Below are 144,179 nucleotides of genomic sequence, written 5' to 3'. Positions count from 1 at the left end.
AAGAAGAGTTCACCAGCAGCAGAACCTGAAATAGTACATCAAATGGACACATCAGTGCTATCTGGTGCAAGAACAGAGACAGATATACTGACACAGCCCAAAGAGAGGATACCACCAGTAATCTTGAGATCTAAGGAAAAATGGTCGTCACTTGCACGAATGATGAAGAACAATAACATCAAGTTCTCATCAGCCAAAAACACAAATGATGGAGTCCGCATACAGCCGGAAGGAACAACGGACTACCGCCAGCTCACCAGGCTTATGGATGAACAGAAACTACCATACCATACTTACCAACTAAAAAGTGAAAAGAACCTTAAGGTAGTGATCAGTGGATTGGTAGAAAACATAACATCAGAAGAGATAGCTACTGACCTCAGATCACAAGGCTTGGAGCCAATCAAGATTTCTCGTATGTATAGAGCGGACAAGCGTCCCATGCCTCTGGTCTTAGTGGAGATCAGTAAAGATCAGAGAGAAATCTACGATCTCAGAATAGTCTGCAACTTAGTGATCAGGACTGAGCCACTGAGAAGAAACGCATCGGCTGGTCAATGCCATCGCTGCCAAAAATATGGGCATGCGCAGAAACTATGCAGGGCAGAATACAAATGTGTAAAGTGTGGTAACAACCATCCCTCACACATTTGCACTAAGCCACGGACAACGCCTGCAAAATGTGCAAATTGTGGTGGCCCACATCCAGCCAACTATAAGGGCTGTTCTTTCTGCCCATCTAACCTGTCGAAGACGAGAGAGGCAACAGCCCCGCCAACTCAGAAGCGTGGCACACAACCTGCTCCGGAAGTTATAGCGCGGACAGTAACACCCAACAAATCATATGCCTCCGCGGTCTCTTCACACAACATGCCGGGATCGAGCAGCCAAAACTCCGCCTCAACGCTTGCCGCTACTCTGGGAGAGATGTTACTGGCATTCAGCAAAACAAACCCCTCCCAGGCTGACACCAACAAATTCCTGAGGAACACCCAAGTCATTTTCACAATGATTAATGGATAATCCGACAAGCACAACGAACTCTTTACAGATCGCATTTTGGAATGCCAACGGTCTCAATAATAAACTCCTAGAGCTACGAGAATTTGCAGACCGCTACAAAATTGATATACTCCTGATAAATGAGACTCGCCTCCGACCCAGTGATAACCCTAAACTCAGATATTACTCATTGCTCAGAAACGACAGATCTAATGCCAGAGGTGGTGGTACTGCCATTTACGTCAAGAGGAACATCCGACATAATGAAACCAAAAAGATCAACACAACAAATCTGGAAAATACTGGTGTCGATCCACACCAATAATGCAGGCAGTCTCAAAATATTCTCAGTCTATAACCCCCCTGGCAACACTCTATTATCCTCTGATCTTTCTCAGCTGAATGATACAACTGAAGCCACAATTGTGGCAGGTGATCTTAACTCTAAACATCCACTATGGAATAGCAAAGGCTTCAACAGCAACGGACACGTTCTACACAACTTCGCCTCACTAAGGAACATCGTTATCACAGGCCCGGCTGAACCAACGCACTACGGGCCGCGAGGCAGGCCAGATGTGCTTGACATTGCCATCTTCAAGAACACATCATATCACTTTCAACTACAAGTCGTTAATGACCTCAGTTCTGACCACAATCCAGTACTTTTAAGCCTGGGAGGGGATCCAGAACTCATTCCCAGCCAGACGCGTACTAACTTCAAAAAATTTAATACTACTCTCAGCACCCTAATAGGCTCAGTACCAACTATCCCTTCGCGAGAAAGAATTGATGCAGCGGTCCAGTACCTTGAAAATAAAATACATGTTAGCTTATCTGCAGCCTCCACTGCCCACATCCCAGTCCAAGAAAACCTACTTCCGGAAGACATCCGCACTTTAATCCGCAATAAAAATAAGATCAGGCGCCGCTATCACACCACACTCTCTCCTCAAGATCGCCAGGAGCTGAATAGAGCGACGAATTTAATTCGCTACGCATTGAAAGATTACAGAAACCAAGAGTGGGAAAGAAAACTGTGTTCCCTTGAAGCGGAAGACAACTCCATATGGAAGATGACTAAAGCTCTCCGAACGAACCGCTCTGCCATACAGCCCATTCACGGAGAAAGAGGTATTGTCTATAGAGATGATGAAAAATCTGAAGCCTTTGCAGACGCCCTAAAACTTCAATGTAGCCCAAATTATGCACATGCAGACTTACTTTTCATAGAGAGAGAGAGAGAGAGAATACATAGATATGTCCGAAACGCACTACGCCAGCCCTGCAGCCGTGAAAATATCTGCAATACTTCGCCTAGATGTCAAAGTCTTGCAAGATGACTTAGATTGATTGGAGTTCTGGACTACGGAGAATGGATGTCAATTTAATGTGACAAAATGTAAGGTTATGCATTTCGGAGTGAAAAGATTAGCAGCAGTATACCACATTGGTGGAACTGTACTCTAAGAGATTGATGAGGCCAGGGACTTGGGAGTGTTGGTGGATAGGGAGATGAAGTTTAGGGGGAACATTGCGAAAGTAGTTAAATCAGCTCATCAACTAACTTGGTTGTTGAAAAATACCTTGATGAGCAGAGACAAGCAAGTTATTGTACCTCTGTACCGAGCCCTGATAAGACCTCATCTCGACTACTGCGCCCAGATTTGGTCACCTCGGTTCCTTCTTGATGGGGAGGAGGTGGAGGATCCAGAGGCGAGTGACTAAGATAATAGCAGGTCTATGGAATGAACCATATGAAAACAGGTTGAAGATTTGTGGGTTGCAGAAACTAGTTGATAGGCGGAAAAGGGGAGATATGATTGAGACATTCAAATTGCTAAAAGGATTCTATAAGATTAATTCAGAGGATATTTTTGAGATCAGGACTGGTGGTGGGAGAACTAGGGGACACCTATGGAAGCTGGGCAAGAGCGTGGTTAGCAGGAGTGTTAGAGCTGTGTTCTTTACTTTTAGAGTGGTAAATGAGTGGAATAAGCTGCCAGAGTCTGTTGTGGGTGCTATGACAGTGAGCGAGTTCAAGGCAAGGTATGATAGATACTGTAAGAATGTTGAACAGTTGTGTGAACATGATGTTTAGGGCCTCCCTTGATGCGTCTAAGGACTCCCTGGAGTAGCCCGTAGTAGTAATAATAATAATAAGAAGAAAAATCAACAACAAAAAAGCCCCAGGACCAGAAGAAATTACAAACAAAACCATCAAGGCGCTCCCGCATAAGGCAGTTATGCACGTGGTTGCCATTATTAATGAAATACTCGTTTTAGTTACTTTCCCACTCGATGGAAACACGCAGACATTATTTTCATCCACAAACCAGGTAAGGCGCCACAATTCCCGCAAAACTACAGACCAATCAGCCTTTTATCATGCCTGGGAAAGATAGTGGAAAAAGTCATTCTAAACCGACTGCAAGCTGAAGTGGACAAAAACAACCTGATCCCGGATGAACAATTTGGCTTCCGTGCTGACCATAACACTACCCAACAGGTCCACAGGTTGACAGAATTTATTACAACTGGTTTCAACTGGGGACAGCACACAGGAGCTATCTTTCTCGACGTTGAAAAAGCCTTTGATAAAGTGTGGCACAAAGGCCTTGTATATAAACTACTTACAGCTAACATACCTCTCTATCTTACCAGACTCATAGACTCCTTCCTAAAAGACCGGAAATTCCAGATGAAGTTGCGCGGACTCAGATCCTCACCGAGAAGAATCACCGCGGGGTTCCCCCAAGGATCACTACTTTCGCCACTACTATTTAACATCTTCGTCGCAGATATCCCAAACGCAGCATCAACCACCATTGCTAGTTATGCGGACGATATGGCGATTCTGAGCAGATCTCTCAGACCACACTTAGCCACGCTGCGTCTACAAAACGCAGCAACTAGCCTGGAAGACTGGTTCAGGAAATGGAGAGTAGAAGTCAATGCAGAGAAAAGCACTGCTATCCTCTTCACAAGACGAGAAGCAACATACCGCGGAGTAATCAAACGTTTTAACACAGAAATCCCATGAAAAACCAAAACCAAGTATCTAGGCATACAACTGGATAACCGACTCAACTTCAACCCTCCCATTACTTATGCTTGTAATAAAGCCAACACAGCAATCAGCTAACTCTACTCCCTCATCATCCGAAGAAGTAAAATGAATATTAACAACAAACTTAAGATCTATATAAAACAATCATCAGACCCACTTTCATATACGGATCGCCGACTTGGGGACACACTGCCCCCCAGCAACATCAAGAAACTGCAAGTCATCCAAAACAAGTGCCTTCGTATGATATTTGATGCTCCGTGGTTTGTCAGGAATGCTCTCCTCCACCGAGATGCTGACATTCCGGATGTTCCGACGTATCTCCGTTACATTGCAACTGCATTTTTCACCAAAGCAGCAATTCACCCAAACCAACTCATTAGAGAGTCATCTAACTACGATGAAAACGACAGGTGGAAGCACAAGCGCCCGAAAGCGGCTCTGCTCATCGGTACATGCGCTCCCACACAGCCCTAAATTGGGCGAGCCAGGTGCTCAATAATCTCTTAATAATTTAAATCAACTTCCTAGCGATGAAGGGATTATAATCCACGGGATTGAGATCCATCTAGCCACAGAAGTTAACAGTAGCGCTCCGGCAGCCTTGGAGCGGTGAAAATGTCTCTCCCACCTCTCCCAAAGAGGTATACTCAATCATTAGAAAGCTAAACAACAAAAAAAGCTCCTGGCCCAGATGAAATTACCAACAAAACAATTAAGGCCCTCCCACACAAAGCTGTCATGCATTTAGCAGCCATTATTAATGCAATACTGAGATTAAATTATTTCCCCTCATGATGGAAACAAGCTGACATATTCCTTATTCTCAAGCCTGGTAAGGCACCTCAAATGCCACAGAGCTATAGACCTATCAGTCTTTTATCATGCCTGGGGAAAATTGCAGAAAGAGTCATTCTCAACCGACTTAATGAGGAGGTGAATAAAAACAACATAATTCCGAAAGAACAATTTGGTTTCCGTACCGGACACAGCACTACACAGCAAATTCACAGACTGACAGAATTCATCACTACAGGCTTTAACTGGAAACAGCACACAGGAGCTATCTTTTTAGATGTTGCAAAAGCTTTCGATAAGGTGTGGCGCAAAGGACTCATCTATAAATTAATTTCAGCCAACATCCCTCTTTACCTTACTAAAATTATTCACTCCTTTCTAAAGGACCGTAAAATCCAGGTCAAGTTGCGCGGACTTCGATCCTCACTGAAAAAAATCACCACTGGTGTCCCTCAAGGCTCGCTGCTCTCACCGCTGCTTTTTAATATCTTTGTTTCTGACGTTCCGAGCACATCACTAACCACTATAGCTAGTTATGCGGATGATATGGCAATTCTTAGCAGATCTCTCAGGCCGAATATAGCTACGCAGCGCTTACAAACTGCAGCAACAAATTTAGAAAACTGGTTCAGAAAATGGAGAATATCTGTAAATGCCGATAAAAGCACTGCCATTCTCTTCACAAGAACAAAAGCATCTCACTTCGGAGAAGTTAAACTTTTTAACACAGCCATCCCATGGAGATCTAGCACCAAATATCTAGGCATTCAACTTGATAACCATTTAAACTTTAACTCCCACATAGTTTATGCATGCAAAAAAGCAAACTCTGCAATTGTGCAACTCTACTCTCTCTCCTCAATCGAAGAAGTCAAGTCAGCACTGAAAACAAACTACGGATCTACAAAACAATTATCAGACCCAGTTAACTTACGGATCGTCGGCTTGGGATCACACTTCTCCCACCAGCATAAAAAAGCTACAAGTTATTCAAAACAAGTGCCTCCATATGATTTTCAACGCTCCGTGGTTTGTCAGAAATGGTCTCTTACATCGCGATGCCGATATTCCAGATATTCCCCCATTTCTCCATAATATTGCCACTGCTTATTTTTCCAAAGCAGCTGTTCATCCCAATCGACTCATTCAAGAGTCATCTAACTATGACAAACACGATAGGTGGAAACATAAGCGCCCGAAAGCAGCTCTGCTTTCGGGCTCTAAGTAGGGTTGAGCCAGGTGCTTGCTAACCTTTAATATAAGACTGTTTCATAGCGATGAAGGGATCAAAGAATCCATGGGATGGACGTCCATCAAACCACATACGTTTACAGTTGGGGGACCTTTTTCCTTTTGTCTTGGATTTCTTGTGCAGGTGTCTTCTTTCATTTGAATGTAACATAACCATAACATCACTGGCCAGAAGGGCGAAGCAAGATGCTTTTTTATTCCCCGTTGTCTGGTAGGAACGAATTGAAGAGGAAAGATTTATGAGCAGTGAGCTTGCCCTGGGGGGGGGGGCACGGAGATTAATCGTTTTTGCTAGTATTTAGGATGGCTTTTGGTCTCTTGTATTTGAAAGAGATATTGTCTCTAGAGACGATGAAAAATCTGAAGCCTTTGCAGACGCCCTACAACTTCAATGCAGCCCAAATTACGCGTATGCAGACTTACTTTTCATAGAGAGAATACACAGACATGTCCGAAGCGCACTACGTCAGTCCTGCCGCCGTGAAAATATCTGCCATACTTCACCTAGAGAAGTCTATTCCATAATAAGAAAAATCAACAACAAAAAAGCCCCAGGACCGAACGAAATTATTAACAAAACCATGAAGGCTCTCCCGCATAAGGCAATTATGCACCTCGTTGCCATCATTAACGCAATACTACGTTTCAGTTACTTTCCTACTCGATGGAAACACACAGACATTATCCTCATTCACAAGCCGGGAAAGGCACCACAATTCCCGCAAAACTACAGACCAATCAGCCTTTTATCATGAATGGGAAAAATAGCGGAAAAAGTCATTCTAAAACGACTACAAGCTGAAGTGGACAAAAACAACCTGATCCCGGGGGGAACAATTTGGCTTCCGTTCTGGCCATAGCACTACCCAACAGGTTCACAGAATTTATTACAACTGGTTTCAACTGGGGGACAACACACAGGAGCTATCTTTCTCGACGTTGAAAAAGCCTTTAATAAAGTTTTGGCACAAAGGTCTTGTATATAAACTACTTACAGCTAACATACCTCTCTATCTTACCAAACTCATAGACACCTTCCTAAAAGACCGGAAATTCTGAAGCTGCGCGGACTCAGATCCTCACCGATAAGAATCACTGCGGGTGTTCCCCAAGGATCGCTGCTTTTGCCACTACTGTCTGACATATTCGTCGCAGATATCCCCAAACGCAGCATCAACCACCATTGCTAGCTATGCGGAAGATATGGCGATTCTGAGCAGATCTGTCAGACCACACTTAGCTACGCAGCGTCTACAAAACGCAGTAACTAGCCTGGAAGACTGGTTCAGGAAATGGAGAATAGAAATCAATGCGGACAAAAGCACTGCTATCCTCTTCACAAGACGAAAAGCAACACACCACGGAGTAATCAAACTCTTCAACACGAAATTCCATTGGAAAACCAAGTATCTAGGCATACAACTGGATAACCGACTCAGCTTCAACCCTCACATTACTTATGCTTGTAATAAAGCCAACACAGCAATCAGCCAGCTCTACTCCCTCATCAACCGAAGAAGCAAAGTGAATATTGCAAACAAACTTAGAATCTACAAAACAATCATCAGACCCACTTTCACATACGGATCGCCGGCTTGGGGTCACACTGCTCCCAGCAACATCAAAAAACTGCAAGTCATCCAAAACAAGTGCCTTCATATGATCTTTGATGCTCCGTGGTTTGTCAGGAATGCTCTCCTCCACCGAGATGCTGACATTCCGGATATTACCAGGTTTCTCCGTGACATTGCCACTGCATATTTCACCAAAATAGCTGTTCACTCCAACCAACTCATTCAAGAGTCATCTAACTACAATGAAAACGACAGGTGTAAGTACAAGCGCCCGAAAGCGGCTCTGCTCATCGGTACATGCGCTCCCACACCGCGCTAAATTGGGCCAGCAAGGTGCTCAATAATCCTTTAATAATTTAAATCAACTTCCTAGCGATGAAGGGGTTAAAATCCACGGGATTGAGATCAATCCTGCCACAGAAGTTAACAGTTGTATTTGAAGAGGTCAGTTTTTTCATAGTTCGCTGCCTGTTTAACTAGATCGTTGGGGTGTGTAGAGATCTTTGAGAAGAATTTTTCTGCTGTAGTTTGTAGGAAGGAGTAGATGTAAGGGATGTTTGTATCTCTATGCAGTTGGTCGTTTCTTACAAACCACGGTGCATCCAGGATCATGCACAAGCACTTATTTTGCACTCTCTGTAACCTGAGGATGTTGGCGTTGGATGTGTGTCTCCAGGCTGGAGATGCATATGTCACCATGGGGCGGATCGTCAGCAGGTAGAGGAGTACTTTGATTCTGGTATTTAGCTTGCCTTTTCTATTTATTAGAAGGTAAAATTGTGCGATGGTTTTAGTTGCTTTCGCGCATAAGACTTTGACGTGTGGGTTGAACGTTAGTCTTTTGTCTCGAATTACCCCAAGATATTTTGTTTCTGTTTGCCAGGGGATTTTGGTGTTGAATAGATACAGGTCTTCTTTGGAAGTTGCCAATCTTCTGGTGAAAAGTATCGCTATACTCTTTTGGGGATTCACTTGTAATCTCCATTTGAAGAGCCATTGTTCTAGTTTTAGTTGGTTTTCCTGCAGTTTTTTTAGTAACGAGATGTGGTTGTAGAGATTGTTGTCATCCGCACAGAGTGCTAAGATGATGATATTGGGTTGTGTGGGATGTCTGCCATATATATCGAGAATAAGATCGGTGCCAGCAGGGAACCTTGGGGAACTCCCGCAGAGATCCGTCGCTGACTTGAAACTGTACCGTTTATTTTGACTTGTATGCGTGTCCTAGAGGTAAGATTTAATTAGGTGGACGATTCTTGATGGTATGCCTGCTGAAATGAGTTTGTGTAGTAATTCCAAGTGCCATATCTTGTCAAAAGCTTTCGCTATGTCGAGGAAAACTGCTCCAGTGTGCTGGTGCCATTTGTAGCCGGTGGTAATGTACTCAATTATCCTATGAATTTGTTGAATAGTACTGTGATGTTGTCGAAAGCCAAATTGTTCCTTTGGAAGGATATTTAACTCATTTACTGAAGCTTGGAGTTTGAAGAGGATGATTTTTTCAGCAATTTTGCCAAAGTTTGAGATTAGGCTGATGGGTGGATAGCTTTCAGGCAGGTGTGGATCTTTACTTGGTTTATTCACTGGGATCACATCTGCGACTTTCCAATAGGTTGGGAAATAGTTAAATCTGAGCATGGCGTTGATTATGGTGGTGACATGTACGACAGCTCTTCCGTGGAAGCAGTTTAATTATTCTATTTGTTATGCCATCTGGGCCAAGGGCTTTTTTTATTCTTTTCCTTCTTCAGAACTTCATAGATTTCCGCTGGTGAGGTGTTTGCAGGCTTGTTGTTGCAGGTATCAGTGAGTTTTAGTGCATGTCTGACATGGAGGTGGATTTTATAGATATGCTTGATGTCCAAGTTGTCGTATGCAGGGCTACACTGTTTTTCTAGGTTCTTTGCTATCTCTTCAGCTTTTTCTGCATCCGTGTGTACTAAGCCCCTGTCTGACTTGAGTGGGAGAAGAGATTTGTTTTTGTTTCTGGGGCTTCTTAATATGTTCTAGATGGAGTGTTGGCCGGATGATATAGAAGCTAGTTTGGCTTCCCATGTTTCGTTCCTGTGATCTTTAAGTGCTTCTCTAACTTGATTGTTAAGTTTGTTGAGGATCTTGTTGTCTCGAGGTGCACGGGTGTTATAGTACCTTTTCCTTGCTTTGTTTTTGTCCATAATTAAATCCATGATGTCTTCGGGTAGTCGGTTAGGCTTAAGAGTGGTTTTGGTAGAAGTGACCACCTTTATGGCTGTGTTGATTTGCGGTGTCAGGCTTTTGACAGCATTTTCAATTTCTTTTATGGAGCTGATGTAAGGGACAGGTCAAATGTGTTCCGATAGTACTTCTGGTAGTTTTTTCCATGAGATGGAGGGGGCGGGGGCAGCAGTTGCTTTCCCAGCTGTCGCAATATTGGGTTGTGATCGGATGTCACCTCGTTTAGAGTCTAGGCTATAGTGTAGCTTAATATTTTGTAGGATAGCAATGACATCAAGTATGTCGGCTGTGCCATACGTACTATGTGTTGGTTCTGCGGGGCCTGCCACCACTGCATAATTTGAACTGGAGTAGCCGAAGAGGGTATAACCGTTTCTGTTGGTGGTTTTGCTGTTCCATGCAGGGTGTTTCGCATTTAGGTCACTGGCAATGATGACTTGTCTTTATTGCCCAGGAAGGCATCCAGATCTGAATGTAGTAGATTCTTTGATGGAGGGTTGTACGCTGCATAAAGTGTTAGTTTCCCAGCTGAGGTTGTGGGTACTACTATTCCTGTGAGCTCTACATTTCTGGTTGAGGGGGGTGGTTACAGTGGTGATCGATGTGGCTTTTTATGAAAATGACGGTGCCACCTCCTCTGTAGTTTATTATTCTGTCGTTTCTGTGGAGGAGGTGTCCTCCAAGTTTGGGGTTGTCTGCTGGTCTTAAGTGAGATTCATTTATTAGGATGATGTCTGGGTTGTATCTCACTGCGAATTCTTGGAGTTCCAGAAGCTTGTTTCTAAGTCCGTTTGCGTTCCACGCGATGATCTGTAGGGAAACTGGGGTGCATTTGTTTTTATGCATTTATGAGAGCTGCTAGGATGGATTGGGTTTCTTGTAGAAATATTTTTCTGGAGTCCGACTTGGGGTTAGGTTTGCTGAAGTCTTGCAGCATATTTGCGAGGGAGTTTGTAATGACGGCTGCTAAATTTTGGTGGTATTGTTCCTGAGTGGCCTTTGTTAAGCGGATTATATCTGCATAGGTCTTCGTCTGCCGTTTGTGGTTTGCTTCGATCGGGGCTTCTGGTTGCAGCAGTTGGTTCTGTATTGTGTTTTGTCGACCTCTGGTGGATTGAGCTGGGGTTACTGAAACTGGTTTTTGTAGATTAGTAAGGGGGGGGGGTAAGATCGTCTGTTTTTTGGGTGTTGTATACATCCTTTGTAGTTAGCAGGATGCGAGCCCCCACAGTTTGCACATTTAGCTAGGGTGGCTCTCACCACATTTTAAGCACTTGTATTCAGCTTTACATAATCTCTAGGCATGACCATACTTTTGGCACCTGTGACCTGATGAGGTCCTTTTTTTGTGGTTCTGGGCTGATTTTTATCCCGCAAATTGATGTTAGGTCATATATGTTTTTGTATGCCTGGTGGATCTCTAATAACGAGTGGCATCGGACTTTTGTCTGCTCTGGTCATTCTGCTGACCTTGATGGGTGGTAGGTCTTGGTAGCAGAGATTGGCGGATGTCTTCTGTATGTATGTGCTCTGATACTCCACGGAGAACCACCTTCAGGCTCCTCTCGGAGTCGAGGGTGTGTTATTGTACACCTTTATTGTCTAGCTCCTTTGTGAGTCTGCAGAAGTCCATTATAGTGGCAGGTTGAATTTTGATGCTATCGTCTAAATTCTTTGCTGTTGTGTATGCTATCTGTAGACTAGTCATAGTGGCCCTTAGTCCGTCCACCTGTTCTTTTCTCTTAAGATAATTGGGGGAAATTTCCCTTTAGTGGAGGCAGGGGGGGGGGGTCAGAGTTGTGTCCGCCTTCATCCGTAGGTGGTTCTGTCTGTGTTTTGCGTTTTTTCCGCATGTGGGTCTTTCCTTGTTCCTGGGGGGGATTGGAGACCACTAAATTTAGTTTTTCCAGTATCCTCGCTTTCCTCATCGTGGAGTACAGGTTCAAGTAGCCTGGCCATTCCACTTCAAATTTTTTTAATTTTTTGAGTAGGCTTAGCACCAGTCCTTTGTCTAGTGTTTCTATCAGGGCGTCGGTGTCTATTTCGGTCATAATTTCGTTTAGTAGGTTTTGATGGGGGGGGGGGGGGTCAATTACTAAGACTAAAAATCAATAGCGAAACCTTACATTTCGCTGAACGAATCTCAATCCAAATCCATTCCTCTGTATCGAATCGATTCATCCATCACTATCTCGACACACTTAATCCAATAGGTCGCTGGTCACTCTCCTAAATTTTCAATCGTAATCTAAATCTCGGAAAACTTTACGACGTAAAAACGTACTCCGAGCATCCAAACTGAAGAAACCCTCTAATCTCCTCTATTTGAATGTCAGCAATCCTACGCCTTTTACTGGTGTTCTTCTGGGGGGTTGACCTGAGTGGGAACTTCGGGTGGGGGAGGGATGCATTGCTCCCCTCGGTCATATCTTCCTCACCTTCGTCATCAGTGTCTTCTGGTTCTTCTACTTTAGAGTATCCTTGAGCGGTGTGGGGGATGAATGACTCGCATAGTTTGACCTTCCCTAGCAGGTTGTCATTAAGAAGTTTTCCTAACCTCAGGAATTCCCTAATACGTTATCGAAGTTAAGGGGTTTGTCCATTGTCGTGGATCTAGATTCTACTAATACAAAATTATTATTATTAGTATTATTGGTCCGGGAAACTCCAAGGAGTCGACAGACTCATCGAGGGAGGCCCTAACATCATGTCAAGAACAACTATTCAACATTCACACAGTATCTATCATACCTTGCCTTGAACTCATTCACGGTCGTAGCACCCACAACAGACTCTGGAAGCTTATTCCACTCATTTACCACTCTCCAAGTAAAGAACCTAGCTCTAACACCCTTGTCAACCACGCTCTTGCCCAGCTTCCATGCATGGCCCCTAGTCCTCCCACCACCAGTCATATTTTCAAAAATATCTTCTGGATCAATCTTATAAAAACCCTTCAGTAATTTGAATGTCTCAATCATATCACCCCTCCTTCGCCTATCGTCCAATTTCTGCAACCCACAAATCTTCAACCTATTCTCATAAGGTTCATTCCACAGACCTGCTATCATCTTGGTCACTCGTCTCTGGACCCTCCACTTCTTCCCCATCACGAAGAAACCCTGGTGCCCATAGCTGGGCACAGAAGTCCAGATGGGATCTTATCAAGGCTCGATACAGAGGAACAATAACTTGTTCTTCTCTGCATGTTAAAGTATTTTTCAGAAGCCAAGTGATTTGGTGAGCTGTTTTAGTTACTTTTGCAATGTGCCCCCCTAAACTTCAACTCCCTATCCACCAACACTCCTAAATCCCTGGCCTCATCAATCTCTTGGAGTATGATTCCACCAATGCGATATACTGCTGCTATTCTTTTCACCCCAAAGTGCATAACCTTACACTTTGCCACATTAAATTGACATCCATTTTTCCTAGCCCAGTCCTCCAAACTATCCAAATCATCCTGTAAAATTTTGACATCTTGTGCACTCACAATTGCTCTACCCAACTTTGCATCATCATCAAACAAGTGAACACCTCTCAGATCCTTTCCAATATCATTGAACAAATTGAAAAGCAGTGGTCCAAGAACAGAGCCCTGTAGCACTCCACTAGTCAGAAGACGTCTTTTAGACTCCACTCCTGAATAAACCACTCTTTGATATCTCTCCTTCAACCACCCTCTTATCAATCTCACCAACCCTATATCTATACCCATCTGCTCCAGTTTACTGATTAGGGTTCCATGTGGTATCCTATCAAAGGCCTTGGCAAGGTCCAGTAGTATCACTGTAAACCCATTACCCCTATCCAGTTCAGCCGTCACTGTGTTATAAAAGTTGAGCAAGTTACTGAGGCATGATCTACCCTTCACAAAACCATGTTGTCCCCCATACAATATCCCATTTTCATCTATCCAATCTTCTATTCTTTTCTTGACTAATTTCTCTAAGACCGTGACAATGATTCCTGATATGCTAATCGGTCGGTAATTTACAACAGCAGTCTTGGAACCACCTTTATGCAGTGGAACTATTTTCCCCTCTTTCCACCTGCTCGGGACTAACCCAGACCCAAGACTCAAATTAAACAAAATGGTCAAGGGTACTGACAATTCTTTAGCCGCTTTTCGTACAACACGAGCTGGTATACCATCCAATCCCACAGATGTATTGACATTGAAGTTATGCAATAGACTACTCACCTCCACTTCATTAACCACAATTCCCGTATAATCTACTAGTTTATTCGTTTCTGCAATGTCACCACCTGGATGATATACTTTTGCAAAGTGCTCACTCAGTAACTCAACTGATTCAGTTACCTCCCTACCATCGGCATTCTTTAAAACCAATCTGCCATGCACATTTTTCCTTTTACTTGCTACATATCTAAAAAACTGTTTAGGATTCTCTTTAGCCTGCATGGCCAATGTTCTTTCGTAATCCTTTTTTGCTTTTCTTACCACACTCGTCACCCTTCTGGCCTGCGCTTTATACCGTTCATGTGCCTGCTGGTCACCCTTCTCCTTAAATTCCCTCCATAGTTGTTTCTTTTTTTGCAACTCAAGCTTAATGGTGTTATTCATCCATTTAACCCCTACTTGATTTTTTATTCGGACTCTAGGTATACAGTCAGCCATTGCTTCATGCAAGCACTTCTTAACCACCTCCCATGCACTATCAACTTCTAGTCCTTGCAGTTGTACATGCCATGGCACTGAACCAATCAAACTCCTAAGCTTGTCATACTTTCCAGCCCGATAATTCCACATGTGCCCTGTCTTAATTGAAAATTCTACACCTTAGGCACCTCCCAAGTTAAGACCCTATGATCACTCTCACCGATTGGTGGCAATGTGGTCATATTTGTTACAGCCAAATCCTCAGATGTAATTACTAGGTCAAGCACTCTCTGACCCCTAGTATTTTCCATTACATGCTGTCGCAGATAGTTATCCCTTAATAACCGCATAAAATCCAGTTCCTTCCTCCCGTGTGTCCTCTCCTCACTCCAATCAATGCGACCATAGTTGAAATCTCCCATAGTAATCACCCTCCTTCCACCCATTTCTTCTATTTGCTTGTACATACTGTCACCACCATCTTTTCCATCACCTGGTCTATAGCAGCACCCAATTGTATATTTAGTTCTGCTAGCCACAATCTCACACCAAATGGCCTCAAATGTGCTCTTTTCTCTATCCTGCAATTCAACTTCTATTCTCCTTGGCTGGAGCTCATCAGCTATCATCAACAATACTCCTCCCCCCATTTTATTCTCTCTGTCATTCCTGAACACACTATACCCATCACATTCAATCCCACTAGTTATAATCATCTACAGTCAGCCATGTTTCACTAATACCTATAACCTGTGGTCTGGAAGTGCCAACCATGGCCAAAAACTTTTCCTTCTTGTTCCTAATACTCCTAGTATTAGTGGACATGAATTTAAGACCCCCATTAGCCCCAACCCTACCTTGATGCCTTATATTAACTATCCCACTCAGATTTGTTGTCCTTATTTGCTCTGGCATATTATATTCATTCTTACATTCAACTGCCTCCATAAGGACTGTATCTCTACCCCCCCCCTAACAAATCTAGTTTCCCAGAATTTGCACATCCACTACATTCAGCAACACTTTCTCAAGTCTTCTTACACCGTAACCATTCAAATGCAAGCCATCCATCTTATATAGATCCTTTTGCCCATCAAACTCACTCCACACATCCACAAATTCCACACCACTCGTCATACATAACCCACGCATAAAGTCATTCGCAATTATAGCCCTCCTTTTAAACATTTCACTGTCATACCGTGGCAAAAGACTAATCATTCTAACTCTCTCACTCTTTTCGTTTGCTACCTCAAACAATTCATTCAGGTCTTCTATCATTTCCATTTTATCTCCTTTCAAATCATTCGTACCTGCCACAACAATCATTTCTTTCACCCTTTCCTTTTGCTCTCTAATAGACGCAGTTACGTCCTTTATGGTCGCACCAGGTTGGTACGATTTTGTCAAATCCTCTACTAACACACCTCGTACTAACGAGTCTCCATACAGCACTCTATCCTTCATTTTGTTCATGTTCACATTCATACGTCTATTTTTCCTGTCATACCTTTTATTATTGGTTGGTTCATTCAGTCTACTTTTGTTCATGCAGTCTAGCTGCTGTTTTGCTCTTTCTATCGCTATTCAACAACGCGATCTCACTCAATGCATCTATCTCATCTTTTTTGTTCTCTGAGAAAACATTGGGTGGAACTTAACTTCGATATTTTCATCACAGTTCCACGACTCACTGTTTTACTGCACAGTAGTTAATCCAAATGTCTGTACACTTGTCGTTAATTAATCCACTCAATGATGTCAACAATCACTCAACACTCCACCATATTCACTTTCACTCACTCACCACGGTAGCACGCAACTTCAGACAACACAAAATAGATTACTCCTGGGCCAAAAACACGGATGAAGGGTTAAACTCCAACCAACGGTCACAGGTTACAGACAAATAACCAAAATAATGGACAACACCAAGATTCAGTACCACACCTTTGCCCTAAGCAGCGAAAGTAACCTCAAGGTGGTACTCCGGGAGGGGAGGTAGCTGAAGGCATAACCACCGAGGAGATCACAACAGACCTCACACAACAGGACCTAACCCCCAATCAAAGTCAGCTGGATGCTCAGATATGACAAACGACCAATGCCACTTGTGTTAGTTGAGGTCCACAATACTCAAAAACAAATCTACGACATAACCGCGGTCTGCGGACTTAAAAGAACAATGGAACCACTCATGAAAAGGGCATCAGCAGGGCAATGACACCATTGCGAAAAGTTTGGCCATGCCCAAAAGCTGTGCAAAGCTGAATTCAAATGCCTGAAATGTGGAGAGAAACATCAATCCATTACATGCACAAAACCAAGAACCACACCAGCCAAAAGTGTCAACTGTGGAGGACCCCAACCAGCCAACTACAAAGGATGCAACCAACACCCCAGAAATCGTGGGGCTACAAGACCCACCCAACCTCCCCCACTCAAAGCATCCTGGCTGACCAGTGACCCAACCAACAGAACCCTAACCAAAAAAGTCAGGAAAGGCCTGAACCCCCCCCCCCCCCCTCAAAACCTATGCAGAAGCAGCCTGCCAAAAGGACACAATACAGAGCAAACAAAGTCTCCAACATCACAGGAATACTGACTGCCTCGCTAGCCACTATGCTGCAAGAATTCAGCAGAACAAACCCAACGGCATCCTCCACAAAGATATTCCTACAAGGAACCCATTCCATATTGACAGCACTCAACAATGAATAAAACCAAAGTAAAACCAAACTCGCTCCTGATTGCCGCCTGGAACGCCAACAGCCTTGCCAGCAAGACACTAGAACTACAGGAATTTGGACAAAGACACAACCCAGACATAATACTGATCGAGCCACACCTAAAACCTGCCAACAACCCAAAAGTGAGAGGATACACAATGTACCAAACGGATAGACTCAGCACCAGAGGGGGAGGCACTGCCATCTATATCAAACCATACCTCCACCACAATGCCATATCCAACCCACAGACTACCAACCTGGAGACTACAGGAATACAAGTCCACACAAACAATGCAGGAAGTCTCAAGATTTATGCCTCTACAACTCACCAAGCAACCCTCTACTGACCTGGATAACATCCTTGGCACCACAGACCCCACCATCATAGCAGAAGACCTAAATGCCAAACACACACAGCATGGTTCAGCACCACAAATAACAGAAGCGGATGCATACTACCCAACTACTCAACACTTAACTCAGTTGTGGTAGCAGGCCCCACCAAGCACATTCATTACAGCCGTCATGGCAGATCAGATGTACTCGACATAGCTATCCTTAAAAACATCAGTTACCAGTACCAACTAGAGACAATCAATGAACTATCATCTGGCCACAACCCAGTCCTGATCAAACTTGGCATGCAAGAACAACTGGCCCCCCAGCACACCCTCATATCATAGGACAAACTAGTGAAAATCCTACCAGAATACATTGGCCCTGCACCCACCATCCACAAAAAAAAAAAAAAAAAGAAATAGATGAAGTAGTAAGCAATCTAACAAATCAAATCAAAAAAGCTCTGGAGGCAGTCACCAAAACCACAACCAACCCCCCAACCAGATGGCTCCCAGTAAACATCATGGACCTAATCAGAACAAAAAACAAAGCCAGGAAAAGATACCACAGGACAAGAAAACACTGAACAACTTGACCAACCAAGTCAGAAAAGCACTTCAAAACCACAGGAATCAGGATTGGGAAAATAAACTCTCATCACTCAACTCAGATCACACAATATGGAAATTTCTGATGAACCTGCACACCAAACGCAACCCACTACCCCCAATGGAACTGTGCACACTGATACAGAAAAAGCAGAAGCAATAGCAGACAACCTAGAAAAACAATGAAGCTCATCATATGACAACATAAAAATCACCCACATTCATAAAATCCACCAGCAGGTCAAGAATACCTTAAGACTGACCACGGACAACCCAGACAGCATCACACCTACTACTCCAATGGAAATAACCAACATCATAAAAACATCTTAATCATAAAATCAACATCATAAAAACATCTTAATAACAAAAAGAATCATCAAACTACTTCCTCGAAAGGCTATTGTGCACCTGGTTAACATAACCAATGCAATACTGAGGACACAACACTGCCCCACTGCATGGAAAGCTGCCGACATCATACTAATAAAAAAGCCAGGAAACAATCCACAACTCCCACAAAGCTACTGTCCCATCAGCCTCCTATCCAACTTAGGAAAGATTGCTGAAAAAATCATCCTCTCAAGACTACAAGAAAAATCAGACAAATTAGGAATAATACCAAACGAACAATTTGGCTTCTGCCGTGTACACAGCACAACAAATACACCAACTAGTGAAGCACATCACACAAGGATACAACTGGAACCTACACACAGCTGCAGTGTTTCTGGATGTTGCAAAGGCCATTGACAAGGTATGGCATCAAGGATTATTCTACAAACTCATACAGGCCAACATACCAACAAACCTTATTAGACTAATAAAATCATACCTCACTGACAGATCCATGCAGATAAAAATAAATGGCACCATCTCAACTAGGCAAAAAATCCTGGCAGGAGTACCACAGGGTTCCCTGCTGGCTCCCCTACTTTTCACAATCTATGTGGCCGACATCCCACAGAACCCAAGGACCACCATCACAGCCCAATATGTAGACGACACAGCCATAATCACAAGATCTGTCCAACCACACCTGGCGATTGGTCCTCTCCAGGAGACCATCACAACACTAGAGAAATGGTTCTCGGACTGGAGGATACAAGTAAACCCCCACAAAAGCACAGCTATACTATTCACCAGATGCAAGGCCCTCATCCAAGATGACATCCTCAGAAAAAAGATACCTTAGCAGACAGAAGCTAGATACCTTGAGTACAGCTGGACCAAAAACTAAATTTCAACAGCCACAAAGACATCCAGAGCCATAGCCCAGCTCTACCCCCAGATCAACTGCAACAGCAAAATGGATACACACAACAAGCTGCTATATACCAGATGGTAATACAACCAGTTATCACATATGCATGCTCAACATGGAGTCACACATCCAAATCCAACATCCTGAAACTACAGAGGATACAAAACAAGTGCCTATGGATGATCCTCAACGCACCATGGTTCGTCAGAAACATGCAGATTCATAGAGAAACCGAACCCCAGACATCCACTCCCTCCTTCAGATTCATAGAGAAACCTTCAGGACCAAGCCAAAAAGTTCTTCAGCAAAGCATACTCTCATCCTAACCCACTAATCAGACAAGCTTCCAGTTACAGCAAACATGACTATCACAAACATAAAAGACCCAAGGCAATCCTGCTCTCAGCAGAACAGAGCTAACCCCATAGTTCACAAAGTGCGAGCATAAGGCTCACCTCCTCCCCCCATCAAGCTTCTCGACACAGACAAAGGGGAAAACAAAAAGCATTTTATGCTTCATCCAGCAATGTTGTTGATCAAATATTTAGCACTACATTAAAGGATAATCATGGTTCTGGTGGGCAACCATAAGGACAACCATGTCGGAACAGAAAGTATCCTACAAAATGGCCAAAAACACGGATGACAGAATTAAAATCCACCCGACCACGGTAATGGACTACAGAAGGTGTGAAATACCATGCTTTCTCCCTTAGCTCAGAGAAAAATCTGAAGGTTGTGCTCAGAGGTATTTCTGAGGACACATGCACAGATGAAATAGCCATTCTCAGCTCCCAAGACCTGCCACCTGTTAAAGTAAGCAGAATGGTCAGAGCGGATAAAACTCCAATGCCACTGGTCTTGGTAGAAATTCATCAGACCTACAAAAATATTTACAACCTGACCACGGTCTGTGGCCTCAAGATTAGCCCAGAGCCCTTAAGAAAAAGAGCATCATCAGGACAATGCCACCGCTGTTAGAAGTTTGGCCACGCTCAGAAACTGTGTAGAGCAGATTTCAAATGTCTAAAATGCAGGCAGAGCCACCGCACAAACACCTGTACCAAGCCAAAATCTACCCCAGCTAAGTGTGCCAACTGTGGTGGCCCTATCCAGCCAACTACACAGGATGTATTAAACATCCAAAAAACAGACAGACAGAATTTAACAACCAGAATATCTCCTCTACCAGTTTGCGATTATCAACTACAACTCCACAGTCTCACAATGTTTCAAAAAGAGTGACAAGGGTTCCATGATTGCAACCTGAGGCCTTTAAAACAACATGTGTTCAACAACAGACAAGATCCTACACTGATGTGGCCCAGTCATCAAAAACTACGCAAGGCCAGATCCACCTGACATCACCCCCAAATCTAGCAGCTACCATCAATGTTTTGCTTACAATTATGCTACAGGATATTGTAAAGGCAAACCCATCATTGGACTCCACAAAAAGATTTCTGCATGAATCCCAGTCCATCTTAGCTGAACTCTCTAATGAATAGACACAAAATCAGCCCATATTCCCTAAAGATAGTCATATGGAATGCAAATGGCCTGAGAAACAAAATGTTGGAGATCCAGGAATTCACCAAAAGACATCTAGATAAGTGAGAAGCATCTGAGACCGGCAGACTTCCCCAGAATCAGAGGATATCACATATATAGAACTGACAGGTTAGGCTAGAGGCAGAGGCACAGCCATTTTTATAAAGAATTACATCAGTCACCACACTGTAAACATCCCAACTACCAACAATCTTGAGGTTACAGGCATGGAGGTTCTCACAAACTCGGCTGGTAGATTAAAAATCTATACAGCATACAATCCTCCATTAAAATCTTTACTGCCTTCAGATTTAGATGCCATCCTGGGCATCAGAGAGCCTGTCATCATTGCTAGGGACTTGAATGCCAAACACCCTGTCTGGAACAGTCAAACGACCAATAGAAATGGCGATACACTCGTCAACTATACAGGATCAAGCTATATAGTCATGGCAGGTCCCACTGAACCAACCCATCACAATACACATGGCACTGCTGATGTCTTAGACATAGTCATACTGCAGAATGTGAGACTCCAGCACAGTTTGGTGATACTAAATGACCTTTCATCTGACCATAATCCTATACTGCTACAGTTGGGAAACCAAGAAAAACTGTCCCATCCCCCACATACATTCATATCATGGGATAAATTATCCAAAGTATTTCCAAAATATATAGGTCCTGTACCACTTGTAAAATCTAAAGAAGAAACTGAAACAGCTGTTAATGATCTTACCCAACAAATTAATACAGCCATCATGACAGTCACTGTGGTCACCTACCAGATGACATCATGAACCTAATCAAGGAGAAAAATAAAGCAAGAAAAAGGTTTCTTAATACCCATGTACCACAAGACAAACGAATCCTGAACAGACTAAACTCTGAGGTGAGAGATGCCCTTGAAGCACAGAGAAGTCAACTCTGGGAAAAAAGATTGACTTCTATCACTGTTGACAATCACTCCATATGGAAACTGATAAGAAACATCAAAAACAACCCCCCCCCCCTCCAGTCAGATCTGGGTCTTATCCACTCTGATGCAGATAAAGCAGAAAACTTATACAAGCAATGTAAATCCTCATATGAACATCTAGACATCAATCATATCTACAAGATCCATTGACACATCAGATGTTCATTAAAACCTTCTGAAACCTGCTCAAATTACATCCACTTATCCAGCAGAAATATATGACAAAATCAAGAAATTAAAGACCAAGAAGGCGCCTGGTCCAGATGGCATCACCAACAAAGTACTCAAGTTGCTGCCTCGAATAGCCATTGTACACCTAACCAATATAACCAAATCCATCCTCCGTTTCAAGCATTTCCCTTCCAGCTGGAAAGTGGCAGTGTAATTCCAATCCATAAGACCGGAAAAGACCCATGCTTACCTCAAAATTATCGGCCCATCAGCCTCATCTCAAACTTGGGTAAGATCACAGAAAGTTATACTCACCAGACTCCAAACCTCTGTACACAACCTAAACATTCTCCCTAAAGAACAGTTTGGATTCCACCAGTTCCACAGCACCACCCAATAGATACACAGATTAGTAGAATATATCTCCACTGGATATAACTGGCACCAATGCACTGGGGCTGTCTTTCTTGACATAGCCAGTGCATTTGATGAAATCTGGCATTTTGGACTACTACATAAAATGATCTCAACTGGAATACCACTGGAAACAGTACAACTAATTAAATCATACCTTTCTGACAGGCATATGCAAATCAAGATCAAAGGTGCAGTATCAGCCCAGAAACATCTCACACCTGGAATCCCACAAGGATCATTACTAGCTCCAATTCTGTTTTTCCATATACATGGCTGATATCCCACACAATCCATCCTGGCCCTCTACACAGATGATACAACAGTATTAACCAGATCTCTAAAACCAGAAACTGCCATCTACAACTACAAGAAAACCTACTACAGATTGAGAAGTGGTTCTCCAGATGGGGACTATAAGTAAACCCCCAGAAGAGCATAGCCATACTATTCACCTGAAGACCTAAAGGGGACATCCTCCTATTCAACACAAAAACCCCCTGGAAAACAGAAGTCAAATACCTTGGTGTACTACTAGACAGAAGGATAACTTTCAACTCTCATATCAAGGCTCTCTGTGCAAAGGCATCAAAAGCCATTGCCCAACTCTATCCTCTAATCAACAGGAACAGTAAACTAAACACCAGAATCAAGCTGCTTATCTACAAACTGATGATCCGAATATGCACTGAAATGAAATTCAGTTCTTTCGGTATATTAAATTTTATTTATTAGGCATGAATAAAAAATTTACAAATTATTTATATGCTGATGTTTCACCATTCCAACTTGTGATTGTGCCAGGAAAAATTATGAAATCCAAAAGGAGATTTAATACTAGAATGTCCATACGGAATGAAAGACAAACTGAAATAGGCAATTTTGAAGATTGAAAAGAAAGGAATTTTATTCTCTACAACATCAAATGTTTATGTATTGCTGATGCCAACACTGTTCTAGCATTTATTTTATATTGACTGCGGGAAAAAAAAAAGTTCGACTTCAACATTTCCATGCAGGAACTCTTAACATTATGTGAAATCAATATTTCAATGGAAAATTTAGTATGGTTATACTTTTTTTTTTTTTTTTTAGCCCAATTCATGTTCACAAGATGATCAGTAAGAAAGTGTTGGTGATTGGAAATACTTAATTCATGAATATGAAGGAAAATGTCAATATGACTATAATAATAAAAGCAACACCAAAACTTGTGTGAACATCATCCCTTCTGTGATGTAAGAGAGACTGATTTCGTATCCAAGCATTCATTTTGTGATCCGGTCTTGTGATAACAAGCACATCTCTCCATACTAAATTGTGCTGTTCTAAGTTATTGAATTTTCTTTTTACATATGTCTACGTTTCACAGCCAATGTCAATATGATAAACATTGCATTGGTTAAACTTTCGTTGTTAGGCATAGTAGCAATTAGCTTTTAAATATCGACTATAATTTTCCAAATGCTTTTCCGTTCAAGCAATATTCATGCTTTGCCGTCTTCCATTGTTGTTTTGATCTATTGATAGGAAAAGTAAGTTACTTGTGAATGAATTCAAAGAGAAATATGAAAGTACTGCACGAATGCTAGTGAGCCACCAGCGATTAGAAAGACGAGATAACTCCTGAATTAATGTAATAATGGATAACGATATTGACTGGATGAGTAGAAGAGGAGTACGAAAAGCATTAGCTTTTTTATAATCCCTTATAATTTAATATACTATTCTGTATTTTATTAATTATGAAGCTAATTAATAAAACCTTGCTATGTTTTATAAAACATAGCAAGAGTTCGAAACACTTGGATATAATACTGTATATACATTAAAAATTCATATATTCTTTACTATTAGATTATGAAATATATAGTTTATGAAATATTTTTAATAATTAATATTTTTATAATATAAATTCTCGTGATTAACTATTGATTACAACAAAAGCCAAGTATAACCTTAAGGTTACACCATCAACTAGTATCCTGATTGGTTTAAATTTTGAAACCAGCTCTCTATTCGGTCCTGTATGAAGCTTTCTTTTCGGTCCTCCACGATCTAATATAATCAAGGGCTTTAGAAATTTTGGGCAATTCTCTGCCTTTAGTTTCTACTAAGTTTTCGTCTGTTGATATAGAAAAATGTCAGGTCGTGGTAAAGGTGGCAAAGGTCTCGGAAAAGGAGGTGCCAAACGTCATCGTAAAGTCCTTCGAGATAACATCCAAGGAATTACAAAGCCTGCTATCCGGCGTCTTGCTCGTCGTGGCGGTGTGAAGCGTATCTCCGGGCTGATCTACGAGGAAACCCGAGGCGTTCTGAAAGTTTTCTTGGAAAATGTCATCCGAGATGCCGTAACTTATACTGAGCATGCCAAGAGAAAGACTGTGACTGCCATGGATGTTGTGTATGCTCTTAAGCGACAGGGAAAAACCTTGTATGGTTTTGGTGGTTAAATGGAGAAGTAAAAAAAAAACGGCCCTTTTTAGGGCCACCAAATTGTGATAAAGGGATATCATTCGTACAAAATTTTTCTTTCAGGATCACAGGATTGGAACTGTAAGTAACTACATTACTTTTTCAAAAATCATTCACACTGCAAAGCAGTGACTGATAGTTTAGATATTACAATGGTGACGTCACTTACGTGACACCTCCATTGTAATTCTAAACAGGGGTGTTCGTCACGTTTAAAACAAAGATATCTATATATGTAAAAAAAAATCCTTAATTTACATGTCAGTTCCCTCCTCCAATAGGGTGTCTCACTAAACTGCAAGCCTCTCTTTAGAGTTCCCTTTAAACAGGGCGATTAGTCCGTCGATTATCTAGCACTCTAGTTTCATGCAAAATTAAACAAGCTTCAATTTTCCGTGCATGCAAGGGATTTTATTACTAATTTTATAAGGAGGCTGGCAGATTCAAATGAAAGCTAGTAGGAAGAATACACAGTCCGAGATTGAGAGGCTATCGTGTTCAGTGTGGGTACAGTGGAATTAGTGTTCGGCATACAGCAGGAAAAACGCCCAGCTGTTTGGATGCAGAGGCAGCTATAGTAAGTATCCTACGATTGGCATATTGCTGGCATTGGGTTTGAATATTAATAGAAATCTTCGGAGCCCAATAGTAGCTACTGTCAATGGAGTGTATCCTGTGCATAGTCAAATCCCTGATCCTTGAAATGTAATTTTTAATGTCATACTAACTTTCAATCTGCATACGTTTTCCAAATTAATCTGTCATGTCAAGATTCCAATATTATTGATCCATTTCTCCTAATGTATCAGTCTTTCAGATCTTAATCTTCCTCTGGGTCTTTTTCTTGCCATTCTGCAAAAACACCTGCTTTTTCCTTTGCAATTTTTTTTTAAAATGACTATACCATCTGAGATTTCTGCTAACAATGACGTCTGTTCACTCTAATCTTTCTCTCTCTTGTATCTGTGGTCTAATCTTTCATGAAGTATTTTTTTCTAACCCCAGGTCTTGTCTTGCATCCTTAAGTTAAAATTAGTTTGAACATTGGTATACAGCTAGTTCAGTTTGATTTCTTACCATACCAACTTTGCATTTATAGCATAATTTATTTCCCAATTTAATTTGTCATCTTCAACCTGTTTCTACCTATTTCTTTGTCTTTATTGCTGATTTTCATACCAAATTTATTACAACAATTATTCAATCATGGAGTCTTGAGCTTGTACTAGGTTTATTTATGAGTACATCACCTGCATAAGAGTTGAGAATAATATCTCCAAACTTGATATTAGGTTTAGTACCACTTTCTTTCATAATGTGATCAATATGGATGATGAATAACAGTAGAGATGTATATTCTTGTCTCACCCCTAATTTAACATCGAACCATCTTCCTGTGCCTCCTTCAATTGAAACTGCTGACTTACAACTGTATTACTGCTTGCGATAATGTTCCATTTGCACCATATAACTTAGTATTTTGAAGAGCTTTCCTTTTAGCACTTTTTCCAGATCAACCAAACTCAAATCCTTGTTATATAACCCATGATTTCTCAACTATTTCTTAAAGTGAAAATGTGATCATGACAACCTCTATTTGGCTTGAAATGGGCTTTTTCTCCAAGCTTCTTGTTTCATTCAGCAACTGTTCAAAGTAATTATTCCAGATTTATAGATTATCTTTGGTTTGCATGTTTACTTTATCATCTCTTATTCCTTTTACAGCACTTTCCTGCATTTCTAAGCTTTTTTGATAGCGCACAGAAGATTTCATTTTCTGATATTTATTTTCACTATTCTTACCAGTTTTACACAGCAGTGCTTCACTTACATTTTTTCTGTATCCTCTCAGCAGACATGCTGATTTGCTTTTTCTTCACTGCCTCTAACTTCCTGAATCCATATTGAATTTTTTTTATCCTTTCAGATAATGTAACCATATGCCCTTCTGGCCAAATCAATCTTTTCTTTAGAATCTGCTAGTTTTCAAATTTGTCTTGAATAATATTTGAGTCAGTTCATTCCTGAAAACTGCTCAACTCAGATTCATTTTAAAACTTCTTTCTTACACGTGTTTCTTTTCAATGCGATTCAATTTTATCTGCCTTAAAACTAAATGGTAATTACAACAGTATTGATACATTACAAGTAACATTTTTAATTGCATTTATTTTCCAAAAGTATAAAAAAGGTTATGATTGGACAAAGTTCTTACAACTGTTAGAAACTAATTACTGTGCATTGAAAGCAAAGAATCAATTCTTACCTGTTTTTTTGAAACTGGCTGTACACATTTGATGTCACCACTATTATTGTTGCTCCACTATTTCTAGCCTGCACTGGTGTCTCAGCAAAAGCATGCAAACTGAGTCATCAGCATGGTCATGTTAGCTGCAATTTTTTTTTTTTTTTTTTTTTGTCTTCTTTCGTTGTGTATGAATTATTTTATTACAATAAAATTGCTAAACCTTCATTCTACGAATGGCAATATCAAAAAAGAACCGATATCAATGGAAGAATATGTAAGGGAATTGAAATCAATAATTATTTTTATAGAGTCTGATTATGTCCCACATGAAAAGAACTGGAAGTGGTAAGATAAAATTTCTATTATACTGAGTGTCTAAATTTCATTTTTCATTAAAAAAAAATTTTATTTTTATATGCTTTTTTTTTATAAATAGATGATAGATGATTTAAAAAGCCAAGCTATCTTAATTTATTTTTTGTGCTAATTTTCCTTAAGTCTGTCAAATATTAAGATTAGCATCACTGAGTTACTGCTCATGTAAAAATATATAACTCAGATATAGCGCACTTACAGATCCCCAAAATCTCAGCATTGCATGTGTCAATAAGAAGATGCCATTCAATGATTTAGAGCTGCTTCTTAGATCTTGTGTTAAACTTGTAGGTTGCTTCCTTTGTACACAGAAGCCAAAGCATTCTAGCATGCAAAACTTATGGTCTATATGCTCCAGGACCAGTTAAGGGCTTGTATCAAAATATATGCTTAGATAAAGAGATAATTTTTGTAACTAAGACAGATTTTTATTTGGAATCTATTCACACCATTATCTTTCGTACTAGAAGAATGAAGTAACTTAGGGGAAAAAAAAAAAGTCTGTTTTGTCTCTAGAGCAAGGTTTCCGGATAATAAAATAAAACCTTAGTCCACCCATAGGTTCATAACTTTTTTTTTTTTTTCATGAAATCACAAAAACTCATTTGTCTAGGACAGGCTATCTGAGCCTTACACATCATCGTTATGCATCTCAGCTTAATCTTCAGATGTATCCTATAATAGCTAATATTTATAGTTTTTAACTATCAAGGGACCCTGTAACCCCTAGAGAGTGCATCCCCTGGGTGGCGGATAGGGGAGCCCATCGTGTGTGTGTGTGTGTGTGTGTGTATATATATATATATATATATATATATATATGGTGGGGTGGTCCGAATATACTGAATAAGGACTCGTGGACCAAGGGGCCATAAGGGGCAATCATCTTGATTGTAAGGGAAGCGGCACTCCCATGGACCCCTAGCTGGATCTATCCTCTCCTTCTACTTTGAGGAAGACCCACTTACTTTAATCTTTCCTATAAGGCCTTATCAGCCAACTCTTCTTACTTTATGACCCTTGTGCTATTAGAGTACTCGAGGGCCATGGGGTCATTTCATTTCTGGCCTTACAACTATGTCCTCTCTATAAACCATACTATATTTCTTATATAATCTACCCTATTCTACCCCCTTCAATATACCCTATTCCTCCTATGGGTTTAAATTTAGAAGAAGGCTAGTTCAGAAGCCTTAAGGTAGCAGCCTAGCCACTGAACTATTCCATCGTCAGGCTAGTCCCCTGACATGGAGAACATAATCCTACTTGTAAGCTGACAGAAAAAGATAATCGGATTGAATCTATGGGAAACGACCCTGGAATGGAAAAGGGAAAACGAAAATGGAAACGACAAAATATAATACACATAGCAAACTGGAATGTAAGAGGAATAGCATATAAAGAAATAGAATTAGACCAGTTATTAAATGAAAGAAATTTTAAAATAGCAGTAATCACTGAAACAAAAAAGAAATTAAAAGGAACTATGAGAACTGAAAATTTTAATGTGACATACAGTGGAGTCGACAGAGACCAAAGAGCACAAGCAGGAGTCATGATTTGGATTCATAACTCCCTTTCAAAACAGTTAAAACATTATAAATTATGGAATGAAAGAATAATAGAAGCTAGAATAAAAATAGATAGAGGCTATTTAACAATAATTGGTTTATATGCCCTAGAAGAAGAAGAGAACAGGATAATATTGATTTTTATAATCAGCTACAAAACATATATAATAAAATAAATAAAAATGATTACATAATTTTAGCAGGAGACTTAAATGCAAGAATTGGAAACACGAAAATTAATAATAATATAGGAATACATGGAGAACGCACTCTAAACAGAAATGGTAAAAAATTGATTGACTTTGTAGTTTATAATAACCTAAAAATAATGAATTCCTTCTATAAACATAAAGACATACATAAATATACTTAGGCAGCAAGAAGATGGAAATCAATATTAGATTACTTAAATGAAAAGACATCAAAATTTTCACTAGATGTTAGAGTTCACAGAGGATATGAAATAAGCAGTGACCACTTCCTTGTTAAAATAAAATTAAGATTACCACCTAAATGGCTACAAGTAACAAGAACAGAAAGAAAAATTGAAACATTTGTTTATAAAACTAGACTATTGAATGACACAAATGTACAATGGCTATATGAACAAAGAATTAACCAATATCTAAATAAAATAAAACAAAATGAAGAAATAGAAATAGAATGGCTTAATATAAAAACAATACTAAATGCAGCAGCAAAGGAAAGCTTAGAAAAGACCAAAAAATTCAATAAAAGAAAAAACTGAAGATCTGGGATGATACAATCAAAGAAATAATCAAAAAGAAAAAGAAGCCTATCACAAATGGTTAAGCAGTAAAAGATTAGAAGATGAAATAGAATATAAAAGAATAAGAGCCAAAGCTAAAAGAGAAGTTAGAAAAAGACATAGAGAATCATGGAATAAATTTGTTTCTAATCTAGAACATGATTTATATAAAATAAGAACCAATGTATATAAGATTTTGAAACACCTAAATGCAGATTCCAAAGAAAACAAAATTAAACACTGAATTGAAATTAGAAGAATTTCTAAATTACTACACAGAACTGTGGACAGACAAATATTTTAAAAAAGACAACAGGCAAACAATTAACGAAAATGAAAAGGAAATAACTGAAGAAGAATTAGAAATCAGCCTGAAAGAAACAAGAAACAGAAAATCACCTGGAGAAGATAAACTAGGTTCAGAACTATATACAGGGTGTTCGGGATAAATTTGACAGTTTCGTAAGGAAAAAGAAAATCTTTGTATCTATTAAATTTAATGAATTGACAAAAAAACATTACAGGCAGAGTTAATTACAATACTATCAACAAGATTTACTCAAAATAACCACCATTAGCATCGATCACAGCTTCAATTCTGCTTCGGAACCTCGAACAAGCTGATGCTACAGTCTCCCTGGGAAGGGCCGCAAAAACTGTTTTAATTTTATCCATTAACTGGGCTTTTGTATTACTGGAAGTGCGATTGGTGTCTTTTTCAACTGCGCCCCATACAAAATAATCCATGGGGTTAAGGTCTGGGGAGTTTGGAGGCCAAACATTTGGACTGGTGAAGTCGTAGAAATTTTCAGACAACCATTTTTGACTTTTCCCAGAGGTGTGGCAAGGGACCGAATCCTGCTGCCATACATACGGCCTACCATTGGCTACCCTTGGTATCCAGGGCTTGACTACAGTTAGCAACTCCACGAACAAAGCACGAATTCCAATGCCAGGGTTCTTCAACACCTGTTCCTGCAGATTTGCGAGGAATTCTGCTGTACGAACGCAATCAGATCGTCTGCTAGGGATCTTTCTTCTTGCTACATCCTCGTAGTCACCATTGCAAGTCTCTAGTTCATGCCTGATTGTTTTTACTGTATTCAGGGAGCATTGGGCAGCAGTCGTAATATCCTTATTTTGATGGCGGGCACGAATCATCATGATACAAGTTATTCTCTTCCATGATTCAGGTGGGTTCCAGCTATCCATCCTTTCTGACATCTTGTATATGAATGAAGAAGGGTCCAAACTTTTAAATGAAGAGAAGTGTGTGTTAATACATGTAACTTACGGAAAAATATAATTAATTATAAATATGTCAAATTTATCCCGAACACCCTGTAAATATGCAGGAACAAGATTCAAAGAAAGACTTATTATTCTTAAATAAAATTTACTCAACTATCCCCCCAATAAAATGGAAAAAAGCAATTGTGATTCCTATCTTTAAGAAGGGTAATAGAGATGACCCTAAAAACTATAGAGGTATCAGTATACTAAATTCCTGTTACAAAATATATAGCAGAATCTTAAATAACAAACTAATGAAATATTCCGAAAACTTTATTCTAGAGGTACAGAATGAATTTAGAAAAGGACGATCATGTATAGACCCAGCCTTTTGCCTAAAATTAATAATAGAAAAAAGAAGAGAATACAATTTAGAAACACATATTGCACTTATTGACTTTGAAAAAGCATTTGACAAAGTTAAAAGAAACATATTATTTAACATATTAAAAGAAAGACAAATACCAAATAATATCCTAAAAGCTATCACAAGTATATACGAAAATAATCAAATACAAATGAGATTAAATCACGCGCTATTATATACGAGAGAGATAAACCAAGGGATCCAACAGGGATGTCCCCTCTCAGCAACTCTTTTTAATATCTACTTAAATGAAATAATAATAAAATGGAATAAAAATATACATCAAGGAATTAAACTTTCACCTACAGTTAACTTAAACACTCTCCTCTTTGCAGACGACCAAATAATAATTACAAATTCTGAAGATAACTTACAGAAAGCTATTTTAAATCTAAATGAGATATCCAAAGATTATATTATGATAATATCAACAGAAAAATCAAAAACTATGGTCTTTAAAGGACAAGATCCAGCAAGAACTAAAATAGTAATAGATAACAAGATCTTAGAACAGGTGAATTCATTTAACTACCTAGGATGTATGATCACATATGAAAATGAAAAAGATATAAACGTAAAAATTGCAAAATATTTAAAAATAACAGGTGTAATTAACTCTGTATTTAAACCAAACCTAGTTCAAAAACAAACCAGGCTAAAAGTATACAATACATTAGCCCTACCGGTCTTAATCTATGGAAGCGAAATCTGGACAATAAAACAAAAAGACAAAGATTAACAACAGCAGAAATGAAGTTTATGAATAAAACTGCAAAGTATACCCTATTTGATTACAAAAGAAACGAAGATATTATGAAAATTAAACCAAGAACCAGTAATAGAAAAAATTAAAATATATAAACATAAATGGATGGAACATGTTCAAAGAATGAAAACAGAAAGATTGCCAAAACAAGCCTTAAAGTACAAGCCATTAGGAAAAAGAAAACCAGGACGTCCTCTTAAACGATTCAACGATGACTTCTAAGGCCGGAACAGGCCATGCTAGGCCTAAATCCTTGATACGTATGATGATGATGAACTAGTTTCGCTCTGAACAGTATTTTCTGTATTAATATATTCGATTAACAGAATCAAAATGTTTTAGGTTAATATTATGCCAGTTATTTGAGCTGAATATAAGTTTGTAGAGCAGATGCTTATCCATTGCTGGTCAAACCCAGAAGTAAAATTTAGTCAGTTAAAATAGCCTTGTTATCCTTAAGAGCAGTGGTGTAGCTAGAGCTTTTGCTGCCCAGTAAAGTTTGGTCCCTAAGTTTGCCACCCCTCTCAATATACGACAAAAATACTACAAAAAGTCAAAACGACGTATAGGGAAATAAATTAAAACACTGTTTATTTTTGAACTAAAACCTTAATTTCAACAATCTAAAATGTTATTTTTCTTGCTTTTCTTTTAGCAAAATCGATGACATTTTTCGAAGTCTATTTCATAGTAAAGTAGGTAATTCATAATCAATTTTAATTTAGAAACACTTACAGCAATTATGAGGAAAATTTGCAGTAGTATTACAATATTTGGAAATGAGTTCTCGAGACTATTTTAGAATTAACTGCAAAAGTTAATTCTAAAATAGAACCATTTTTGAAAAGTTCAAAGTGCCACCTGGGACGGACCATCCCCTCCCTAGCTACGCCTCTGCTTAAGAGTGATTATTTGTCTAGACCTGGATAATGCAGTGTACTTTATAACAGTCTTGAGTTTTCACTCAGAAAGTGAGACAGAAATGGTATTTACCACACTCTCTTCTTGACCCCCTCCCCTTCCCAAATGATAAAGACAAAATATATATTACCAAAACAATCACTTAATGAACAAGAACTTTTATTAAGTATATTAATTCCTCCTTTTCAATTCAGATATTGCCCATTTTTTGGTTTCTATTTCTTCTTTCAGGTGTGCATATTCTTTCACTAAGTCATCAAAAGTAGAGCTAAGTGATTCATATACCTGGAGACTCTTGGATGTGTCAGCTAGCTCTGTTATTATCTGCTGGTGATCCATTGATAAACGTTCCCTGAAATAAAAATATTTCATTATAGAATAATGCATATATATATACACACACTTTGTAAAAATTTCTGCAAAATAAATCAATGCATACCTTATAATTTTTAATGCAGGCACTGTTTCTGCTGTATATGTCTCCAATAAAATTGAAAGTTCCGTCAGTCTGAAAATTCAAAATTCAGTAATGCATGAAAAACAATATACATTTCATATTTTTACACAGGGTGATGATACTTTGTCATTTATGAAATTAGCTCTAAAAGCAGCTACATTCATCATGTTATTTCTGTATTATGCTACTGTTAATATCATCAGGATACAATAGCATATAGTTAATATGAAATAGGAGGAAGTTCTGAGTATGATAAAAATATGGCAGAAATAGGAAGCAATTTTTTGCAGGATAAAAATGTGTGGTGAAGTTTTGAAAGATTCCAAGTTTAACCAATTCTATATATCAGGTGTGTTCAAAAAAAGACAACCTCCTGCTAGGTGTGCTCACCTAGCAGGAGGTTTTGACAACAAACTTCCATTTGCCCTGTCATGAGCATTAGGAGGACTGTATGAGCTGAACGAAGTGCTATTCATGGTTTAAGCATCAATGGATGAGTCGGTCAAATATCAAGGTGATGTTGGTTGTGTTTTTAGATTTGAAAGGCACTGTCCATTATGAATTTATACCACCCGGTCAGATGGTGAACAAAGAGTTGTATCCGGAAGTTTTAGTGTGTTTGAGGGATGCTGTGCACAGGAAGAGACCTGAATTGTGGGGAAACCAGACTTGGATGTTGCACCACGACAATGTACCAGCTCATACATTGCTCCTCATCTGCAGTTATATGACAAAACATCAGACATCTGTTGTGCCCACCCACCCTATTCTCTGGACTTAGTCCCAGCAGACTTCTTCCTGTTTCCCAAATTTAAAACCACTTTGAAAGGACATTGTTTCCAAACCATAGAAGAGATTCGTGAAAATACAATAAGAGAACTGTGTGCATTCAAGGAAGCGTTCTAACAATTGGTCTTTTTTTGAACATGCCTTGTATGAAGTGGAGACTTAAATATAAATAAATATTATTTAGGAAAATAAAAAAAGTTTGAAAATAAGAACCAGACCTTAGAGGCTGAATTTAAAATCGTGAAAATAACAGACTCAAGCAGGGAAGCTACCTTACATCCCTGCAAACTGCTTCACCATGTAAGGTGAAGCAGTTTGCAGGGATGGAAAAAACAGGCACTCCATAGTTTGGAATTTAATGAAGTAGTCCACGAAAAGAAGAAATTATAATGTTTCTGGATATTAAGTAAGTGCATTTTTCTACATTTCTAATGTAGGAAAATGCTTTTGAGGTCACTAAGGAGGTATAGAGAAAAAGTAGCATCAAAGGAATCAGGAATAAAAAATCTTAAAGTGATACAAAAAAGCTGATTAGGGTATCCTGGATCTTGATGTCTGAAGTAAGTACTCTGAAAAAAAGTACTCAATGAGAATATCCAGAAGAAATGCAATTAGCAGTAAAAGTAGGAAAAAATCACCAAAAATTTTGAAATAAGCAGGACATTATGAAAGTAATGCTACTTTTATTTCTTTATTATTATTCCCCCCCCCCCCCCCGGAAATTGAACAGTGGCTTTTACAGGATTAATTCTTCATGTTTCACGAGCATTCTGTCAGTTTTCAAGTCTCCATCATTATCTATATACTTTTGCCATTGATGAGTGAAACAATGTACGTCCACCCCATAAACGTTTTCACTCAGGGGTCAAGCTCTTCACAACCAGCTTGCTCCTTGCCACCTGCAAAATCATGTCCCCAGAAGGGTGCCAGATCTGGGCTATGAACAAGATGAGGAAGAATAATATCCAGCCAAATGTTGCATATGCATCCATTGTGCTTAAACTGATAAGGGACTGGGTGTTATCAGAAGGATATCATTCATGTTTCTTGTTGGCTAAACTGTGCTGACATCAAGTGTCACCTCTATACACATTTTTCAAATAAGTATGACTTTTTGCTACTCACATATTCTATAGTAAGGAATTAAATCACCACTCTTTGCTTCATGTGTGCATCTACAGCAGCTAATTCTGAATTACTTGTGTGCTGCACTCATGTGACCAAATGCAGCAGCACTCACAGTGGTGGAAACAGACAACTATCCACTCAGTGACATGTGGATGGTAGTAGATGTTGAAAGTTTATTTTTCACTTGGTTAGACTATAATAAATTTAGTTTAATCCTTTATCCAAGCGTGAGCAAACAAAATTTGCACCTGAAAGTATCTTCAGGACTGGGGTAAGGTGGTACAACACCGGGCAACTCGTTGCAAAGGTGGAGCAAGCTTACATCACTCCTATCTCTAAGTTTGCTCCACCTTTGCAACAAGTTGCCCGGTGTTGTACCACCTTACCCCAGTCCTGAAGATACTTTCAGGCACAAATTTTGTTTGCTCACACTTGGATAAAGGATTAAACTAAATTTATTATAGTCTAACCAAGTGAAAAATAAACTTTCAACATCTTTCTCTAAATCCAGAGTAATATAATAAAAAGGTGCACACTGTTTAGCAACTCCTATAGGCAGAGATGACCTTGCTATTGCTTCTGCCTAGTATCTCCACTTGGGCCTGGCTCCCACTGAAGAGACCTCAATAAAGGTCGAAACTAGTCTGGGTAGTGGCCCTTACCTTAATGCATAACATTATACATATCTGCAAGGAGATGTGTTTTGCATTATGTGAGATACTGAGATAGGAGTGATGTAAGCTTGCTCCACCTCTGCAACGAGTTTCCCGGTGTTGTACCACCTTACCCCAGTCCTGAAGATACTTTCAGGCGCAAACTTTGTTTGCTCACACTTGGATAAAGGATTAAACTAAATTTATTATGTGGATGGTAGTAGTCTTTGTTTCTCAAAAAGCTTTCTGCTGCACTCATTCATATCCAAATAAAAAATAAATAGGAGGTAATGTTGTGCCACTCCTTATATATACATATATATGTTTCACATGGACAATATTACATAATTAAAAAAAAAGAAAAGAAAAAAACTTGTGAAGTGAAAACTGAATTGCCAAATCTAGATTTTTACTTCATAACAAATGGGTGAGAAATCAAGAAAATCTAATAAGGATTTCTATTTAATCTTTATTGATCTTAGGTATATGATAAAGTACCATGAGAAAGTCTGTGTCATGTAAACAGAAACTTATACAAACTTATCTCTGGCTCTGTACAATTTCATTGCAAACTAGAAAATCTAGTTTGGAAATTTTAGAAATGATGTACAGTTAATGCTAATTCAAATATTAACATCGCCGGCCTGGTTGGCTGGTTAGCGTATCTGCTCTCCAGCCAAAAGGCTGTGGGTTCAAATCCCACCGTGGGCATGGATGTTTGCGATTGTCTGTGGAAATATCAGTGGTGGTGGACAGGAGATGGCATTGGTGTAGTTGCAGTTGGTGGATTGAGTAGTGGAGACAGAGTTGTAGAGTAGGTGCCCTCCCTCAATGAGTTCTTGGACTCTGTGGCAGTGTCACATAATAATAATAATAATAATATGGGGATTTTATTTATATATATATACAGGTATCCCTTGCTTAATGCAGGATCTGATTAATGCAGAGAAATTAATTGCGACAATCCCTTTATATACGTAGCAAGAGTTTTAATTAACGCGCCTTTAAATTTACCAAGCAAAAATATTCAAGACTTGAGGAATGTTTCCTGGCCGAAAGAAAGTCATGAGCATAATGACTTCATGCTCACGACTTTCGGCTCACGAAAACCCAAGGACTTTAAAAGGATGTAACAAGAACTCTTTACCTGTAATTTGGTGGGTGAATCAGAAGGCTTGGGTTACTCAAAACTTATTTGAACATTGGTTTAACTATTATTTTTGTCAGGCAGTTGAAGCTTATTGCAAAAGACATTCTCAAAGGCAGTAGAAACAACAATGGGAGAAATGCGATTACGCTCCAAGAATTTTGGAAAAATTTTAACATTAAACACGCAATTGAAAACATTCATGACTCATGGGTGCAAGTGTCTTCCAGCTGCATGAGAGCTGTTTGGAAAAACCTTTTGCCAGAATGTGCTAATGACTTAGGTGGTTTTCAGAATCCTGTGAACAATGTGGTTGAAGAAATTGTTGCAATTGGTGAAGACCTTGGTTTTGATGGTGTTGATGCAGATGTTAAAGAATTATTGGATTCAAATTCAAAAGATTTCAGTGATAACGATCTTCTTGAAATTGAACAACAACGTGCATGTGAAGACAACGAACAAATGGAATGGGAAGATATGATTCCAAAGCAGATAACAATCAAAGAACTGGATGGAATATTTTGCAGTTTAGAATTGCTTAAGCAGCAAGGAATGGATATGGATCCAGATGTTAATCGAAGAATGCTTCTTTGCCAAGATCTAGAGAGTCATTTTGCTTATTATTGTAGAATTTATGCTGATAGGAAAAAAAACTAAAAACTGTTCAAATGACTCTTGATAAATAAATCTACTCTGTCTGAAATAATTACTGTGATAAATTTGGTATGAAAATCAGCAATAAAAAAAATGAAGAGTGCATAAAAATATTAACATCATTCTTAGTAATGAATCTAGAGAAAGGGTACACATTCTAGTTTTTTTAAACCCAATTTTTAGTAGAATCATGGAACATTTCAGTCTAGCACAGTGGAGGAACCAAATGAATAAATTTCTATGAAAATCAACCAAATACTAAACTAGTTGTATAGAAGGGAGTTGTGTTCAAATTATTAACATTTGGATTCGAGAGTTCTGAGGATAATCAGGTATATAAACAAAAATTGATAAGGTTATTTAAATAGATGAAAAATTTGAAACAGATATTCTAATTGAAGTAAAAATTATTATTATTTATACAAGTACTCCATGTCAAAGACTCATCGTGGGAGACTCATACATCTCCTTAAACTTATTTACTGTTGAGGCACTCACAACCACTTCTGACAATCAATTCCACTCATTCATAATGCTACAAGTCAAGAACATGGTCTGCACACCCCTACTAACCACTTTTAGATAATTTCCAAGTGTGACCCCTTGTTCTCCCCCTACTACTCATGTATTGAAAAATTTCTTTTGTGTCAATCTTATAGAATCCCTGTAGTAACTTATACAATTCTATCATATCCTCTCTCTGCTTGTCAGATAAACTGTAACCCACATACCTTCAATCTACCCCTTACAGAGATCATTCCTTCCTGTGACTAAATCTGTGCACAGTAGTCAACATGTAGCCAAATCACAGCCTTCTAAAGAATGATAATAACCTTCATATCTTTACTTGTCAATGTGTTCTTCAACATCTAAGTAACCCTCTGAGCTATTTTGCCAAACCTTGCAATCTCCTTTGAATTTCAAATCTCTCTCCACCATCATCCCTAGCCTCATCAATTTCCTGTAATCTAGTACAATTAATATGATAGAGTATGTAATCTTTTCATCCTCAAGTGCAATACCTTACATTTTGCAACATTAAATTGACAACTTTTGCCCACACTACCCATTTAAATCATCCTGCAAGATATTTACTTCACCTTAATTAACTATTGCATTCCTAAGCTTTGCATCATCAGCAAACAACTGAATCTCTCCCCCTCAAATCTTCTGCTATATCATTAACACTTTGAGTCCTATCGATTAAATATACATCAATATGTATATATATATACCTTAATACAGAAGGTCTAGGACTCAAAGTGTTAATGTACAAATAAAATGGTGGTAGTCTTAGTACAGAGCCTTGGGGCACTCCACTAGTCACTCTCATTCTCCTTGATTCCACTCCACCAGTCTCACATTCATTCCCATTTTCTCCAACTTATGCAATAGTTTTCCACACAATGTTATGTCAAATGCCTTTGCAAAGTCCAGCGGTATCATGGTGTAGCCATTTCCTTTATCTAATTTCGGTGTCACCTTATTATAAAATGTGAATAAATTACTGAGTCAGGACCTACCTTTTACAAAGCCATGCTGCCCCCCCCCCCCCATAGATCATCATAATCTTATTCACCCATTTCTGAATTTTTACTTTTAATCAACTTTTCCAATACTTTAACCACCACTCCAGAGAAATACTAACTGGTCTGTAATTTGCTGTCTGTCTTGAAGCCACTTACCCTCTCTTGGAACCTTACCAGAGCTGAGACTTAGATCAAACAACTTCATCAGAGGCACTGCCATTTCACTTGCACACTCATAGCACACGAGCTGACAACATACTATCCAGCCCACTGCTGTATTCACATTGACATTTTTTCGATATACTGAGTACCTCCAGTTCATCTACCTCAATTCTCACATCAGTAACTGCAAAGTCATCACCTGGATGATATACCCTTGCAAAGTGATCACTCAGTAACTGAACTATTTCTTCTGCTTCTGTCACTTTCTTACCATCAGCAATGAGTATGGCAGGAAAATGACATGAAAGATGAGAAGAAGATCAAGGTACTTGCATATTTGTACATTAAGAGTGCTTTTGCAGAGTAAAATGTAAGAGTTGATTAAATCCAAAACCAATTTGGAAGAAAACTGCTAAAAACTAGTCGTGGTAAATTATTAATCATGTGGGGCAATCATAATATCTGATACATCTTTTGGTTATACATTAGAAAATCCTAATGTCAATATAAAATTTCATGCTTTGCAAATTCAGCACCATCTTTCCCCATCCCTTTCTGACATGGTCAAGAAAAAAAATGGGGAATAAAAATTGCTAAAGAATAATATGTGGGTATGTGCATGCACACCCAATTTTTTTAAACAAAAGTATCCTAAATCAGTATACATCATTTAGAGGAGAATTCATGAATCAAATGTGAACGTGCCAGTTCCCCCCCCCCCCCCATATAATCATCATCAAATTCCTGATATATACCCTCAATGGGTGTACGTAATAAGATAGTACTACATGAAGAACTTACATCATCACTAACTTCCTATCTACAATTTTCCTCCAAATCAGTCTGTTACCTGTCAAGAACTCCAACATTATCAGATCTTATATTTCTATCTTCTAAGGCACTTTTTACTGTATCAGTCCACCTATATCTTGGTCTTCCTCTGAGTCTTCTTCCTGGCAGAAAACACTTCTTTTGCTAACCTTTCCTCACCCATTCTGTTTAAGTGACCATACCATCTGAGATTAGCTCTGCTAATGCATTCCTGGATGCTGACAATGTCAAGTTCTTTCCTAATATCCATATTTTTAATATGATATTGCCATTGATGCCATCTGTTCATGACACTAATCTTTCTAAGGACTCTCATATCTGTGGTCTGTAGTCTTTGGTCAAGTGTTCTACTTCTAACCCAGATCTCAGATCCATATATTAAAATTGGCTTGAACACTGTCTTGTATGCAACTAATTTAGTGTTTTGGCTAATTTCTCTCATTCCATATAACTTTATTCAGTTGACTTCCTGCCATGCCAGCTTTGTTGATCTTTTGTATATTTCCATATTTAAATTACCATCTTCACTAAAAATTGTGCCTAAGTAACTGAAACGTTTTACTTGTTCTATAGGTTCTCAATTCACAATGCAGTTAATATTTTCAATGTTTTTGCCTATTTTCATTGTTTTTGTCTTTTTAATGTTGACCTTCTTACCATATCTATTACAACAGTTATTCATATTAGTCAGGGAATCTTGCAGACTTGTAGCGGATTTATTTAGAAATATAACATCATCCGCATAAAGCAAAGAGCTGAGATTAGCATCTCCAATTTTGGTATCAGGGCTCTTGCTAGTTTTTAATAAACAGCTGTATATATGTATTCAAAAAAAACAACATCCAGACATGTGAGAAATGTTTTTGTATATGCAGAGTAGCCACTTTAACGAAACAGAAAGACAGGCCTAATAATTTTGAAAATAAAGGATAAGGAGAAAAAATTACCTTATTTTATTAATCAGTGCATCAGTTTTGGCTATTAAGAACTGTGCAACAGCACTGTCATGCTCTGCTTTTGCCTTTAAACGATGTTCTTCCAATAGGTTGGCCAGAAGTTTTATTGCATCCAACATAGCCTAGAAATAATTTATGTAAAGCATTAAATTATAGAAATTTAAATTCATTGCGGTATATAAATTTTAATACATATATTACAAAATTTCATTTAAAAACTACTGAAAAAGAGAGCCGAAGCTTCACTTTGGTGATGCAAAATTCAAATTAAGTGGATATTGAATCCAACATTATTTCAAAGCCAAATAGAGAAACTACAAGAGTTTCATGCCGAATATAGAACCCATAAAAGTTTCGGTGGATCCAAGCATAAGCAAACCTTTTGTGACAGGGACAACTCGTAGTAAAGGCAGAGTAAGCTCTGATGTAAAACACATCTCCTAGCGGACAAGTATGATGTTATACATTATTGTGGGGGTCACTACCCAGACCAGTTTCGAACCTTTGTTGAGATTCCCTGACTAAATGGAATAACTGTTACAATAGATATCGTATGAAGGTCAGCAATAACAAGGACAATGAAAATAGGCAGAAGCACTGAAAATATCAACTGCATTGTGAATGGAAAACCTATAGAACAGATAAAACATTTCAGCTACTTAGGCACAATTTTTAGTGAAGATGGTAAATTGAATATGGAAATAGACAACAGAATCAACAAAGCTGGTATGGCGGAAAGTCAAATGAATAAATTTATATGGAATAAGAGAGAAATTAGTCAAAACACTAAATTAGCTGTATACAAGACAGTGTTCAAGCCAATTTTAACTTATGGATCTGAATGCTGGGTTAGAAATAAAACACTTGACCAAAGATTAGAGACAACATAATATGAGGGTCCTGAGAAAGATTAGAGGGCATGAACAGATGGCATCAATGGCAATATCATATTAAAAATGAGGATATTAGGAAAGAACTTGACATTGTTAGCATCCAGGAATGTGTTAGCAGAGCTAATCTCAGTTGGTATGGTTAGTTAAACAGAATGGGAGTGGTAAGGTTAGCAAAACAAGTGTTCTCTGCCAGGTTGGCAGGAAAAAGACCCAGAGAAAGGCCAAGATATAGGTGGATTGATAGAGTAAATAGTGCCTTAGAAAATATAAATATAAGATCTGATAATGTTGGAGTCTTTACAGGTAACAGATTGATTTGGAGGAAAATTGTAGATGGGAAGTTAGTAATGATATAAGTTTTTCATGTAGTACTATCATATCCTGTACACTCCTTGAGGGTAAATGCGAGGAATTTGATGATGATGAACTAGCCAATGCATCCACACAACCAAACAGTAACCGTTCTTCAAAGGCATCTCTCCTTAGAATCGCTGTTCCCAATTTATGATTCAAATTAGGCTAAGGCATCAAAAATCTATCAATCTCTAAACAATTTTAGTGTCATATGATATGCCTTTCCTTTACACTACCAAATTTCAAATGACCCTACAAATCATCTTGGTTCTGCTATACCATGATGCCATCCTAAAAGAAAGGCTCACTTTGAACTAACAGCTTCAACTTCTTTGGCCCTACTAATGGATCTTGAGATCTTTTTAAAGGTGGCAGAGTAAGGGACATAAGTATAAAGGAAAACCAGTCCATTAAAAACAACAGTTCTCATTTCATTGGGAAAAATTAGTGATAGAACCATCAGACCTTCTTGCAAGCCTAGATGTGATAAATTTGTTTACAAATGATTAGAGAGGAAACTTTAAAACTGTTTCAAAATCTTTTTCCAATAGCTACATTACAGAGAAAACACTTCAGTTTCAAGAAAAATATGAACAAAAATTGAGTCTTGCCATGGGCTCACCTCTGTCTCTGCATCTAGCCAATTTATTTATGGAATCATTTGGGGAGGGAGAAGAGAGAAAAATCACATTTCGCTCTTGAACTTGAAAATTATAGGATTTCACCATTTCTAGAGGTTTTTGAAGAGAAAAAACTCAGTTATTCAGCAGACATGAGGGGTATCTTCCAGTTTAGTTAGGAAAGCCTAACTAAACTGGAAGATACCCTCATCACTACTCTGTGCAAAAATACAGTAATAATTAAAACAAAGTGACAGAGCAACCTCAGCCATACCCTACATCAAAATGAATATAGGTACAAAATGATCAACAAGATCTTGCTCTGTCTCCCCACCCCAACAATGACAAACAGGCAAGAAAACGAAGTCTCTTCCATTATATCCAACATATAATGCTCAAAATATCTGAAATATATCAATCATCATCATCATACATATCAAGGATTTAGACCTAGTATGGCCTGTTCCGGCCTTAGAAGTCATCGTTGAATCGTTAAGAGGACGTCCTGGTTTTCTTTTTCCTAATGGCTTGTACTTTAAGGCTTGTTTTGGTAATCTTTCTGTTTTCATTCTTTGAACGTGTTCCATCCATCTATGTTTATATTTTTTAATTTTTTCAATCACTGGTTCTTGGTTTAATTTTTTCATAATATCTTCATTTCTTTTGTGATCAAATAGGGTATACTTTGCAGTTTTTCTCATAAACTTCATTTCTGCTGTTGTTAATCTTTGTTTGTCTTTTTGTTTTATTGTCCAGATTTCGCTTCCATACATTAAGACCGGTAGGGCTAATGTATTGTATACTTCTAGCCTGGTTTGTTTTTGAAATAGGTTTGGTTTAAATATAGAGTTAATTACTCCTGTTATTTTTAAATATTTTGCAATTTTTATGTTTATATCTTTTTCATTTTCATAAGTGATCATACATCCTAGGTAGTTAAACGAATTCACCTGTTCTAAGATCTTGTTATCTAATACTATTTTAGTTCTTGCTGGAACTTGTCCTTTAAAGGCCATAGTTTTTGATTTTTCCGTTGATATTATCATACCATAATCTTTGGATATCTCATTTAGATCTAAAATAGCTTTCTGTAAGTTATCTTCAGAATTTGTAATTATTATTTGGTCGTCTGCAAAAAGGAGAGTGTTTAAGTTAACTGTAGGTGAAAGTTTAATTCCTTGATGTAAATTTTTACTCCATTTTATTATTATTTCATTTAAGTAGATATTAAAAAGAGTTGCTGAGAGGGGACATCCCTGTCGGACCCCTTGGTTTATCTCTCTTGTATATGATAGCTCATGATTTAATCTTATTTGTATTTGATTATTTTCATATATACTTGTGACAGCTTTTAGGATATTATTTGGTATTTGTCTTTCTTTTAATATGTTAAATAATATGTTTCTTTTAACTTTGTCAAATGCTTTTTCAAAGTCAATAAATGCAATATGTGTTTTTAAATTATATTCTCTTCTTTTCTCTATTATTAATTTTAGGCAGAAGGCTGGGTCTATAAATGATCGTCCTTTTCTAAATCCATTTTGTACCTCTAGAATAAAGTTTTCGGAATATTTCATTAGTTTGTTATTTAAGATTCTGCTGTATATTTTGTAACATGAATTTAGTATACTGATACCTCTATAGTTTTTAGGGTCATCTCTATTACCTTTCTTAAAGATAGGAATCACTTCCATTCTATTGGGGGGATACCAGTTGAGTAAATTTTATTTAAAAATAATAAGCATCTTCCTTTGAATATTGTTCCTGCATATTTATATAGTTCTGAACCTAGCTTATCTTCTCCAGGTGATTTTCCGTTTCTTGTTTCTTTCAGGCTGATTTCTAATTCTTCTTCAGTTATTTCCTTTTCATTTTCGTTAATTGTTTGCCAGTTGTCTTTTTTTAAAATATTTGTCTGTCCTCAGTTCTGTGTAGTAATTTAGAAATTCTTCTAATTTCAATTAAGTGTTTAATTTTATGTTTTCTTTGGTATCTGCATTTAGGTGTTTCAAAATTTCATATACATTGGGTCTTATTTTATATAAATCATGTTCTAAATTAGAAACAAATTTATTCCATGATTCTCTATGTCTTTTTCTGACTTCTCTTTTAGCTATGGCTCTTATTCTTTTATATTCTATTTCATCTTCTAATCTGTTACTGCTTAACCATTTGTGATAGGCTTCTTTTTTCTTTTTGATTATTTCTTTGATTGTATCATCCCAGATCTTCAGTTTTTTTCTTTTATTGAATTTTTTGGTCTTTCCTAAGCTTTCATTTGCTGCTGCATTTAGTATCGTTTTTATATTAAGCCATTCTATTTCTATTTCTTCATTTTGTTTTATTTTATCTAGATACTGGTTAATTCTTTGTTCAAATAGCCATTGTACATTTGTGTCATTCAATAGTCTAGTTTTATAAACAAATTTTTCAATTTTTCTTTCTGTTCTTGTTACTTGTAGCCATTTAGGTGGTAATCTTAATTTTATTTTAACAAGGAAGTGGTCACTGCTTATTTCATATCCTCTGTGAACTCTAACATCTAGTGAAAATTTTGATGTCTTTTCATTTAATATGAAGTAATCTAATATTGATTTCCATCCTCTTGCTGCCCAAGTATATTTATGTATGTCTTTATGTTTATAGAAGGAATTCATTATTTTTAGGTTATTATAAACTACAAAGTCAATCAATTTTTTACCATTTCTGTTTAGAGTGTGTTCTCCATGTATTCCTATATTATTATTAATTTTCGTGTTTCCAATTCTTGCATTTAAGTCTCCTGCTAAAATTATGTAATCATTTTTATTTATTTTATTATATATGTTTTGTAGCTGATTATAAAAATCAATATTATCCTGTTCAATTCTTCTTCTAGGGCATATAAACCAATTATTGTTAAATAGCCTCTACTATTTTTATTCTAGCTTCTATTATTCTTTCATTCCATAATTTATAATGTTTTAAATGTTTTGAAAGGGAGTTATGAATCCAAATCATGACTCCTGCTTGTGCTCTTTGGTCTCTGTCGACTCCACTGTATATCACATTAAAATTTTCAATTCTCATAGTTCCTTTTAATTTCTTTTTTGTTTCAGTGATTACTGCTATTTTAAAATTTCTTTCATTTAATAACTGGTCTAATTCTATTTCTTTATATGCTATTCCTCTTACATTCCAGTTTGCTATGTGTATTATATTTTGTCGTTTCCATTTCGTTTTCCCTTTTCCATTCCAGGGTCGTTTCCCATAGATTCAATCCGATTAACTTTTTCTGTCAGCTTACAAGTAGGATTATGTTCTCTCCATGTCAGGGGACTAGCCTGACGATGGAATAGTTCAGTGGTAGGGCTGCTACCTTAAGGCTTCTGAACTCGCCTTCTTCTGAATTTAAACCCATAGGAGGAATAGGGTATATTGAAGGGGGTAGAATAGGGTAGATTATAGAAGAAATATAGTATGGTTTATAGAGAGGACATAGTTGTAAGGCCAGAAATGAAATGACCCCATGGCCCTCGAGTACTCTAATAGCACAAGGGTCATAAAGTAAGAAGAGTTGGCTGATAAGGCCTTATAGGAAAGATTAAAGTAAGTGGGTCTTCCTCAAAGTAGAAGGAGAGGATAGATCCAGCTAGGGGTCCATGGGAGTGCCGCTTCCCTTACAATCAAGATGATTGCCCCTTATGGCCCCTTGGTCCACGAGTCCTTATTCAGTATATTCGGACCACCCCACCATATATATATATATATATATATATATATATATATATATATACACACACACACACACAGGCACGCGCATGTACACACACACACACACACACATGGTGGGCTCCCCTATCTGCCACCCAGGGGACACGCTCTCTAGGGGTTACAGGGTGCCCTGAGAGGAAATATATCACTATGACATAAAAATAGCATTCATCTCACTATGCAAGATTTTTGCATCCTAAACCATCTCATCTGCCCCTTGAAAAACCATGCATCTATAAATCTAATGTTCATGAAACATATTATGTAGGACAAAAAGGAGAGATTTGCATATCAGAACATATTAGAGGTGTGGAAAACACAAATTTCAATTAATTTCTCATACTACCATTGCAGATCATTTTGCATTTGGCAGAAAATAGAAATGCCTTATGTGACCAGTGGTGGTCCGTACATAAGCACTGCAACACCCCCAAGGAAAAAAATGAAAAAATTAAATTTTGTTTGTGTTTATAAATAATAACAATGCTTACAACATTATATAAATGCAGTACAACATGTTAAAGGTTACAGCTTATGTTTTGACATTGATTGAATAGTTAATAATTGGAATTGTTCGATTAATGCTTTAAATTACGAAACAAATGCACTGCGATCTAACGCCCATATTCGTTTGCTCTTGTCATTGCACATTACGTCATTCCCAACTGTAACTGCTCAAATGGCAGTGTATTTTTAGTATCCTTATGCACCTTATTTCTGTGAGATATGAAACGTTTATTACTGGTGTGTGTGCTTGGTGAACTATTTTTTGTAAATCTAATTTTATTTTGTTAAAATAACATATAATTATTTATTTATTATAGATACAAGGCTGAATTATGACGAGTGTCACTGTTGAAAATATGAAAAGAATAATATTTTTTCAATTATCGTTACACGAAACAAATGCACTGCAATCTAACGCCGATATTCATTTGCTGTTGTTGCACATTACGTCATTAGATACACTGCCGCTTTGGCAGTGTAACTTATACCTGCGCTTGTTATTTCTGTGAGATATGAAATATTTATTATTGGCACGTGTTTGTGGTGAACTATTTTTTTGTAAATCTTATTTTTTTTGTTAAAATAACATATAATTATTTATTTATTATAGATACAAGGCCGAATTCTGACGAGTGTCACTGTTGAAATTAAGAAAAGAATTATATTGTTTCAATTATCATTACACTATACAAATGCACTGCGATCTAACGCTGATATTCGTTTGCACTTGTCACTGCTATTGATATGAAACTTTTATTATTGGTGAGGATGAAATATTTTTAATAAAGCAATTTTTAATATGTAAATTTATTTATTAATAAATTTGTTACTGATTAGGGAAAAAATTTTTTTTTTTTTTTTTTTTTTTGTATATGCAGCACCCCCACTTAAAATTTTCACTGGCCACCACTGCATGTGACCATAACTGCCTCTCAAAAAAATTCAAGGATGCTTCAAAAATACTATACACACCTTCAATGGAATAAAAATGTCACCTTACATTAAGTCTCGTTATCATCTGTCAAGAATCTCTCTCTCTCTCACACACACCTTGGATGTGATGCACGTTATATTCTGAAATGTGATCATTCCAGCTAGTACATATGCCATCACACATTATGCTAAACAGTTTTCTGCCAATAAGTATATTCAGATTTTGCTACAATAAAGGTCTCCTTTCATTTAGTTGATACCTAACAAACTTTTCCAAAGCAAAGAAGTATACAGAAAGGAGCATAGAAGTGTGAACTAATAAAGTTTTATCTTAGAATTATGTTGGCTTTATACCAGAATCTGCAAAAATTTAAACATAACTAAAGAAATCTCAGAACTCAGTTACTATTTTCACATAGTGGAATGGAATGTGGGAAGTACTCATGTAAAAGATTTGGTATTTCATCAGTTCGACATGAAAATGCTCATAAGTATCACAAGATTCTTTGCTCTACCAACTGTAATGAGACGGCCATTTACTTTCATGAATATAAGACCAAAATGGCAATCTTGACAGCAAATAACAGCTTGAAAACTGATTTCAGAATCAATTTTCACTTTCTACTGAAAATTACAAATCTAGAAAATGGATAATGGAGTTGCTGTGGCATTCAAAAGATATAATGAATACACATACCAGATAATATTCTTGAATGCAATTAATTCTAGTTCTGTTCTGTAGAGCAAGTTTATGCTTATTTTCTTCCAACTCCTTAACATCAATTTCAAGACATGCTGGAAATTGAGAAGTCATGGCATGTATCAGATTGTGGCTTCTTTCTGGAATGGCTGTAAAACAACAAAAATTAAGTACACATACATATATATACACATAACATTTACACATATATATATATATAAATATATACTGAGTCAAACAAACTCAGTCTGAATGTCTCAAAAACTAAAAATGTAAATTTTAATTTGCCAAATACAACAGGCAAAATGAACTTCACTGCACAATTAATTTTTGCATAATTGGAATTGTAGGAGAAATTCAAATTGCAACTGTGAGGAAACAGAAAAAGGCAATATAATAACTTACTTGGGATTAAAAATTGATAGTAATTTAAGCTAGAAACAGCATATTACAGATGTCGTAAATAAAGTAAGGATTATGTTAAACAGAATTTACTACCTAAATAGATTCTTAAATTTAAATATGCTAAAAATATTATATTCTGCCTGGATTCAAAGCACACTACCATATGGTATATTAAGTTGGGGAGGAATCTATCACACTACGCTGAAACCTTTAGTTTCTACTCAGAATAAAGTAATTCAAATCTTAACTAGAAACAAATACAAGGATACTGCAACATGTAATAAAAACACCATACTAAACATACTATCCCTTAGATATTTATGTGCCTATAGGGCAGTGCTTCCCAAACTTATGTAAAGGCCCCTTTGGAAAAATTAAAATATTTCACAGCCCCATTGAAAAAAAAAAAAAATACTAATGAGAGAGAGAGTGAAAGTAACTACCAGATAAACCATTTATGCATCCAAAATAAATGAATACATATCTATAATTTTAATTTTCACTCACATCAATTTACAAGGATTTAATTAATCATTCAGATAATTTTGATAATTAAGGAGCTTTAATTAAGCAAACATTAACTGGGTAACAGTGAAACCAAATGAGAATGAAACTGAATTTATTGAGCTGTTGTGAGACAACTTCCTCAAGTAGTATGCAAAAGATGGAACTTGCAGTCAAAGAGTGTTAGATCTGATTATAGTGTCAGAGGGGGTTTCAGTTTGGACTTAACTATTTTGCCTCCAGTTGGTGACAGTGATCATGCAGTACTCACTTGGGAAGTGGCTAAGTTTATGAAATGTTCCATTCACAAAAGGTTATATGCTGAACTACAAAGCAGGAAATTATGACCAGCATACTCCTATGCAGAACCCAGCATAGGAGTATGCTGGGTTCTGCACCATGGTATCGGTTGTTGGATGGAAAGGACATCGACAGTGCATGAGAAGTGTTTAAAAAATACTTAAATGACGCAAGATCTGAATGTGTCCCTAGAGTTGGAAGAATAAATAGGATAGGAGTGAAATGGATTGTAATCTAATTAAGCAAGAGATTCACAAGAAAAAGATTATGTGGAAGGAATACAGTGTGTATAAGGATGATGTCAGTTATGATAATTATAAGCAGCAGGCCAGAAGAGTCACAAGTGTTGTATGGAAAGTCTGAGAGTATGAAAAGAAACTGGCTCTGCAAGTTAAAGACAATCCAAAAGAATTCTATCATTATGCTGCAAGTAAAAGAAAGAATAACTTTACTGAATGCAGATGGTATGTGGGGGAATAATGCAGGAGAGATTGTTCAATTAACGAGTAGCCATTTTGCTAAGAGTTATCAACATGGTATATGCAACATTGAACTTACCACTACCACTTCACTGCATGAAGTAATTTGTGTATGAGGAGGCAGTACTAGAGCTGTTGCACAAACTGAATAAGAATTCTGCAATAGGAACTGATGGGATATCAGCATGGATGCTAAAAGGGTGTTCAGTTGAACTGGCTATTTCTTTGACCAGGAATCCACCAATCGGTATCTCAGGAGTGGTGGTGAAGATTTTGGAAAAGTTGGTTAGGGCTTGCATTCACAAATGGGTTGACAGAGGATCTCTACTTTCCAATGAACAGTAGAAGTTTACTAAGGGAAGGTCATGTTTTAGTAACTTGCTTACATTCTATCATAATATTACCACTGAGTTAGAAAAGGGGAATGGATACATCATGATACTTTTGGATTTTGCAAAAGCTTTTCACAGAATACAGTATGGAAGACTGTTATATAAACTGGAGAATATGGGATTGAATTATAAACTATTGGCATGGATAAGAGGATGACTGACTGACATGTGAAAAAGTTGTATATGGGGTAAATCTGCAAGATTCAAGGAAACCAGTGTTGTGCCTCAAGGATCAGCCCTTGGCCCATTGTTATTCAATCTGTACATTAATGACATTGGGAAGGCTTTGACAAGCAATATACAGCTATTTGCTGATGATGCAAAGACAGGTAGGGTAATCAGGAGTGATGCTGATATGCAGTATACTTGCAGAATGATTTGACTAGGCTGGAATTGTGAGCAATGACTGTCAGTTTAATGTTAATAAACGTAAGGTGTGATTAGATATCCAATGTCATATTATATTGGTTGGATTATGCTAGAAGAAATTGATCATTCTAGGGATTTTGGAGTTGTAGTAGACAGGAAGTTGAAGTTCAAGGGTCATATAGCAAAGATTGTAAATACAACTCAGAAAATAATTGCAATGCCGAAACGAACCTTGACATATAAAGATAAAGTTATTTTGTCTCTTTACAAGGCTTTGATAAGATCTCACTTGGACTATTGTGTGCAGATCTGGTTTTCATGGTGATTCTGGAGGGAGGGAGGGAGAGAGAGAGCAAAGAAGAGTGTCAAAAATGATATTAGGATTTTGGAATGCTGATTATGAAACCAGATTGAGAATTTGTAGACTACAGACACTAGCAAATAGGAGAAAGTGGGATGATATGATTGCGATTTAAAAACTTCTAAAAGGGTTATACCAACTTTTCAGTAATGAAATTTTTCATTTTATGGAGGGCAGGAAAGGAGTGCAAGGTCATCCTTGGAAGTTGAGAATGAATGTGTCAAGAAGGGGTTGAGGGCTAGATTTTTCTCTCATAGAGTGATATGTGATTGGAATGAATTTCATTGGATGTTGTGTGTGTGTGTGTAAGTAGTGTGAACGAATTCAAGATCAGGTATGGCAGCTGGTGCAAATAGTATGCGATGAGTTCCCGATTCCTTGGAGGAGGTCTCTCTTAATAATAATTATAATTTAGGAAGTTTTATTAAAAATTCAGCAACAATTTGAGCTAATGATGATTCCTTACTTGGTTTCAAATAAATACTTCAATCTTGACATGGGAGATTGTAAAAAATGAGAAATATCCTGTCAAGAATGGACACATGTGGAATTACAAGGCAGGTGATTATGTCTTGTAATTCCACATCCTTGTTGCCTGACAAGGGTCAGGCAAGACGGGTGAACAGCATGGTAAAAATTGACATTTGAAGTTCATAGATGCCATATAGCCACTCCCATATCTCACCAGATTTTGGCAGTGAAGCTTTCTGCTAGAAGAAGTGGTAGGGTCACAGATGCCCTTTCCACACAAAGTTAGTAGGACAATCACACACATCCATGCCCATGAGGGATTCAGACATACATCCTCTTGGCTGGAGAGTGGATACGTTAATCACTTGGTCAACCAGGCTGGCAACAGTTTTTAACAGTATGGTAAGGAAGGCAAAATCAGATTACAAGAAAAAACTAACTGAGCAGGCCAAAGGAAATCCTAAAGAGTTTTTTTGTTATGTAGCAAGTAAGAGGAAGAATGATTGTGGAAGAATAACTTTAATGAGTGCTGATGGTCACCAGGTGACAGAAGCAGATAAAATAGCTGAGTTACTGAGTGACCACTTTGTAAGGGTATATCATCCACGTGAGATTAATGATGTGACAGACACTGATGTGGAACAGAGGTGGTTGAATTGGAGGTTCTTTGGAATCTCAAAGTGAATACAACTGTGGGATTAAAGATTCATGGAAAAATCATCATGGGGATTATTCTTTGCAGGGAAAATTCAATGTGAGAAAACTGAAATAATATTGTAATGATACACATGAAAAACTAATGCAAAACAAGACATTTTAGAAAATACAATATCTTTCTGTATTATTTATTTAATTAGAGTTTATTTCACTTTTTTATAATATTTTTATTTTGTATAAAGTGAAATTAATATTTTGTATTTTATTGATCACTGAATTCCCTAATTTCTGTTTATTTCTTAAAATAATTTTTTTTTCTTCTTACTTAGATACTACAGATTCTACAAATGGGATATTAATATTTTACAAAAGTGTGACAGGGTTGTTAGGGAATAAGAGCACCAAATTTAAGAGTGTTTATTTACTTCTGTAACCTTTCAATGTCCCCCCCCCCCCACAACTAAATTAATTCAGAAGTGAGGTGCTTTGAATTATACGATCCCTTTGTATTTTGGAACTGACTCTAATTTTCCTGCATAGCAAAAAGATTTTGATGCTATTATTGTTTTGCATGGATACTGTAAGACTATATATATATGCACACACATCTGTGAGTAATCATATTAACACAACTATTGTAAATTAGCGTAAAAATACTTTACACAATATTTTGAATACACATCTTGCAAAGTGAATATATATACACTCGGGTCTCTTTTTATGTAGTTTTGAAGTTATGCACCGTTGTACATAATGAACAGTGTGTTGCAGCACATTCTGGAGTAAAGTGAGTAACGCGTAAGCAGTGAGTGTCCGTGAAGTTTAATTTTGTATGCGAGTAAGTGTTTGTCTTTTCATTATTGTATGTCTAAATTTTGCTAATTTTTATTTTAAAGATTTAATTTGACCCAATGGAGAAAAAAAAGCACCAAAGAATAGAAATGAAAATTGCAATTTTGGATTGCTTAGCAAAAGGAGAGGGATCTATGGCGATTGGTAAACATTTTAATTTAGGCAAATCTACTAGAAGAGCAATTAAAAGGAATGAAGTCACAATAAGAAAATCTGTCATTTCTGGCACAAAACTAAGTGCCAAATTATCATTGTACTCAAGAGACGCTTTATTAGAAAAAACGGAACAAACGCCGCTCATAATTTGGAAGAATGCCTATAAGTGGTTATTTAATTAAACAAAAAGCTCTTTGGTTATATGAACAGGTGAAGCAATTGGAGCCATCTACTTCTGCTTCCCAGGCTGATAAAGAATTTTTGGCTAGCAAAGGATGGATAACTGGGGTTTTAAAAAGGAATGCACTTCATAATGTGAAGATTACAGAAGAGGTTTCAGCAGCAGCAGCAAAAATTTTCAAGAGAAGTTAGCCAAAATTATCGAAGATGGTGGATATTGTCCCGATCAGGTGTTTAACGCTGACGAAACAGGATTGTTTTGGAAGAAAACTTATATCGCAAAGTCTGAGAAAAAAGTAAGTGTGTTTAATGCAGGCAAAGATCGAATAATGTTGTTACTTTTGTAGCAATGCATCAGGAGATTGAATGTTGAAACCCCCCTCCTAGTAAATCGATCTCTAAGATCTAAAACAGATGCTGCTACATTGGATGACTAATACAAAGGCCTGAGTAACAACTGTGTACTTACTGAATGGTTCAATAATTGCTTTACACCAGAAGTGGAAACATATATAAAGCAAAAAGCTCTCGATTTTAAAGTTTTATTAATTGTTGGTAATGCACCAAGTAATCCCCATTTAGAACATCCAAATGTGCAGGTAGTGTTTTTTCCATCCAATACAACAAGCATTATTCAGCCATTAGATCAAGGCATAATTGCTACTTTTAAAAAAATATTACGTTAAGTACACTTTTCAATTTATATTTGATAAACTAGAAAATGAATCATTAACAGTAACTGACGTTTGGAAAAAATTTTCTATTTTGGACTGCTTAAATCATATTGCATCTGCTATCACTGAAAGAAGATCACAAACTTTAAACGCCTGTTGGAAAGCAGCTTGGCATAGATGTGTTGCAAACAATGCAACCATTCAAACATCTATTTATCAGCTGAAATCATTATTTTGGCACATGAAATTGGTGGAGAAGGTTTTGATACATTTAGCCAAAATGATGTACAAGAATTGCTTGTGGATAATGCCTTAAGTGACGATATTATTGGATATCGATTAAACTTTAGATACTGTCGAAGATCCAGAAAACGATAGTGAAGTGGAAGAAAAACCTGTCCCCCTCACTGCAAATATAATTCGAGAAGGTCTTGAACTGTGCAATAAATTGGAAAATCATTTTCTTGTTAATGACACAAATTCTGAACGAGCCTTTAAATTCCAATGTGAGCTGAAGAACTGTATGTCTGGATACTGCAAGCTGTATAAAAAATTAGTAAAATCATCATTGCAAAGTTTAATCACTGATTATATTGTCAGAAGAAAAAAATCAGCACAGAATGAGAGTGAAGCTAATTCTGTTTGTGAAGAACCATTGCCTTTACCATAGAGATCTGAAGTGCTGACTATCTCTTCTGGTGATGAAAGTGATTTCGCACCAGTTTGCAAACGTTGCCGAATATTGTCTAATAGCGACGATAATTCTGATGATAAAATGTAAAAAAAAATTGTTCCTTTTCAATAAAATTAAATGAATAAAGCTTTAAAACAAACTTAGGAATTCTTATTTTCCTGAATTTTTATAAACTTTTTTTATGAGGTTTTAGAAAAGTATGGAATGTATCCCTAATTTTTCAACATAAGTTAGGTCTTTTTTGTGCCAAAATATTGACTTGGAATTTTGTAATAGAGAAATTTTTATAACCTCAAAAAAAAAAAACCTTTTCTGGATAATTGTATCAAATAATTTATAATTTTTCAATAATACAAGTAAAACTAATTATTATAAATTAAATTATTTTTACATAAATACTGTATCATCATGTAAAAGAATATCAGTATTTTTGTTTTTTAGGATATAACAAAAAAGGAAATAACACATTGCTAATGTATTCTGCACTACAGCTTGAGGCACTTTAGTGCAACTTCTGGGGAAGTATTCTTTCTTTCTCCATAGCAGTGAGAGTAATCTATGCTTTTAGCCTTTTCCAGTGAGAAGTATTATCTAGTATTTTTAAGACAACTTATTTCAGAAAGGACAATTAGTAGCAATAAAAGTAGTAATATTTGGAATTTAAAAAACTACCGAACTTTCTTTTTTGTGGCATACATGTAAACAATTTTTATATGGTGAAAATATAGCATAGTATTTCTAAAACTTAAAATAATTTCAGTAGATAATTTCTGCTGAACAACTGATTGCAGATTGTATAGAAACAGCCCAGAATTAGAAGTACCAGCTTAGATACAACATTATTGCCTTATTTCTTTTGTGAAAATGGTAAAATTAATTAATAGATTTTGAATACGATCAGTGAAAACTTTCAAATCAGTAGAAAACCAGACATTTATAATTCAGTTCCAAGAGCAGAGAGGGAGATGGGGAAAGCAATTGGATATTTTCTGAATTAGCATAAATTTTGAATCAGTCTGTGTTGGATAATGCTTTCTGTATTTTCACCATATCTAAACTGGTTAAGCACTGAATATTATAAGGAATATGCATCCTACAAAAAATGGGAAAAAATCATCTGTTGCAATTTCAAGCAGAAGGCAAATATGTTCCTGCTGAAATATCATTGAATATAAATTTTTGTTTAAAATAAAAAAAAAAAGGTCTCACAATCGGAAAGCGAATGATGCAATTTAACATTTGTTGTTTATAAAAACAGAAAACCTAGTTTCTAAAACTGAAGTATGACCATCCATATAATAGTATTTACCAAAGAAATAAAACAAAAGTTCATATTTATTTCAATATGTTATTACAAAAAAAAAAAATAAATAAATTATAAATATTTAACATAATAATTTTCAATGCAAACATTTGAAAACTGCTCAAAAATAATTTCTGCAATATTGTCATTAAAATTAAAGAACATAAATTATCTTGTTCCATTGCATTGATCTGAAGAATAAAAGACAAATTTACTATTACTCAAAAGATTCAATGCAAAGACTGATCTGTGGTCATTTTAGGATTGATTATTTTCATACATAAAATTCATTTTTATTTTTGGGAAGAGACACAATAAATAAATTGTGCAGCAAGAAGTTCGAATGTTAAAGGACAATGAAGGAAATTCCAAGTGACACAAAGGTCGCTCTGTAGCAGTTAATCTGATGCCTCTACAACCTCAACTATGGTTGAGGGATTAACAACGGAGAAGGATAATTACATGATAAAAGGTAGAATGCCGATGATGTTTTGTTCCATGAATAATCTTAAGGAAATCGAGTCCTTTATTCACATTGGCTGGTTGGGAGGTTAAACTTTTATTTTAAAATATTCTGAAAAAAAAAAAAAAACCCTGCTATGAAGCAACATTTATTGAAATAAATATGGTTTGAACATGATTTTTTTTTTATTCTTGCACCACTCTGATATGTGGAAAATTGCATGTCATGTTGTCTTCAAGTTTCCATAGAACTGAAGAACTGTACTACATCTTTTAGTTATCTGCTCTTCAATATCTGGAATAACAACATTCACTTTCTAGAATAAAAAAAAATTAACAAGACATTAAATTGCATTAAATTCTTATTTTAAGAATTTTAAAATATTACAAATGTAAGTTCAGTAGTATTTCAAATGAACTCGCAGTTAGAAAATGAAACAGATTATTATTATTGTTATTTGTAGAGAGCTTATTTTAGTAATAATTCTGTTTCTTAATCACTGTAAAATATATGATGAAATTATCTGAGACATGTCTTATATGGTATCGATTTAATTTTTGTTCATTTTAAAGTTTTCCAATTACAACCCCTCTCCTTCCTACCCATTGGGAAGAGTCAGTACCCAGACTGGTTTCGACCTTTATAAAGGTCTTATCAGTGAGAGGCAACTGATGTAAAGTCACCAGCCTATATATAAAGTAGCCCAGTTGTTAAGATACTTGACATGCAAACATTGTTTGCTTACAGTTGGAGAAAGGATTAAACCAAGAATATAATTTCTTGGCATCTTTAATTTATATTATAACCAAATGAATAAACTTTAACATCATAGTAGCCTCTACACTGGGAAACAGATGATAAAGATGATGATCATTCAACAAAAATTAATGCCTATATAATTTAGTAACACAGTGCATATCACTTAATATGATTATATTAACTAGGTAACAGCAGCAATTTGCTTTAAACTAATATTAAGTACCTCGCCCATAGAACTGAAGAACTGTACTACATCTTTTAGTTATCTGCTCTTCAATATCTGGAATAACAACATTCACTTCCTAGAATAAAAAAAATAAAATAAAATTTTAAAACAAGATTTACACAGTAATGCAAAATTCATGCACCAAAGGCAGTCTAACATTATTATTAATCATAATTTTAGCTAACAGCAAAACATGAAATGTTTTGATGAATTACATTACAAGGTTAGCAGAGCATACTTTAGTTTCAAGTGCTAAGCTATTCATATTTGTCAATGAAAAATATTTTTCCCAATAATAATGAAATAAGAGTTCCCTGAATTTTCATTCAGAGAACTCTTATTTCATTTTTAAGGAGACTACTCTTGTCCCCACAAAAGGTTATAAACCTATAGTACCTTAGTACATAAGAGTTGAGGTTTAAAGAATATGCAATTCTTGCTCTAGACATCAAATGTGGAACTTTTTCAATGCCTCTAATGGGATGCGTCTCACCGCAGGTGAAATTCATCTCCCACCTAAAGACAATCAACAAATATCTATGCTCAAGGTGGGATTCAAACCTTCAGCAGATTAACTGAAGAGTGGGTAATTTATCATGCAGCCAAAAAGGCTAGCAAATTTATACTTATAGTTTAATTTTTCTCTCTCTAATCTATTTTCTCATTTTTTCCCCTGAATTTTTTTTAAAAAAGCTTTGCTTATATGTTTACATAGATGCCCATAAATTTACACTTTTTACACAAGACTATATTCAACAGTTAAATTACATATACCATTACTGATCAATTAATTTTTACTAACCTATCATAAATTATTTCTTAAAGCTACCAAAATTGAGTGCTTCTAGAGTCCACTGCAGAAAGCCCTTTCATATATTATGATTACTGTTATGATGCACCATTCAAAATGAGCTCCATATATTTATTCCCTTTCAGTACTTTTTACTATGTCCTGTAGCAAAGCCTGACTCAGCCAAGTACAATATTTTTGCTGCCTATTCTATATATTCCTTGAATTAAATAAATTGCAATTAAGTTTCCTCTCTGTCTCTCAGTAGATTCATTCCACAAATTGCAGCCAGCCAACCAATTCTCATAACTATCATGATAATCCTAATTTGGAGATTTACACTTAGTAAATCTAAATCTATTGCAAGCTAAAATTCATAAAGAGTTGTAAAGCTAGAAGAAGAAGAAGAAATTAAATATAATGAGAAGGGATTATTCCCAATTTCAATGAATCTTTTGACATGTACTAGAGATCTGGATGATGAAATTGGGAGTGGGGTGGAGTATTACTGATGATAGCTGATGAACTGCAACCAAAAAGAGTAGGGGTTCAACTGCAGGCCAGTGAAAATATGACGCCTTTTGGCGCAGGGGAATGTAAAGGATAATGGGGATAGTAGGAATCGGAAAATAAGCTCAATGAGCAGCAGAGGGTAGGTAATTATTGGAGGGGGGGGGGCTTCAACTATAGGAACAAACTCAGGAGATTGCTCGGATCAGTACCATAGCATGTGAAACTGCAAGGGCTGAATGTTAATAATGCATGAGAAGTGGTAAAGGAGTGTTTGAAGGAAGTAATAGTAGACTGCATACTGAGAGAGTCAGGAGGATAGATCAAGCAGGAGAAATGGATGAATACCATCATTAAGCAAGAGCCACAAAAAAACTGGAGGGAATTCAAGAAAAAAGGTAACCAACAGGCATGTGAGCAGTACAACGCAGAGGCCAGAAGGGTAAACAGTATGGTAAGTAAAGCAAAACCAGAATGATTATGGAAGAATAATTTTAATGAAGGCCAATGGTAGAGAGGGAAATGAAGTAGAAAATGTAACAGTAGACTCACTAAGCGAAACACTATGCAAGAGTATATCATTCAGGTGGAGATATTGCAGTAACAAGAGAGGCTAGGGCTTATATGGAAATTGAGGTAAATGAACTGGAGATGCATAGGATAATACAGAACCTTGATGTGAATACAGCTATGGGATTAAATGGTATACTAACTTGAGTTTTATGAAAAGGTGCTAGGGAATTTGCAGTGCCTTTGATCACATTGTTTAATCTAAGTCTCAGCTCTGACAGTCCCAATGGGGTGGAAAGAGGGGAAAATAGTTCCATTGGATAAAGGAGGCTCCAAGACTGAGGTAGCAAATTAGTGACCAATCAGCATAACAGGAATCGTAGACAGAGTATTGGAGAAGTTGGTCAAGAGTAAAATACAGGAATGGATAGACAAAAATGGAATACTAGATGGGAGGCAATGTGGTATTGTGAAGTTTGTACCTCAATAACTTGCTCATCTGTTATAATTAAGTGATACTGCTGGATTTTGCAAAGACTTTTAACAGGATACCACATGGAATTCTAATCAATAATCAACTTGCAGCATATGAAGATGGATATAAAGTTGGTGAAGTAGATAAGAGGGTGGTTGATGGAGATACCAGATAGTAGTTTATTCAAGAGTAGAGTCCAGTAGAAGGTCTGTAACTAGTGGTGTGCCACAGGGCAATGATCTTAGGCCACTACTATTTAATTTGTACATTAACGATATAGGAAAGGATCTCAGAGGAACTATTCAGTTGTTTGCCGATGATGCAAAATTGAGTAGAGCAATAGTTAATAAAGATGATAAAATTTTGCAGGATGATTCTGATATACTGGCAGAGGAGAATGAATATCAGTTTAATGTGGCAAAATGTAAGGTTATTCATTTTGGAGTGAAAAGATTACCAGCACTGTGTACCATATTAACAGAACTGTACTCCAGGAAATTGATGAAGCCAGGGATTTGGGGGTGTCAGTAGATAGGAAGTTAAAGTTTATGGGGCATACTGCAAAAGTGACTAAAGCAGCTTATTATACTTCTTTGCAGAACCTTGGTAAGACCCCATTTTGACTATTGTGCACACATCTGATTACAGGATTTCTTTCTTAGAGAAGATCCAGAGGCAAGTGACCAAGATAGTAGCAGGTCAATGAAATGAACCTTATGACAGGCCGAAAATTTGTGGGTTACAAAAATTGGTTGACAGGCAGAAAATGGGTGATATGATTGAGACATACAAATTACTAATGGGTTTTTACAAGATTAATACAGAGGAAATTTTTCAGAACAGGTAGGTGTAGTTAGCAAGAATGAAATACTCCAATCATTATATTTATTATATTAACTCTTTCCTAAGCCAGTCTGTTCAACTCATATCCACCTAATACTACCTTCCTATCAAACACACATTTGCACTCATTCAAGTTTACTTTACATCTCTCTATCCACTCTTTCAATCATTTAAGTTCATCCTACAAAGAACTATGGTCATCTGAACAATTTACTACTCTATTCAGCTTTATCATCAGGAAAGAGAGAGAAGTTGCTTTTAAAGTGTCCTAAAAATTGGGATATTTCACAGGGGATACTAGGGTTTTCAGATAATGTTTCAATTAACTAGCACAGTGGTTCTCAACTTTTTTCCACTTCTGTACCCATTTTAAACCCATTTCTATAAATTGTACCCCTTGTTTTTAAAATAGCGGTGATTCAAACTGAACATTTATTGTACCATAACTAACATTTTGCATTTTGTTTACTTTACTTGTTTTTTCGCCATTACTGATTATTTTTCGTGTACCCCTGAATGGCCCAGCACGTACCCCCCGGGGTATGTGCATCACTGGTTGGGAACTGATGAACTAGCATCACAACAAAGTAATCATCAATACCCATTTGGTAGGCTTTAATCAGAGATTCATTTTATGAAATACTGTTAAAGGTTTCAGTGAAATCTAAAAAAGTTGCACCTTGGCTATTGTTAATACCTACTTTCATAGTATGGTCTTTTTGTAAAAAGTAATTTGTCACAAATTCAAACCTTAACCTTTTTTTACACTACTTTCATCTAAAACACTAGTTTTATAATACAACAATATTCATAGTTATAATGAATTTGTTAGTATTATAGATAATGATACTACTTTGAGGCTATTTTGAATGTAGATGTGTTATTTTTTGATTTACTGAATAGTTTCATAGATTAAGTAGTCTATTTTTAGTATATTATTGTGGTTTTTAATGATTTTCTTTCATCTTGTGCATTTACTAATATATTTGTATATACTTTACATTCTTAATTTAAGGTAGATTTTAAAAATGGTGCAAAAAAAAGCATTACAACACCGATTCTGATAATACAAATGAAGGCAATTTGACATATAAAATTTGATTAAAGCAAATTATTAGACATTCGACTAAGGAGTTTAAAAAAGTCAAGAAATGTTAAAAAAAAACTCAGGACAAGAAAAATAAGAGGCAGGAAATTGCATAAGTTGGTAAAATATCAGTGAATAATAATAATAGACTTAAGTCAATTAGAAAGTAAGAAAACAGAAGTAATATGGTATGGAGATTCATTAATGGTAGGAGATTAACTCCATCAGGCACAAATTCATAAATGAATTTGTGCCTGATGGAGTCATTACCTTGGGCTTCCCAGAAGCAAAAATTACAGATGTGACAAATGCAACTGAGAAAAGGAAATGAAAAGAGATGGTTGTGCTTATAGGAACAAATGATTTAAATAGTGATAAATACAGTATGAGAGATGATATGAAAGGATTGCTGGAAGAAATGAGAGAGAAAGAGAAACTATTGCTGAGATATGATAATACTGAGTTAAGAAGGGATGTGATAGCAAATGATTTGATGAATAGACAGTGCAGAAGGAATGGAAGTTTGATTGTAAAAAGGATTTGTATAAGAAGAATCATCAGCACTACTTGAATGGATTTGGTGACACAAGCCAACACGAGAAATTGCAGATGAGACTTAATTCGGAGAAGTAAAATAATCACCATGGAAGGAACCATGAGAATGTGCAGCAAGGTATGCAAACATGACAATGATGTAAAATCAATGAATCTGGTGAAAGGATAGATTTGTATGCATTGGGTTTGGACTTCTTAAGTGTGTGGGGATGGGAAAGAGAAAGATGTCCAACTGAGCTAAGCAGACTGAAAATGTAAGTACACAAAAAGGCAGGAGGTAACTTTTTATGTCTATACACAAATGCCAGGAGCATCAGGAACAAATCAGTGAGTTTGTTTCCTTGGTGACTACGTTGTAGTGTAAGATGTCAGCATTAGTGAAACATGGTTCTTTCTCACAGTTGGATGTAGTAAATGGAATCAGTGTGAAGGGTGTAGTAGTTTTATGAAGGACAGAAGAGATAGAGGAGAATGGGTACTAATAATATCAGATGATCAAGTCCAGTTAAGGTAGAAACTCATGTAAGCAATAACAGTAACCATGTTTTATGTAGCAGCAAGTTTAAGGCTATCTGGTGTGAAGCGGAGGCTGACAGGATGAAATTAGGTCTGTAGCAACATCCTAGAACAGCTGTAGGATGTTACTATAGACCTAGTAATTCATTGCTGGGGGACAATGAAATGCATATGAAGTATGATGTGAAAAAACTTTCTCGAGCAGTATGTGCAAGAAGGAACTTGAGGTCAAAGAGCATTATATTTGATCATAGCAGAAGTGATCTCAGTGAAGAATGTGACTGTTTTACCACAGTTGATGATAGTGATCATGCTATACTGACCCGTGAATTAGTTAAGTAAACATGTATTTAGGCTTAGGTGCTGGTTTACGTTCATAATAAAATTTAATGGAATGAATATAGTACAAAGGAAAATAATCAAACAGCAGTTTTAATTTTCTGATATTTCGTCTGTGAGAGATATCATCAGGAATACAATATTAGAACTGTAATAACACACACACAAAAACCCAACAATACGTAGAGGAAATGAGATTATTTATTATTATTACTACGTAACACCTTCAGGGAGTCTAAAGACTCATTGAGGAAGGGCACCTACTCTACAACTCTGTGTCTCCACCACTCAATCCACCAACTACAATGAACCGCAAGTACCATCATCATCTACACCAACACCATCTACTGCCCATCATCACCACTCATATTTTCACAGACAATCACAAACATCCGTGCCCATGGTGGGATTCGAACCCGCAGCCATTTTGGCTGGAGAATGGATATGCTGACGACTTGGCCAACCAGGCCAGCATTATTTTAAGCCTAAAGTCCTACGAGAGACATCTTCTATAGGTGGTGTTGGGTGGGAGGCCTAAGAATTAAAGTTTCACTAATCTTGGGAAGTTTAACATAACCATGTTTTATTTAGGGCAGGTTACATGGCAAAAATTATGACAAACTCAAGAGAACACTATGTTAGATCCCATGATATCAGTTACCAAATAGGAAGGATATTAGGAGTGCATGGAAAGCATTAAAAAGATGTTTAAAAGATGAAGTATGATGTGTCCTGTGAGTTTGAAGAACAAATAGGGTGTGAATAAGATGGATGTGGAACCTTATTACACAGGAAATCCTTAAGAAGATGATATGAAAATAATATCATGAGAATAAGGATGAGAGGAGTTACAAAATATATATAAAGCACAGTTCAGAAAGCTACAAGCATTGTTTTAGAAAAGTTAAGTTGGAGTATGAAAAGAAGCTGGCTGTGCAGGCAATCTGAAAAAATGTTATAGTTATGCTTCAAGTAAGAGAAAGAATAAATGTGGAAAAATAACTAAGTATAGACAGTACTCTTATGTCAGAAAAAGATGCAACTGTTGAAAAAAAAAGAGTACTCTATTTTGCTAAGAGCTATCAACTGGGTGTATGTAACATGGCACACAGTGCTACCACTACATTGGATGAAGAGACAGGTGCATAAGAAGGAGGTTCAAGAGCTGTTGCATAACCTGGATAAGAATTTGGAAATAGGAACAGATGATATCCCATCTGTTCCTATTTCCACATATGCTATTCACATAATTAAGTTCCTATTCACATATGCTAAAGAAATGTTCAGATCAATTGGCTAGGTCATTGATTGGTTGTATAATTTGAGTTTGCCCAGGAAAGATCTCTTCCATTGTGCAAAACTTGTCTAACTACCAATCTGTCAGTATCTCTGGAGTGATTGTGAAGATTTAGAAAAGTCAGAAAATTCACTTGAAGAGAGTTCATAGACAAGCTATATTCTGCAAGGAATGACATGGTTTACTAAAGGTGGATAACACATAAGCAGTTTGCTCATATTTTATGATAATGTTATGGCTGAGTTGGATAAAGGAAATGGATACACTATGATGCTACTGGGTTTTGTCAAGGTGTTCGATAAGAATAGCAATTGAAGGCAGTTGCATAAACTGGAGGATATGGGACTGGAACATAAACTACTGACTTGGATAAGTGGGTGGCAGATGGATATGTATCAGAAAGTGGGGAGGAAGGGAGAGTGAATCTGTCAGATATAATGTGACCAGTGGTATACCTCAGGGATCAGTCCTTGAGTCACTGTTGCTTAATCTACATGTTAATGGCATTTGGAAGAACCAAGGATCTGACAGGAGATTTTCATCTGTTTGCTGTTGATGCAAAGATAGGTGGGGCAATCAGAGATGCTACTAACAATCAACACTTACAGAATGATTTGAATAGACCTTGTGGGGAAATGATAATGGCTATCACTTTAAAGTAAGTGAAAATTATGACCTTTGGTGTAATGAGATTTCCAATGACATATTATAGTGGTAGAATAATGCTTGAAATTGATCAGGTTACAGATCTTGAAGTTATGGTGGACAGGCATTTGAAGCTCAAAGTCACATAGCAAAAACTACAAATACAGTTCAGAGGATAACTGATGTTGAAACGAACATTGACACACAAGGAGAAGGTCATTTTTGTCTCTTTGCAAGGCCTTAATACAACCATACCTGACTACTGTGTGCAGATTTGGTTTCTGGATTCTGAGGAGATGACACTGTGGACAGGATGCAAAGATCATCATCATTTCAGGGATTTAGGCCCATGGGGCTGTTCTGGTCTCATTTCATCTTTTCCTTGACTCCTACTGGGCAGTTTCGAAGTATATTTTTTAGGTAGTATGGTCCTAAGGTGGCAGCCCCACCACCAAACTAGAGGCAGATAGCCAGTTACCAACCCAGCTGAATCTTTTCTTACTCCAATGTCTCAGGAAAGAAGTAACTGGACTGTCAATCTGGAAAACAAAGATGATATCAGGATTATGGAATGTAGATTATAAGTGCAGCTTGAGAGTATGCAGACTGATATAGAGATCTATAAACTTCTGAAAGGGTTTTGCACTTATAGGATATCGGTTGAAAGTTTTCATTATATGGAAGGTAGGAAAGCATAAAGGGCATCCATGGAAGTTAAATTGGTGTGCAGTTAAGGGGGTGAGAGCTAGAATTTTCTCTTACAGAGCAGTGAGTGAGTGGAATGGTTTCCCTGCTGAAGTAGTGAGTATATCCAGTGTCAGTGAATTTAAGAGAAGGTATGACAGCTGGTATGGGTGATGTATGGCCTCCTTTGAATCCTTGACTCCTGGAGGTCTCTAATAATAATATGTGATGGACTTCCTTTATGAATTATAACTTTCACAAATTTTCAATGAGAAAACAGGAGAGTTTCAAATCATTCATGAGGTTCATAAACATTGATAAGAGTTCTATTGAACCAAATCTTTGAAGAATGGTGGAAAGTCTGAACAGATTTTCAATGTTGGTAAAATCTGGGAGGTGATTCTGCATTAAGGAATATCTATGACAACTCATGAAATCAGATGATTTCATTATGTAAGTAGCTAGTATGCCAATACAGAAGACACATCATGCATGAATTTTTGTTGTTTGTTTATGCAAGGTAAAATAAGGATGAGAGCAAGAATACTGTGAACTCAAAGATAATATCATTAGTTTTGTTATTAGATTTTGAAAAGAATATCCAGCAATAACAATAAAGCATACCTGAGACATCAAAATAGTACTTTCATGAAGACAAAGTTAAAAATAACCTCGGATTCAAAGTTGATGAAATTTGTCTTTGCCTGACTGTAATACTAGTGTTTAAGTATGTTTAGCTTATGGACAATTCATCAACCAACATATAATTTTAATCTTTATATCAGTAAATTCTGAGATAAATGAGTAAACAAAGTCATTTAATACTGGCTATATCACCATACCTTGGTATGTAACCTAGGAAAAAAAAAACAACAAAAAAAGGAATCTAATATAAAAAATAAACCAATGATGGAGGTTAATATTTCATGATGTGTCAATGATTTGCCAATCATTGGTCTATGCATTTCAGTTCAGATTAACTGTGAAAAATTATCTTATAGAATATGAAAGGAAGGTAAATAACTCAGGACATTTCTAAACAGTATACAGTTCCAATTTTTATTATGAAAATGCAATTTTGAAACATACTAAAGTATTCAATAACTATCTTTGTATACCTGCTGTCTTAACCATGGTGAATGACTTAGAATAAACTCTTTATTCAGTCCAAGTAATGTTGGTTGATCTTCAGAGATTGTTTTATTGCAATCAAGATAATCACATATTTCTGCATCTATCAAACATTTTCTTAAGGATGAATATATCTAAAAGATAAACAACATATATATACAAACACACATTAAATAATATAAATATTTATCTCATATGGTTTTTTAAAATAAATAATTTAAAAATATAAAAGCTACTAGGGCAACTTTTTTGCCCCAGCAACCTTTTATTGTGAGGATGCTGTAGTCCAATTCTGTTGCATTCCATCTTGATTTACCTGTTTTCTGTATTGCTGATCATGCTTCACCGTTCATTGTCTATGTTTTTATGCTATAGACAGATTTAACATTTTCAGAGTGGATTAGTTGGAATACTAAATTAGCTGTATACAAGACAGTGTTCAAACCAGTTTAAACTTATGGATCTGAGAGATGGGTCAGAAGTAAAACACTTGACCAAAGACTAGAGACCGCAGATATGAGAGTCCTGAGAAAAATTATAGGCATGAACAGATGGCATCAATGGCAATATCATATTAAAAATGAGGATATTAGGTAAGAATTTGACATTGTCGGCATCCAGGAATGCGTTAGCAGAGCTAAACTCAGGTGGTATGATCACTTAAACAGAATGGGGGAGGAAAGATTAACAAAACAAGTGTTGTCTGCCAGGTTGGCAGGAAAACGACCCACAGGAAGACCAAGATATAGGTGGATTGATACAGTACAATGCGCCTTAGACAATAGAAATATAAGATCTGATAATGATAATATTGGAGTCTTGACAAGTGACAGACTGATTTGGAGGAAAATTGTAGATAGGAAGTTAGTAATGATGTAAATTTTTCGTGTAGTACTATCATATCCTGTACACCCCCTTGAGGGTACATGTCAGGAATTTGATGATGATGATTAGTGAGTGCACATAAGTGTGCATGTGAGAGAGAGAAAGAAAGTTTTTCTTCACTGTTACATAGTGTTCAGAATTCAATGAGAAAAACTTAAAACTAATACTATGTTTGAGCAATAATTTTAATTAAAATAAGCTTAATGCTTTTGGCCTTTATATCATTTTATCATCTGAAGTACATATATATGCATGAATACACGCAGAACAACATCTCAGTTAAGCAAATTGATTTAGCCCAGTGATTTTCAACCAGTGTGCTGCGAGAGGTCTTCAGGTGTACCGCGAGATTTATGAAAACAAATTAATTGAAAGAAAAAATGTTGTAATTTGCGCATTAATTTATTAGTGACTGTAAATCAATCAAAATTATGCCTATTTTTTGCCAGATCATCAAAAAAATGAAAAGAATATACCACAGAATTTGAATAATTAGTCTAGGTGTGCAGTATTATGGAAAAGGTTAAAAATCACTGATTTAGCCATACTGAACACCATGAAAAAAAAAATTCAGGAAATCAATAAAGATTAAATCAACTTATTAAGTGAACAAATTACATGCCAAGGATCTTGTTGAATCTCCAATAGCTAGAGAACATTTATGAATATAACAATAAACTTATTAAGACCTTTTTCTTGACTACTAGTATTAATAAATTAAAGACTTAATTCTGCATGTTAGTCAAGTAAATATTAGTTTAATATCCAACGTTTCACTGACTGATATCTGTCAGCATTTTCAAAGGAATACACTGGTAAGCAACAGAAAGTAGCAAAAACTAGGAAACTAACCGACAATTCTAAAAATTATATAAAATTATCACTGTGTGTGATACAATATAATATGCGTGTCGCAAGCGCTACATTTTATTTGTTGAGATATTTAATGTAATTTTCATGAAAGTTCATTTCTTTTTGGTTAAATGATCTGATTAGAGTTTTCCATATATCTGGTAAGATTATGCCTTGATTCTTATTTAAGTTACCTGTTGAACGGGCGACTGTAGCAGCTTCTTTAAATGTTCTGGAATGGTAGTTGTCTTCTATGTAGGGCATATGACTCATATCCCATTCAATATTATGGTTGGTAGAGGCAAAGTGTGAAGAAAGGCCTGATATATCCTGTTATTCCTTACATAGCCTATGTGTTCTTTCTTTCTTGTATCAAAACTTCTAGATGTCTATCCGATGTAATTAATACCGCAAGAACAAGGTATGCTATAAACTCCAGAGTATTTGTAGAAAGGATGGCTATCTTTCGGTGATCTTATAAACTTTTGAATGATCTCAATAGGTTTGAAGGTAACTCTGATATTATATGGTTTTAGAAGAAGAGCTAATATTAAATACTGTCATCTTAAATACTATGGAATATGAAGAAAAGATCAATAATCTATTATCAGACACATCTGTGTATGTTGTTCTTAACACAGATCCTACTCACAAAAACCATTTTGATACTAATGAACTATTACGTGATATGGCCAACTGGCCTGTGGACTTAATCAAAAAACTAAAATCTATGCATCAATTAACTCCAAGACTATATGGTGTTCCAAAAATTCATAAAGAATGCACACCATTACGTCCAATAGTAGATGGTATCCATTCCCCTACTTACAGACTATCAAAATATCTAGCCAAAATGTTACAAGAACACATTGACAACACGGATTCTTATATTTCTTATAACTTCCAACATTTCTTGGAGAAATTAAAAAACATCAGTTTCTCTGAAGATAATATTATGGCTAGCCTGGATATCACATCTCTGTTCACAAATATCCTAGTTTCAGAAGTCATCGACATCTTAGAAAACTTGTTCCCACCCAACATCACCAAGTTGTTCAAGCATTGCTGAACTTCAAATTATTTTACATGGCAAAAAACCTACTACAAACAACTCACTGGATTAGCCGTGGGTAGCCCCCTCTCTCTCCTTCTTGTGTCGACCTATTCTTAGAAAATCTAGAAACTCAAATTTTATCCCAAATTACCCCAAAACCAACCACATGGTTTAGGTATGTTGACGACATCTTCATAATTTGGAATCACAAAAAAGAAGAATCAATAGATTATCTAAACAAAATTAATTGCTTCCACAACACCATCAAGTTCACATTGGAACTAGAAAAAGATAATAAACTTCCATTCCTAGACGTCCTTATTAAGAAACAAACTGACAATAGCATTAACCTGTCAGTATATAGAAAACTTATTAACACTGGACGATACCTCCATTTTGATTCATCTCACCACATATCCCAGAAATTCAGCATTATCCATATGCTCAAAAAAAGAGCTATACAGTGTACCGCAGACCCTGGCGACCTACAAGAAGAATTAATAAAAATATCCAAATATCTATCCCTAAATGACTACCCTACAAAAATCATCAACAAGATTCTCTTTAGTGACATACCGCAAAGACAACGAGATGAAACCCAATACATCAGCTCTATAACAATTCCATTTGTTAGTACCACATCCAGAAAATTAGCTCTTCTTCTAAAACCATATAATATCAGAGTTACCTTCAAACCTATTCAGACCATTCAAAAGTTTATAAGATCACCGAAAGATAGCCATACTTTCTACAAATACTCTGGAGTTTATAGCATACCTTGTTCTTGCGGTATTAATTACATTGGACAGACATCTAGAAGTTTTGATACAAGAAAGAAAGAGCACATAGGCTATGTAAGGAATAATAGACAGGATATATCAGGCCTTTCTTCACACTTTGCCTCTACCAAACATAATATTGAATGGGATATGAGTCATATGCCCCACATAGAAGATAACTACCATTCCAGAACATTTAAAGAAGCTGCTACAGTCGCCCGTTCAACAGGTAACTTAAATAAGAATCAAGGCATAATCTTACCAGATATATGGAAAACTCATCAGATCATTTAACCAAAAAGAAATGAACTTTCATGAAAATTACATTAAATATCTCAAAAGATAAAACGTTGCACTTGCGACACGCGTATTATATCATTGTATCACGCACAGTGATAATTTTGTATAATTTTTAGAACTGTCAGTTAGTTTCCTAGTTGTTGTTACTTTCTATTGCTTACCAGTGTATTCCTTTGAAAATGCTGACAGATATCAGTCAGTGAAACGTTGGATATTAAACTAATATTTACTTGACTAACATGCAGAATTAAGTCTTTAATTTATTAACAGTAAACTTGTTGGAATGGCCTAGAGTTCTACTTTTGGTTGTGACTTTTCCACCTATAGATGGAATCGAACCTCTGTTCAATTTCATTTATAGGCGGAAAGTCTGTTTCTGATCTAGAATCCTATGGTTAAACAGCTACTGTCCTAGAGTCTTAATTCTAATTTGGCAGATTATGGTTAGAGAACTATAATGACAAAAATTCTAGTGGCCTAGCATTATATGGAGAACTTAGAGGATGTTCAGGGAGCTGACTGCAATTTAGAAGGATCATGTGTGGGCTGTTCAGATTCTGGAAAAATGTTATTCCATCATGTTTGAGATTTTGGTTGTGTGATTACCATTATATAAATCATAAAACCAAATACTTCTTTTTTTCTGAAAAAGAACATATATAGATCAAATGGATTCTCCTCATCCTCAAATTCATGTACCCTCAGGGCATATACAGGATAATTATTATAATACCACAAGAAAAAGTTACACCATTGTCAATCAACAATTTCTTCCAAATTAATCTGTTATTTGTCAAGACCCCCAACATTATCAGATTTAATATTTTTGTCCTTTCAGGTACTTTTTACTGTATCAATCCATCTACATCTTGGTCCTCTGTCAGTTTCCCTGCCAACCTGGCAAAGAACACTTGTTTTGCTCCACTATTCTGTTTAAGTGACCATACTAGCTGAGATTAGTTCTACTAAACCCATTCCTGAACGCTACTAATATCCCTATTTTTAATATGATACTGCCATTGATGCCATCTGTTTACTCCACTAATCTTACTCAAAACTCTCATATCTGAAGTCTCCAGTCTTTGTGTGTTTTATTTCTAACTCAGCTCTCAGATCCATAAGTTAAAATTAGTTCGAACACTGTCTTGTATACAGCTCATTTAGTGTTTTGACTAATTTACTAATTTCTTTCTTATTCCCTATAAATTTACTCAGCTGATTTCTTACCATACCAGCTTTAATTAATTCTGTTGTCTATTTCCATATTTAATTTACTATTTTCACTAAAAACTGTGCTTAAATGTCTTATTTGTTCTATAGGTTGCATTCAGGATACAGTTGATGTTTTCAATATTTTTACCTACTTTCACTGTGTTTGTTTGTTTTTTTATTTACAATTTTCATTCCAAATTTATTGCAGTTATTCAGTTTACTCAGGGAATCTTGCAGACTGGATTTATTCAGAAGTATAACATCATCTGCATAAAGAGCTAAGTTAACATCACCAATTTAGATATCAGACTTAATACCACTTTCTTTCAAAATATGATCCATATAATCAATGAATCACAATGGAAATAATGTGCACCCTTGCTGCACACCTGGTTTTATATCAAATGATCTTCCTGTACCTCCAATTCTAACTGCTGATTTACAGTTTAAATAGAGACTATGTATTGCTCAATATAATGTCCCATTCACACCATATAACTGTAGTGTTTTGAAGATCTTTCCACTTGGCACCCTGTGATATGCCTTTTTCAGATATACAAAACTTAAATACAAATTCTTGTTATATTCCCAAGATTTCTCAACTATTTGTCTTAAATTGAAAATATGATCTTGACAATCTCTATTTGGCCTGAATTCAGCTTGTTCTTCACTAAGCTTCCCTTCCACAATTTTTCTTAGCCCTTTCTCAAGTATACTTGAGAAATGGCTGGTAAGCATAAATCTTACCAGGAACACTCAGTATGGAAATGCCTCTGTAATTATCACATTCAGTTTTATTTCCCTTTTTATAGATGGACACTATGAGAGCTCTGCTCCAATCATCTGGAATTCGTCCTTCTGTCCAGGCCTTCTGAACTATGCAGTGCAGCTACTGTAAGGCTGTTATACCTCCATACTTGAGCATTTCTGGTTGAATATCATCTACTCCAGCTCTACATTTCAGGCTTTTCTACTTCAAGTATGGATATGAATTCCTGACTACATGTCTGTTGAGTGTTTTTTTTTTACTACCGTGCTGTCGTCACTGCTTGTTTCATTTAGCAATTTTTCAAAGTAATTACTCCAAACATCTAGAAATCTTTATCTTCAGTTTTCATGTCACCTTTATCATCTCTAATTCCTTTTACAGCACTCTTTCCTCCATTTCTGAGTTTATTCAACACCCCTCCAGAATATCTTGCCACCTTCTTGATATTTATTTGAATTATCAGAAATTATCAGAATACCTTGCCAGGACATTTTGATATACTTTCTTCTTTTCCTTCACTGCCTCTTTACTTTCCTGAGCCCACATGGAGTTCTGATTTTTTTTTATCTTTGCAGACAATTTCACCACATGCTTCTCTGGCTGAATCAATCAATATTTTCTTCAGGGTGTACCAATGAATCTCCAAAGTTTGGTTCTTGTTTTCAAACTCTCTCATTTTTTCCTTTCCCATTAATGATGTTTGTGTATTTGAATCTACAGTTCGCCTCTGAAAGCTGCTCAATTTTGATTAATTTTTGATTGCATTGGTTGATGTGCATTGGTTATCTATGTAGGAGTTGAATTAAAAGAATGAGGACCAAGAGATCAGCTTTATCTTTATGGGAGAAGGGGTCTCGAAAGTTCTGATAAAACCTAGAGCAAAAATGTTTTTTCAGAAAATATCTTTTCTTTTAGGATATATAAAAAGACAAAAAATAATTTTTGTTCTAGATGTTTATCAGAACTTTCCAGCCCCCCCCCCCCCCATGTTTATATGTGTTCAGAAACACATATAAACTTTGCATAAAGATGAACCTCCCTATCAAAATATTAATTAGGTTTCTAGAAAGTCAAGCTGCTTGGCTATGACAGGTCATTGAACCTAACATTTTCAGAGAAGATGATATACAAATTCCACATGAGAGATCACAAATTTTATAACCCAAGAGTGCCAAGCATGGTCAAGTGATCAGGAAGAAAGAAGGGATCACTAATAGGTATTTTATGGCTGCTGTGTTTTTCTTGAACAGTTCAAGATGCAATAATTGGAACAAAAAGTATATGGGAAAAGATGTTCAGTGGTTGTTGTTTTGGAATTACAGCTAAAGAAATTTAAGTTATGAGACTACCATTTGTCTATAAATTGCATGTGTTTTTTGGGCCTATTTGAATACTTTTGTGGAACAAAATACAAAGATTTCCAAGAGGGAAAATCCTGCTGTTTACACATGAAACTAACTTCATTTTTTTAAAAAAAATCTTATAAAGGTTATTAGCATCCTAGATGGAAATCAAAGGTGTTTTTCTAATCAACAGTCACTGTCAGCACTAAATGAGCTATGGGGGATCTGAGGAAGATGGAATGAAAGAGGAGGATGAGAAGTTACTTTGATAAGTCTGAAGCGCGTATTAATATTGATGAGCAGCAGCTCACGTTTTAAATACTTGAAGTAGAAGAATGGTGGTGGTGGTGGTCAGTTTAGTGGACCAGGACCCATGAAAGTATCTGCAGGAAAAAAAAAAGCATAATGAAGGGAGGGGGGGAGTTGTGATAAAATGATTGGAAGTAACCTGCAAAGGAAGGGGGGGGGGCTTATCACTTAAGCATACTTTCCTCGGATAAAACAGGCACTGTAAGAACAGTATTTAAAGTTGGGAAAATTTAGGATTTATATATATATATATAGTGTTAGAATTGTATAGGTGGAAAGAGGGCACACCAAGGTTTTTGGAGGTTGAGGAAACTAGAGATGTCATTTTTGTGTCAAGAATGAATTACATTTTACCCTGAGAAGTAAAATGTAATTCTGACTGAGGATATTATCAGAATGACCTCAGTAAGAGGTCATATGTGTAAGAGGAAGGATGTTTTTGCCTCTATGGGTAATTAGCAATTAGAAAGAAATCTGAAGTGGGGGGGGAGGGGAGAAACATTCACTATGGCATGCAGTGAGTGACCAGAAAGGACCTGATCTCTCCATCTCTTTATCTATATTATTGATCACAAATTAACTAATGAACCTGCAAGCATTGAAGAAGTTTGGTTATTAATGAATTTCTCCATGTTTTTGAGAGAACCAAGGTGAGGACAATAATTTGATTTCATTTATGTCCATTTTTTAGGGCAAGATATAGAGGCTTGATTCCATGTTGATAAATAAATATCAGACATGCATGAGAACTTGAAATAGGTAATACAGGATGGATACTAATTTAAGTGCAAATTCTGAGCACAACTGAGAGGATACTATCTAGACCAGGATTGGTATTCAAACTAATGAGATTTTTTCCACTGTCTTTCTGGCTTTTGATCTCATTAACAAATCAAAAGAAGCAAAAGGTGAGCTGTTTATGGTGATTTTGGAAAGTGATTTTCCTCTGTTGCCTATACAAGAGTTGAAAGAGAAGATTGATATCAAGAGGTTTAGCCATATCTTTGGTGTTATCATGGTTCCATATGGATGCAAAAGAGATAGAAGGGTAGAAACTGCATCCAGTGACCATAGCAAGGGACTAGGAAGCATGACTGACATTTGAACAGGAGGCCAGTTTTCTACATTTGAGCTGCATCAAAGTTGGAAACATTAGCTGAAGTTTAAAGCAAGAAGTCTCTTGACAGTTTCTTCTGCAGATGTTGCAAGTTGTAGGTTGAATGAGAAGCTGGAGTTTTAACTTGAACTATTTGAGATATACTTAGCCACATTTGTTGGAGAATGAGCTTGAATAGAGGTCAGAGGTTTTGTGCAGAGCGAAGGAAAAAGGCCCTCATTCTAGCAATAATTATTTCAGTTATTCAATCAGAGTAGGTGTTTGGATTAGGAGAGTGGAAAGATGCATATGTACTAGATCATTACTAACATTAAGCATCTCTTCTAGCCTGATTTTTAGTTTGAGAAAAAAGAAGCCACTATGAATCATGTACAATGAAGTCACCAAGGAAGATGCTTTCAATGTTATTATTAATCAAACATGGTATAGAGTCCATAAGATCTTTATGATGTATAATGTGTTCCTAGTAACAGGAGCTAGAGAATGGCGCTTGCCAATACAGTGAACAACTTTTCTGGCATACAACATACAGTTGACTCTCAATTAGCAAACATCAGTGTCACAAACTCATTCACCATAACAAATTTTCAAATGAAGTCCCTATAGGAATAAGCGGAATAAGCTATTTAAAGAATTTTCACTATAACAAATTATTTCTGTGTACCCTACGAGTCCTCTACAGTAAGAATTTAAATAATATTTTTTCCATTCATTCATAAGTTAAAGTACTTTCTAAATTTTTGCATTTTCCTTATTTCCTAAATAAATTTCTGCACAATATTCTAAAGTACAAAGGTTAGCAAAGCTATCATTAATATGAGATTCCATACATCAATATGGATTAAATAAAATAGTTCACAGAAAGAGAGTTACAAAAATTAAATATTAAAAACTACTTGTCTATTCCCTTTGGAGAACAGACAAGGCTGTTTAGTCCTAAATTTTTGAAAACTGATAGAGTACCAATCTCCACACTTAGGCATCTGGCATAAGGCTATCAATGATTTTCATAAGCATCTAGAGCAGACAGTATGGCAGACAGCCACCGCCACCACTATCTAAACACTGTGAACATAGAAGATAAATTAGCATTTTTTTTCCTCTTTTTTCAAGAAAAAGAAAAAAGGAATTCTAACTTGCAATTCAGTTTTCAATCATTGTTGCTATATTTGCTTTCATTCAAATGATCATTATTTTATGCTGGCTAATAACATCTTTTCATAACCAAAAAGTTATTTATTTATACTAAAGCAATAAAGGTTATGAGATGAGCAAATTATGTGTAAATTGCATGTGTTCTTGGACCAATTTGCATATAATATGAAGATAAAAACTTGAGATGTTGTAGGTGCTAAGATCATGTTTATCACCAAAAGTTACTGTCACCACTGCCTATGCTTACCAAGTGAAGCATCTGTAATACTTCAGAACATTTTCAAATCATGCTGATGAAATATCAGTTTATACATGGCTGCTTCCTAAGCTCTACTGCAAACAGACCCAATTTAAGTTGAAGCTTTTTAATATATCACACTCATATACAAGAAGTTGCAAGCCTATAACACAACAGTACTGTGTATCATCATCATCAAATTCCTGATATATACCCCCAAGGGGTGTACAGGATATGATAGTACTACATGAAAAATTTACATCATTACTAACACCCTATCTACAATTTTCCTCCAAATCAGTCTGTTAAATGTCAAAACTCCAATATTAGAAGGAAAGGTTCCCCATTCTCATATTTTCCCACATCACTCTACTTGACACTGCCTGCCATTCAAGAAGATTAACCTTGTCTTTTGTGTTGAATACTATGGCTACCCCTTCTTTTCCTTGATTGTCATTGCCTGAATATAACATTTTGTATTTATTGACCAGAAAGATCTCACCAGTTTTTGTCTTTTTTGTTTCAGTCACCCCTATTATGTCGACCTGGTCCTTATCTAATTCCTCAGCTAGCTCCCTTTGTTAGTAATAACCAGTCCATGTCTTAAGCAGAAATCCAACAGGTATTTGCCATTATTATTAGCTTTGCTCTTTTCTCCAAAGTTTCCCAAAATATTTTTGTGTGTCTGACAAGCATTTCCTATTCTGCTATTTAGATCCCCAACAAGGACCAACTTTTCCTTTTTCATTATGTCAGTTACTTTCTCTAAAGCCTTAAAAAATTCTTCCACTTCTACCTTAGTAGAACCTTCTGTGGGACCATAGGCACAAGTCTTCTCATTGTCCAGTTCCCATTCTCATATTATTCCACATCACTCTACTTGACACTGTCTGCTATTCAAGAAGATTAGTCTCATATTTTGTGTTGAATACTATGGCAACTCCTTCTTTTCCTTGATTGTCATTGCCTGAATATAACATTTTGTATTTATTGCTCAGAAAGATTTCTCCAGTTTTTGTCTTTTTTGTTTCAGTCACCTCTATTATGTCGATCTGGTCCTTATCTAATTCCTCAGCTAGCTCCATTTCTTTGCCATTCAGGCTTCTTAGTACCTGAATGGCAAAGATAGTACCAATCTTTAACTCTGGTGATGTGGAGTTGGGGGCGTGTTTTCAGATTTGTTCCAGTAGCTGACTTTTTGCTGTTCACCCTGGTTCCCTGGCGAAAACAACGGTGGCCTTGTTTAACTGGGCGATGCCCCAGTCAGCATGAAATTTTGTCATGTTATACCATCATTTTGTATTTTGGTTTAAGCCAATAAGAATACAATTTGGTCAGCTAAATCTCAAACTGCCAGCCCATCCTCGTCCGTTCAGTATCCAGGTAGATACCTAACAGGGTGCACCACGAGAAGGTGAGGATTGGACATTAGGTCAGAAGCCCTGGTCGGTTCTCTGCATTCCTTTGAAGGCGATGTGGAGGTCTCGTCTCAGTTATATAGCTTTGACCCTTAAGCACCCCCAGTGCTGTGCATGTGTGGACAAATTGTTAGAAAGAAAGAATCCATTAACACGTTTATAGAAAAGCTGGGGATTGTAGTCATTTGAAAACAAAAGAATGAAAAGCTGGCTTGATAAGTTTGGAGTTGAAATGCATTTGGATGTTGATGAGTGGTTGTTTATGTTCTTACATGGATAAGAGGAAAGCAAAGAAATGATAGCACCCATGAAAGTAACCATAAAAAAGAATTTAAGGCAAAAATGGAGCATCTATGACAAACTAACTGGAAGGAGTCAGTGTATGAGAGAGAGAGGGGGTTATCTATTACGAGGGTGGTCTGAAAAGATTTCGGCCTCGACTATAGATGGCAATAGTATCAGCAAGGTTTTTTTTTTCTATGTTGGTACATCTGTCATAAGCATCCATGTGAAATTGAAAGTCATTCTATCAAGTAGTTTGTTTTTATACATCTGTCTGAAGCAAAAATGTTATCTGTATCCCTTGAAATGGATAAAATTGAGTGCCGTGCAGTTATAAAATTCTTTGTAAAAGAAGGTTATACGCCAACAGAAATTCATTCAAAGTTAATAAAAGTTTATGGGCACTCTTCTCCTTAGTTTCTGACAATTAAGAAATGGGCTGCTGAGTTTAAATATGGCAGTACCAGCCTTGAAGATGATCCACGTGAAGGACATTCAAAAAGTGTAACAACACCAGAAATCATTGATCAAGTTCACGATATGGTATTGATGACCGGCGAGTCAAAGTGCATGAAATTGCTGAGCCTATAGGCATTTCAAAAGAATGTGTAGGATATAGTTTGCAGGAAGAATTGCAAATGAAAAAGCTTTACACAAGATGGGTGTCATGCTTGCTCATAGCTGATCAAAAATGCACTTGCATGAAAATCTCTGAACAGTGCTTGGAGAGCATTAACAAGTGGATTCACCATTACACACCAGAATCCAAACGGCAGTCAAAACACTGGACAGAAGCCGGTTGTTCAGCACCAAAGAAGACAAAGTTGGTTCCATCAGCAGGTAAGGTCATGGCATTGGTGTTTTGGGATGCTAAAGGCATTTTGTTTATTAATTATCTTGAAAAGGGTAAAACAATAACTGGGGAATATTATTCCAATCTTTTAACCAAGCTAGACGAAAAAATTCGTGAGAAAAGACCTATGCAGAAGGAAAAAATCATCTTTCATCAGGACAACGCATCTGCTTACAAAGGTGTTTTGGCAATGGGAAAATTAAGGGATCTGCACTATGAATTGTTGGAACATCTACCCTATTCCCTAGATTTGGCTCCCTCTGACTTATATCTCTTCCCAAAACTAAAACTCTTCCTTGCTGGTTAGCGTTTTTCTTTGAATCAAGAGGTGATTGCAGCTGTAGAGGAATATTTTGCAGATCTTACTGAAAACCACTACAGGGATGGGATAATGGAGCTGGAGCATCGCTGGAATAAATGTATTAGTCTTAAGGGAGATTATGTTGAAAAATAAAAATAATTTTGAAATTATAAATTCGTTTTTTCATTGTTAGGCTGAGAACTTTTCAGACCACCCTTGTAGGTAGATTGCCTTCTTCTGTATGCAATCAAGAATTCATAGGAAGATTTTGAGTGCACCATCCCAAATGTGACAAGATTTTCAGGTTGCTTAGATTTGGACTTTATGAAGTGTTAGGAGTTGAGTAGTAGAGAAGTAGTGGTGAAAAAGAATACCAAGTGTTTTTGAGGCTGAGGAGAAAGGATAAAGTAGATGTAAAAGTCAAGTCAAGAAGAGAAAACTGTTCTTGAATGGAAATCAGAACATTATCAAAGTAAGAGGATGTGTTTTGATAGCATTATAATTTACTAGATTATCTTCACACCATTTGAGAAAAGTGAGATCAGTGTTTAAGACATTGGATGTGGAAGATCTTGCGTCTTGAATCATTTAAGTACTATAAGGTTTCTTGAATGAAGAAGAGGAATGGAGAGTATTACTATCAAAGTATAGATAGGCTGTGAGGAAAGAGAGACCACTGATGTATAGAAGAACAAGTGTGGGAAAAAGCACAGGGTTCCTAGTATATTCCAACAATGAAAGAAAAGATGATATGAAGTCATCTAATCACAATTAATGACAGAGAAGAAGCTGGCAATCAATCACAAACAGCAGGATGAAGACATTAAGATAGTAATCTGGTAAAAAGTCCTATCTATGCCGGAAACATGCTTTTTCAGTATTGAAGGTTGTATTGTGCTTATTCTACATATGGCTATTATCTCAATATATCTACTGAGATATTTATTTATGTATCTCAATCCTGCAAAATATTCATGGTAGAATATGTCTTCATTGTGCTTCTATCACTTCTGAGTAATGATGAGCTTTACAGAAATATATAAAAAAAAATACTGATAAAACTTCATTTGATGGTTTATGGACAATTTTTGATGATACATTTTTTTTTTCAGAATTCCTTTTGCAGTGAATTATTTGATGAACTATCTTTTTGATTTGCGAGCTAGGGTTTTAACAAGGCATTATCCTTTATGCATTTTTTTTGTTGGAAAATTAATAAATTAATTTTCTGATTAAATAATAAATATTAGTCAATAAAGTATTTTGTCATTTAAAAATAAAAAAGTGATAAGCTAATACTAACCTCATTAGAAGTGTTTTTTTTCATCTGTTGTATTTCATAATTTGTCACACATTCTTGAAGAGCATCATATAATAGTTGCTTTTGCAGATGGATTGTTTTTGCTTGCTTTAATGCATCAGTTGCCTGAAAATTGTGAAGATTTCAATGATCCTACATTTGAGAATGTCATAAGAAAAATTATCATTCCAATGACAGAAATTTTAGAAGTTGAAAAGTAAAGCTGAGCCTGTAATACAGTAGTCCACCTATTGTTATTATATTATTATGATCAGTATCAAGGAAATCAAAATTTATGAGTTGTCAATGTGCATTTGTCTGCAGAAAAAAAAAAAAAAAAAAAAAAAAGCTATTTTTGTCTGAGACCAACACAATAATAATAATAAAGTAATTCATATTTATTTATTTGCTGATGTTACACACAGCATCTTCAGAGCATAAAAAGCAATTTGTCACCGTACATGCACAGCAAGAATTAAGTAAAACCAGTTTAAAACTGTAATGGAACACAAAGAACTAAAGTCCTAATTGGCACCATCTATTGTTGGCTTCTACATGTACTGGAGGAAATAACATCTAGACTAGAAGAACATCTACAGCACTTTTAAATTGCAGATATCTTCCCTGTTTTCTGGGAGGCTGCAGTGCCACTGTTGTTTGGCATCTTTCTTTTCTGCATTCCCTCTTCTATATAGTGAGTAATATCCTTTGAGATTGTGACATATCTTGTGGAGACCTATTTTTTATTCAAGGTACAGGAAAATCTTACCACGATTCATTAATCCATCAAATAATGCATGCTAAGGGAAATCACATTAAGCAAATACAATAACCAATAGGAATGATTATAATTCATCCATCAGTTAACATAAATTAAAAAAAAAAAGCTATATTAGAAGATAAAATCAAAGTTAATAAAAATCTGTTGCTTAAATTTTTATTTAATGTCTAAACATTTGATTGAGCTACTTTTTCACAAATAAATTAGGTAAAGATGTTTATATAGTGCTCAGCTTTTTCATCTTATTATGCAATTGCAATTGCTTTATTTCAGCAGACTTCAAAGCTTCGTTCCATATCAGGATCAGCATCAAACAAAATTTTATTATCATGCTCAATGAGATCAAGTTCTTTTGCAGTTAGCTTCTTAATTATAACATTTTCTTGTTTGGACTCCTTATCTTCTTCTTCATATGCATGCTGTTCTTCTAGCTGAAGGAGATCATTCTCGCTCAACTGTTCTGAATGGGAATCGAGCAAGTTTCTCACATCTTCATTACCCAGGGGTTCCATATCAGGGGTTGAATATAATGGAGCCTTTTAGGTATCTAAATTATAGTATAATGAAGAAAAAGTGAGCAAGAGAACAGAGTTTGAGCGTGCTCTTGCATAGCTTTGAGTCAACTGTTGAGTGTCACTGGCCACTGCCTGCTACATTAACAAGTGCCACTGCTCACTGCAGATTGGCTATATAAAATTTCGCTTAATGTAAAAAAATTGCATTAACTGATTAATCACTTGCTTAAAGTAGGAATGGTATTCATTTCACTCAATTGCTCTAACTGATTATCGTACGTATCGAATTCGAGTTAAGCGAGGAAAACCTCACTTAACACGAATTCGATATAGCAGATTCCACAGACTGGCAGTGAAGAAACTGAACATGATTGATCACTTGTTTTACTTCACACCAGTGATTTTTTTCTAGGAAAAAAGGTGCCGGAACTCGCATCTTGTTAAGCTTTTTATTAAAGAAAATGATATTCAAATCTTAATTTAAATGAAATATAAAGCAGCTGTTGCTGTCACGAAGTTGCATAAATAAATTAAATATAATTTATCTTCAGTATTTTTTATTTTAGACATGATCAAATGTAAAATTAAACAAATTAAAATATACAACCAAAGACCAAATATAAAAGTAATGTAAAAACATTATATAATTTAAGAGAAATTCAGTGTTTTCCAAAGTTTTGTCCAATTCTCGTCGAACAAATCGTCTTGACTCCTTTCTTTGCTCTTAATATCTAAGGCCGAATGTCATCCTCTAAGTAACCACAGATCATACTTTGAAGGATCGAAAAGTCTTAAAGGTGGTCCAACGAGGTGGTCAGTTTTTGCAGATCAATTTCCCTTTCAAAATTATGGAATGATTGGTTTTCCTTTGCTACTTTATATGCAGTTCGAAAAATTTTTGCGGATATTTCTTTTTCACGAGATAATGATTTTAAAAAAACCTTTTCAAGGGTCTTTTTTTTCGGCTTCAGAAACAATTTTTAATGCTGCTTTCTGTGCAGCAGATTCTCTGTGATCGAACATTTTTTTTTTGAAGTGAGCTTATCTGTAGCTTCCTATCCTTGCCAGAATATGTAATCTCATTATTGGCCCATTCTTTGGAAATTTTCATTCCCATCTTTGTTTCAATTCCAAGAGTTCTAACTTTTCTGCAAGGCATACAGCCAAGTTTCTTTATGCAAATATACATCCATTCATTTTTCGAGCAAAAATCATTTTTTGATCTAATGTCCAGTAATTCGGCCAGTCATTTTCAGTTTGACCTTGCTCCTCAAGATTAGCTTTGAGATGATTTGAAAACATCAACTGACACCATTATTTCCATATTTATTGATGTCGTGTCTGTTATTATTCTGGGCTTTTTATTATTGGGACCGGTGGTTGAGAAGTAATAGGAAATCTTTTTCATTTTCAAACTTGGGGTCAGACTTTTACACTAAAAAGTAAAAAAAAAAAAAATGCTAAAAGGATATGAAAATAATGACGTTAAATTTACGTCAATTCAATAAAGATATTTTTTAGATAAATAAGTGTTTTACCGAAAATCTTTCGCATGTTGTCAATCACATGTCCATACAGCCACAAACGTAGATGAGAATGGCGTGCGCATGTGTGTTACCAGGCGACGCCTGGTAACACTCATGCGCATGTGTTATGTACCACGAACATTATTTCAAAAATCACTTTTGAAAAATTGAAAAAACTGTAAAAAAAAAAATAGGTGCCGGAACGCCGTTCCGGTGCGTTACGCCAGAAAAAAAGCACTGATTCACACCAATGACATCAACTAATGAATGTGCTTGGAGTAACTCAAGCACACCATAGCATAGTCTCTGTTGAGACTATACCATGTTCAACTGCTGAGAGAGAGAGAGAGCACAAGTAATACTTAAGCTTCTCATGCATCTGCCAATTATTGCTCCAAGAAATAAGAGTAACAAAAAAACATCAGAAGTATACCAACAGATTAAATTAAATCTCACCAAACACCACCTTTGTATTCCTTTTATAAATATATGCAGTCTCAACACTAGAACAAAGTTCCTTTTCACTTATAATTATCAAAGTCTGACCTAACACATGCTCAGCTATCAACTAGCACAAACACCATCTTATTTATTAATAACAAACTGCATGATTCTATTAGTTATAAGACATTCTTGCATAATGATAGTTTATGTCAGCAAATATTAAATCTGAACTTCTAAGATGTTTTGGATCAAGCTTTCCTTATCCCATTATGACAAAAAAATTCATTTGTTGTCTGTGATGCTTTTCATTCTAGAAAACATCTTGAAATTTTATCTCTAAATCTTGAATTTCTTCAGTCAAACTTTTCCAACAGTATGATAATTTTCCTTGGCTCTATTATGTTTTCACAATCTCAAATTATTATAATTCCTTTTATTAACAGAGACCAAGATAGTACAGATTCTGAAACATTTACTACTGATTTACATTCATCTGTTATGATAATACTAGCATACTATCTTTAATTTTAGACAAACAGCCCTTCAAATATATTGTAGATATGTGAACTTTCCTGTAAGTAACTAAAATTACAAATGTGGATTTTCTTTTCTTCCATTACTATCACTGCCTTGTGGTGTGTGGTACTATAACAGTATTGAATGGGATAATCCCAATAATTTTTCTTTCTGCAAGTTACTGTACAGGCTTTAATTATTTTTGTTCAGGATATCTGGGAATTCATTCATTCTTTGATTCAGCAATACATTTTATAATATGCAGAAATTTAATGAAAATATTTTTCTACTATGAAAGCCTTGAATGCATTGAAATTATAAAGTTTTTCTTATTTTATTGTACATAAATACATATATCATTGCAGCAACAATGATAAAAACACAACTCAAAAAACTCCATGCCAGCTTGATTGTCATCTGGAATAACAAGGATTGCATTGCTTGTTTGGGAGGAGGGCAAGCTTCGAAAAATAAGTTACAGTCCCCTAAACAGCACTCTCTCCAGATTTGTTCCTTAAACACAGAAGGACTATCTAAATCCAAAGCTGAAGTCATAGGAAAAATAGCCAAAGACAAAATGATTTATGTCCTGGCTCCCCAGGAAACCCATGCGCTTTACATTCTCAATAGACTAAGGATCCCAGGCCTAATTCCTGTGTCTTATAACTGCCATTCCACGCATGGCCTAGCAACCTACATCTGGCCTGGTCTCAAAGACATAACCCAATTTGTGCCTGAAGCAGAATACTCCATAGGTATTAAAATTCAAAATACCACCATCTACAATGTCTACAAACCATCATCGCAATCCTGTCCGGACCAGCTGGACCAGCCACCACCTCACCCTGCTATCTATGTTGGTGACTTCCTCTCATCACACCATGTGGGAGCTATCCCTCCAACAACCAGGATCTAGTTAACTGAATGGATACATATAACCTGTATTTGATCTACGACACCAAGCAAGAAGGCACTCTTCACTCAGCCAGATGGAACAGAACCTGCACCTCCAATATGTGCATAGCCTCTAAAGATCACCCTCTGCCAACAACCAGAACCATCCTCAACAGATTCCCTAACAGCCAGCATTGTCCTACACTAATAAAGACAGGTACATCAATTCCAATCATCAGTGGAACACCAATCGCTAGATGGAACCTTCGCAGATTCAACCGGAATATATTTGAAAAGCAAATACTGTGCAATCTTCCATCAGAAAAAATCTGAAAATGGCCTCTGAGCTTCCTGAATTTGTACAGCCAGTTTCTCTTGAAGAGGTGCAGGAAGCTTTAAAACTCACCACGAATGGCAAGACAGCAGGAGTGGATGGTATCCTCCTCGAGTTTCTAAAACATCTCAACCAACGAGGTCAAACCTGGCTGGCCGCCCTTTTCTCAAATATTAGAATAACTGGAAAACTACCAAAACTCTGGTGGGAAGCCAAAATAATTGCTGTGCCCAAACCAGGAAAAGATCCAAATAATGTCAAAAATCTATGCCCTAACTCCTTGCTTTGCTCCACCTTTCAGCTTTTTGAAAATTTTCCATAAAAGAATTTCACCATTCATTAAAAGAGCACTCCTAACTGAACAAGCTGGCTTCAGGCCGGGAAGAAGTTGCTGTGACCAATACTGGCCCTGAGAACACAGATTGAAGTAGGCTTCCAGAAGAAACTTAAGTCTGGAATCACCTTTCATCGACCTAACATCAGCTTATGACACAGTCTGGATCAGGGGCCTCCTCCTAAAGCTAAGCAATACCATAAGAGGCAAAACAACTTTCCAGCTTTTTGAATCCATGCTCTCCAACAGAAAGATTTGGGTCCATATTGGTGAAAAAAAGAGCAGGCCCAGATTCCTCCACAACGATCTTCTACAGGGTTCTGTGTTATCCTCCTTACTATTTAAGATCTACATCTACCATATACCAGCTCAAGTAAATATGTATACGTCGATGATCTCACTATCCTATGCCAGTCTACCTCCTTTGCCAACCTGGAAACAACCTTGAACACAGACCTAAACATCCTAGAGGTGTACTTCAAGCAATGGTACCTGAAGCCAAATCCAACAAAAATTGTGTCCACAGCATTCCACCTGAACAATGCAGAGGCAAATCGACACCTCAACCTCTCTTTCTGTGACAAAATGGTAGAACATGAGCCTCACCCAAAATACCTGGACAGAAGCTTAACCTATAAAAGGCACATCACCAGCATGTCCAAGAAAGTTAAAACGAGAAATATAATCATCTCATGGCTTGCTGGAACAACCTGCAGTTGTGGTGCTGGTGACTTAAGGTCATTTGCACTAGCCCTCTGCAAAAGAATACTGTGCCCCTGTCTGAGAAAGAAGTGCGCACACTAACATTATAGATACCCAGCTAAAATCTACCATGTGCACAATTAGTGGGACACTGAGAAGCACCCCCTCTCCCCTGGCTGCCTGTCCTATCTAACATTGTTCCAAATATATGGAGAAGACAAGCCTCAATTAAAGTATTTAATAAAGTAATGAGCAACCAGCTCCTGCCCCTGCAACAGACTCTCATAAATCCACCTGGTATTTGCCTAAAATCATGAAATCCTTTCTGGTTCATGGACGAACTCTATTTCAGCTGCCTTATCATCAACACCTGACATGTGGAGAGAACACTGGTCCAACAATCTTCCAACAAATGGTTTCCTGGTTGAAGATCCCCTGTGCTCCTCAGCTTGGTTTTGCCCTTCCTAGGAAGATTTGGTCATCTATCAACAGGATCAGAAACCAGGGCAGATGTGGCTACATACTGCATAAATGGAGACTATCAGACCACCTTTATCGTGACTGTTCCCCTGTGGCTCAGACGATTACTCATATTATGAATGATTGCCCAAGGCACCGATTTCATGGTGTTCTCCAGGACATCCACAAAGTGACAGATGAGATCATGGATTGGCTTTCTGATCCTGGATTGGACTGGCAAAAGCAGCTACAGGACATTGACCTGTAGCTGCTTTTGCCATAAGGATAAATAAATAAATAAATAAAATTCATTCACAATCTATTATTCTACAATCATCACAATCAGAGAGGATATGAAAAAGTTGAAGGAAGCAAAAATGAAGAGGAAAAAAGTAAAGATTGTGAGGCTGCTACTTTGGTATGATAAGATAGAACAGAGAAGGGTCATGATTGCTAATGAATCAATCAGGAGATTGTGAAGTTGGAATGGTGTGCAGTTTATAAATGCATTATCATTATTATTGTACAGGCACCTCCATGGAGTTCCAAAGACCCATCGTTCAAAGACTCACTTATACCAACAAGTTTTGAGTGAATGAACTCTATCAATGCTACAATTTATTCCCCATTGTTGAATACTTCTAGCATTTGTAAACATACTAGCTCATTTCTTCTGTTTCTATAACAAGTTCCACTCTGATCCCACTTCTGAGTGACGAGAGTCCATTCCTATTTCATCATTGATATTACACTCCTCCCTAGACCTAAATGTTATCCCTTGACCATCTTAATCCTTTCTTGCACACTCACACATCTACTCCTGAAACAATCATCTACACTTCTCATGCAGTGTCTCCCCATCCCTGACCTACCACGTTTCCCTGTGTTCCTTCTCTCTCATTCTCTTCACTCATGATATTTTTATCTCCATTCACAAACTTGCCTACTTAGCTTACTCTTCTGCTCTTACACACCTCTTGATTCATCAGGTCTTACAAGTCTCAGGTCATTTTCTTTTGCAGCAACAGTTTTTCCAACTAACTTGCACCAAATCCATTCAAATGAAGCCCATCTCTTTTATACAGCTCTGTCTGCCCCTCAAATTCATCCCCGCATATACACAAAATGAACTTTCTCCTCACACAACTTTGCTAACACACCATTCATAATCTTTGCTCGCCTTCTCAACTCATCTTTATCATACCTGGGCAACACGCTGAATACCTTACCTACAACACTGTTATTTTTCACTATCCTTAACAGCCTCATGACATCTCTCCACACATTCCTCTTGTTACCAATCAAATCATTGGTGCAAACTACCAACTCTTTTTCTCTCATCTCTCCAACTCTTATACAATGCTTCAACACCCTGTTCGAATGAACAGGGTGTTGAAGCATTGTATAAGAAGAAACTCTTCTTATACAATGCTTCAACACCCTGTTCATTCTACCTCCTGGAAATGGACCGCATGAAACACTTCACACAACACACCTCTTATCATCAAATTCTCATATATTGCCACTCTCAAATCATTTGATATATCTTTCATCCCATTATTCCTCACATTCCCATGTATATCCATAATTCTCCTCAGCTCATTCCTTATATGTTTAATCTCTTGCTTCATCTTTACTCTGCTTTCATCTCTTTAATTATTTCCTCAGTATCATTTAAGTAAATCGCATTTTTACATCTACACATGCTATCTTACCAACCAACATTACTAATTTGCTGCCACATTGTAAAGGTATTATGATGCCTTTACAATACTTTTCTTTATTCTTTCGCAGTCATCCCATGACTTTTATTTAGTTTTATAGAAAATTTTCTTACACTTTTCTCTATTCTGTACAATGGCACATTGAGTTACTTGCCTAGTTTTCTGATGATTCCTTCTTTTCGGGACTGCCCTTTTTTTTTGTCCTCATAGACAAATTCAATACGTTTTTTTTCATTAGATTTTGCCACTTAGCCTTTAAGGTTTGGATCTTGTTTTCAAACTCTTTCACTTCTCTCTAATAATATTTATGTTCTTTCTTTCTTTCAGGGTGATTCACTATAATGATAGGAACTTACTTTAAAATAAAATTTGACATTTCAACCTGGAAGTTATTCTCAGTCATTGTAATAGGTACCACTGTACTTTTGATCCAGTGTGTGTGTGTGCACGTGCATATACACATTCATGAAGATGATTTTGATATAAAGATTGAAACACTGAATTTTATTCTAACATAATTAAAGTAAGTTCTCTAACAGTGTGTATCCATAATTATTCATAATAAATAGTTATATCTATTTTTTTATTTATAGGTAATTTCTGAAAGCTGCCTGAATGATTCCTTTTAAAGCTTTCATATGCATTCTACTTTTCAATACGATATCATTTTTATCTTATTTGAAACAAAATTATTTCACTTCCTATTTTAAATTCTCTGTATACTCTTGTATTCTAAACAAGTCCAAAGTCATAGCTATTAGCAATAACAATAATCACAAATTTTTCACAAATAAAAATAATCAATTCCTTCTAATAAATATACTTGGGCAGCAAGAGGATGGAAAATATTAGATTATTTTATATTAAATGAAAAGACATCAAAACTTTCACTAGATGTTAAAGTTCACAGAGGATATGAAATAAGCAGTGACCACTTCCTTGTTAAAATAAAATTACCACCTAAATGGCTACAAGTAACAAGAACAGAAAGAAAATTTGAAACATTTGTTTATAAAACTAGACTACTGAATGACACAAATGTACAATGGCTATATGAACAAAGAATTAACCAATATCTAGATAAAATAAAACAAAATGAAGATATAGAAATAGAATGGCTTAATATAAAAACAATACTAAATGCAGCAGCAAATGAAAGCTTAGGAAAGACCAAAAAATTCAATAAAAAGAAAAAACTGAAGATCTGGGATGATACAATCAAAGAAATAATCAAAAAGAAAACAGAAGCCTATCACAAATGGTTAAGCAGTAAAAGATTAGAAGATGAAATAGAATATAAAAGAATAAGAGCCATAGCTAAAAGAGAAGTCAGAAAAGGACAGAGAATCATGGAGCAAATTTGTCTGTAATTTAGAACATGATTTATATAAAATAAGACCCAATGTATATAAGATTTTGAAACACTTAAATGCAGATACCAAAGAAAACATAAAATTAAACACCGAATTGAAATTAGAAGAATTTCTAAATTACTACACAGAATTGTGGATAGACAAATATTTTAAAAAAGCCAACTGGCAAACAATTAATGAAAATGAAAAGGAAATAACTAAAGAAGAATTAGAAATCAGCCTGAAAGAAACAAGAAATGGGAAATCACCTGGAGAAGATAAGCTAAGTTCAGAACTATATAAATATGCAGGAACAAGATTCAAAGAAAGTCTCTTATTATTTTTAAATAAAATTTATTAAACTGGTATCCCCCCAATAGAATGGAAAAAAGCAATTGTGATTCCTATCTTTTAAAAAGATGACCCTAAAAACTATAGAGGTATCAGTATACTAAATTCATGTTACAAAATATATAGCAGAATTTTAAATAGCAAACTAATGAAATATTCCGAAAACTTTATTTCAGAAGTACAGAATGGATTTAGAAAAGGACAATCATGTATAGACCCGGCCTTTTGATTAAAATTAATAATAGAGAAAAGAAGAGAATACAATTTAGAAATACATATTGCACTTATTGACTTTGAAAAAGCATTTGACAAAGTTAAAAGAAACATATTATTTAACATATTAAAAGAAAGACAAATACCAAATAATATCCTAAAAGCAATCACAAGTATATATGAAAATAATCAAATACAAATGAGATTAAATCACGTGTTATCATATACGAGAGAGATAAACCAAGGGATCTGACAGGGATGTCCCCTCTCAGCAACTCTTTTTAATATTTACTTAAATGAAATAATAATAAAATGGAGTAAAAATATACATCAAGGAATTAAACTTTCTCCTACAGTGAACTTAATCACCCTCCTTTTTGCCGATGACCAAATAATAATTACAAATTCTGAAGATAACTTACAGAAAGCCATTTTAGATCTAAATGAGATAGCCAAAGATTATGGTATGATAATATCAACAGAAAAATCAAAAACTATGGTTTTTAAAGGACAAGATCCAGCAAGAACTAAAATAGTAATAGATAACAAGATCTTAGAACAGGTGAATTCATATAACTACCTAGGATGTATGATCACATATGAAAATGAAAAAGATATAAACATAAAAATTGCAAAATATTTAAAAATAACAGGTGTAATTAACTCTATATTTAAACCAAACCTAGTTCAAAAACAAACCAGACTAAAAGTATACAATACATTAGCCCAACCAGTCTTGATGTATGGAAGCGAAATCTGGACAATAAAACAAAAAGACAAACAAATAACAGCAGAAATGAAGTTTATGAGAAAAACTGCAAAGTATACCCTATTTGATCACAAAAGAAACGAAGAAATTATGAAAGAATTAAACCAAGAACCAGTAATAGAAAAAATTAAAAAATATAAACATAAATGGATGGAACACGTTCAAAGAATGAAAACAGAAAGATTACCAAAAGAAACCTTAAAGTACAAGCCATTAGGAAAAAGAAAACAGGACGTCCTCTTAAACGATGACTTCTAAGGTCGGAACAGGCCATGCTAGGCCTAAATCCTTGACATGCATGATGATGACGATGATGACAAATGTTTCTCTTACACTCCCGATGCAATCCAAGTAATTATGAACCTCCTCACTTCTTAGTCATTTAATTCCCTTGACATAGTTTTAAGCATTAAGAAATCACTTTTAAACGTTGAAAGTTTATTTTTCACTTGGTTAGAGTATAATAAACTTCATTTAATCCTTTATCCAAGTGTGAGCAAACAAAGTTTGCGCCTGAAAGTATCTTCAGGACTAGGATAAGGTGGTACAACATCAGGGCACTCCTTGCAAAGGTGGAGCAAGCTACCAACACTCCTATCTCAGTATTTCCCATAATGCAAAACACATCTCCTTGCAGATATGTCTAATGTTATGCATTAAGGGAAGGGCCACAACCCAGACTAGTTTCGACCTTTATTGAGGTCTCTTCAGTGGGAGCCAGGCCTAAGTGGAGATACCAAGCAGAAGCATTAGCAGGTCATCTCTACCTATAGGAGTTGCCAAATGGTGTGCCACCCTTTTTTAATAAATTACCAAGTGAAAAATAAACTTTCAACATCTTTCTCTAAATCCAGAGGATTTAGAGAAAGATGTTGAAAGTTTATTTTTCACTTGGTTAGAGTATAATAAATTTAGTTTAATCCTTTATCCAAGTGTGAGGCAAACAAAGTTTGCACCTGAAAGTATCTTCAGGACTGGGGTAAGGTGGTAGGATAGGAGTGTTGGTAGCTTGCTCTACCTTTGCAAGGAGTGCCATGGTGTTGTACCACCTTACCCCAGTTCTGAAGATACTTTCAGGCGCAAACTTTGTTTGCTCACACTTGGATAAAGGATTAAACTAAATTTATTATACTCTAACCAAGTGAAAAATAAACTTTCAACATCTTTCTCTAAATCCAGAGTAATTTATTAAAAAAGGGTGGCACACCATTTGGCAACTCCTATAGGTAGAGATGACCTGCTAATGCTTCTGCCTAGTATCTCCAGATTGGAGATTTTGAGTGATTCCGATCTTGATCTTGAGTTGTTGTTGTTTTTCAGTGAGTTCAGACGTGTTTATCAGCGCTCCTTGTAGTAGTACAGCGTGAAGTTAAGTTTTGTTTTTAATTGTTTTTAATGTTTAATTCAGAGTTATTTCAACACTGAAATTAAATAGTGATTATTTGATGCGCCACCAGCGTGCTCGAACATCAGAGCAGGTAAGACTTTTTCCTTTCAACTTCAAAAATATTTTCCAGGTTCTCTTCTGTTCCCCGCCCAGTACAACACTCGGTGGTTGAAGGGACAAGGCAGGTTCTTTCCCCCACTTCAAGTCTACATTATGGATTCACCATATGAAGATCTCTCCTTCAAAGAACTTCTCGCTATCTTTCGGCAAATTGGCAACATCTTGCACACAAAATGGCCAGGAAAGGTAGAAATTCACCAGATTATGGAGGTCGAGAATGAAGACCCTCGAACCTCCGAACTTTCTCCTCGCCCTACACATGACAGCGTCAATTCCTCCGCTACAGCTGACACAGACGATAATGATTACCAAGAAGTCAGCAGAAAGAAGAGGAAGAAAGAGTCTCTTGCTGCAGAACAAGAAATTGTCTCTCAAATGGACACATCAGCACAATCTAGTGCAAGCACTGAGACAACTATACCAATACAGCCCAAAGAGAGGATCCCACCAGTAGTACTGCGATCTAAAGAAAAGTGGTCGTTGCTTGCAGAGACGATGAAGAAAAGCAACATCAAGTTCTCGTCAGCCAAAAACACAGATGACGGAGTACGTATACAGCCTGAAGGAACAACGGACTACCGCCAGTTAACCAGACTTATGGACGATCATAAATTCCCATACCATACTTACCAACTTAAGAGTGAAAAGAACCTCAAGGTAGTGATCAGAGGTTTGGTAGAAGACATAACAACAGACGAAATAGCTACTGACCTCAGATTACAAGGCTTGGAGCCAGTCAAGATTTCGCGAATGTATCGCGCAGACAAGCGTCCCATGCCTCTGGTCTTAGTAGAGATCAGTAAAGACCAGAGGGAAATTTACGATCTTAAAATAGTCTGCAACTTGGTCATCAAGACCGAACCACTACGAAGAAAGGCATCGGCTGGTCAATGCCATCGCTGCCAAAAATTTGGGCATGCGCAAATGCTATGCAGAGCAGACTACAAATGTGTGAAGTGCGGTGGCAACCATCCCTCGCACACTTGCGTCAAGCCAAAGACCACACCTGCTAAATGTGCGAACTGCAGTGGCCCACACCCTGCAAACTACAGGGGTTGCACTCTCCACCCATCCAACCTTCAAAAGCCTAGACAGGAATTAACCCAGCCCACTCAGAAAAATATTGTGAGATCCGTGCCTGAATGCCAAGGGCGGAAAGTTACACCAGACAAATCCTATGCTTCTGTGGTTTCCTCGAGTAACACTAAGGTACTCCCTACAACTAGCAGTCCAAATTCTTCAGCAATACTCGCTGCCTCACTTGGGGAGATGCTAATGGCCTTCAGCAAAACAAATCCAAGCCAGGCCGACACCAACAAATTCCTTCGGAATACTCAAGTCATCTTCTCCATGATTAATGACTAATCCGGCTTTAACATCAAATTCTATGCAGATAATATTCTGGAACGCAAACGGTCTCAACAGCAAAATTTTGGAATTACAGGAGCTTACAGATCATTTACAAATTGATATTCTCCTCATTAACGAAACACACCTACGTCCCTGCGATAATCTCAAACTCAGAAACTACTCGATACTTAGAAATGACAGACTTAATGCCAGAGGTGGAGGCACTGCCATCTTTGTCAGAAGAAACATTCGCTATAATGAGACTAAGAAGATTACTACATCTAACCTCGAGGAGACGGGCATAGAAATTCTTACCAACAATGCAGGCAGCTTAAAGATTTTTTCTGTATACAACCCCCCTGGCAAACCTCTACTCCCCTCTGATCTCTCTCAGCTACTAGATACAAATGAAGCAGTAATTGTAGCTGGAGACCTCAATTCCAAGCATCCTTTATGGAACAGCAAAAGCTTTAATAACAACGGAATGATCCTCTATAACTTTTCCTTGAAGAGAAATATCGTTATTGCAGGCCCGATTGAGCCAACACACTACGGAGCGATCGGCAGACCTGATGTTTTAGATATTGCTATTTTTAACAATATTTCTCATCATTTCCGACTTCAAGTGATTGACGAGCTAAGCTCAGATCACAATCCAGTACTCTTAAGTTTAGGGGAGGAGCCTGAGCTCATTCCCAGCCATTCCCACACAAACTTTGCAAAATTCAAGAATAAAATGAACACTATCATAGACTCAGTACCGACTATTTCCACCCGTGAAGAAATTGACGCGGCAGTCAACAATCTTGAATCTAAAATACAGGCTGGCTTATCCGCAGCTTGCTCTACTTCTACCCCAGCTCAAGTCAACCTACTTCCTGCAGAAATCCTTGCTCTGATAAGGAACAAAAACAGGCTCAGACGCCGCTATCACAACACGCTATCTCCGCAAGACCGTCGAGAACTAAACAGAGCGTCCAACCTAGTCCGTTACGCTTTAAAAGATCACAGAAACCAGCAATGGGAAAGAAAACTCTGTTCTCTCAAAACTGAAGATAATTCTCTGTGGAAGTTGACTAAAGCTCTCCGTACAGATCGCTCTAACATCCAGCCCATTCACGGAGAAAGAGGCCTTGTTTACAGAGATAACGAAAAAGCGGAAGCGCTCGTTCAAGCCCTGCAACTTCAGTGCCGTCCTAATTATGCACAAGCGGATCTAGTCTTCATAGAAAAGATACATCGTAGGGTACGTTCTGTACTTCGGCGATCTTGTAGCTGTGAAAATATCTGCCCCACCTCACCTAAAGAGGTCTATTCAATTATTAGGAAGCTTAAAAACAAAAAAGCCCCTGGCCCGGACGAAATTACCAACAAAACAATTAAAGCCCTCCCACACAAAGCTGTCATGCATTTAGTAGCGATTATCAATGCAATTCTGAGAATTCATTATTTCCCCTCAAGATGGAAACAAGCCGATATTTTCCTTATTCTCAAGCCTGGTAAAGCGCCTCAGATGCCACAGAGCTATAGACCCATCAGTCTTCTATCATGCCTAGGAAAAATAGCAGAAAGAGTCATTCTCAACCGACTTAATGAGGAGGTGAATAAAAATCACATAATTCCGAATGAACAATTTGGCTTCCGTACTGGACATAGCACTACACAGCAAATTCACAGACTGACTGAGTTCATCACTACAGGCTTTAACTGGAAACAGCACACAGGAGCTATCTTTCTTGATGTTGCAAAAGCTTTCGATACTGTATGGCACAAAGGTCTCATCTACAAATTAATTGCAGCCAACATCCCTCTTTATCTTACCAAAATTATTAACTCCTTTCTACAGGACCGTAAAATTCAGGTTAAGTTGCGTGGAATTAGATCATCACTGAAAAAAATCACTGCTGGTGTCCCTCAAGGTTCGCTGCTCTCACCGCTTCTTTTTAACATCTTTGTTTCTGATGTTCCTAGCACATCACTAACCACTATAGCTAGTTATGCGGATGATATGGCTATTCTCAGCAGATCTCTCAGGCTTAATATAGCTACTCAGCGATTACAAACTGCAGCAACAAATTTAGAAGACTGGTTCAAAAAATGGAGAATATCTGTAAATGCCGATAAAAGCACTGCCATTCTTTTCACAAGAAGACAAGCATCTCATGTTGGAGATGTTAAACTTTTTAACACAGCCATCCCATGGAGATCTAGCACCAAATATCTAGGCATTCAACTTGATAACCGTTTAAACTTTAACTCCCACATAGTTTATGCATGCAAAAAAGCAAACTCTGCAATAGTACAACTCTATTCTCTGCTCAATAGAAGAAGCCAAGTCAGTACTGATAACAAACTACGGATCTACAAAACAATTATCAGACCATCGTTAACTTACAGATCGCCGGCCTGGAGTCACACTTCCGCCACTAACATCAAAAAGCTACAAGTTATACAAAACAAGTGCCTCCGTATGATCTTCAACGCTCCGTGGTTTGTAAGAAATACTCTCTTACATCGAGATGCCGATATTCCAGATATTTCCACTTTCCTCCATAACAGTGCTGCTGCTTATTTTGCCAAAGCAGCTGTTCATCCAAATCAACTCATTCAAGAGTCATCTAATTATGACGAACACGATAGGTGGAAACATAAACGCCCGAAAGCTGCTTTGCTTATCGATTCTGGTACCTCCGTACAACCCTAAATAGGGTGAGCCAGGTGCTCGCTAACACTTAATACAAGACTATTCCATACCGATTAAGGGATAGAAGTCCAAGGGACTGTAATCCATCAAGCCATATCAGGTTATCAGGTTATCAGGTGGTATCTCCACTTGGGCCTGGCTCCCACTGAAGAGACCTAAGGTCAAGTTTTCAAGGTCGCGTATGTCTCAGAGTTTGGACTACCTTAAGGATCACTTGTAAGCAGAATTCCAGTAGCAGACCACTTGCGGTTCAAGGTCAAGTTAGAGCGTCAGAGCTTCCGGTTACTTTCGAGGATTCCAGTGGCAGACCATGAGATCCCCCAAGAGAGCTCCAGAAGTTTCCTTTCAATGTTCTTAAGGCTTGGAGTGATCGCTCTTAGGAGGAGTTTTAAGGTGTTTTGAAGTGCTGAGCTTTTGATCAGATATAGTATATGTTATAGCTGAATAGGAAATAGGATATAGTATACAGATTGTGTGAACCAAATTCGTGATCAGTGCATCTACAAGTGGATTAGGATCGTCTTCAACGAAACAACTAAAGAAAGTGCATGGAAGAAAATCCGGATATTGTAAGTAAATTTTCTATTTACTATTACCCATCCACTACCAACTAACAGTAGCACACCGGCAGAACCAAATGGAGGAACTGACATTAGCAAACTTTAATTATGACCAACTAATAACACTCTTCAGGAAGATAGGTTTAGAACTAGAAACCAGATATCCGGGCACTGTAACCCTCATACAATCAGCACCAAACGACGAAGAAACTCATGGCCCCACCGACTTAGAAGTTGAACATCTAGAACCCTCCCCACAAGAACACTACTCTAACTCAGAAGACACGACTGAAGATTTCGAAGTAATCAACAGAAACAAACGACGAAAGGTCACAGACACAGTATTACAGGAAACACCAATGGACGCATCAAGCAACACAAAAAAAGAACGCATCCCTCCAGTTATCCTCCGATCGAAGGAAAAATGGTCGGACACAGAAAATATCATGAAACACAGCCAGATCAAGTTCTCTACAGCAAGAAATACAGCAGAGGGAATACGAATACAACCCGAAACAGTAACAGACTTCAGAAACCTCACTAAAAAACTAGACGACTCACTGATCCCCTACCATAAGTTCGCATTAAAAAGCAAGAAAAACTTAAAAGTTGTAATAAGAGTAGTAGAATCAATCACAACAGATGAAGTTAAAGCAGACCTAACAAGACAGGGCTTTGTACCCATAAAAGTCTCAAGAATGCATAGGGGAGACAAAACCCCGATGCCGCTAATCCTAATAGAGATCAATAAAGACAAACATGAAATATACAATCTAAGAACAGTGTGCGACCTCATCATCAGAATGGAACCACTTCGAAGGAGGGCATCAACCAGACAGTGCCACCGATGCCAAAAGTATGGACACGCCCAGAGCAGATGTAAGGCAGAGTTCAGATGCCTGAAGTGTGGAGACAAACACCTCACAACTTCCTGTACTAAACCCCGCACAACTCCAGCAAAATGTGCAAACTATGACGGCCCGCACCCTGCAAATTATAAGGGATATCCTAAACACCCAACCAACGAAGTGACAACACGGAAAGCAAAAGATCCAAGCTCCACAACAGACAGAAACAAACACACGCCACCCACATCAAAACCAGTAATTCCCATGACTACCGGTGTAAACACAACATATGCCGATATAGTAAGAACAAACCAAGAACCCCCCCACCTACAACCAACCACCCAATTCAGCCAAAATAACAGCAGCCCTAGGCGAAATGCTACTCGCATTCAGTAAGACAAACCCCACCCAAGACTCAACAAAACACTTCATGAAAAACGCACAAGTAATCTTCTCTACCCTCACTCATGAATAACACAATCAACACCAACAATTCACTACAGATAACATATTGGAATGCAAACGGCATACTCAACAAAATGTACGAACTAAGAGAATTCATACAACGCATAGACACAGACATAATACTAATAAACGAAACTCACCTACGCCCATCAGACAACCCAAAACTAAGAAACTACCACCTATTCAGAACCGACAGAACAACAGCCAGAGGTGGAGGAACAGCTATCTTCATCAGAAAACAACCCAGATTTAACGAAATAAAACCCCCCCAGCTCACAACCCTATAGAAGTCACAGGACTAGAAGTTCACCTAGCCAACACAAACAGTCTCAAAATTTACGCCACATACAACTCACCAAACAAACACATATCTACCACAGACCTGTCACAGCTACTAAACAATAATGAAACCATAATAATGGCTGGAGACTTAAACGCTAAACACCCGGCATGGAATAGCAGGATTGCAAACAAAAGCGGCAAAATCCTACACAATTTCATCGCTAACCAGAACATTGTAGTGGCAGGACCGATCGAACCCACACACTACGGCATGATCGGGCGACCAGACGTATTAGACATAGTTATCCTGAAAAACGTGAACCATCAATACCAGCTAATAACAATAAACAATCTAAGCTCAGACCATAACCCAGTCCTACTCCAGCTGGGTGCTACACCAGACAAAACAACCACAAACTGGACACAACTACCCACAAAAATCAAGGACACTATAGGACCCATACCTACCATCTCCACAAAACAAGATATCGAAACTGCAGTCTCCAACCTAGAAAAACAAATAACGCTAAGCCGAGCAGCAGTAACCTCGATTACATCCAGCACGAAACCAAACCAACTCCCAGAAGACAACCGAAAACTCATCCGGCACAAAAACAAATTACGCAGACAATATCACAAAACACTAGCGCCACAAGACCGACAAGAACTCAACAATCACTCAACTAGTCTGCTATGCAATCAAAGATTTCTGCAACCAACACTGGGAAAACACACTCCGATCTATATAACCAAATGACCAAACACTATGGAAACTCCTTGAGGCCTTCGCAACAAGTCAAGCTACGTACCACCAATTCATGGGGAACACGGTACGGTCTACCGCGACGACGAAAAAGCGGAAGCTTTCGCGGACAGCCTAGAGCTACAATTTAGCCCCAACTACAAGAACGTAGACCTAACATTTATCACAAAAATACACCGACAGATGCGGCATGCACTAAGGCACCACAACCAGCAACCAAATATCCGCCCAACATCTCCAAAAGAAATACGTGAAATAATTAAACACCTTAAAAATAAAAAAGCACCGGGTCCAGACAAAATCACAAACAAAATAATCAAACATCTACCACACAAAGCACTCATGCACATAGTTGCCATCACAAACGCGATGCTCAGGCTCAGCTATTTCCCAGACCGTTGGAAGACTGCAGACGTAATCCTGATCCCCAAACCAGGAAAAGACCCGAAATTCCCACAAAATTACCGACCCATCAGTCTCCTCTCCTGCCTCGGAAAAATATCCAAAAAAGTAATCCTGACCAGACTAGAAGAAATAGCCGCCAAAAACAACATCATCCCAGACACAAATTTGGGTTCAGACCACACCACAGCACGGTACAACAGGTACAAAGAATCACAGAATACATCACACACGGTTTCAATTGGAAACAACAAAACGGTACCATTTTTCTCGACATAGCCAAAGCTTTCGATAAAGTGTGGCACATCGGCCTCCTACATAAACTACTAACAGCAAAAGTACCGATACATCTAGTCCTCCTGATCAGCTCATACTTAAAAAACAGAAAATTCCGAGTAAAAATACAAGGAATAATATCCACTGAATGCAAAATCACAGCGGGAGTCCCACAAGTCTCACTACTTTCCCCCCCTACTATTTGCCATCTACATGACTGATATCCCACAGAACAACACAACGTTTTCTGCCTACTACGCAGACGATACAGCCATTTTAACCAGGTCACTATGCCCAAAACTGATAACAAAACGACTACAAACTGCAGCAAATGAACTTGAACTCTGGTTCAAAAACTGGAGGATCGACGTAAACGGAGACAAAAGTGCAGCAATACTGTTCACAAGAAGAAAAAAATCCCCCCACAAATCAGTACACATATTCAACAAAACAATCCCATGGGTAACAACAACGAAATACCTAGGAATACAACTTGACAAAAAACTACACTTCAATACCCACATTGCACACATATGCGCCAAAGCAAACACAATCATAGCCCAAACATACCCACTAACCAACAGACGCAGCTGCTTAAGCATAGACAACAAACTACTCATCTACAAATCAATAATAAGACCCATAATAACATATGGATCACCCGCGTGGAGTCACACAGCACCTTACAACATCAAAAAACTCCAAACAATACAAAACAAATGTCTAAGAATGTCATTTGACGCCCCATGGTTCATATGAAACACACAACTCCATCGAGAAGCAAATATACCGACAATTCTGAAATTCCTCCAACAAACGGCCAAAAGTTACTTCACACAAGCAGCCACCCACCCAAACCAACTAATAAGGACAGCAACAGATTATAATGAACATGATACAATGAAACACAAACGCCCCAAAATAGTCCTGCTATTCCAAAGCTAACTATAAACCACACAGCCCGAATAGGGCGAGCACTTGCTCAATAACTACCCCCTCCCCTCCCTCAAGAGACAGACACACAAGACAAAGGGAGTAAAAGCCAAGGGCTTGGTTCTCCATCACACCAGTTTAAGTCACAAGTCTTAAGGCTTGGATTGTGCTCCTGCGGTCGTCCGAGAAAGCTCTAAGCTGGTGGTAAGACTGACATCAGTGGTAAGAATTGCTTTATTTGTTCTTTTGGCTTTTTTTGTTTTCAATTCACGGTCCTTCCATTTTGACCAACGCAAATTGTATGGGAACTTACTTTCATAATATAGGGACATCCTCTCTTTTTTTAAACAATGTCTTCGGTTTTACCGAGGGTGAGAACCCTCGGTTTCGAAATAGACATAGAGATCCATAAGAGAACCTTTGTGAAAACCATCATAGATAGAGTGGGGGCGGACAAAATTTCCGGTTTAACACCGTATGGGGGGGGGACATATCAGGTCGTTTGCACAAATGTTGCAACACGTGAGCAACTGGTGAGTGGTATAGAGTGCAATGGGAAAGTCTTTCATCCCTTTGTGGTCGGAAGTGTTGCAAAAACAGTCAAAATAGAAAGGTTCCCGTTAGAATATCTAGAAGAAGATAAAGATATCATAATCAAAGTTTTCTCGAGATGGGGAGCTGTGAAGGACATAAAAATTGGCATGGACGCTGAGGTTCCTCAGTGGAAGTCGGGAGAGGTCTCGTTCTCGATCATGATGAAGGAGGAAATCCCAAACTTCGTCATGATCAGATCAGCCCAGGTGATGGTTAGCTATCCGGGTGTAAAAAGACAGTGCTTTTGGTGTGGATCACTGGAGCACTTAGGCGCGGACTGCCCCAAGAACAAGTGCAGGAACTGCATGGGGGGCAGGACATGTGCTATCCTAGTGTGAAGCACCCTGTCTGAAATGTAGGGACACCACCCACAAACCTTCACCAATCACAGAAGCTACAAGGCAAGACTCACTGACCGCAGACAACACAGCTACAGGCACAAACATCTTAGACCCGGACGTCTTTCCAGCACTCACAGCATTAAATGAAATAGAAACAGAAAGAGAAAACAAATGAAGCTCTCCTCAATCGGCCTCACAAGAAATGGTATAATGAAAGCGACAAGACATCAAGTGAGGACGAAAAAGACTCGAAGAGTCAGAAAAAAGATAAAACTAAAACAACAGAAGCTTTTAAGAAATCTCCATGCAAAAAGTATGTATGAAGAAAGTATGAAGAAAAAAGAAGGAAAAGAAAAAAAAAGACAAGTTTGTGAATTTGGAAGATGCCACCATTACTGAAAAAACGAACAAACAAGAGAGCCCAAAGGAAACAGAAGGGGTAACCACACGGTCAGCAAAGAAGACCAAAGATTTGTCGGTCAAAAAACCACCTACTAACAACACACGAGCTGAAATTGAAAAAATAGAAGAACAAGAAGAGGTCTCAGAAGTAATAGGACAACCTCATAAAGGAACTCCAGGCAAAACTGAAACAAGGGCAATACCAGAACCCACAGAGATCTCCTACGTGAAAGCGAACTCATTATTACTGCATTATTTAAAAGGGGACTCCGAGCAGAAGAATCTGCTAAAAAAGGGGATAGAAGTTTTCGGAGATGTTGAACTACAACTCGCAGGGAAAAACGGGCCAAACGTGGTCAGCGCGGAGTGGAACGATGTCTTTATAGAAGATATAAATAACATCGACAGTGTGGATTGCTACCCAGGCCCGAATGGAGGCGATGAAGTAGGGATAGCTTTGCGCAGAGCCCTTGCAGTGGTAAATTACTATGGTAATGGCAAGCTACCCGCACTAATCCTTAAAACATACAATAGTGAACAGGAAGAATTAATTTTCGACATGTCGAAAAGGCTCTAGATTATTAGTACAGCTCTGCTAGTTAAAAAAAAAAAAAAAAAAAAAAAAACCCTTTAAGTTTTGTTTCTGTTTGGTCCACATAGGAGGGGATATCCTGTGAACCTGGGCTGCGAAGGCCTACATCGAGGCGGTGCAGCTCCTTGTGGGCTGCATCACCCAGGCCAGGCTCTTCCCCCCCACTTCTTTCAGTCTTAAATTGGTCATTCATGTCACCCAGCTGTTTCTTACTTTAGGTTTGTCCTTGCTAATTGCGCTGTTTTTTTCTCATGTCCTTCTTTCAGTTCTTCTTTGAAAAAAAAAAAAATGTAATTTTAATCACTTTAAACTTAATCTATTGCTTTTTTTCCTGGAACTTACTCCCTGTGAAACCGAAGAACAAGTAACCGTAAAGTTAGCATATTTATTAAGCAAGAAGTTTAATAAGTGACAACAACAATCACCAGCTAATAGCAATTTTTAAATAGCGGTCTAAAGCAGGTAGTTGATGGATATCCTCCACAAACACCTGATAAGTTTTTTTTTTTGATTTGGACAAAGTTAAATGTGAACTTCAGGGTTTTGGGTTTATTCTTAAATTTGTTTTATGTATGGTAATTTTTTCTTTATATAAAAATAAAAAAAAAAAAAAAAAAAAAAAAAAAGAACAGGTAACAGGAGGTTATGTACATAGACTTCTTAGCCAAACCCACATTGTGGAATGGCTAAAATAGGTCGACTGAGGCCTCTTTTATCTCCTACTATCCTACTCTAACTTTTGTTCTTTCCCCTCACACTGTCTGCTGATCCTCAGCATGCTTTTTACTCCAAAGGCCAATGATGAGAAACATGAACTCACATTCGAGCTCAATAAAGGTTGAAACTAGTCTGGGTTGTGGCCCTTCCCTTAATGCATAACATTAGACATATCTGCAAGGAGATGTGTTTTGCATTATGGGAGATACTGAGATAGGAGTGTTGGAAGCTTGCTCCACCTTTGCAAGGAGTGTCCAGGTGTTGTACCACCTTACCCCAGTCCTGAAGATACTTTCAGGCATAAACTCTGTTTGCTCACACTTGGATAAAGGATTAAACTAAATTTATTATCACTTTTAAATGGTCCATTCTCTCAATCAATTCTGGATTAGCAATCATCACTGGTGAGGATTATCTTTTGCATCCCCCCCTCCCCACTTGAAAATGCTTAAACCATCTAAATGTTTGTGATATAGATAAAGCCTCATACCCATATGCTGATTTAACACTCCCGATGCAATTTCAATGGTTATGATTAGCTGAACTGCCAAGATCACAGCAGCCTCCTGCAGAATGATACTCAGGCTGCATGTTTTTATTTTAATTCAGTCTCAATACTTAAAAAATATAAAATATATAAGTATGTAAACTTTGCCAGTTCATGAGTATTTGACTAAGTTTATAAGGTAGAATACTGGAATAAGATAACATTGATTTCAATTGACAACACGGCATTTTATCTAATTGCACAGAATTTCTTCAAACTAGTAGACAAAACTGTAAGGACTAACGAAGGTGACAACTATTAACAGTTATAGAAGAGACTGATGTTATTTTATAATATTTCTAATTGTTCAGAACATTGTGCATTCATATGCATTCACATAAACGTGTTTATGTGAATGCATAGGATGTACTCAGACAAGTCAATACATGGGTTAATATTTAGATGTTATCTTCAGGATCTAATGCCATTTCCAGACTCCCAGATTTTTTTCTCCATTGTATCATAGCAATGCCGTAATAGTTCTGATTCATCCCATAAAACTTGATGTCTCATTTGCAAAGTGTCTTGTGAGTCAGCTGAAAAGAGTACATGTGATGACAATGCTGAGGATTCACTCCTATGGTATTCAATACCTCAAACATGTTCTTCAGTACACTGTTTAGTTGATTTTTCTGTCTGTCCATAGTAAGATGACTGGCAATTGCACCATAGCCGATAAACACCTGGATACTGAAGTGGGCTAGGTCGAGGTTTTGTGGATTGGAGCAGTGATCTTCTTGATAAAGGGATAAATATCACTTTGATTTTATATTCCCTAAGTATTTTTGCTAGTTTTATGGAAATAGAGCTAATATGGAAGTGTTATGAATCCTCTGTTTTTTATATATATAACGGAGGATTGTTTCAGTCTCTAGCAAACATGTTATTATCTAGACCAGGGCTGTCCAATCTTAGGTAATCTGAGGGCCGCATTAAAAAAAAAGATTTATCCGAGGGCCGCATCCAATGCATATCTAGTAATTTAGTGAGCAGTAGCGACACAACCTCTATAGCCGAACAAACGAACAACACTAATTGCACAATAATTGTGTGCTCATGTGCGCAGCGGAGCATGTGCGTTAAAACAAAACAGTGTAAGAACGCTTCTTTGACACCTGTAATATTTGAAAAACATGTGGGTATATAGTGATGGAATTAAAATATCTAATATGCATTCGGTTCAAATTGTTATTTTATTTTTTCGCTTGTGAAAATCAAAACCCACAGGTGGGCTGCACAAAATCGCACCATGGGCCGCATGCGACCAGCGTTTTGGACAGCCTGATCTAGACCATCAGTTCCCAACCAGTAGTACATGTACCCCCCCCCCCCTAGGGGGGTACGCGTTATTAGTTCAGTTATTGACTGAGTATAAGTAAGTGCGTTACATTAAGATAGGCACTGAACAAAAGTGTCAGTATTTAAAAACAGCTATTTTAAAAACAAGGGGTATGATTTATAGAAATGGGTTTAAAAGGGGTATACAAATGTAAAACGATTGGGATTGGGTTCAAAGGGTAAATTGGTTGGTAAAGACAGTAAAGTGCACTATGAGCAGAAATTAACTAATCAGGCTAAAAAAAATTCCAGAGAATTCTTTCAATATATGGCAAGAAGAAAAATTAATTAATTTCAGTACAATGATGTTATTAGATGAAAATGGTAGATTGGTAACCAATGCAGAAGATATAGGCAAGATATTCAGTGAGCAATTTATCAGGGTATTTCATCCTCATAAGTGTGACATCATGAGAAGGTTGGGTGTAGAGGAAATGGGAGATCAACTGATGGTGAGCAAGCAAGAAGTATATGAGGAATTAAGTAAACTTAATGCCAATAATGAACCTCATGAACTTCTTATTCAAATTCTTCTTACTTATCAGTTTTAAGCACTAAGAAAGGTCTCTTTTAAATGGTCCACTTTGTCAATCGATTCTGGGTTGAAAATGGGATGGAATGGAAAGGTCACCATCCCAGAGATCTGAAATGTTGATTACACCTGTGTAAAGGGAATGTTCTAGGGAGCTAATTACAGTCTTGGTATACCTGTTTAACTTCTTGCAACAGGCAAGTCCCAAAGGTGTTAAAAGAGGTGTAAAATTGTTCTACTTCCCAAAGATGGTCATAAGACCTGAAGCTAAAATTACAGACCAATCTGTGTGTCTGGAGTTGTGATTAATGTGTTGAAGGAGGGATATGGAATTGGATTGATAATAGCATTGTTAAAACCTGGTTATTTATTAAGTTATTAATAAGTTGTGTATTGGGATGCAACAAGCAGAAAGAGAAAAGTCACTAATGGTGTGTTGCAGGGATCTGTTTTAGGGCCATTATTGTTTAATATACATATTAATAATACTAACAGATTCAAATGGAGATATAAAAAGTTGGAGAGAACAATAAGAAGTGAAGCAGATGTTGTGGAACTACAGGAGGATCTGAATAGACCATATGAGTGGGTAAATGAAATTTGGGGGGGGGAGGATGGAATGCAGAGTATAAAGTTGTGGAGAAATTTTGAGGGAGGTGTAAAAGATGAGAGATCTGGATGGTAAGTGAAATGCATTGCCTAAGAGTATGGTGAGTACAGAAAGAAACATTAAACAAGTTTAAGACACAGTTTGATGAACTTTGTGCATGACAGTGGGAGGGGTCTTCCATAACAAGCCATTCGACTTCATGAAAATTTGCTGCTAATAATAATATGAATCCCACCTATAAAAGGATATACCCTTATCATTTACGAGTAACACAGGTGGACCAAGGATTAGATAATCAGGATACTCTACTCTAGAGACCAAACATGCAACTTCTACAAGCCATTCAGGCTTCCAGTAAGCAGGGTGTGGTCCTCACCCTGCAGAGAAATTTAGATATCACCTAAAATTTTTATCTTTGTTTTTATTCCATGCTGATGACATTATAGATGATGTGAAATAAAATACTTGTGCTTTTAATGTAGTTTGTCATAGAATTGAACCATCACAGGTACAGTTCCAAACTATGCAAAACCAAAACCCCTGGCCTAATACCACTGATATAGTACTGGGCCACCTATATTAATATACAATGCTTGGAAAGAAGTCAAAGGACAACCCCATGGTGCATCATGCCGTATAACGAGTCATGTGTTTGTAGCTAGTATAAATTCCAGGAATATGATGCTACCTAGTCAGTGCAAACTGTGTATGGATGAAATGGCTGTAAGAAGAGAACTGATGGAGTTTGAAATAGGTGTTGTGATAGGATGTCACATTGCAGGCCTATCTGTTTGGCAAATTGTTGACAAACTGGGCCATCCCAGGTCAACAGTCAGGGATACCATACTGAGATGGAAGTGCAGGGAGTCAACTGCAAGTACTATCTACAGTAGATGACCCACCACACTCGCCATTAAGGTGCTATGAAGGATAATATGTAAAAACTGCCATTCGTTGGCTAACATGTTGAATGTGGAGTTCCAGACATAGACTTGAACATGAATCTGCACAAAAAACATTTAAAACCGAGACTTATAACATGTTTCCATAGTAGGACCACAATATGCAAGCCCCACATTATCCAAACCAACATGCAGGTTTGTCTTCAGTGGTGAAAAGAACGTGTACAATGGGACGTGGAAGCTTGGCAAGCTGTGTTATGGAACAATGAATCATGCTCCACCCTCTAGTGAGTGGATGCTCAGTTAACATCTTTTACCAAAGTGTGTAACCCCAAGTATGAAATTCAGAGGTGGCAGTATGACGGCATTGTCTTGTTTAAGGCTCTGACCTCTCTGCTAAATATCTATGGAATGAACTGGAGTGTCAGGTGAGGTCAAGGGTGTCCATCCCCACAACAGTCCAGGACCTCATTACATGCCTACAAGAAGAATGGTCCAAAATTCCCATTGATCACTGTTGTATGCTTGTAAAAGTATGCCCTGCAGGATTGCTGCGGTCACTGCAGGGAAATAAGATCCCACATCTTATTAAGATGGGTGCCATGGCTGTTTGTTGCTTTCGGCTGTAGTTTCATTTCCACCATCACGGTGACCTGCACGCTTGCAGCAGTACCGTGATTTTTCAATCACAGTATGAATTAATATCGCTGAATTTCTGTTATGTAATTTAGATGGGTGAAGTTGCTTTCAAGTTGCGGTGGTGGATTATCCATAAGATGGCAATTCTGCGACGTGTAGATTGGCATGCCAGAACACATGTGCATTTAGCAAAAGATCTTGGACTCTCTGTGTACACTTTGAACACGATAGTAAAAAACAGGTCAAGCATTGAACTCAATGCAAAGCAATCTGTCGCTATGTCAAAAAAAAAAAAAAAAAATTCGAAAAGAAAAAACAATCAACAATTAAAGATTTTTGTAAAATAGATAAATGTAAGTAATTGTAAATTCATTTATTTTCAGTTATTAAATTTTGTAATCGAGTATGTAGACTCACATACTAGCAGTAAGTCATCTTTTAGCCTATTTTTAATGTTTTTTTTACATTTCCTGCTATTTACAATTTTTTCCATCAGTCCCCTGAAAAGTGTAAAAAAGGGGTTTTACTGTATATGCTATTGAAATTTCAAAATTTTATGTTGCAAATATCATTATCTCTTAGCCATTTATATCATTAATGAGTTATTGAATCACTGTGCAGCAATTTTCTTTGCATTTTATGTTAACCAGCAACCGATGAAGTTACTAGATAATAAGGTAGCATACTTGTTAGATTTTGTTCTACTTCTTTTTTCCAGTAATAGGCCTAGCAGCCTCTTCCCATCTTTTCAAAGGCTGTCCTCTATTCCTTCTCCCTTCAGGTTGATATCTCTATTTCTCTCTCTCTCTCTCTCTGGAGAGTCTTCCTTCACTCATTCTTTCTGTATGTTGTCTCCATCTTACTCTATAAAGATCATTGTAGTCTAAAACAGATATCACCTCAAGTTTCTTTAAGAATATCTATTTTTTTTTTTGAAGTTTAGTCTATTATATCCAACTGTTTTGCATATGAACCTCATTTCAGAGGTCATCAGTCTTTTTCTATCTGCTTGAGTTACGGTCCAGGCTTCTGAACCATATGCTAGGATAGTTGCATAATTGCTATTGAGTTATGGATTCTTATTCTTGTTTTCTTGCTTATTAAATTTGGATTGAATATCTGATTGGTAGTTTTTGTTATTAACATATAACTGGTTTTTATGTTGCATGTCTTTCTCTCTTTCATAAGATAAGTGGTAGCCTAGATATTTGAATGTATTAATCTGTTGCATAACATCATTGTTGATGCAAATTTTGCTTCTAATTGGGTCTCGGCCTTTAAATGTCATGACTTTGGTTTTGGAAGTGGATTCCATATTGTATGTGTTTGCTATTGCATTTAATGAAAAGGCTGCTCACTTTAGTGAATCGTCGTTATCTTCAATTAGAACTTGATAGTCGGCACATAAAATTGTATCAATGTTGGTGTAATGTTGGAGTTTGTTTTCCTCCATTCTCTTATAATATTATTAATATAGATATTAAAGAGGAGTGGTGATAGACTACATCCTTGTCAGACATCTGTATTTATGTTCTATGAATCAGATTTACCAGATCGACATAATAGGGGTGACTGAAACAAAAAAGACCAAAACTGGTGAGTTCTTTCTGAGCAATAAATACAAAATGTTATATTCAGGCAATAACAATCAAGGAAAAGAAGGAGTAGCCATAGTATTCAACACAAAATACGAGGCTAATCTTCTTGAATGGCAGTCAGTCTCAAGTAGAGTAATGTGGGCAAATATGAGAATGGGGAACTGGACAATGAGACTTATTTGTGCCTATGGTCCCACAGAAGGTTCTACTAAGGTAGAAGTGGAGGAATTTTTTGAGGCTTTAGAAAAAGCAACTGACACAATGAAAAAGGAAAAGTTGGTCCTTGTTGGGGATCTAAATAGTAGAGTAGGAAATGATTGTGAGACATACAAAAATATTTTGGGAAAATTTGGAGAAAAGAGCAAAGCTAATAATAATGGCAAATATCTGTTGGATTTCTGCTCAGGACATGGACTGGTTATTACTAACACCATGTTCCAACATAAAAATGTGCACAAATTCACATGGAGAGAAGAGGCTAGGAATAAGAAAAGTCTCATTGACTATGTTATTGTTGATAGTGATGTTTTCTCCCTGGTGCAGGACACCAGAGTGTACAGAGGATTTGAAATTGGAAGTGATCACTATTTAGTCTTGAGCAGGATAAAATTGAATTTCATATTGAAAAGAATAACATGTAAGAAAGTTTTAAACCAAATAAAAGTTGAGCAGCTCTCAGATGTAAACTGTAGACTAAAATACAGAAATATTATTGAAAAGAAAATGAAAGAGTTTGAGAACAGGAATCAAACCTTGGAGATTCAGTGGCAAACTCTGAAGGAAACATTGATTGATTCTGCCAGAGAGGCATGTGGTGAGGTTGTGTGCAAAGATAAAAAAATCAGAACTCCCTGGTGGACACAGGAAGTTAAAGAGGCAGTGAAGGAAAAGAAGAAAGCATATCAAAAGTTCCTGGCAAATAAGTCAGCTTTTACTCTTACAGAATACAGAGACAAATGTAAGAAAGCTAAACAGTGTGTAAAACTAGCTAAACAAAAGTCATGGGAGGACTTTGGAAAGAATATAGAAAATAAATATCAAGAAGATGGCAAAATATTCTGGAGGTTGTTGAAGAAGCTAAGGAATGGAGGAAAGAGTGCTGTAAAAGGAATTAGAGATGATAAAGGTGAAATGAAAACAGGAGAAAAAGATATCCTTGAAGTATGGAGTAATTACTTTGAAAAACTGCTAAATGAAACAAGCAGTGATGACAGCACAGTGATAAAAAACACTGACCAGGCATGCAGTCAGGAATACATATCCATACTTGAAGTAGAAAAAGCCATCAAAGGCTTGAAATGTGGAAAGGCAGCAGGAGTAGATGATATTCGACCAGAAATGCTGAAGTATGGTGTTATAAGAGTCTTACAGTGGCTGCACTGCATAGTTCAGAAAGCCTGGACAGAGGGGACGAATTCCCGATGATTGGAGTAGAGCTCTCGTAGTACCCATATATAAAAAGGGAAATAAAACAATGTGAGAATTACAGAGGTATTTCCCTACTGAGTGTTCCTGGCAAGATCTATGCAAGTATACTTGAGAAACGGTTGAGAAGAATTGTGGAAGAAAAGCTTGGTGAAGAACAAGCTGGATTCAGGCCAAATAGAGGCTGTCAGGATCAGATCTTCACTTTACGACAAATAGTCGAGAAAGCATGGGAATATAAAAAAATCTGTATTTAAGTTTTGTCGATTTGGAAAAGGCATATGACAAGGTGCCAAGAGAGAAGCTATTCAATACGCTGCAGTTATATGGTGTCAATGGGGCATTATATCAAGCAATACTTAGTCTTTATTTGAGTTGTGAGTCAGCAGTTAGAATTGAAGGAAGTACAGGAAGATGGTTTAATGTTAAATCTGGTGTGAGACAAGGATGTACATTATCCCCTCTGTTATTCATTATCTATATGGATCACATTATGAAGGAATGTGGTATTAAACCTGATATCAAAATTGGAGATGTTAAATGTCAGCTCTTTGCTTTATGCGGATGATGTTATACTTCTAAATAAATCCGCTACAAGTCTGCAAGATTCTCTGACTAAATTGAATAGCTGTTGTAATAGATATGGTATGAAGGTCAGCAATAAAAAGACAAAGACAATGAAAATAGGCAGAATCATTGAAAATGTCAACTGTGTTGTGAATGGAGAACCTGTGGAACAAGTAAAACATTTCAGCTACTTAGGCACAATTTTTACTGAAGATGGTAAACTAAATATAGAAATAGACAACAGAATCAGCAAAGCTGGTATCGTGGGAAGTCAATTGAATAAATTCATATGGAATAAGAAAGAAATTAGTCGGAACACTAAATTAGCTGTATACAAGACTGTGTTCAAACCAATTTTAACTTATGCATCTGAGAGCTGGGTCAGAAGTAAAACACTTGACCAAAGACTAGAGACCGCAGATATGAGAGTCCTGAGAAAGATTAGAGGCGTGAACAGATGGCATCAATGGCAATATCATATTAAAAATGAGGATATTAGGAAAGAACTTGACATTGTCAGCATCCAGGAATGCGTTAGCAGAGCTAATCTCAGATGGTATGGTCACTTAAATAGAATGGGAGAGGAAAGATTAGCAAAACAAGTGTTCTCTGCCAGGTTGGCAGGAAAACGACCCAGAGGAAGACCAAGATATAGGTGGATTGATACGGTACAAAGTGCCTTAGACGATAGAAATATAAGATCTGATAATGTTGGAGTCTTGACAAGTAACAGACTGATTTGGAGGAAAATTGTAGATAGGAAGTTAGTAATGATGTAATTTTTTCATGTAGTACTGTCATATCCTGTACACCCCTTGAGGGTACATGGCAGGAATTTGATGATGATGATGATGAATCAGATTTTTGTGCAGCTAACTTTATTATAATTTGGTTATTGTTATATATATTGAAAATTGTTTTAACTGGTTAGGAATGTTGTCATCTCTTAAAATTTTCAGTAGCTTATTACGATTGACTTTATGAAAAGTCTTCTTATAATCGATGAATAATATATATGTCTCTAAATTGAATTCTCTTCTTTTTTTCTATTAGGAGCTTGAGTGTGAAAAAGGCATCAGTGCAGGATCTGCCTTCTGTTCCTCTCCAAAAACATTTTCATAGTATTTGGCAAATTTAGTCTTAAAGAGACTTGAATATATGTTAAATTCGGTGTTTAAAAGGCTAATGCCTTTATAGTTTTGACATTCATTAATATTGCCTTTTTTTTTTTTTGAAGATGGGGATGATCATAGCATTTTGCCAGTTTTCTGGTGGTAAATTTCTGGCCATTTAGGATCTTATTCATGAATTCTAGTAGCTTGTATCTGAAGCTGTCTCCAGAGAATTTGAAAAGTTTCATATTGATCTTGATTAATTCTCTAAGGTTATTATTCACGTGTCTTATAAAGTTATATGTTTGTGTTTGAGGTTTATCAATATTGTTTTCTAAATTGGTAACGAAATTGTTCCATTGAACTCTGTCTTCTACGTATTTCTCTTTTTGTGGTTACTCTTTTGTGTTTATATTCAATTTCATCCTCTATTTTGTTTGTGTTTAACCATTTTTTATAGGTCTTACTTTTTCCATCTATGATTTTCCTGATTTCTGGGTCCCTGTTATGAAGACCTTTTTTCTATCGTTTTTTCATTACCAAGATTTCTCAGGATGAATCTTCTAAAATATTGCAAAAATGATTCCACTCTTCACTAATAGATTCATCTAAGGGTAGTTGCTGTAATTTTTCATTTATTTTTTTTGCTGATATAGTTTTCTTTTATCAGAGTCAGATAATGAGCTGAAATTGGAACCTAAGCTCTCAGTTTTCTAATGGATACTGGTACTTTATCCATCTTGGAGTGTGTGTGGGGAGGGGACTGTATTGATGTCACACATAAATAATGATCTGATTCAATTTCAAAACCTCGGAAGAATAACATTTAATCTACCTAGTTTTTGTTTATTATAACAATAAATCCTGTTATTCATAAAAATATTTATTGTTGAGATAGTTCAAAAGGTGTCTGATTATGGTGTACTATACAACTTTTTGTAATTTCAGCCAATATGGAATACTAATCAATTAAATCATTCTATGGAAATTTCAAATTTTATGTTGCAAACATTATGATCTCTCAGTCATTTGTTTTAGCATCCAAGCAATATGGTACAATAATGTGAGGAATGGATATAGGATTATAAGCTTCCAGTTAGTCCTTGTACATTTCTCATAAGCTACATTGAGTTCTCACAGTCATCTAGCCTTAACCGCCAAGTAAGCAAGACATAAGTTCTCTAAAATATATAGCAGATTAAATAATACATTTAATGTTGATAAAAGACATTCATGAATGACACGTTCAGAATAAAATAATTACCTTTTCAAGCTCATCATGTAAACTGCTTCTAATGCCATTATGTTTAAGTCGAATGCTTAAATCATACAGCAGCTTGCCCATTTGAGGGTATTTTTCAAAATCCTCATTAGAAATGTTGACTGGAAATACTTCTGAAACTGCAAGCAACGCATACACCTACAGTTAATATTTGTAAATTTCTTGCATATGATGATATTGAATACTAATAATTATGTAAAGAAAGCAAATAACTAATATGTATTTTTTTCCCCTTTTCAGTGCATTTCACAAAATGGACATGCAGCTATAGATTTTGTGTCTCTGCAAGTTATTTTGAGACTGGCTGAATGAATTCTATTGAAATTTAGTACTTGGAGTACAAAAATTTGTCTAGCCATCCCATTTTATGACTCAACTGGATCTTTTGTAGGACACAGAAGCACAAACATATCAGAATATTATATATAAGTAACTCCACTCTGCATGGATGAAATTTAATATATATTCAATAGAATATAAAGCAATGTCCATGGTTCAATTCTGATTAAATCATTTATATATGCAAAATGGTTTGAACTGATATTAACAATTATCAGTTCAAACCATTTATCACAAATGCATGAAATTCTATTCATGGCTGAATAGAATTTCATGCATTTGTATTTAAGAATCTCTACTGAAATCTATCACATTCTTTAAATTTTATTTTTCAATCAAGTCATATATATATATATTGAAAAAATTAAAAAGTGACAACATCTTCAAAATTATGGAAACAACTACCGTGTTAGAGCAAAACTTCAGTTTAATATGAAACAAAATAATCACTGGACGTTTTGACCTTCACATTAAGGTAATCATCTGAGTATATACATATATACAAAGAAACAAGCTGCACTACAATCTACATGGTGCTGAAGTTACATTGATTTAGTGAACCATTAAAACTACTAGCCTGCCCTCTGGTGGAAAAAAAAACCCTTACTACATCAAAGCTAGAGTTCTGTTACAAAATTAAATTAAGCTAGAGAGCAACATGTTCACACAAAAAATTTTTTATTTATATAACTATACAATTAAATTAGAACAAACCATGGTGGTCAATAAAAGCTTGAAAAATTGCTTAGAGTCAGGGTCTGCTGGAAAACTTGAACTAAGTGGGTTGAATGTGTGCCATCCAAATTCTTGGGATTTTTAAGCCACCATTATTATTAAGATTAGGTTGTTAATCAAAATTTTGCAGGCTTCTTTAAATTTCCGTCTATACCAGGTTTTTGTATGATGTAAGGAACAAGTACTTTTCCAATCAGTTTGGTGTAGGGCAGTGTTTTTCAACCTATGGTCCGCAGACAACAGGTGGTCTGCAGGCAGACTTAAATGTTGTTGTTGTCTTGTTCTTTGAAGAGTCTTAGATGTTTCCATGTGCTCCTTGTACTGTTTTGGCTATGTCTGTGATTTTGTTTGTATAGAGCTGTTGTTCAGGATTAGGATCTATTTCTTGCAAGGCTGCTGTAATTGCTGGACAGGTAAAGATGTGAGTGGGTGTCAGTTCAGTATTGGGGCAGTTGTTGCAGTTTCTATATGTTCTCGTATCATCTGTATTGATCTTCATTCCTCTATAATGTCCTGTTCGTAGTCTTGCCATCGTGGTGGAGGTCCTTCTGTCAGCATTGATCTCGGGAATTTGATGTTGTATCACTGATTTCAATGGAATTAGTTTAGCTTTTGCTAGTGCATTGGCATCAGCAAGAGTTATCATATGAGTTTCTTGGTTGAGTTCTCTGGCCTCTTTTGCTAATTTATCAGCTGCTTCGTTGTGATCAATGCCTACATGAACAGGAATCCATTGTAAAATGCAACTTTTACCTAAACACTTTAGTTGATTTAAGAGTTTATGGATGTCTTGTGTGAGCTTAGTATTGCCATTTTTGATTGCCTCCATAGCTGATCTTGAGTCACTGTAAATTATAATTCCTTCAGATTGTTGAGATGATGATAGATTTAAGTAGGCTTCTAGTGCTTTATTTATTGCGTAGAGTTCGCTGGTAAAATTGGAAGCGATTCTCCCAGATCCAACTTTTATTGAAAGTTTTTCACCTTTCGGGAGTAGAAGAAGAACACCAGCGCCTCCATTAATCATATTGGTGTCTGATGATCCATCGGTATAACAAATAACCTGTTTGGAGGATGAAAGAAGGTTGATGGTATTTAGGCCTTTTTCTTTAAGCATTTCTTTTGGTTCTTTTTTTGTACAGAGTTTGGTAAGGATTAGATTTATGGAGGTATTTGAAGGTAAAGGACTGGAAAATAGAGGTTCTTTGTTTATGTGAACATTTAGCTGATCAAGACCCTATTTCTTTCCTGATAGTGTCATCATATTGTAAAGTTGATGATCTGTGAAGTCTGCAATTTTGGTTCCAATGTTCATAAGTTTTTAGGGAGATATGATCACTTTGGTAGCTTCTGATATTATTTATGAATTTTATGGTGGCAAATTTTCGTCTGTCCTCCAGCAGGTCAAGCCCACATTCCTGTTGGGCTCTGATGTTGTTAGTGGATGAGACTGCACCAATGATAATCTTGGATGCTTTTGCTTGTATTTTGTCTAGTTTTTTCTTTACCGATGAGGCCGAAGGTGACCAGATAGGTGCTGCATATTCCATTATTGGCCTTATTAGTGTAGTGTAAGTAGTTTTGAGGATTTTTGGCTTTGCGCCCCAATTTGTTCCACAAAGCCTTTTCAGTATATTTAATTTTTTTAGAGCTCTGTTGGAAGTGATAGAGATGTGTTGTGCAAAACGTAATTCCTGATCAAGCGTAATACCAAGGTATTTTGGATTTGTGACTTTTTCAATTAGCTTGTTATTGATCATGACTTTGGGATTGTAGGAATGTCTGTTTTTCCTGTCTGTACTAAATGTACTTGGTTTTGTTTTGTCTGGGTTGATTTTGAGTTTAAGTTCGTCTGACCATTTTTCTAATCCTCTCATGGATTTGTTTAGAATTTCCTCTGATTCTGTGATTTTAGCACTAGTGTGCCAGATGGCTATATCATCTGCATAGCAAGTTACTTTTGTGTCTTCTGTAAGGTAGGGATGAATATTATTGACATATAGAAGGCAGACTTAAATATATATATTTTTAATTATCCAAACAAAACAAATTAACATTGAATAAACAAGTAAAAATTATTGAAATAAAATGGATACTTAAAAAACCAGCAAATAGCCGCAGAATGTTCATTCCATGAACATTCTGCCACTACAATAATTTGTAGCAGCAGATTTGCTGCTTTGTCAGATTTGAAGTAAACGTGTTATCCACATTTCAACCAATTGCTTGTTGTTTATTGATTTTTATTATTGAAGGTTTTCCTCCTTCACCAAGGCTCAGTATATCTTCAGAAGTGCTAAGTGATATTTGGACAAATTGTGTCACGAGTTAACCCCAGTATTTATATATTTTTCTGAAATGTTTTTTAATAACGGAAAAGTGGCTTAGAACTAGGACTTTGAAAAGCAAAGCAAATGAAACAGTAGTAGGTAATGCTAACCCTAATTGTGATACTTGCGTTGTAATGGCGAGTAAATCTGATACCTAAAGTAGTAGAAATAAGCAGTTCAGAGAAAAAAAATACAGTAGGAAATATAACAGTTCATATTTAGAATTCGGGTTTACTTGGTGTGGAGATGAATGTGAACCTCAATGTGTTTTATGTTATGAAGTGTTGTCGAACGAGTGCATGAAATCTGCGAAACTGTCGACATCTAGAAACTAAACATTGTGATGTGAAAAATAAGCCAATTGAATTTTTTTAGCGACATCAAATCATGGGAAAGATATAGTTTTGGCCATGAGTTAGAATAGCAAGGCACTGGAAGCATCCTATCTCTTAAGTTTGCTCATAGCGAAAACAGGGAAACCTCATTCTATGGGGGAAAATTTACTACTTCCAGCTATAAAAGATGTGGAAAAAACAACATCTTTGGCAACAAGTTACTAAAAGATGTTGATTTGATTCCTCTTTCAAATGACACTGTTGGTCGCAGAATCAACAATATGGCAGGTGACGTAGAATCTCAGTTAATCAAAAGAGTTAAGAAGAGTCTTTATCATGCATTACATATAGACAAGAGTACTGATGTTACAAAAGATGCGCAAGTTAATATGCTACGTAAGATATGTGCATGATAATATTCATGACGATATTTTGTTTTCTAGAACTTTGTCATCCTGAACAACTGGAGAAGAAATATTTCACACTCTAAATAATTATATAACACACAAAGGGATCCTGTGGGAAAAATGTATGGGCTTCTGTTCAGATTGAGCTCGCGTCCTTACAGGCAGGCATAATGGGGTTGTTTCTATGATCAAGGAAGTAGCTCTGGATATGAATTGGATACATTGTTTCATACGTAGCATTAGCCGTCAAAGGAATACCCACCAGAATTTAAAACTGTGCTATAACACTGTAAAGCTAGTTAATTTTATTAAGGCTCAACCATTAAATAACAGGTTATTTTCAGTACTCTGCGATGAAATGGACAGTGAATATATTCAACTTTTGCTTCATTCTGAATTTGCTGGCTTTCCAGTGGCAAAGTACTAACAAGGTTATTTCAGTTAAGCATGAAGTTCTATTGTTTGTAAATGAATGTAATTCTGATTTTGCATCACTCCTTGTTAACGAAGCATGGTTATCAACACTATCCTATCTTTCAGATATTTTTTCGAAATTAAATGAACTAAATCTCTCCCTTCAGGGAAATTCTTTAACTGTTCTTGATACCTACAACAAAATAAAGGCATTCAAGAAAAAAACTGGTGTTATGGATTAGTTTATGTAAAAGACAGACAATTTGCGCCATTTCCAACATTGGAATCCTTTTTAGTGGAAAATGATATTTTTGTTGATTCTGAGTTTCTGGAAAGGGTTTGTGACTACCTCAAAACTCTGAAACAGAATTTTGTAACATATTTTCTCAATAACTTTTATAAGAAATTTCGGTGGGTTTGCGATCCATTTCAGGCTTACAGTCATGAGAATTACCTTTCATTATCAAAAAAAGAACAGTTAATTGAGCTTTCAAGTGACAGTGGGCTTAAAATGCAATTCTGTGATCATGGTTTGGCTCGATTCTGGATCTCGCCTTCAGTGAGAAGTGAATTTCTCCAAATTATCTGAAGAAGCATTGAATCTATTTTTGTGAGATAGGATTTTCATCGCTCCTTCAAATAAAAACAAAATACAGAAATCGTCTTAGTGTGTGTGCCGATCTTTGACTGAAGTTGACCAATATTGAGACAGAAATCCAGCAATTCTGCAAGGGCCGAGAAGCTCAACTATCTCATTAAAAGTAAGCAGTAACATAATTATATCATATTATTTGTTTAATAAAAATTAAAACTGTTCAATGATGATACACTCTTAATCGCTTACTTCCAATTTAATTAATTATGTTTCCATATGTATTCAAAACATGCTTTTAGATTTATTATGTTATAAATGGCACAGTTTTTCTCAAATGTTGGTAATCCCCACATAGGTTTTTTAAAAAAAATTACATAACTTAGTGGTCTGTGGAATTGTTTTTGGCATCTTCCTGGTCCTTGGGTTTAGAAAGGTTGAGAAACGCTGATGTAGGGTGTTAAGAGTGTGATCTGAAAGGTCTGCTTCACCAAAATTATTAAATTTAATGTGTCATCTGTGTTCTTTTTTTATGGATAGAGATTGTACATCCAGTTTTTCCAATATAAGGTAAGTTACAAGTGCAACAGATAGAATAAACTCCAGGTGGGCCAATGGGGGAGAGGGAGGATCTTTAGAGGATTATGTTTTTTTAGTTTTATAAGTGGTTTAAAAGTGGCATTAAGATTATAATGATGTAGAATTCTGTTAATTTTTTCTGATAACCCTTCGATGTATAAGATAGCTATTGTTTTACTGTAATCTATATTATTTTTTGATGAAATTTTATGAATCATCATCAAATTCCTGCCATTTACCCTCAAGAGGTGTACAGGATATGATATACATGAAAAATTCACATCATTACAAACTTTCTATCTACAATTTTCCTCCAAATCAGCCTGTTACTTGTCAAGTCTCCAACATTATCAGATCTTATATTTCTATCGTCTAAGGCACTTTGTATCGTATCAATCCGCCTATATCTTGGTCTTCCTCTGGGTCATTTTCCTGCAAACCTGGCAGAGAATGCTTGTTTTGCTAATCTTTCCTTGCCCATTTCAAGTGACCATACCACCTGAGATTAGCCCTGCTAACACATTCCTGGATGCTGACAATGTCAAGTTCTTTCCTAATATCCTCGTTTTTAATATGATATTACCATTGATGCTATCTGTTCATGCTCCTAATCTTTCTCAGGACTCTCATATCTGCGGTCCCTAGTCTTTGGTCAAGTGTTTTACTTGTGACCCAGCTCTCAGATCCATAAGTTAAAACTGGTTTGAACACTGTCTTGTATACAGCTAATTTAGTGTTCCGACTAATTTCTCTCTTATTTCATATGAATTTATTCAATTGACTTCCTACCATACCAGCTTTGTTGATTCTTTGTCTATTTCCATATTTAATTTACCATCTGCACTAAAAATCGTGCCTAAGTAGCTGAAATGTTTTACTTGTTCCACAGGTTCTCCATTCAAAACACAGCTGACATTTTCAACGATTCTGCCTATTTTCATTGTCTTTGTCTTTTTATTGCTGACCTTCATACCATATCCATTACAACAGCTATTCAATTTAGTCAGGGAATCTTGCAAACTTGTAGCGGATTTATTTAGAAGTATAACATCATCTGCATAAAGCAAAGAGCTGACATTAACATCTCCAATTTTGATATAATGTTTAATACCACTTTCCTTCATAATGCGATTCATATAGATAATGAATAACACAGGGGATAATGTACATCCATGTCTCACACCAGATTTAACATTAAACTATCTTTCCTGTACTTCCTACAATTCTAACTGCCGACTTGCAACTCAAATAAAGACTGAGTATTGCTTGATATAATGCTCCATTGACACCATATAACTGTAGCGTATTGAATAGCTTCTCTCTTGGCACCTTGTTGTATGCCTTTTCCAGATCAACAAAACTTAAATACAGATCTTTGTTATATTCCCATGCTTTCTCAACTGTCGTAAAGTGAAGATTTGATCCTGAAAGCCTCTATTTGGTCTGAATCCAGCTTGTTCTTCACCAAGCTTTTCTTCCACAATTCTTCTCAAACATTTCTCAAGTATACTGGCATAAATCTTGCCTGGAACACTCAGTAGGGAAATACCTCTGTAATTCTCACATTCAGTTTTATTTCCCTTTTTATATATGGTACTATTAGAGCTCTACTTCAATCATCAGGAAATTTTATGAAGAATTTTATTAATAGTAGTATTTTTGCTATAGCCATTATTTATTTATAAATGTATTGCTAATAGTTTGTAATTGTTTAAGAGCTTGTTCATTAGAGCAAATTGTTATATCTCTGTTTTTGAGGGTGTTAATGACTCAAAGTTTTTGCAAAGAGTGGTGATATGAGTTAGCATGTATATATTAGCCAGCATGTGTAGGCTTGCGGTAAACAGTGAAGGAAAGATTGCATGAGGCATGTGACCAGTGTATCCAGGAAAGGAAGCAATGTCTGATTTTCAAAGAAAGGATAAAAAGTGACAAAATTACATAAACCAGAAACTTACTGATGTGTCATAAACATAACTTTTCACAGACTCTCTAGATTTTTACAGAAATATCATCACTGGAGAGTTTTCTTTGAATAACATAGATATCAGATATTAAGATAGTTCTTATGAAAACAACAAAAATATAGACAGCCAAAAATTCAGCTCAAACTGTATAACTTGTATGCAATTGCTAGAGACACTGAACCAAATGTTTGCTTCCCATAATAGGTACACTGTACATAGGTACAGGTTTCACAATGAAAGTTACTCTTCACTGCACTGAAGGGTAACTTTCATTGTGAAACAAGTTCTAGATTCTCCACCATATTATAATAATTCTATTTTTATTGACAAAATAATTTAAAACAATGACATATATCTAAGACACACACACACATATATTCTCTTCCCCCCATTTTCTTTATTGCTATGAATGGAATCTTAATGGCAGATGTGTCAATACAAGCACTTTATCTGATTGCTATCTCAATAATTGTTTTCACAAAACTTCCTCATAATCAATTTCCTAATATGTACTTTCATAGGGTATTCAGGACTACCACGTCAGCACCACATGATTAAATTTAAATTATTAATATCCTATCCACAATTTTCTCCTAGATTAGTCTATTACGTGTTGGGACTCAAATATTGTCATATCTAACTGTGAGCAAGAGGGTGAGGGGTGGTGTCTTTGCATGGAGGGTGGTTGAACCATGGTGCTCCGCGAAATGGAGCACCCCGACTGTGATGCAGTCGAAACTTTGCGAACCGCAGCGACGGCATATTGCATTTGCAGATCGGAGTCTGACTTCTGTCGAGATTTGTACTATATTGTTTTTCTGAAATACGAATGTCCTTTAGCGGTTGTTTTTGAAGTTACTTGTCGCTATATTGTGTATTTTGGTTATCGAGAAGAGGGGTCGGATTCAGATGCATAATGGTGGAAGAGAAGATAACATAAGTTTTCATTATTTAGTTTTATTTTATTTATATTTAGTATACTTAAGGGTCCGTGCGGTTAGCCTAGTGGCTATGCGCTTCGCACCCATATGCCTGGTTAAGGAGTGTCCTAGGTTCGATTCCTGTCGGTGATGTGAGGTGCTGAAGGATCTTCCTCAGTCATAGCCAAGTTAGCCAGTCTTGGGCATGGACAGCAGGGTTTTTTCCCCAGTTTATTCTGGGGTTTTTCATCCCGCAAAGCAGGCAAACTGGCCTTGAGAACTCAACACTACAGGCCATAGGATACACCGGGGCATAAGGCTGACCACCTTATCCTGTAAACGGAGTGAGGTCCGATGATCAATGGACCCTCGACACAGCAAGGTAAAAGAGGGTATAAGGAAGATGAGATAGTATACTTAAATGTTTTGTTTGTACTTTTACTTATATAGTTATACTCCCTTAAACTTATTTAGTTCTAATAGTTCCTCTACACTATTTTGAATAATGGCGGCAGCGGCAGTTAACATTGCAAATGGCGTATCACCAAGTCCTCCCCCATTTAAGGATTCCATTTTGCGTGATATCATGAGGGACTTGTGGAATGTATGCGTCCAGACGGTTGTATATGTGGCAGGTGAGAGAAGGGGAAATACGTATATGTGCAAAATGCAGGCAATGGGAGGAACTTGGTGAGTTAGAGATGATTATAACTGACCTCGTTGAGACTATACCTGACTTCATTGAGTCAGAGGCAGGAGATTCTCCTTGTAGAGAGATGAGTAGTATGATAGAGGGTGAGAATGGCAAGAGAAATATGAATAAAATAATGAGAGTGGGGAGTATGGAAAGGTTGAAGTTTTCAGAGATGGTCTCAACTGGGAGGATGAATGGCAAATAAGAGTGGCTGACTTGCAGAGAGAGAGAGAGAGAGAGAGAATGAGCTGAAAGAGCAGGTGGAATGTCTAGGGAATGAGATGAGAAGTGTGAAAGATGAGATTAGGCAAATAAATAAAATTAAATTCCGTGTGGTGATACTGCGTTCCCCCTTTTTATGGGAGTTCACAGTACCATCTGGTCCCCCCTCCCAATTTTATCCGGGCTCCGGAATCAGCATAGGCTGACGAATCAGACCTATGGCTGGGTCAGTATTCCTGACTGTAATCCATGTGTGTCCTTGGACTGGTTTGCCTGCTTGCGGGATGAAAAACACCAGATAAACTGGCGGAAAAAACCCTGCTGTCCACGTCCAAGACCGGCTAACTTGGCTATGGCTAAGGAAGATCCTTAAACTCCTCACGTCGTTGACAGGAATCGAACATAGGACACTCCTTTCCCAGGCATATGGTTGCGAAGCGCAAAGCCACTAGGCTAACCACGCGGATATTAGGCGAATGGAAGAAACGAATGCAAGGCGAATCAGAGTAGGAGTGAGACAGAGTTATGGGAATTATAGAAGAGGAGAGAATAAGAACAGTAGAAGAGAGGGAATGAAAGAGTCTTATGAGAATGATAGAAGAGGAGAGAATGGAAACAGTAGGAGAGAGGGAATGAGAAGAATGCAAGGGAGCACTGCAACCAGGGATAGAGTGATGTCAGGAAGGGGTAAGTAGGGAAACGCATAGAGAAAGTGTTAGAGGAGAGAGAAAGAAAGAGAGAGAGAGTGGTGGATGCATTTGAGCAATAGAGGAACAGGGTGGTAAGAGGTGTAATGTATGGGGGACTCAATGATCCGTGGTGTGCAAGATAGGATGTGTGAGGAGTGTTTGCCTGGAGGAACGATAGAAAAGTGTGACTATGGCAATTAAGAGGGGTGAAAGGGTGCATGAGATGATTGTGATGGTAAAAACAAATGACTTGAGAGGTAATGTAAATTGGGCAGCGAGAGATATGAGATTCTTGTTTGAGGTTGTACGAAAGAAGACGTAGAGAGGAAAGATAGTGCGAGTGTTGCCTAGGTATGATAGTGATGAGCTGAGCAGAAGAGCAGTAATATTGAATAACATAATAGCTAGAATGTGTCAGAAGAAAGGATTGGAATATGTGGATGCTTGGAGGGCATTTGAGGAGAGAAAGGAATTGTATGCTAGAGACCGCTTGCATTTGAATGAGGAAGGACGTAGGCATGTGGAGAGATTGCCGTTCTGAATGAGTCAGTGTGTCAATGCAGGGAAACGAGTGCCCAGGGTGGATGCTAGCAGGGGTGGCTTCTTGTGGGAATGGGTACTTGGGAGAAGAGGGATGACATCAGGTAATGCTGAGCCCAGTGGAGTCTAGAGGGGATAATGCTGGGTATAGAAACAGTGGCATTTTTATACTTTATACTAATGCCAGGAGTATCCGGAATAAAGGAGAGGAATTGGTGGCACTGATAGCATCATCCTGGCCAAATATTATTCAGATCACTGAGACGTGGTTGACAGAAGGGGATATAATAACAGGAATAGAAGTAGCAGGGTATAGCATTTTTCAGCAGGATAGGAAGGGAAAGCGTGGTGGTGGAGTACACTGCTTATGATAAGTGACGACTTATATTCTCTAAGAATGAAGGCTTTGGAAAGCAGTGACACTAATGATTTTGAAAGCATATGGTGTGAGGTAGAGATGGACAAGACAGGATATTTGGTGGGGTGTTGCTACAAGCCAAGGAGCACAGAGGGTGGGGACCAGGAGATGTTTAGACAGTTGAGCTTGCAAGTGCAAGAAGAATGATTGTTATGAGAGATTTTAACTACAGCAGTATAAATTGGGAACCCAGCCATGCTTAGTGAAAACTTGACATGTCGGTCCCAAGCCTGGATAAATGGGGAGGGTTGAGCGCAGGGCTAGCAACCCAGTCTCAGAAAAAAATCTTTGCTATGCAAACTGAAACCTTCCAAAATGTGATACCAGATGAAGAAAATAGAACACGAACTGCCATGAACACGAGGCACCTCTGTGAAAGCCCTTCTGGGAAAGCAGAGGTGTGGAAGAAAGTGACAGACACCTTACCACAATACTGAAAGAAATAACAAATATTAATAAAAACTGGAACCAAATAAAAGCAGAAGCAAAAAACATAGTCCGGTGGAAAATGGTGGTGGAAGACCAATGTTCCCAGTGGAGTGAAGAGGATTAAGTAAGTATAAATTGGGGAGAGGAAGATGTATGTAGCAATAAGGGAATGGAATTTCTAGAATTCTTGAGGGCCAAATTTCTTAGGCAATATGTAATAGAGGGAACAAGAAGTTCAAGAGTTTTGGATTTGGTCATAGCATCAGAAGACTTGATAATAACTGAGATGACATCTCTCCCACCAGTTGGATAGAGTGACCATGTGGTTTTGACTTAATGACTGATGGCGAAAGTTGGACACATGTTGGAACGAAAGTACTGAACCAAAGAAAGATGAATGACAGTAAAAGTGAGAAGAATGATAGCGAAAGTTGGATGCACGTTAGTCCGAAAGTACGGAAACAAAGAAAGATATGTGAGAGTGAAAGTGAGAAGAATGATAGTGAAAGTTGGACGTATGTTGGACCGAAAGTACAGAAACAAAGAAGGATGAATGAGAGGGAAAGTGAGAAGAGGGGTCGAGAGTTAGAAAGCTAGAAAGATTTAATGATAGAGTGAATGTGTCGCGAGGTTCGGAAGGTGAATTGGATTGGATGAAGAAAGAAATGAAATGGATGCGGAATGAAATTAAGAGAATTCAGGTCAAAACTATTAAAATAAATCATGATGGCATGAAAGAGTTAACAAAAGATGAGCGAGTGGCGTTGTATGGCGACTCCATTATTAAAGGTGTGCTAGAGGATAAAATGCACAAGGTATGTTTTCCAGGCGGTAAAATGAGTAGAGTGATTGAGGCATTGAATATGAGGCGGGAACGAGCAAAAGAGTTAATTGTATTAATTGGTACAAATGATTTGAGAGAGAACAAAGAGCATGTCAAAATGAATGTCAGGAGACTGCTTGGAAAGATAAAGGAGAATAGTGTGACAGGAAGGGTGGTCAGTGTGTTGCCTAGGTATGATTGTGGTGAAATGAGACAGAGAGCAAGGATTATGAATGATATTCTGGCTGAAATGTGTGAGGAGATGGGAGTACAGTTTGTTAATGTGTGGAATGAGTTTGAGGGACGAAGTGAGCTGTATGGGAGCGATGGACTGCATTTGAGTGGTTATGGTGTGAGTCGCTTGGAGAGACTGCTGCTGGAAAGTGGAGAAGTGAATAGAGAGAATGAATCAGATCGAGAGGGGAGTGATGTGGAAGAGCAGGAGAGTAAGATAGGAGAGATTGAAGGAGTGGAAATGAATGGGGAAGTGAGTGGTATGTGTATTGAAAATGAGAGAATGGGTGTGCAAGAGGAGCAGGGAAACGGGGAGGCTCAGGGTGGACAGGGATACACATCGTGAGAAAGGTGGATGATCCAAGAGGAGGTGAGAGCATGTGTAGGCAGGAAAGTAATGGGATGATCAGGGATCAAAAGGAAACAGATGGAATTGCAAAGGGTTCTAAAATGAAGAAGCAGAAAGGGAAATGGCCCCAGTCGAGCATGGAGAGATCACATCGAGTGAGTGGTATCAGTGGAACTAGCTGTAGATCCAGAAATGAGTTGTTGTGTTTGTATACCAATGCTAGAAGTATAAGAAGCAAGGCGGATGAAATGGTTGCACTAATTGCGTCTGTGCACCCAGAGATTGTCGGAATAAGTGAGACATGGTTAGATGAGGATGACATCCTGACAGGAATAGAGATGGAAAGGTATGATGTGTTTCGTGAGAATAGAAGGGGTAAAAAGGGAGGGGGAGTGCTATTGATGACAGAGAAAGAGTTATGTCCATACAAGGTAGAGATGCAAGAGGGAAATGGGGCCAGTGGTTTTGAGGCAGTATGGTGTGAGATAGAGGTGAATAGAATCAAATACTTGGTGGGATGTTGTTATAGACCTGGTAATGTGGATGGTGGTGATAGTGAAATGTATAGTCAAATAAGCCAAGCAAATAAGAAAAGGGTGATCGTTATGGGTGATTTTAATTATGGCAATATAGACTGGAATGAAGAGATAGCAACTGGAAGTAAAGAAAATGAGTTTCTTGAGTTTTTGAGGGATAACTACCTCAGACAGTATGTAACAGAGGGCACAAGAGGATTAAGGGTCTTGGATTTGGTCATCTCATCAGAGGATGTAATTATCAATGAGGTATCAAATCATCCACCAATTGGTGAAAGTGACCATGAGGTGATTACTTGGGTGGCTGCCAGCAGTGCAAGGACCCCTGTGAAAAAAGGGTATATGTGGAACTACAAGGGGGGTGATTATGAAGAGCTCAGGAGACAGCTTGCAGGTGTAGCATGGAATGAGGAGTTAGCTGGAAAAGAGATCAATGCAGCTTGGGGGATTTTCAAAAAATATTTAGTGGATGCAATGTCTAAATGTATACCATGGGTGAGAAGGTTAAATAAGGTAGGTGTGAGATAGATGAATAAAGAGATTAAGCATGCAATACAGAGAAAAAGGGCATTGTGGAGGCAGCATAAGAGAAGTGGAAGTAACCAATTTCATGAGATCTACAAAGACCAGGCAAGGAAAGTGACTTGGTTGGTGAGAGTAGCTAAAGAGAGGTATGAACAGCAGTTAGCTAATGAAGCTAAAAAGAATCCTAGGGAGTTCTTTCGATATGTAGCCAGCAAAAGAAAGAATGATTATGGAAGGATGACATTGATTGGAGGAAATGGTATAAAGACAGCTGTTGCAGAATGTGTGGTGGAGATACTTAATGAGCAGTTCATAAAGATCTTTCAATCTTGTGAATGTGACTTCATGGAGAGATTAAGAGCAGTTGATGATGGGGAGGAGAGACTGACTGTAAGTGAGCAAGAGGTGTTTGGGGAGTTGAGTAAACTAGATGTAAATAAGGCTGTGGGACTTGATAATATATCACCGCGTATTCTGAAGGAATGTGCCAGAGAGTTGACACCTGCCTTGACATATTTTTTTAATACGAGTCTTGCACTTGGTCAAGTCCCTAAAGAGTGGAAGAAGGGCAAGATTGTGCCACTTCATAAAGGAGGTAATCGAACTCAAGCATCAAACTATAGGCCTATCTGTGTGTCAGGTGTTGTGGTTAAATTGTTGGAGAAGCTTGTGAGAACTAGGATCCAGAGTTGGGTTGACAACAATGGTATAATCTTTGATGGACAGCATGGATTTGCTAAAGGGAGGTCGTGTTTTAGTAATCTACTTACTTATTACAATAAAGTGACTGCTTCCTTGGACAGAGGAGAAGGATACACAGTAATATACTTGGATTTCGCAAAAGCTTTTGATAGAGTACCTCATGATAAGTTGACAGTCAAACTAGAGCAGATGGGGTTGGATATTAGATTAGTGCATTGGATTGGAGACTGGCTATCTGATAGGTATCAACAAGTTGTGTATGGGGGTACAATATCCAGGAAAAGGAAAGTCACTAGTGGAGTGCCTCAGGGATCTGTTTTAGGGCCATTACTATTTAACTTGTATATTAATGATATTGGCGAAGATTTGGATGGAGATATTCAGTTGTTTGCAGATGATGCAAAGTTGGGACGAACCATAAAGAGTAGTGAAGATGTTGTGGCCTTGCAAGAAGACTTGAATAAATTGAGTGATTGGGCAAGCAAATGGGGATATGAGTTCAATGTTGCAAAATGTAAGGTTTTAAAATTTGGAAAACAGGGATGGGATGCAGAATTTGTGCTTGGTGAGAATATATTGTTGGAAGTGGAGGAAATGAGAGATCTGGGAGTGATAGTGGATAAGGATCTAAAATTTAGGGGACACATCGCCAAAATTGTGAAGACAACACAAAGACTTCTGGGAATGATGAGGAGGACACTGACATGTAGAAGTAGGGAGATTCTTGTTCCATTGTATAAGGCTTTGATTAGGCCACACATGGACTATTGTGCCCAGATTTGGTCACCTGGTTTTCAGAAGGATGAAGAGATGTTGGAAAGGGTCCACAGGCGACTGACTAAGGTAGTTTCTGACCTCTGGAATGTCGAGTATGAGGAAAGATTGAAAAGATGTAATTTGCAGAGTCTAGTGGAGAGAAGGAAGAGGGGAGATATGATAGAGACCTACAAGTTGGTAAGGGGTTGTTATAGGATCAATGGTGGAGAAGTTCTACAGAGAATAGTGGGAGATCAGGGGAGAACCAGAGGTCATCCCTGGAAACTGTATAAAGAGGGTGTGAGTAGGGGAGTGAGAGGCAGGTTTTTTTCGTGCAGAGTTGTGAATGATTGGAATGCCTTGCCTGAGAGTGTGGTGTCTGCAAGGAATTTGAATGTGTTTAAGACCCGGTATGATGAGATGTGTGTGAGATAAAAGGACCTCCTAGATGAGTCTTTGACTCCATGAGGTCTTGTTTAATAACAATAATAAGATGAATAGACATGCAACAGTATCAAAGAGAAGGGAACGTATGTTGAATTATAAGGCAGGTGATTATAATAGTCTTAGACGTCAACTTGGGGAAGTTTCATGGAGGGAGGAATTGGAAAGATGGGATATCATTAGTGCTTGGGAAATTGTGAAGGAATATTTGTTAGCAGCAACAGTAAGCTGTATTCCACAAGTGAAGAAGAGGACACAATTTGGAGTAAAGTGGATGACAAACAATATTAAACAGGAATAGCATGTGAAAAAGAGGCTATAGAAAAGATATAAAGAGACAGGTGAAGAGAAGATGCATGAAGAATATAAGACACAGGCCAGGAGAGTGACTAGTATGGTAAAGAAGGCAAAACTGGAATATGAGAAGAGATTGGCCCTAAGATCCAAAGAAAATCCTAAGGAATTTTTTGGCTATGTGGCCAGTGTGGGATAAAAATGGGAAGAGGGTGACTGATGCAGAGGACATAGTGGAATTGTTCAATGAACACTTTATTGGAGTATTTCATCCTGGAGGAGCAAATTTGAATATTAGACGATAGGGCAGGTTCGAGGTTTAGAGGTGCAGGAGCAGATTGTTTTCCAAATATTAAGTACTCTGGATGTCAATAAAGCTGTGGAACTGGATGGTATTTCACCATGAGTTTGAGAGAATGTGCTAAAGAACTGACAGCTCCTTTGACCTGGCTACAGGAAAGGTGCCCAGGGAATGAAAGGAAGGTAAGATAGTGCCATTGCATAAGGGTGGTAACAGAATGGAAGTGTCTGATTATAGGCCAGTTTGTGTGTCATCAGTAGTTGTTAAGATCTTGGAGAAATCAGTGAGGGACCGTATACAGCATTGGGCAGATGAGGGTAATGTTATCTCTGAGAGTCAACATGGATTTGTGAAGGAGCACTCTTATTTTAGTAATATGCCAGCCTTTTATAATAAAGTTACAAGAACAGTAGATGAGGGAAAGGCATATACTGCCATTTTCTTGGATTTAGCGAAGGCATTTGATAGGGTGCTCCATGATAAGTGGATATTTATGTTGCAGCACATGGGTTTTGATGCAAGGTTGGTGAACTTGATTCAGGATTGGCTGTCCGATAGGTATCAGAGAGTTATGTATGGTGGGGCAGTTTGAAGGAGGCAGAGGGTGTTACAAGTGGGGTCACACAGGGCTCAGTACTGGGACCTATATTGTTTAACCTTTATATCAATCATACTGTCAATGGATTGCAAGGGGATATTCAGTTGTTGCAGATGATATGAAGCTGGGAAGGGTTATTAGTAATAGTGAAGATGTGGTAGCACTGCAAGAGGATTTGAATAAGCTAGACAGATAGGCAAATGAATGGGGGTATCAGTTTAATGCAGCAAAACATAAGGTCTAGAGGTTTGGGACACATCGTGGGACTCTATTGGAGGAGCTATACTGGAGTTGATAAATGATAGAAACCTGAAATTTAGGGGACATATTGCAAAGGTGGTGAAGGTAACACAGAGGATTGCTGCAATAATGAGGACACACCTGCAGAGATAAAAGAGTTATCATTTCCGTTGTATAAGACCCTGATCAGACCACAGACTATTGTTCTCAGATTTGGTCTCCAGGATTTGAAGGGGATAAATTAACTGTGGAAAGGGTACAAAGGGATAACAAAGATGGTTTCAGGACTGTACAATGAGTTATGAGGATTGGTTGAGGGAATGTCAACTGCAGAGTCTGGTGGATAGAAGTAGGAGAGGTGATATGATTGAGACTTAAACTGTTGAGAGGTGGCTACAGGGTTGACACTGGGGAGTTCTTTCGCTTGGTTGAACAGCAGAAAGGAGTGATGACAAGGGGTCATCCCTGGAAGCTACAAAAGGAAACTTTGAGCAAGAGGGTGAGGAGTGATTACTTTGCATGGAAGGTGGTTGAACCATGGAATGCATTGCCTGATAGAGTGGTGAGAACAAGAACGATCAATGAGTTTAAGGAGTGGTATAATAGACTTTGTGTTTCCTAGGAGGGACCTCCCACAATGAGTCTTGATAGACTTTGTGTTTCCTAGGAAGGACCTCCTGCGATATGAGTATTTTGACTCCATGGAGGCCTAAATAATAATAACATTTCAATCTTCTAAGGCACTTCTGAATAAATCAATCCACCTAGGCTTTGGTCTTCCTTAGGATCTCTTTCCTGCTCTAAGTGGCCATACCACCTTAGATCAGCTCCGCTCACACATTCTTAAATGCTGACAATGTGAAGTTTCTAATATCTTCATTTTTAATATGATTCTGGAAATGATGTAATGTATTGAAAGAAAAACAAATGAAAAAGTCAGAGAAGAGCCTAACTTTAAAGAAACAATAATTACAGCACTAAAAAAGAGCCAACCAAGCTGGTTTTGACATGTTTCAAGAACGAACCCAGAAAGACTATCGAACATATTATTAAATGATAGAACTGAAGGACAATCCAGCAGAGGAAGACCAAGAAAGAAAGAAATGGATTGACAACATTAAATAAAATACCCACTTAAACTTCATAATAGAACTACATAAAAAGACAGCAGACAGAAAGAAATGGCGAAGATTCATCTTTGAGGAACTCAATCCACCTATTTTTCTCAATCTATCTATTTTTTCTCAGAACCCTCATATCTGTGGTCTCTAGTCTTTGAGTGCTTTATTTCTAACCCAACCCTCAGATTCAAAACTTAAAACTGGTTTGAACACTGTCTTGTATATTGATAGTTTGGGGTTTTGGCTAATTTCTCTCTTATTCTATATAAATTTATTCAGCTGGTTACCCAAATAACAGCTTTGCTTATTCTGTTTTCTATTTCCAGATTTAACCTGATATCTTCACTAAAACCGGTGCCTAAATAGCTGAAATATTTCACTTTTCTATAGGATCTCCATTCAGAATGAAACTGAAGTTTTCTATGCCCCTGCCTATTTTCATAGTTTTGATCTTTTTATTGCTGATTTTCATGCCAAATTTGTAACAGCTGTTGTTCAGTTTAGTTACAGAATCCTGGAGGTTTGCACTAGATGTGTTAAGGAGTACATCATCTGCATAAAGCAACGAATTAAGTTTGATATCTCTAATTCTAATAATAGCCAAATACCATTTTCTTTGATAATGTGATCCATATAGATGAAGAATATAAATAATGCACACCCTTGTCTTACCCCTGACTTTAAATCAAACCTCCTGCCTGTATTTCCTTCAATTCTAACTGACAACTTAAATATAGACTATGTATTGCTCTGTATAATGTTCCATTCATCCCATATGATTGTACCGTTTTGAAAAGCTTTTTTCTGGGTACCTTGTCATATGTCTTTTCCAAATCTACAAAACTAAAGTACAGATCCTTGTCATATTCCCATGATTTCTCAACTATTTGTCTTAAAGTGAAAATCTGATCTTGACAACTCTATATGGCCTGAACCCAGCTTGTTCTTCTTTAAGTTTTTCCTCAACAATCTTTAAAAACCTCTTTTTAAGTATGCTTGCATAAATCTTATCTGGAACACTTCTTTTGTTACTTACAAAGGAAGCATTCCAGGTTTCTTTATGTTTCTTACATAACACTGAATTTCCTTTTTTATAGGAGAACTTTAAATATTACAGCTCTACTCCAATAATGTGGAATTTGACCTTCTGACCAGGCTTTATGAATTATGCAGTGTAGCCCTGCAAAACTTTTATACCTCCATACTTGCACATACAGTAGACTCTCAACTATCTGGAGCCCAGATTTTATCATGGAGAATTATAATGATACAGTAATTCTCTGTGATAAAATGAGGAATACGAACTTTAATTTACTTTGCCAAGGCATTGCAAGTGGGTGTCTACTACAATCCCCCTATGTGCCGTTGAGACATGCAAAGTGCAGATTTCCCCGCTTCGTCAGTTATGTATCGGATGTCCACAAGTGCCAAATCTTCCACAATCGCATCTTCATTACCTTACCTATGTGAAGGACCAGGCTGCGGCTATTCTGGTGTGACCTTTGTTTTTTCTTATGAAAATGTCTGATGTGCTTTGCTTATTCCTCTTCTTCTTTTCATCATAAATTTGTTTATAACAAGCAAACGCATCATGTACTTTCCTTTCTACTAATAAGTAGCATTCAACATTGGGGTCAATGTCTTCAACCATTTTGAGAACACGCTAACTGCAGAGAACATTTCTGCAAGACCCTTCACTGTAAACTAACTACCTCCTCTTGTTTCTCTTTTCACTCTTCCTTTTCTCGTTCTTCCTCTTCTGCAACATGTTTTTCTTCCAGTTTGACCAATTCTTCATTGGTCAACTCTTCAGGGCCACTTTCTATGAGTTGAACTATATCGTCATTCACTTCAAGATTAGATTGTTGGCTAGGAACACTATTTCTTCACTCAATTTAAAAAGGTCTTAATTTTTTAAAAATTTTCCAAAATTGTGCATAAACCTTTTTAATGTATTTTTCCATATGTCACTCATACATTGAGAGATCACTTCGTTCCGAACTACAGCAATATTTTTAATAGCAAGACAAATATTGAATGCTTTCCAGAAGAGCCTCATCTTTTGCTTCCATCAGCAGAAATGGCTTGTGAAAAAGTTCTCCATAGATAATAAACCTCAAACACTATACTAGAACTCCCTGCTCCATTGGTTGGGTCAATGAAGTAGTGTTTGGAGGGAGAAATATGACCTTGGACTTGGTGAAGATCGCCGATATAAGACGGATGACCTGGAGCATTATCTAGATTAATACAATTTTAAATTCTACATTTTCCTTCACGCAATAGCTTTCCATTTCACTCACATAACAGTGATTAAGGCATCTGCAAACAATTTTTGAGTCACCCATGACTTCTTATTGCTCCAATAATGAACTGGAAGAGTATGTTTCCTAATGTTTTTGAAGGCTCGTGAATTCTCACTGTGCCATATCACAATGATTTCAGTTAATATCAAGCCACATTATCCCCTAACGGTCTTTAAGAGCTTTGAAACCAGGCATAGATTTTAGCTTTTTGTGGATGATTGTCTGCTCGGACATTTTTTTCCAAAACAAGGCAGTATCATCTGTATTAAAAATTTGCTGTGGAAAATAATTTTCCTCTGTAATAATTTTATCCAATTTCTCCACAAACTCCTTGGCAGCCTTCTCATTGGAACTTGCAGATTCACCATACATTTTCAAATTGTGCAGCACAAAATGCTGCTTGAATCTCATGAACCAACCGGAAGAAGTTGAATTTTTAGTCATAAGTGGGTCCTGCTTTCTCCTTCAAAATTGGAGAGACTTAATGTCTTAGCGGTTATGGTCATAGTGCTAAGAGGTATGCACTTTTGGTTCAGGTCCTCTATGCATGATGGAAGTAGCTTTTCCAATCACTGATAGGACCCTGTCATTGCTTCATCACTATCGTTGAACTTGAAAATTCGTTTCAAGATCAATTGCTTGCCCTTTTTCTGTGATTCTTCACTAGGTTTTTTAATTGGGTATGTTGCACAAAATACTGTGAAATATTTAATGATAAATACACAAATAACATACTTTTCAAACACAAAATCAACAAGGAACTGTTGCAGCCAAGTGCCGACTGAGGTTGCTGCTGAATGCTCTCTTGCCACTGCATTCTTGCTAAATAAAAACCTTTTTACTTTATGCTCACATGTACACATGATGCATGTATATACATCATGCATACATGCATCAGTGCCCTTGACCTTATTGTTTAATCTAAGTCTCAGCTCTGGGTTAGTCCTGAGGGAGTGGAAAGAGGTGAAAATAGTTCCATTGCATACCATATTTACTCAAATATAACTTACCCTTGTCTATATCTTACACTCATGATTTTTCTTTATGAAAAACGAAATAAAAATATTTCCAAGAGTTTTTTAATAAACCCCCATCTCTAATGTCCTGGATGGAAGTGAAGATGATGCTATTTTGGTAGATGACTGTTTATTTTAATTTAATTACAGAAGCATTGTCGCTAAAGATTCAAATATGTCGCATGATGAATGTGAGTGGTTGATCGTGTAAATAATGTCGATAATTAAAATTTAAACACATTCATTTCATAAAGTGAGTAATTATAAATTACAATGAATACTAAGGATTTAATTATAAACGTCAATTTAGATTTTTTCCTGAAAAACATTAGTTTCTGAAAATCCCTGCATATATCTCGCACCATGATTTTTAATTTTAATTTTGGGGAAAAAAGTGCAAGTTATATTCAAGTAAATATGGTAAAGGAGGCTCCAATACTGATGTAGCAAATTACCAAGTGATCTGCATATCAGGAGTTGTTGTCAAAGTATTGAAGTTGATCAAGAGCAAAATACAGGAATGGATAGATGGAAACAGGATACTGTATGGGGTGGGGGGTAGCAGGATAGTTTTGTGAAGAGTAGGTCATGCCTCAGTAACTTGCTCATGTTTTATAATACAGAGACAGCTGAGTTGGATACAGGTAATGGGTTTACAGTGATACTGTTGGATTGGACTTTGCAAAGGCCTTTGACAGGATACCACATGGAATTCTAATCAGTAAACTGCAGCACATGGGGATGGATATAGGGTTGGTGAGATGGACAGAAGAGTGGTTGATGGAGAGATATCAGAGAGTAGTTTATTCAGGAGCAGAGATCAAAAGAAGGACTCTGCACCTGTGACTGGTGGCATGCTGCAGGGTTCTGTTCTTGGACGCTACAGTTTAATTTGTTCATTCACGATATAGGAAAGGATCTGAGAGGAACTGCTCAGTTATTTGCTGATGATGCAAAGTTGGGTAAAGCAATAATTAATACAGATGATGTCAAAATTTTGCAGGATGATTTGGATAGATTGGCAGATTGGACAAAGGAGAATGGATGTCAGTTTAACGTGGCAAAGTGTAAGGTTATGAATTTTGGGGTGAAAAGATCACCAGCTGTATACCACATTGGTGGAACTGTACTCCAGAAAACCAATGAAGCCAGAGACTTGGGAGTGTTAGTGGATAAGATGTTAAAGTTTAGGGGGGGGGGGGCACATAGCAAAAGTTTTTTGCTTGGCTAAAGCCGACTCATCAGATTACTTGGTTACTGAAGAATACTTTGATGAGTATTCTTCATCGAGCCTTGATAAGACCCCACCTTGACTACTGCACTCAGATCTGAGCACCAGTTTGGTAATGAGGAGGTGGAGAGGATTCAGAGGTGAGTGACCAAGATGGTAGCAGGTCTATGGAATGAACCTTACGAGAACAGGTTGAAGAATTGTGGGTTACAGAAACTGGTTGATAGGTGGAAAAGGGATGATGTGATTGAGACATACAAATTACTGAGGGAATTTTTACAAGATTAATTCAGAAGAAATTTTTCAAGTGTGTTAGTGGGAGAACTTGGGGCCAACCATGGAAACTGAGTAAGAGTGTAACAAGAGTATTAGAACTAGATTTTTTGCTTGGAGAGTAGTGAATTAATGGAATAGATTGCCAGAGAATGTTGTGGGTGCCATGACTGTGAATGAGTTCTAAGCAAAGTATGATAGATACTGGGAAATGTTGGATAGCGCTTGACATATTTAGAGCCCTCCTCAATGAGTTTGACTCCTTGGAGTTGCCCGTAATAATAATAATGAAAATCAAGTGAAAAATTCTACATTCTATTTTCAACATCTCCTGCTTTACCAGCAGGAAATGTTGAAAATTAAAAGGATAGCGCATCTGTATGTCATGTGTCACTTTTAATAAAGGTTTGCTGGTATGCTATACCATTCATAAAAAAAACTGCGTAAACCTATAGCACATTACTACCATGGACGGATTAAGGATTTTTTATTTATTTATTATTATTTTAATTTGCTTGTGTTTTAAATTATTATTATAGGTGTTGAAAGTTTTTCCCCTTAGTTATACTATAAATTAAAGATGCCAAGAAATTATATTCTTGATTTAATCCTTTATCCAAGTGTAAACAAACAATGTTTGCATGTGAAGTAACTTCAGGACTGGGCAACTCGTATATAGAGGCTAATGACTTCACATCACTTACCTCAGTATTCCATAATGCAAAGCACATATCCTTATGGACATGTATAATTCAAACAATATACAAGCCTCTATATACGAGTTGCCCAGTCCTGAAGTTACTTCACATGCAAACATTGTTTGTTTACATTTGGATAAAGGATTAAACCAAGAATATAATTTCTTGGCATCTTTAATTTACATTATTATAGGTGGTTCATTTATTATTAATTTTTATTGTTATAGTAATTTACTATATTACAATTGCCTAAAGTGGTTTGCAACAGTTCTTCCAAACATAGAACCATTAATGCCAGAAATGTTCATGGCAAGATTCAAATATCTTGCCATGAACATTTGGCCAACTTGACTTTATGGCAAAACACGAAATGACTGTAAAAAGTTTATTGTTGGGTTACAAAGCAGAATACACTTGACGAGAAATTATACTTGTTATAATCCTTTATCCAAGTGCATAAGCAAACAAAAGTCGGCATGCTGAATATCTCGTAATGTAAAAACAATATTGGAAGGGGCCAAACTAGTTTCAATATTCATTGAGTTCTATCAGCGAGAACTCAATAGTGTCTCTCCTTTTCAATCCATAGGCTGTTAGTCTGAATCCCACTATGGCAAAGGTGTTTATGAATGTCTTTAGGTAGTGGAAAAGAACTTCAACAAACAAAGCTAGATAAAAACAAAGATAAACAAAAATTCCTCTGAACCTCATTGACATCTATACAAGCAACCAACCAACAATATATTTTGTCATACTGACATCAATCTGACAGTAGACTGTCTCAAATTTCAAATCAAACCATCTCCCTCAGACCTATAAACTTCCTTAACTTCTATTTTTGTTCGTTGAAGTTCTTTGGCTGTCATTTATAATATACTCTTCCCCCTTCTCTGATAATACAATATCCCTTACATTATATCCCTTTAACTGCATCATTCTATATCAACCAGGTCTTGCTGGTGCCGATAATTTTTGGTCAAGTCTAGCTTGCCAACCCCCCCCCCCAATTTCCTTTCTTTCAGGTACATCTGGCATTCATGTATATGCATTTCAGCATCGGGCTCACAGTCACCCTTGCATAATGTCATTACCATCCCATTCAGATTCAAAACCTGGGACGCTGCACCCAGCTAGTCACAGTTTCTGCACTCACATTCATTTATCCCAGTTGTGGTTATTAATTTGTATATTAATGATATAACAGAAGATTTAAGGGGAAATATTCAATTGTTTGCCAACCATGTAAAACTGGGGATGGCAATAGTTGATAAAGGTGATGTAAATATCATACAGGATGATTTAAATAAACTGGTAGTATGGGCAAAGAAAGGACAATGTTGTCAATTTAATGTTGCAAAATGCAAGGCAATTCACTTTGGGATGAAAAGATTACATACCTTGTATCATATTGATGGTACTGGATTACAGGAAATTGACAGGGCTAGGGCTCTGGAGATGATGGTAGATAGAAATTTGAAGTTCAGATGACATATTGCAAAAGTTGACAAAACAGCTCAGAGGATTACTTGGATGTTAAAGAACACATTGACATGTAAAGATAGAGAGATTATTATCCCTTTTTATAAGGCCATGATTCAGGTGCATCTTGACCTGTGCACAAATTTGGTCACTTGGAAATCAGGTGGTGGTGGAGAGGATTCAGAGCTGAATAATCCAGCTGGGTGAGTAGTAGTGTGATAACAAGGGGTTACCCATGAAATCGTGTATGGGTGTGGAAGACTAGATTCTTTGCTTGGAGAGTGGGGAATGAGTGGAATGGATTGCTAGAGGTAGTTGTGAATGTCCTCACAGTGGACAAGTTTAAGAAAGGTGTGAATAAATATTAGTGTGGGTCTCCTGTGATGAGTCTCAACTCCATGGAGATACCCCATATAATAATAATAATAATAATAGATGACTTTTACTGGCCAGAGTGAGATGACCATCTTGCTTACTGGAAATCTGAACTGCTTGAAAAAATAATACATTCAATCTCTTCATGAGTTTTTGGATCATCTAATTATTATCCTGCTGATCATCAGTGTAGTGCTGGAGAATGCCCCCCCCCCGTGTTGAGACCTAGAACTCCATAAAAGCATTGTGTAGCAATTATGTGCAATAAGTTTGCAAATTTTCATGACATGATTTAGTTCAGCAGCAAAATTTATTTCAGGAATTAGCGAATTAGGAGAACAAACGCAATTACTACTTTATAGATTTCGTCGTTAAGCCCATAATACCGAGCAGGCTTTCTTTAAAATTCTGTGGTGACCTTAATGTATTAACTTTTTATTATTATTAGACCTCCAGGGAGTCGAGGACTCATCCTGGGAGGCAGTATCTACTACCCTACCAGCTGTCATGACTTCTGGCATTGGCGATAATTCACCATGCAAATTATATCAACGCGAATTCCGGCAAAAGTCTCGCCGTGTGTTAAAAAAAAAAAAAAAAAAAAAAAAAAAAAAAAAAAAAAAAAAAAAAACCTTTGCGGAAAAACATTTTTTTCTTCGGTCATTGGGTAGGAAATAATTTCATGTTTACTAGTATAATGCAGGATACATACATGATTTAAACGGCTCATTCAGCTTGCATATTATCTTACCTTTGTTGGCCATCTCACTAGCTGTCATTTCTACAAACCCAGAGTTATAACTCTCCATGTTTTTTTTTATTTTTTTCGTTACCAGTCTTCGATACATTAAAATACTACCTTCTGCTATTTTAAAAACATACCGCCATTCAGCTGTTACTCGGTCGCGACGTCTATCCACAAGTTGCTCATTTATTTTTTTTCCACACAACTCATAATCGACATGTCAGCTTTCTATGAAGTAAACTTCAGCTGATCAATGCAAAATATCCTAAGTGATCTGACCAGGAAAGAAAGGCAATGGAAATGAACTTATTAAGGTCTGGAAGTTGAAACATTCGTAACTTAAATCAAAAACTAGAAAAATTAATTGAAGAATCGGAAAAGTAAAATATAAAAAATCACTTACATATCAAAAATAAAAAACACAAGTGAAGGAATGTATAAATTAAATCGATATTACATTTTTTTACCCGGTGGAGTAGAGAAAGAAGAGAGACCTTAAAATTAAAAGAGAAAAAGAAAATTAAGCAGCAAAATAAGAAACAACAAAGCAAGGAAACAGGTAAGTCAGGAGGAAATGGAAATCAGGTAACTAACGTTATTTGTAAAAAGAAAGAAGTTATTTGGTATGACTCTATAATAAAACATGCTATTGATGAGGGAGTTATAACTTCGAGTTTTCTTGGAGCGAAAATTAAGAGTATAAAGGAAGATATTCAAACACAGACAAGAAAAGTAAACGAAATCGTAATTGTGATAGGTACTAGCGATAAGTTCAGTATGAGAGAGGTAATGAAAGAGTTGTTGGAAAAAGCGAGAGTGAAGAGTGAGAAAGGGAAATTCGTCAGTATTTTACCTCGCTATGATAAAAATTAATGAAGAAGAAGGGCTATGATGGCAGACGATTCGATGCGTAGGTTGTGTAGAAGGAATAGATGCGAGTTTTTGGACGTGTAGAGTGAGTTTAAGTAAGATTGGATTTCTATAAGAGGGACGGCCTAACACCTGAATACGTTTAGCATCAGGAGTCTAGAAAAACTAATAACGGTTATGAGACCTAACACAGAGAGGCAGGGAAACTAAATTAT

The 144,179-nt window shown here is 37.0% G+C and overlaps 2 protein-coding genes across 5 annotated transcripts; one reads left to right on the top strand and one right to left on the bottom strand.

Moving 5' to 3' along the window:
* The first annotated feature begins 24,703 nt into the window (after positions 1 to 24,703).
* On the top strand, positions 24,704 to 25,117 carry LOC150097020 (histone H4). The gene has a single exon (XM_090408205.1). It carries the CDS (start codon positions 24,733 to 24,735, stop codon positions 25,042 to 25,044), a length of 312 nt encoding a protein of 103 aa, XP_090264331.1. The 5' UTR covers positions 24,704 to 24,732; the 3' UTR covers positions 25,045 to 25,117.
* An 8,401-nt stretch (positions 25,118 to 33,518) lies between these two features.
* Positions 33,519 to 143,292, bottom strand: LOC150097019 (HAUS augmin-like complex subunit 4). 4 transcript variants are annotated; one of them, XM_090408502.1, is made up of 9 exons: positions 143,101 to 143,232; positions 116,421 to 116,557; positions 82,240 to 82,362; positions 68,057 to 68,203; positions 58,685 to 58,763; positions 49,440 to 49,591; positions 41,674 to 41,804; positions 33,816 to 33,884; positions 33,519 to 33,728 (listed from the first exon to the last, which is right to left on the bottom strand). In XM_090408502.1, exons 1-9 carry the CDS (start codon positions 143,195 to 143,197, stop codon positions 33,548 to 33,550), a joined length of 1,116 nt encoding a protein of 371 aa, XP_090264628.1. In that variant the 5' UTR covers positions 143,198 to 143,232; the 3' UTR covers positions 33,519 to 33,547. The 4 variants fall into 4 exon arrangements, with proteins under 4 accessions (XP_090264628.1, XP_090264629.1, XP_090264627.1 ...); XM_090408503.1 differs by having other exon boundaries at positions 33,519 to 33,884; positions 143,232 to 143,292; XM_090408501.1 differs by having other exon boundaries at positions 33,519 to 33,884.
* Positions 143,293 to 144,179: the final 887 nt, after the last annotated feature.

The sequence above is a fragment of the Typopeltis vanoorti genome, chromosome 18 (genome assembly GCF_054136105.1).
Source record: "Typopeltis vanoorti isolate ZY-2024b chromosome 18, IOZ_Tvanoo_1.0, whole genome shotgun sequence".
Taxonomy (NCBI): Eukaryota; Metazoa; Arthropoda; class Arachnida; order Uropygi; family Thelyphonidae; genus Typopeltis; species Typopeltis vanoorti.
The sequence above is the reverse complement of the archived record's forward strand: the minus strand, read 5'-3'. Positions and strand labels throughout refer to the sequence as shown.

Bases quoted from the DNA above. Each gene is read 5' to 3' on its own strand.
- LOC150097019 (XM_090408501.1), bottom strand. From the start codon at position 143,197: ATGTATCGAAGACTGGTAACGAAAAAAATAAAAAAAAACATGGAGAGT. The intron at 82,363-116,420 runs GTAATTATTTTA...CACAATTTTCAG, and splicing joins TACATGATGAGCTTGAAAAG to GCAACTGATGCATTAAAGCA. The intron at 58,764-68,056 runs GTATACAAAGAT...TTTTTATTCTAG, and splicing joins CACCATGGTTAAGACAGCAG to GAAGTGAATGTTGTTATTCC.
- LOC150097020 (XM_090408205.1), top strand. From the start codon at position 24,733: ATGTCAGGTCGTGGTAAAGGTGGCAAAGGTCTCGGAAAAGGAGGTGCC.